This window comes from Pongo abelii, chromosome 12, assembly GCF_028885655.2.
Source record: "Pongo abelii isolate AG06213 chromosome 12, NHGRI_mPonAbe1-v2.0_pri, whole genome shotgun sequence".
Taxonomy (NCBI): Eukaryota; Metazoa; Chordata; class Mammalia; order Primates; family Hominidae; genus Pongo; species Pongo abelii.
In genome coordinates this window covers 34,073,425-34,217,603 of record NC_071997.2, presented here as the reverse complement: position 1 = coordinate 34,217,603, position 144,179 = coordinate 34,073,425, and positions in this window count along the sequence as shown.

The following is a 144,179-nucleotide window of genomic DNA, read 5'->3' as shown; positions in this document are numbered from 1 at the left end:
TTGCCTCAAGGTAGCACTTTCAAGATGCAGATGACTCCAAAATTGGCTTATTCATATCCTGAAGTTACCTGCAGGAAAAGTAGATGATAGTTTCTGGAATGTTTATGCCTCTACTTATAGTGAGTAGGTATTTTGAGGAAGCAGGGATTTCTTTAACAAATGTAATAAGCTCTGAATTATAGAAAATGAATCTTATTTATTTTTTCTGACTGTCCTTCTATACCTTATAGGATAAACAAATTTCTGAAAGCTAGAGGTTGGATCCATTTCTTAGGAAATAGTAATTTATGACAGATATCCTTTCACGGAGATAAGAGAAAGAGTAATAAAGCCATGCTAGTTGAGAACAGCACTTAGAACATGTACAGTGCTTAACATGGTCCTTAGTATAGGGACCCAGTGATGATAGCTAAATATATCAATGTAGAAATGAATAAATAAGTGCACAATTAGGTGTGTTTTTGGAGATAGGTGACCGCTTTACCTATTAATCTCCTGCAAATGTTTTTAAGGTACAATAATTCTGGGAGACTGGAAAATTCAACATGTGGATGTTATTCTGTTTACCTCACTGCTGGCTTTTGTGTGCGTACTTGTCACATGTTAGCTAGTTTAGCATGTTGGTTAATTTTATGTGTCAACTTGACTGCTTTAAGAGATGCTCCAATAGCTGGTAAAACATTGTTTCTGGGTGTGACTGTGAGGGTGTTTCCAGAAGAGATTAGCATTCAAATCAGTAGACTGACTAAAGAAGATCACCTTCATCCGTGTGGGTGGGCCTCGTTCAATCTAGTTAGAGTCCGGTAGAATAAAAAAGTGGAAGAAGAGCGAATTTGCTCTTTCTTTCCTTAAGCTGAGATATGTGTCTCCTCCTGCCTTCAGACATCAGAGCTCCTGTTTTCGGGTCTTTGGACCCCAGAATTCACATCAGCGTTCCCTCTGGTTCTCAGGCCTTTCAACTTAGACTGAATTACATCACCAGCGTCCCTGGTTCTCCTGCTTGCAGATGGCAGATTCTTGGCTTCATAATCCTGTGAGTCAATTCCTATAATAAATCTCCCTTTTCATATATATATTTATATATATATTTCCTATTGGTTCTGCTGATTTCAAAAACCCTAACAGTTCCTGTATGGACTAACAGTATGGGGGAAACTGTATCCATGTAATTGTTTTGTATTAATCCTAGTGTTTCATATTAAGCCTAGTGTTGGATACAGTTAGACCTTAAATCCATTAGACCTATGGTGGTAAATACTTTATTCATTTGCAAAGATAATTGGAGATCTGCTATGTGTGGAGATTTTATAGAATCATTACTGTGAAATAGTTGTGCTGTAACTGGATGCATGTAATGTAACATTCTTTCTGCCATGGAGGAAAATATTGGCAAATATTACATTATTTTTTGTAGTCTTCAGGTCATTATCCCCATCTTGTAGTTGGAGACACTTAGATTAGATGCTGGCTCATATCTTAATATGTTGGGAAATCTATCACCTGGCTTCTGTGTTATTTTTCATCAGCCCATTGCTGAATTTGAAATGACCTCCTCACTGTCCACCGTTCTTTCCTGCTCTCTCTAATTCCCAGTTATCTCACCTATTGACCACAGACCCAGATTCTCAATGTATTGTTTATATTTTATATATTAATATATTACATACATTTTGTCATGTTACATATTTATATATATCACATATACTTTATATGCATATACCACTTACTATATTATGCATAACACTTATTGTTCAGACTTATAGTGTCACAACATAATCAGTGTTCTTCATTGACAAAGATATAACACACGTGGTTAGCCTGGATATTAACAGGCAGCCACAATCTCCTATTCCAGTCTTATCCTCCATGAGTCTTCTATTGCAAGCAAATGAATCGACTTCAACCTCTAACATCTTGAATTGCCCATTGGAATTTTCTAGGAGTAATGAAAGAGCCTATATGTTTTCCTAGCCCATCTGTACTCACACCTAACAGTGGCTCACAGTGGCTACTAATAAGCGGCTCTTTATTTGCCCACTGGGGAGCATTGTCTTAATGACAATCTCCAGCAAAAGAAAAGAAAGGTAGGAGAGGCAAGGAAATATAATATTGTTCATAATTCGCCCATAGTTGCTTGTCTTAATTGCATACCAACGAAACTCAATCTAGGGACTTTGAAAGATTCCAGTTTAGGTTCAACCCCTGATCAAGTTTACGATTCAAAGCAAACTCCAGTAGATACTAAGGAAGGGAAGCAAACCGTGCAGTGAAATGCTCCAACAAGATCTTTTCTGAGGATTCTTCCTCTCGCAGATCTGGGAAATAGGAGCTCTACTGTAGATATACCCCAGAACCTAGTAGAGGAAAGAAGAATATGCTTTTAAAGAAACTTTAGATGCCTTATAATAAATCTGGATGTGCTTAAAAATCCCTGAGGAGTTTTAAAAAGTCTGGATGTGTTTTCTCAAATAACTATTTAAAGCATATTAGAGTTTTTAATTGCACTGGGGACTTTTCAAAGCATATCAGGACAAAACAGTAGAGTATAGGCCCCAATATGCTAATTAATAGATAGCTAGACCCCTGAAATAAACCTGCAACACTCCATTAATCAGGCAGTAATTGAATTGGCACAGTGCTTTTGTGCAAACTACATGATAATTGAAAACCCAAACCTGGCAGAAGTGACGGTAAGGTTCTCCACCACAACATATAACAGGGCATCCGGTTTGCACTTGTCAGTGGGCAGTTGGCCCTACTGTCAGGAGGCTTTGAGTAGGGAGAAAGCCAGCTCCTGAGTCCAGTGTCACCTTGATCTCTTGCTGAGATGATCTTTTAGGTGTGTGATATCCAGTGGCCACAAGCATAACCCCATGGAAATATAAGTAATGGCTGATATGCTTTTCTCTGTTACCTAAAGACATCTGCCAATTAATGTGATTATAAAATAATAGTGAGGAACAGATGTTTCATTTGCTAATTTTATATCTGACTGTTTGAAAGCTAAATACCTGGGGATTTAACTGGCAAATACTACTTTGCTCATGAAAAAAGAAACAATGCATGCATTTTTTTCCCACACAGCTGATGTGGTATAATTCTGGATAGTGGTTGCCTATAGTAAGAGCTCAGTAAGAGGGAGACTGATTGCTTCTAAAAGAAGAGAAGAAAAGTAGCACTTTAAGCCTTTTCTTTTTTTCTTCTTTCTTTCTTTCTTTCTTTTTTTTTTTGCTATAAACAAAACAGTAAGCATATTGCTATGCCAGAAAAGACTGTTGCAATAAAACAGTTTTGCCTGTCATATTGTGATGATGGGGTGGGGGAAATTGATGTGAATACACTGAGGATCGACATAAGTTATCCACCTAGAACTTTTAAACAAATCATCTTGAAAATCTTGAAGACCTTTTCTGCATTTGCCAGCCCTTAACTAGAACAGATGAAGACCAGGAAAGGTGGAATCATAATGAAAAAGTTAGCTGTCATGGCTGTGGGGATCTACAGGGAAATATTTTAAGAAATTTAGAAATTTAGGAAAAAAATCCAAGAATTATTTTAACTAAATATTTTAATTCTAAGTACTCTTTTTCTTCTTCAAGGAGGTTGATTATAGTGTCAAATATATCTAAGATAAGTGTTTGTGAGTCCAGGATCTTACTGGAATAATGCTCTTCTTAGCATTATGTGTACACTGTAGCACTTTGCTCTGTCTGTTGCAAGAGGTCAACTTTGGGTGGAAGTTTCTCTTTCTGCTGTTAAATATACAATAAAATTTGACTTTTAAGAAAAAAATCTGTGATTTGGGTACTAGATGTGCTACTCACTGTTTCTGTGATCTTAGGCAAGTCACTAACCCACTTTGCCTTACTTAGCTTACCTGTCCATAGAGGAATTTGGATTCGAGTAGAGCTTCAGAAATTGTCAAAATTCATGCCCTTTATATAAAAGTAAAATCTTTGAATTCTCTTTAAAATTTTTTAAACTTACAAACTATATGTAGTGTGATATAAGAAAACTTATATAGTTTAAAATCCTATAGTCATATGATTTTATAATTAACTCATATATATGTAGTTAACTTATATAGTTAAAATTTATATACTTATAAATCAAAGTTATATAGTTAATGGCTTTATTTTCAAATTTCAACCACACTTAAGCTTCAGAGGATTTGCAAGACTTACACAAGTGTCATGTAGGCAATGAATGTACATGTGTGTGAATCTGAGCATGTGGGAGCCAGCATTAGGACTAGAGCCTTTGAAATAGGATTATCCCTCTGCCAGACTACCTGGTTGTCCTTACCAACCTTGGTTGGACTTTGTTATCAGTGAATGTATTTAAAATTTATCAGTGAATGTATTTAAACTTTGTCTAACTTTCCATGTCATGTGAATTGAATATAAGCCTGTGTCCATCAGTGGCTGTCAACGCAAAAGATGGTACCTATGCTGTCAATTGCAAGTCTCTCTTCTGTAAAGCAAATGAACAAACAAACAATAAATCCCCAAAAAACAAAACTAAAACTAAAAACCTGATTGCTTTTCTAATTTGGGGTTTCTTTAGACCTCAAAGTGTTTGGTGTTACTTTTTTTAATCTCAAGATGTTCCATTATGAATTGCCACTATCCTGTGCTAGTGCCTTTGATTGTTTTGTTTTGTTTTTCACCTCTGGCTGCAGGATCTATTCCATGGCATCTACCCCAGGACCCTTTCCTTTCTCTTAGATATTGAGGTTATTCCCAGTCTACCTACAGAAACTTCACTTTCATTCTCCAACCCTAGTGATTTCAGGCACTTCTAGGGCGGGATTCCTCCCAGACTTAGCCTGAGTTTTATCTCAATACATCCGAAATATATGGGCTTGGAATCATTTTCAAAACACGGCTTCTTTCTAACTTTACTCCTTTTATTTTACCTTACATGTCTACATTCAAGACTTCAGCTTTACCTCCAAAACATAGCTCATGTTTTCCCTCTTCTCACCATCTGTCTGGGCCCCACAGCTGCCATTTCTCATCCCCTTCTGCAGTAGCCCCAATAGTCTCTGCCTCCACTCTTGCAATCATGAAATCAAGGTCCAAACATAGCAACCAGATGGCTTTTTTGAAAATGTAATCATACGTCACACCTTCCACCCATTTAAAAGTCTACCAGTTGCTTCCTGTTGTATTTAGAATAAAATTCAAACTTCTGACTATGACCCAAAAGCCAATAACTTGAAAGTCTGTCCCTATTTATCAATCTTATTTCCCCTGCCCTGTTTTCCTTCACACCACCTTCTTCACCTCCTCACTAAATTAGTCTTGCATTTGCTCTTCCTCAGAGACCACAAGTTGGTCTTGGCCTGCAGACCTTGTATTTACTACTTGCTTTGCCTGGCACACTCTTCCCTGGGTTTTGTGCATGGCTGATTCCTTCTCTCATTCAGGCTTCAGCTCAAGGATAATTTCCTTGGACAGCCCTTCCTTGTTTCCATAAGTCCCCCTATCCCTACCAAATCACTCTCCATCCCCATTCATTATATATATATGACTTACAATAATCTCAACTTATCTGGTTCATCTGTTTACTTTTTATTGCTGCCTCCCACTATAAGAATATATCCTCTGTGATGACAGAGACTTTGGCAGTCCTTTTCTCTGCCACACTTCCAATGTCTAGGACAATGCTCAATAAATACTTCTGAAATGGATTTAAAAAAATGTTTCCACTAACAGCATATGCTTGCAGTCTGTGCAACTGCTGAGGAGATATCAGCCCAGTGGTAGACACAAACTAAGAACCTGGGACTTTTCCAAGTGTTTTCAGAAACAGAGAAATCAATAACCACAAAAAAATTCCATTTCTCTTTCTAAAAAAAAAAAAAAAAAAAAAAAAAAAAAACGCAAACTCGATTTTTTGCATAAGTTAACGTTAATCAAACTTTACTCCACGGGAACAGATACGAAGGGAAATACATTTATTTCAAAGCAAGAATAATAAAAAATAAAGGATCCCCTGGTTCAGAGGCTGCCAAATTTTTCCACGAAAAACCAGAAAGTAGCAAATATTTTAAGCTTTGCAACCTACGTGATCTCTGATGTGAATACTCAGCTCTGCCGTTGTAGCACAAGGTGTGTCTATGTACCACTAAAACTATTTATTGATGTTGAAATGCGAATGTCATATAATTCTCACCTGGCATGAAATATTAATCTTGTTCTGTTATTTTTTTTCAATTATTTAAAATTTAAAAACATTATTAGCTATTGGGTTATATAAAAACTGGTATTGGGCCAGATTTGACCTGGGGCACATCATTTGCCAACCCCTGTTCTAGGCATATTGCACCATTCCTAGCTCCTTCTTTGACCACCTAAGAACTGAGAGTTGTTCTAACTTAAAATTTCTAGGAAGATCTTACTCAGTGCATAAAGTAGGAATTTTTTGAAGATGCATTTACATCTCTAGATTTCTTGCTAATATCCTCTTTGGGTGTCAAAGTCATAAAGTCCTTTTAAGGGCTATAATACTTTTATTTCTTTGCACCCCAGAAAATCTCACTTGTATAGCAATGGGGAAAAATGCATCTTTGTTTCCTGGCTTTCCCAATGAGTAACATCTGTTTTCTTAAAATTATTTCCATAAATTATTGTCAACCTGTGTACGCCCAACATTCTGCTACTCCATATTATTCTATGCCATTGTACTCCAAATATTCCAATGTTCCTACTCTCTCAGCTTGAGAGCAAGGGTTAGAAGTTGGAGAGAGGGGGAGGAGCCAAGATGGCCGAAAAGGAACAGCTCCGGTCTACAGCTCCCAGCGTGAGCGATGCAGAAGAAGGGTGATTTCTGCATTTCCATCTGAGGTGCCGTGTTCATCTCACTAGGGAGTGCCAGACAGTGGGCGCAGGTCAGTGGATGAACACACCGTGCCCCAGCCGAAGCAGAGACAAGGCATTGCCTCACTCGGGAAGTGCAAGGGGTCAGGGAGTTCCCTTTCCAGGGGTGACAGATGGCACCTGGAAAATCGGGCCACTCCCACCCGGATACTGTGCTTTTCCAACGGGCTTAGGAAACGGTGCACCAGGAGATTATAGCCCGCACCTGGCTCAGAGGGTCCTACGCCCACAAAGTCTCACTGATTGCTAGCACAGCAGTCTGAGATCAAACAGAAAGGCAGCAACGAGGCTGGGGGAGGGGCGCCCGCCATTGCCCAGGCTCGCTTAGGTAAACAAAGCAGGAGGGAAGCTCGAACTGGGTGGAGCCCACCACAGCTCAAGGAGGCCTGCCTGCCTCTGTAGGCTCCACCTCTGGGGGCAGGGCACAGACAAACAAAAAGACAGCAGTAACCTCTGCAGACTTAAATGTCCCTGTCTGACACAGCTTTGAGGAGAGCAGTGGTTCTCCCAGCATGCAGCTGGAGATCTGTGAACGGGCAGACTGCCTCCTCAAGTGGGTCCCTGACCCCAACCCCCGAGCAGCCTAACTGGGAGGCACCCCCCAGCAGGGGCAGACTGACACCTCACATGGCCGGGTACTCCTCTGAGACAAAACTTCCAGAGGAACGATCAGACAGCAGCATTCACTGTTCATGAAAATCCGCTGTTCTGCAGCCACTGCTGCTGGTACCCAGACAAACAGGGTCTGGAGTGGACCTCTAGCAAACTCCAACAGACCTGCAGCTGAGGGTCCTGTCTGTTAGAAGGAAAACTAACAAACAGAAAGGACATCCACACCAAAAACCCATCTGTACATCGCCATCATCAAAGACCAAAAGTAGATAAAACCACAAAGATGGGGAAAAAAGAGAGCGGAAAAACTGGAAACTCTAAAAAGCAGAGTGCCTCTCCTCCTCCAAAGGAACGCAGTTCCTCACCAGCAACGGAACAAAGCTGGATGGAGAATGACTTTGACGAGCTGAGAGAAGAAGGCTTCAGACGATCAAATTACTCCGAGCTACGGGAGGATATTCAAACCAAAAGCAAAGAAGTTGAAAACTTTGAAAAAAATTTAGAACAATGTATAACTAGAATAACCAATACAGAGAAGTGCTTAAAAGAGCTGATGGAGCCGAAAACCAAGGCTCGAGAACTACGTGAAGAATGCAGAAGCCTCAGGAGCCGACGTGATCAAATGGAAGAAAGGGTATCAGCAGTGGAAGATGAAATGAATGAAATGAAGCGAGAAGAGAAGTTTAGAGAAAAAAGAATAAAAAGAAATGAGCAAAGCCTCCAAGAAATGTGGGACTATATGAAAAGACCAAATCTACGTCTGATTGGTGTACCTGAAAGTGACGGGGAGAATGGAAACAAGTTGGAAAACACTCTGCAGGATATTATCCAGGAGAACTTCCCCAATCTAGCAAGGCAGGCCAACATTCAGATTCAGGAAATACAGAGAATGCCACAAAGATACTCCTCGAGAAGAGCAACTCCAAGACACATAATTGTCAGATTCACCAAAGTTGAAATGAAGGAAAAAATGTTAAGGGTAGCCAGAGAGAAAGGTCAGGTTACCTTCAAAGGGAAGCCCATCAGACTACCAGCGGATCTCTCGGCAGAAACCCTACAAGCCAGAAGAGAGTGGGGGCCAATATTCAACATTCTTAAAGAAAAGAATTTTCAACCAAGAATTTCATATCCTGCCAAACTAAGCTTCATAAGTGAAGGAGAAATAAAATACTTTACAGACAAGCAAATGCTGAGAGATTTTGTCACCACCAGGCCTGCCCTAAAAGAGCTCCTGAAGGAAGTGCTAAACATGAAAAGGCACAACCAGTACCAGCCACTGCAAAATCATGCCAAAATGTAAAGACCATCGAGACTAGGAAGAGACTGCATCAACTAATGAGCAAAATAAGCAGCTAACATCATAATGCAAGGATCAAATTCACACATAAGTATATTAACTTTAAATGTAAATGGACTAAATGCTCCAATTAAAAGACACAGACTGGTAAATTGGATAAAGACTCAAGACCCATCAGTGTGCTGTATTCAGGAAACCCATCTCACATGCAGAGACACACATAGGCTCAAAATAAAAGGATGGAGGAAGATCTACCAAGCAAATGGACAACAAAAAGGAAGGGGTTGCAGTCCTAGTCTCTGATAAAACAGACTTTAAACCAACAAAGATCAAAAGAGACAAAGAAGGCCATTACATAATGGTAAAGGGATCAATTCAACAAGAAGAGCTAACTATCCTAAATATATATGCACCCAATACAGGAGCACCCAGATTCATAAAGCAAGTCCCGAGTGACCTACAAAGAGACTGAGACTCCCACACATTAATAATGGGAGACTTTAACACCCCACTGTCAACATTAGACAGATCAACGAGACAGAAAGTCAACAAGGATACCCAGGAATTGAACTCAGCTCTGCACCAAGCCAACCTAATAGACATCTACAGAACTCTCCACCCCAAATCAACAGAATATACATTTTTTTCAGTACCACACCACACCTATTCCAAAATTGACCACATAGTTGGAAGTAAAGCTCTCCTCAGTAAATGTAAAAGAACAGAAATTATAACAAACTATCTCTCAGATCACAGTGCAATCAAGCTAGAACTCAGGATTAAGAATCTCACTCAAAACTGCTCAACTACATGGAAACTGAACAACCTGCTCCTGAATGACTACTGGGTACATAATGAAATGAAGGCAGAAATAAAGATGTTCTTTGAAACCAACGAGAACCAAGACACAACATACCAGAATCTCTGGGATGCATTCAAAGCAGTGTGTAGAGGGAAATTTATAGCACTAAATGCCCACAAGAGAAAGCAGGAAAGATCCAAAATTGACACCCTAACATCACAACTAAAAGAACTAGAAAAGCAAGAGCAAACACATTCAAAAGCTAGCAGAAGGCAAGAAATAACTAAAATCAGAGCAGAACTGAAGGAAATAGAGACACAAAAAACCCTTCAAAAAGTTAATGAATCTAGGAGCTGGTTTTTTGAAAGGAACAACAAAATTCATAGACCGCTAGCAAGATTAATAAAGAAAAAAAGAGAGAAGAATCAAATAGATGCAATAAAAAATGATAAAGGGGATATCACCACCGATCCCACAGAAATACAAACTACCATCAGAGAATACTACAAACACCTCTATGCAAACAAACTAGAAAATCTAGAAGAAATGGATAAATTCCTCAACACATACACCCTCCCAAGACTAAACCAGGAAGAAGTTGAATCTCTGAATAGACCAATAACAGGAGCTGAAATTGTGGCAATAATCAATAGCTTACCAACCAAAAAAAGTCCAGGACCAGATGGGTTCACAGCCAAATTCTACCAGAGGTACAAGGAGGAACTGGTACCATTCCTTCTGAAACTATTCCAATCAATAGAAAAAGAGGGAATACTCCCTAACTCATTTTATGAGGCCAGCATCATCCTGATACCAAAGCCAGGCAGAGACACAACCAAAAAAGAGAATTTTAGACCAATATCCTTGATGAACATTGATGCAAAAATCCTCAATAAAATACTGGCAAACAGAATCCAGCAGCACATCAAAAAGCTTATCCACCATGATCAAGTGGGCTTCATTGCTAGGATGCAAGGCTGGTTCAATATACACAAATCAATAAATGTAATCCAGCATATAAACAGAACCAAAGATAAAAACCACATGATTATCTCAATAGATGCAGAAAAGGCCTTTGACAAAATTCAACAACCCTTCATGCTAAAAACTCTCAATAAATTAGGTATTGATGGGACGTATCTCAAAATAATAAGAGCTATCTATGACAAACCCACAGCCAATATCATACTGAATGGGCAAAAACTGGAAGCATTCCCTTTGAAAACTGGCACAAGACAGGGATGCCCTCTCTCACCACTTCTATTCAACACAGTGTTGGAAGTTCTGGCCAGGGCAATTAGGCAGGAGAAGGAAATAAAGGGTATTCAATTAGGAAAAGAGGAAGTCAAATTGTCCCTGTTTGCAGACGACATGATTGTATATCTAGAAAACCCCACTGTCTCAGCCCAAAATCTCCTTAAGCTGATAAGCAACTTCAGCAAAGTCTCAGGATACAAAATCAATGTACAAAAATCACAAGCATTCTTATACACCAATAACAGACAAACAGAGAGCCAAATCATGAGTGAACTCCTATTCACAATTGCTTCAAAGAGAATAAAATACCTAGGAATACAACTTACAAGGGATGTGAAGGACCTCTTCAAGGAGAACTACAAACCACTGCTCAATGAAATAAAAGAGGATACAAAGAAATAGAAGAACATTCCATACTCATGGGTAGGAAGAATCAATATCATGAAAATGGCCATACTGCCCAAGGTAATTTACAGATTCAATGCCATCCCCATGAAGCTACTAATGACTTTCTTCACAGAATTGGAAAAAACTACTTTAAAGTTCATATGGAACCGAAAAAGAGCCCGCATCACCAAGTCAATCCTAAGCCAAAGAACAAAGCTGGAGGCATCACACTACCTGACTTCAAACTATACTACAAGGCTACAGTAACCAAAACAGCATGGTACTGGTACCAAAACAGAGATATAGATCAATGGAACAGAACAGAGCCCTCAGAAATAACGCCACATATCTACAACTATCTGATCTTTGACAAACCTGACAAAAACAAGCAATGGGGAAAGGATTCCCTATTTAATAAATGGTGCTGGGAAAACTGGCTAGCCATATGGAGAAAGCTGAAACTGGATCCCTTCCTTACACCTTATACAAAGATCAATTCAAGATGGATTAAAGACTTAAATGTTAGACCTAAAACCATAAAAACCCTAGAAGAAAACCTAGGCATTACCATTCAGGACATAGGCATGGGCAAGGACTTCATGTCTAAAACACCAAAAGCAATGGCAACAAAAGCCAAAATTGACAAATGGGATCTAATTAAACTAACGAGCTTCTGCACAGCAAAAGAAACTACCATTAGAGTGAACAGGCAACCTACAAAATGGGAGAAAATTTTCGCAACCTACTCATCTGACAAAGGGCTAATATCCAGAATCTACAATGAACTCCAACAAATTTACAAGAAAAAAACAAACAACCCCATCAAAAAGTGGGCGAAGGACATGAACAGACACTTCTCAAAAGAAGACATTTATGCAGCCAAAAAACACATGAAAAAAATGCTCACCATCACTGGCCATCAGAGAAATGCAAATCAAAACCACAATGAGATACCATCTCACACCAGTTAGAATGGCAATCATTAAAAAGTCAGGAAACAACAGATGCTGGAGAGGATGTGGAGAAATAGGAACACTTTTACACTGTTGGTGGGACTGTAAACTAGTTCAACCCTTGTGGAAGTCAGTGTGGCGATTCCTCAGGGATCTAGAACTAGAAATTCCATTTGACCCAGCCATCCCATTACTGGGTATATACCCAAAGGACTATAAATTATGCTGCTATAAAGACACATGCACACGTATGTTTTTTGCGGCATTATTCACAATAGCAAAGACTTGGAACCAACCCAAATGTCCAACAATGATAGACTGGATTAAGAAAATGTGGCACATATACACTATGGAATACTATGCAGCCATAAAAAATGATGAGTTCATGTCCTTTGTAGGGACATGGATGAAATTGGAAATCATCATTCTCAGGAAACTATTGCAAGAACAAAAAACCAAACACCGCATATTCTCACTCATAGGTGGGAATTGAACAGTGAGAACACATGGACACAGGAAGGGGAACATCACACTTTGAGGACTGTTGTGGGGTGGGGGGAGGGGGGAGGGATAGCACTGAGAGATATACCTAATGCTAGATGACGAGTTGGTGGGTGCAGCGCACCAGCATGGCACATGTATAGATGTGTAACTAACCTGCACATTGCGCACATGTACCATAAAACCTAAAGTATAATAATAAAAAATAAATAAATAAATAAATAAATAAAGAAGTTGGAGAGAAAGATAAATAAAATATAATATATGCCCCATGCCCTTATAATCTAAAAGAGAAGCTCTCTTTATAATTGCTTAAAGTTATTTAGAAAATTTTGACTGAAGAACTCTTGCAATAGTTGTTATACTACTAGGGTTTCTTATTTAAAAATCTTACAGTTACTCTTACCTCTTTTGTTCTAGCAGGAAGTTTATCCCCAGTTCTTCTAAATGTCTATCCCTTCCTACAGCTGACCACTAGTTCTAACTCTGGAACTACTTTTGTTCTAGATTCCATCCAATCCCCTTGCGTTTCCTCCTCCCTTTGACTGAACAACAGCAACTTTCTTCTGTATACTCAATCTTTCCTCTCTTAGGCATCCTCTGCAATCTAGCTCAAGGCTTCTAAATCCTTACCATCTTTCATGTCTATCCTGCCTTTCTTCAAACCCCTGTCCTAGTCAACTCCTATTTATTACCAACCTAGTTGAAATCAAATCCCCATGTAACATTGTCATCAGCTCTTCTAGCTACTGTTGCTGCATAATAAACCTGCTTATGACCTATTGTCTTAAAACAATACCAACCATTTATTTTTATCATGAATTTGCCATTTGGGCAGGGCTCTACAGGAATGTCTCATTTCTCTTCAGTAGGGTGACTAGGCTGGTAGCTGTTTGATCTTTTATTCAAGGGATTATACATGGCTGGGAGTTGGGGCTTGGCTTCCCATGGGCTTCTTGGGCTGGCTCAGAGCACGGTGTCTGGGTGCCAAGAGCAAGCATTCAACAGACAGGAAGAGAGAGCTGTCAGTTTCCTAGGCCAACAGAGCTTTCATGCTACCATACTTGATGGGGGGAATGTCAAATAATTTTGGGGCAGTATTTCAAAACTTTTCCTTAAAATTCTTTTGGTACTAACATCATTAACCTCCAACATACCAGATTTGATGGCATCTTTTCAGTGTTTCTTCTATGTCACCTCTTCCCTTCTCTCATATTCTCAGACAACCTCTCATCTCTTTGACACCCATGAAACTTATTTCTCTTTATCTGTTTAATCCTTGATTCATTTTTCTTTTTACCAGTTTCACTGGTTTTTTTTCTTGTGCATGAATTTTAAATATTGGGATTCTTTGGATTTGATCTTCCATCTTCTTTTCTTTCTACGTGCTCTTTTTTATCTTATAGAAATAGAGCCTTTCTGTATTGTCCATGTTAGTGTTGAACTCCTGGCCTCAAGTGATCCTCCTGCTTTGGCCTCTCAAAGTGCTGGGATTACAGGCAAAAGCCACTGTGCTCAGCCTCTAGGTGTTCTCACTGAGTCTTGTGGTAACAATTAATAGCTACACACTGATTACACCCAGTTTATGTTTTAAACTCCACCCATGTTGCTGAGCTCAAGAACGCTTTTTCTACTTGTCCGGTGTGCCTCAAATAATCATATTAAATATGAAAATTCCACAGAGCTACATTCTGGCTATATCAAACTATCTGCTTCTTGAACCTGATGCATCCTTGAATGACTCTACATCTTTGCACAGGCTGTTATCGACACTGGACTTGCCTCTTGCTCACTTGGATAAACTCCTACTTATTCATCAAAACATAACTGAAATAGCTTGTGTTCTGTGAAAACTCCCTGATTCGCAGTTAGAGTGAATTGCTCCAAGTGGTGCCCATAATGCGTTGTTCTTCAAACAAATAATCTTAATTGTAATTTTATTTTACTACAACCTTCAGCTCTATTCATAGGTGCTCAGCTCAAGTGAGTTATTACTTGTGCAGCATAACTAAAGAAGTAAAATATAGCTCTACCTTAAAAAATAGTGTATTAGTCATTTGCAGAAAAGTCCATATATGAATTTAAGGCAATGAATTGGTTTGGTATATTTTTACTTGTAATGTGAAACTAAAACTGAAATTTTGTTTTTTGTTTTATTTTGGTGGGGAGTAGGAATGAGTGAACCCTCAGGATAAAAGGCAAACTCTAATGCCACATATGTACAACTATCTGATCTTTGACAAACCTGAGAAAAACAAGAAATGGGGAAAGAATTCCCTATTTAATAAATGGTGCTGGGAAAACTGGCTAGCCATATGGAGAAAGCTGAAACTGGATCCCTTCCTTACACCTTATACAAAAATCAATTCAAGATGGATTAAAGACTTAAATGTTAGACCTAAAACCATAAAAACCCTAGAAGAAAACCTAGGCATTACCATTCAGGACATAGGCATGGGCAAGGACTTCATGTCTAAAACACCAAAAGCAACGGCAACAAAAGCCAAAATTGACAAATGGGATCTAATTAAACTCAAGAGCTTCTGCACAGCAAAGGAAACTACCATCAGAGTGAACAGGCAACCTACAAAATGGGAGAAAATTTTTGCACCCTACTCATCTGACAAAGGGCTAATATCCAGAATCTACAATGAACTCCAACAAATTTACAAGAAAAAAACAAACAACCCCATCAAAAAGTGGGCAAAGGACATGAACAGACACTTCTCAAAAGAAGACATTTATGCAGCCAAAAAACACATGAAAAAATGCTCACCATCACTGGCCATCAGAGAAATGCAAATCAAAACCACAATGAGATACCATCTCACACCAGTTAGAATGGCAATCATTAAAAAGTCAGGAAACAACAGATGCTGGAGAGGATGTGGAGAAATAGGAACACTTTTACACTGTTGGTGGGACTGTAAACTAGTTCAACCCTTGTGGAAGTCAGTGTGGCGATTCCTCAGGGATCTAGAACTAGAAATTCCATTTGACCCAGCCATCCCATTACTGGGTATATACCCAAAGGATTATAAATCATGCTGCTATAAAGACACATGCACACGTATGTTTATTGCCGCATTATTCACAATAGCAAAGACTTGGAACCAACCCAAATGTCCAACAATGATAGACTGGATTAAGAAAATGTGGCACATATACATCATGGAATACTATGCAGCCATAAAAAATGATGAGTTCATGTCCTTTGTAGGGACATGGATGAAATTGGAAATCATCATTCTCAGTAAACTATCGCAAGAACAAACAACCAAACACCGCATATTCTCACTCATAGGTGGGAATTGAACAATGAGAACACATGGACACAGGAAGGGGAACATCACACTTCGGGGACTGTTGTGGGGTGGGGGGAGGGGGGAGGGATAGCATTGGGAGATATACCTAATGCTAGATGACCAGTTGGTGGGTGCAGCGCACCAGCATGGCACATGTATACATATGTAAGTTACCTGCACGTTGCGCACATGTACCATAGAGCCTAAAGTATAATAATAATAATAATAATAATAAAAAGAAGAAAAAAAAGGCAAACTCTAGAGTGTCTGAATGTATCTTTGCATTTAGTAACTAAGATAACCAAAACAGCTCTATTGAAACAAAGTGTTTTCCCATTTGATTGTAACTGATTTTTGAGAAATTTGAAATATAGCAAGTGGTCACTTTGCCACTGCAGGCCATTTAAAATTTAAGTAAAACTGATACATATCCAGTGTCCTTTATCCTCTGCTCAAAGGTCTAACTTATCAGGTTGTCCTGTGGTCAATTCCTGTGCAGGAAACTTAACCAAACGTATTGATGAATATTTGGAGAAGTATCAACGTTCAGCTTAGCTCTTTTAAGACCACAACCTGAATAACATTAGGTTACAAAAAGGATACTAGCATAGAAAACAGCTATTATGGTCACATAAAGTATTAGAAGTCACAGTTCTTTGATTTGAAAGACAAAGAACCCTACCTAGTGCTTTTTCAGCAAACAGTTTAATCCTATTAGGCATTTCCAGGCTTGTACAAAGAAATTCTATACTTACTTAGAGTTGTCCTGTTTAAAAAAAAAATGTAGTAACACATTGGGGAATATTTTCTTGAGCTATCTTGTTTCTTCTAATCATTGTCCCCGCTTTACTGGAGAATTTCCTATTATTCAGCAACATATGGATGAAAGATTTTTTCAGTAATCATGTCTGAACAAAGCAATCATTCTGTCATTAACCAATTATTCTTCAGAATCAAATGGAACAGACAGATTTGCTAAGACAATTTACTTTAATAAACCCTATGGAATCATACCTTACATAACTCATGTTCAAATGGTTTAATCCAAAGATCACAGTGTAGATAACAAAAATGGTTTCTTGGGTTTTGTTTTCTCTTGTTTTAATGCATTGACAGCATGTGGTCTCAGGAAACACACTAGAGATGGAATGAGGGCTAGGTTTTTGGAAGGTGGAAAAGATGAAAGAATGAGAACATCTGGTTCTGTGTAGGAATACTCAATCTATCCAGCTTCTAGGTGCTTCTTTTTCTTTCTTTTATCATCAAAAGTCTGTGATTTATTACAGCTCTTCTACTTTCTAGAAGCTGCTGGATAAACAGCCTGACCAAAGAGGTGAGAGTGGGTGCTCTGCTCCAGAAATGCTTCCAAGAAGGATGCAACAGAGTGTTCAGGAAAGGTAAATTATCTCAGAATGTCAGTGACTTAGTTGGTTCGGACTGCTGTAACAGAATCCTTATAAACAACTCAGAAACAACAAAAACAAATCTTTCTCACTGTTCTAAAGGCTGGGAAGTCCAAGATCAAGCCACAATCCAATTAAGCATCAGGAGAGGGCCTATTTCCTGGTTCATAGATGCCCTCACATGGTGGAAGGGGCTGGGGAGCTTTCTGGAGCCTCTTTTCTAAAAACATTAATCCCATTCATGAAGGCTGTGGCCCCAGGACATAACTGCCTCCCAAAGACCTCACCTTTTAATACTATTTTCTTGGGGGTTAGGATTTCAACATACACATTTTGGGGAGATACAAACATTCAGACCACTGCAGTCAATGACCTGTCAAGTTTGGAATGATCTTTCTAAGCACTGGGGATGTAAGAAAGCATTTTCAGGAGGGGATGGGAGTGAGAAAGTACAGTGCTGTTTTATTTAACTCCATGGCATTCTATATGATTTTTTTTTTTAATTCCATGACATTCTGATGTGGTTCACTTCAATAGAAGAGGCTTCCCCTAACTCCTGTTTGATTTGTCTTTGTGATTGATTTTACGGGAGTTGACTTGGAGATTCAGTTTTGCAGTTTCTGAACTTTTTGGCTTAAAAAATCAGAATGCATACCATCAGCATTCTGAGTTTTCTGTCATAATTCAAGGGGCACCAAATGTTTGCAGGCAAAGTCCTAACATTGTAGAAATTACAACAGCAAAGCCTGAGAACAAAAATATTTTAGGCCTTGCTCCAGTTATCAAAGTAATATTTGACTCATTACCAAACAAAACATTGAAAACTTAAGTACTAGTCTTTCTTCTGCAGCTAACTGATTATAGAAATGTGAGCTTGAGATTTACTTCCTCTCTGACCTCAGTTTCCTTTCGTATGAAACAGGTTCTTCTTCAAAATTCTGTGATCCTTTGTGTTTGTCATAATGATACTTTGCACATTTTCTAAAATAGTAGTTAAGGACAGATTTGCCAACATCAAAGCAATAGTAACAAAATGAGTCGTCTCTTTAATTTAAACTTCACCTACTCACAAGTAAGAAAGACACACAAAAACCACACAATAATATCAATATACAATACTTTGCATAATTACATAAATGATCTCATATCCTTAGGCTGTTTTTTCCATTATCAACGAGGTGATGTTTTACTTCCAATAACTTTTTAAAAAAGTTTCTTGTCCACACCATTAAACACCGCAACCTAATCTCACATTTAAAGCATTAATGACTGTCACCACAGCTCTCTGCACTGGGTAGATTTGGGATGACAGCTGTCACTGCAGCAGGATACATTTTTTATAATAGTTTTATGATTCACCCTTTGAGATGAGGATTTGGACACCTGATACCAGCCTATGATTTTCTCCCTGTAATTTTCAGAATGGGTAAAACCAAATAACAGCCTCCCAGTCTCATAGGTCTTATGCCAAGTGTTTCAGAAATGACATCGGTGGGAATTGAAAACCATACTCATTTTTTTCATAGCATATGCTGAGCACTTTCATTTGCTAGTATTAGTTGATCGTGGGGGTGGGGTGGAGGCTGGCTTTCCATCAAAGTCATAGCAAAGCTATAGTTTTTCTCCCCATTTCACCTTCATATTATTATGGAGGTGTTTACCAATCTTGTGTCAGTTCAGTCTCAGCAATTTTCATGACAAATATATGGCCAAAAAAAAAATCTATTCATCAGTATACTGAGGATGCTCCTTTAAAGACCAGAATATGCTAACAAAATTTGGCTTGTCCCTATGGACAAGTTAAATGCAAGTAAGAAGGGGTATAAGTAAGGTGAATTTTTTTTAAATTGGCTTAATATTGACATTTATAAGCTGATTTCCTGAATTTAGAACAGCAAAGAGGAAGAGTTAGTTCCTCCCTTGACTTTTGGTATAGATGTAAACTTTGGTTTTGATCAAAGCTCATTAAATTTGGGTTCTGGACCCTGGGCAACATGGCAAAACCGTTTCCCTACAAAAAATACACACATACACACACACACACACACACAAATTAGTCAGGTGTGGTGGTGCCTGCCTGTAGTTCCAGCTACTGGGGGTGCTGAGGCGGGAGGATTGCTTGAGCCCACGAGTCGGAGGTTGTTTTGAGCTGAGATCGTGCTACTGTACTCCAACCTGGGAGATAGAGTGAGACCCCATCTCAAAAATAAATAAATAAATAAAAATAAATTAGGGTTCTGGGAAATCTGTTTGTGCTCAATCCAGGTTCAAAGTTCCTTCTCTCTCCCAATGTGGCCCCTCATTCAAGACACAGGCTTCTCCTTCTCCTTTTAGACCAGTTCCCTGAAAACATTAGACTAATGACTAGTCCATCCTGGATGGTTGCATGAATGAGGAAATTTGCAAAAACAGGGACTATCATTCTTGCCCTGGCAGTAAAATCAAAAGGGGAATATTCAGTATTTTGCAGGGGGCTGAGATTATGATCTTCATACAAAACAGGGTAATACAAAAGAAAACAGGCTGCTGCTTTGTAAAGCAAGAGCAGTTTTATGTTAATGTTTAAAACCACAGCCTGAATGATGTGTGTCAAGTCGAGTGCAAAGAATGGATACAATGGTCAGTCACTACCAACATTTCCATAGCCTCACATACAGTTAAATGAACTTCAGCTGGATGGAAGAGACATATTAACCTTCTCTGAGCAAAATAAAAATAAAGAATGACACTATGCTCATGTGTTCTTCAGGGGCTAACTCAGCCTCTCAAAGGCAAAATCCTCAGCCTCTTCCCACTCACGTGACATTCTGGGATTACATTTCCTGGCCACAAAGCAGCGTTTGAAATAATTCCAACGAAAGAAAGGCATACAGGTGGGTGGGGTGGTGGTAGAAAATGTAGGCATGGGGGAGGCAGTGGCAGCCTGATTTCCTGGTATTTGGGAAGAGTGTGTGAGTATTTGTGAGATGCATTTTGAAAGCTTAAGAATAAGTGGGAAATTAATGGTACAACATTCAGGAAGAATAGAAAGAGCAAAATTACTGATATTTAATAGTAATAACAATAGATGTTACAATGTTCTGTGTGCAAGATCATGCAAATTAAAGGAAAGGGGATATGAAATAGCAGGATCCTCCAAACTATCACTTTGTGGTTTAGTGTTCTTCAGTGAGAAAGATTAAGGAGCAGTAGCTAAAATGACCCCGAATTAGAATGGATCCTTAAAAAAAAAGTTAAAATATGGATTGTAATTGATAACATTATTTATACAAATACAATTAGAAATAGTGTAAAGTAAAATTGATTTCTCCTTGAAAAAATCTAAGGGATTTGTGAATCTTAGAAATAATATAATTATCAATTTGTGATGTAAATTCATAAAGCATTGTAGTATTCTTTGTGTAGGGCTTCACACAAAGCATGCTAAATTTCAACTGGAATGTTACCAGTTTAGAAGGTTACCAAATTCTACTCTCTATGAAGGCAATGGAATATGGTAGAAGGAATAGGGGCTCTGAAACCTAAGTACCTGAGGTTCACATTCCATCTGCTCTAGCTGTGGGACCTTGGGGATGTGATTTAAACTAACCTAAACTTCAGTCACATATTCTTCAAAAAGTAGAAATAAGAATGCAGGCATCACAAAGATGTTAGAAGGATTAAATTCCATAACATTTACAACTGGTGAATAGTCTCATCTCTGCTTGGAGAAGTATCAAGGTTAAGAGAGTTGACCTTTCTCCAAACAGTGTCTGTAACATTGCTCTTAGATCTCTGCTGCTGGTCTCTTAATGAAATTTTGGGTGGGTCTCTCAACTTTCAGATTACTTTGAGTATCAAATCACTTTTTGACTTAAAACATTAGTCTAAAAGTAAAGACTAAGTTCTCATTTCCCATTCGGAGTTCTAGCAGGATGTCTAGTGAGTTTGTGTGCCCCATGCCTAATATGGAGAGGAGAGACGAGAACTGGAGAGCTGGGATGCTGGAATAGCCTGCACTCCACAGATCGACAAAGCAAGACATTTTCATGGACCCTACAGCTCACAGGGCTTAATTTTGTTTCTCAACCAAAATGCCAAGATCAAGCTGAGCTGAAATCCTGACTGTTTGGAGAATGGTATGATCTCCCTCTGGAAGACCTCTCCTTCCCGATATCCCCTCTCCAAGGACAAGTTATTTCTATGTGTTGGGAAGGGATGAAAAAAGAGAAAAGAACAAGTCTCTATACTTCGTTGACTTTTTTTGGTGGTGGTCTCTGATTCCCACTGATAGACTATTGATGTCCTCTGTGCCAGACATTTAAGGAGGGTTCATGTGTAAGTTCTTCAGAGGAGCTACTGTACTTCAAGGTGCCCGACGTGGGAGATGAAGCTCTGTTGGACATCTCCTACCCCTTCCCTATTCCTGCTACTGGCCCCATGTCCCAAAGCCTCTTAGGTGGAGAACTAAAATGATGGCTCCTGCCTAGCATTTGGCAGAGGCACCTGACAGCAATAACTTAAGCATACCTTGAGAATGATTCTGTATGGCAGACACACCTGAATATGTGTTCAGAATTCTAAGCTAAAGAATGTGGGAATGGCCAACCCAGAGATCCATTCCTTATCTACGAGGAACATCGAAACCTTCTGCCAGTCTTGTGGAACATGGGCCATACAGGGGATTGAGGTCCTTTGCTTCAGGTTAAATTAACGTTTCCAGTTGCGAGATTTAGGGAGAGGGTTCTAAGTGAAAATGCTGTATAAACTGCATTCTTTTTGCAAGAGTTTACAGTTCTCCTGTCCAGCCCGCTGTCACTGGACCATCCCTGTATGTAAGGTTCCTGCTTAAAAAATCCTGTCTCCTTTGCTGGCCCTGGTCTTTTCTGCTTCTTGAACCTGGTGCCACTCCTCCTGAAGTTAATAGGGGTCTGGCATGGCAGCTATCTACCTTCAATGATGGGTCAACCCCAGGAGCTACAGTGTCCATAAAATAACTCCAAATGGGAAACAAGAAGTTAATCTCTTTTTCTTGCAGGTATTTCTTTTCGCAAAAATTTTCTTTTTTTTTTCTTTTCTTCTCCTTTTTTTTTTTTTTTTTTTGGTGGATATATATGGGGCTCCTATGTTGCCCAGGCAAATCTTGAACTCCTGGCCTCAAGTGATCCACCTCAGCCTCCCAAAGTGTTAGGGTTACAGGCGTGAGCCAGGTATCTCAACTCTTGATAAGAAAATATCTTGGAACATTCCCTCATGTGCCTGGAGTGGGGTGGGTGGGAGTTCACCTACCATAAAAACACGGCTCCCACAAGTCCATAACTCCACTGGGTCAGCAAAGGTCGCTGGTGGCTACCATGCTGGCAGAAAGAATTATTCTTTTACTTCCTAGTAAGTCTCAGAAAAGTATTGTTATGTTGTAAATGACCTGCTTTCTTAGAATGTCCATCTCTCTGCTTACAGTATCCATCTATTCTTTCATGTTTTCCACTTTTTCCATTTGAACCCATAGCAAATTAATCATTTAAAATTCCTGGTCTGATACTTCCAAAAATCTCTGCCATATCTGAGTCTGGTTCTTGTGCTTGTTTTGTCTCTTCAGACTGTGTTGTCTGCTTTTTACCATGACTTGTAATGTTTTTGTTAAAAGCCAACAGGACGTACTGGGTATAAGGAACTGGGGTTAAACAGGTCTTTAGTGTGAGGTTTTATGTTTGTCTGGCTAAGATTTAGTCTGTGTTGGCTGTTTGCTATTCCTGTAATGTCAGAGACTAAAATTTCTTCTAATGTCCTTATTTTGATCTTTGGGTTTATTAGAGACTCCATCTGAAACAGACTCTGAGCTGTACAGTTCTTTTAATGAAACTCCTTGGCATTATACAGGAGCCTGTAGAAGGGTCAGAAGGTGGGAAGAGAGGGGAAGTGTTTTATAATCCTTTAATTGGTTCTCAGTCTTTTACTTATTCTGAGTTGGATATGTCCCTTCCTCCATGTCCAAGGCTAGAAGGAGCTGGAGTTGGGCAGTTCCCTTCTTCAAATCACGGTTTAGAGTGGCCTAGAGTCAGGTATTTGGTATTGAGTACCAACATTGGGTAACTGCATGTTGGTTAGACTCTGGTGAAATAGATTTTCTTGAGGGAAGACCTTTGTTAAGGAGAAGAGAACAGTCTAGGTATATGTCAACTGGTTACCTTTCCCCTCTCCCTGTCAGTGGGGATCTTTTTCTATTCTTCACAGTAAAAACCTGGGTGGGCTTCTTGAGGTGAAACTCATCCAGTTTTGGGGTCTTTGCTGAGCGTGTGACACCCCCTTCCACCCCCCAGCATTTTTATCTCTCAAGCTAGTCTGCACACCATTCCCAACAGTTAGTCGAATCCTCTACAAGTGTCCCTACCAGTTTCTGGCCCTGGCATTGATTTCTCTGCCAGTAAGCTATGATCCACCTGTCTCTTCAACATTCAAGGTGGCAATTTGTCCTATGACTTCAGTTCGCCACTGGATCTAAGGGGAGTCGCTTTTTATTTTGTTAGCCTTTTTGTCATACTGTAAGGATGGAAATAACAACATCCAAACTCTTTAATTATTGGTTCAGAAACCAAAAATCAAGGGCAGGCTCCTAGCTCTGTAACCTAGTGCCAGTGTATTTTTATACATTCGTATAAAATGTCTAGTATTTGGCATGGTGCACAATAAGAACATCATTTTGATAAAAGTTTGCTCCTTTCTATAAATCCTTTAATCCTGAAGTTGAAAATGTAGCAGGAATCATGGAAACAGTTTGAATGCGAAGAACAGTAAGAAATACAAATGTACCAGGAATCAAAACTATGCTAAAAACAAAACAATACAACACAAAACAAAAGTTACTTTTATAACCATTCTGAAAACATATGACTTCTGAGTTTTACTGAATAATAACTAAACATTTACCTTCCTGGAACAAAAGTAAAGGTCTGACAGAAATGAACAAAAATACGTATATATCACTGAGATGGTTGTATTTTATGGCAACCCTTTTGGATAACAGGACATATGCAGAGCCCTCGTCCATCACTGTTGCTCCACGTATATGTAACATACTCAGGAGTCTGTCTAAGTCATAGTGTGGCCTTAAGGAGAAGAAGTAGAGAGGCTCAAGTGTACCACCTATGTCTACTGTTAAGGAACAAAAGAGACCTCTCTCTTAGAATTTCTGGCTGGAGGGTTAGAATTTCAGAAGAAATTCTAACTGTGATGTCTCTAATCTGTGTTCTCCTGCATGAAAACCTTGATCCAACTGCTTGTGTTGTGGCAAGGAAGTTTATGTGAAATGTAATGTTGTTGGTCACCACTAAGGGTGACTCATTGTTTAACCTTCCAGGGAGTTTTGAAAAATGTGTCTTAGAATCTGCTTGTGGCGAATGAGAGGTGAAGAATTTATCCATTGGCCCTTGTCTTCTGTCAGTCAAGAGTGGCCCCAGGAGCACCAACCTCCCCGCTCTCCCCAGCTCTGCATTCTTCAAGACTGAGCACCTTGTGATCCCCCTTCCCCTGAGGCATCAGGGAGGTAGGGCAGGGAACAGCGTGATTTGGGGATGAAGCTCCATCAAATTATACTTGTGTGAAGCTGGTCTTGGCAATGTGTGGGGGCTGAGATTTGACAGTGTAATACAAGATAGTGTGACACTTAATGGTAGTACATAACTCCAGTTTGCAAGAATCAATTCCATTTCCTGGGGACCCAGCAATGTTTAGGAAATCTTGAAAATACAGTGGAGCTGGAAGCAGCTAGCTATCTTCCTTCTATTTTCTTGTGAACACAAGGTTGCTTGTTTCTAAATAATAAGAAGACTACTTTGATAATCATCTCAAACACCTGGATCGACCTTCCCTGATGCCATTTTATTGACTCCCTATGCTGAAGCTGTGAAATTGTATTTGAACATGGAACAGACTGGAATAATGTTTTATTTTTTCCTTATTTCTTTTGATTTGTAAAACATTGTTCTTTTTCTATCATTCTGGATCATGCTTCATGGTATAATTATTGATCCTCTGGGTTTGTCCTCACTTATATAGCACCATGTATAAAAAGCCTTTCTCAATTCAAGAGAAATTGAGAAAGAGAAATTGTGTCCATAAATTCCCTTTGTAATTTTGTTTCATGATTTCCTTTAAATATTCAATCAAGCCATCAAATGTGTTAGACTAAATCTTTTACATGTGTGTGTCTCATGGTGACTCACTTGAATTAACTTGTAAGTTTCTAGATGTTTTGTCGTTTTGTTCCTGATTACTCGAATCCCTCTCCAACTCCAGAGGTTTGTGGTCTTTTGTTGCCATAGATAGAAATGGTGGGCTGCGAGCAACTTCAGAGATTTCCTTGCATATGACTTTATAAGAGGTTTTTGTTCAAGGAATGAATTTTTCAAAGAACACAGTAGCATTTCATGACCTGAATTCTCTGCTATACACAGTAATAGAACTCTATATGAGTCTATTGAAAAGTTAGTTACTCCTTTTCCCAACTAATTATATGAACTATTAGGTAAATATGAACTCCAAAGAAATCCCCAAATTTATAATATTCGTTGTTATAAGTAAATGTTTTCTTCCCTATAATCTTGCTATCATGAGCTAATGAACGTTTAACTTTTTAAAAATTTCAAGCTATTAGTCAAAATGTAAGAGTCTAACAATGTGTATTAGATACATGCTATGTGGGTGTGAAGAAATTCTAAGAAACTTTCCTGTAACTAAGTCTTTTAGAATCTAAAAAATGTTTTGGTTCTCAGAAAAAAACCTTTATGAAGCAACCTACCCAAGGCCTTAATTTCCCCCAGGCAGGAGGCCATGCCAAATCTCTCTTACTGTGACAGTAAAATGTGATTAAAGCAATCCAAAGAAGCTATAGCCTGCAGACTCAAGAGTCTAACATTTTTATCAGGTGCACCAAAGACGCATTTTCTAGTCAATAATCCAATAATGTCCTTGCCCTTGAGTCTTGACACACCCATCGTCTTGGTGTGATTATGGGGGCTGTAGATGCACAGAAGGGACTGAAGATTGGTTTCCATGAGCTTTCCTTAAGGACTAACATATGATGCTGAACAGAATAAAGACCCACAACTCAATTTTATTTACTTTAAAATCATGCCTATATGTTGAAACACTAATACTCTATCACACCTATATAACCATGCAGATAACAAAGGCTCTGTATGTTCACATTATAAATTCATCATATATTTGAAGACACTGTAACAGATGGCTTTTAGTTCCTGACTGAAGATTATACATAGCTGCCATGTATGTTCAGTGTATTAGACCATTCTTTTAAGAAAACTTGTGGGTACATAGTGTATATCTTTATGGCTTACATGAGATGCTTTGATACAGGCATGCAATGTGAAATATGTATTAGACTGTTCTTGCATTGCTATAAAGAAATACCTGAGAATGGGTGATTTATAAGAAAAGAGATTTAATGGCTCATAGTTCTGCAGGCTGTACAGGAAGCATGGCAACAGCATCTGCTTCTGTTGATAGAAACTTTAATAGTGTCTTTTGTTATTTTCTCACTGAAATGCTTTGGATAGCTTATTTTGGGAACAAATTTTATCCAAAAAATAATTGCATCTGCTTCTGGAGAGGCCTCAGGAAGCTTTTATTCATGCTGCAAGGTGAAGCAGGAGCAGGCATTTCACATGGTGAAAGCAGGAGCAAGAGAGAGAGAAGGAGAGTGTGGGGGTGAGGGGCACACACTTTTAAACAGCCAGATCTCATGTGAACTCAGAGCAAGAGCTCACTTATCACCAAGGGGATGGCCCAAGCCATTCATGAAGGATTTGCCCCTAAGACCAAAACACCTCCCACCAGACCCCACCTCCACCAATGGGGATTACCATTCAACATGAGATTTGGGAGGGGACAAATATCCAAACTATACCACTTAGGCTTTGCCTAGACAGGGCCATTCGTTTTTTCTGTAATTTGTTAAACATAGTTTTTAAAAGTGTTAAGCTGGGAACTATGGTGGGTGCAGAGATGACCTAGGCACACAGTCTGTCATCAATTAACTTCTAGTCTAATAGAATAATGCAAAAATATACTTAAATTTTAAGATACAAGTGTGGGAGAAGGTCAGAGGGGAATATGACTGATGGATGGAGAAGTCAGCCAATAGGTAGGCTTTCCTCCCAGAGAGAGTACAAAGGATGAATCTCCAGGCTCCAGAGAGAATGACAGGGGAAGGTACACGCAGGTGGCGGTAGTCAAGGGGTTGCATGGGGAGGAAGCCTTTCTGGTACAGTGGAGAGTGGGGGCATTTTGTCACTAGGGCATTGTTTCAGAAATGGGGTTTTCGTGAGCATTTCAGTGAGAAACGAACAAAAGACACTATTAAAGTTATTTAAACTGTTCAAATGTCACAATACGTTGTGGTCAAGAACAGGAGTTTCTAGTCAGTTGAATTCATGTACGTTTTTGTTTCCAAATAGAGATTTTGTATCTCTGCATATGCACATAAGTATATAGATATAGATATAGGTGTATTGGTATATGTTTTATATGTATGTATATAGAGAGAAATTAATATGTGTATGTATTTGCACGTATACACACATACTTGTGTGTGTATATATATAACCCATATACAGAAGGATGCATATGTGTATTATATATATATGTGTTTTGAGAAAAAAATTTCCTCTCATGTACCATATATAAGTGTATAAATGTGTGTGTGTGTACCAAATTACCTATTACCAAATCCACCCAAAGCCTGCTGTCTTCTCTCTTTCCTGGCAGTGGTTTCCTGCTTATGATCAGCTATTACATTACTTGACCATCTCTCCTAAACTTACCTTGAGTCCCTGAACTTATGAACATTTGGGGCTATTAGTAATTTTCAAAGCCATTGACATGAGAATGTGATTGTAATATAAAATACTTGCATCCTATTTCCATAGATTTATCACTTTATTTAAATAAATAAGAATTTGTTTGTCATTTGGAAATGTTTCCTAGAAAGTCAGCTTAACACTCACACACATTTACACACTTACATACAGGAGGGAATTTTTTTCTCAAAACAGGACATTTCCAACTCAAGCAGTTTAAACAGAATATAAACAAGATATACTGTAAAGGTTAGGATATAGAGAATTTAGTTTTCTTTTTAGGCTTAGATTTATTCTGTGATGTTTTCTCTGATACCCAAGTTTAACATTTACTAATGTCTTTTGAGTAAAAGGAAAAAAGAATGAGAAACTTATTTACTCTCATATATCCTAATTCTTTGATCACTCATTTCAGCCACCACATCATTTCACCAAGCACTGGCTGAATCTGCCTCATGCCTCCATGCACTCACTCCCTTATTTTTTTGTGAAAAATAAATGAAAGGATGCATTTAATTCTTTAGATTCCACTGTTTGGTCAATAAATTACCTGTCTCTGTCTTTCAACATTTACTGTCTCTTATGCTGACCTCTTTACCCTTAGTGCTTTTAAAAATGTTCTGATATTTATCTAAACTTTCCTGCAATCTTCCTTTCATTTTTCATCTTTGCTTTTCTTATATATTTTTTACACTTGAATTCATTCTATAATCTCTTCTGTTACATCTGGATGTAGTGTTTTATATTTCACATATTTCTCTCTCATACCTTGATTGCTTTCTGCGCCTCCTGATTTATTCACATTGACTTTTGTTCACTCCGGCTGTACTTATTGGTATGTGACATTCCTAACCCTTGGGCATACATTAATTTGTCATTAAATATTTTCCATTTCCCCTTGCTGGCCTTTGTAGAATTCCATTACTTTATCCCCCTGGATTGTTCCCACTTCTTATCACACTTTTGCCAAGAATGTACTCTCCCCAAATCTAGCATTTTTATTATTCAGTATATGGATCCAAATCAGGATCATTTTTATGGTTGGAGTGACTATTCTGCAGTGAGCTGTCTCTGTGGAGGGCACTAAACTTGGCATGGAGTGCCTTTTTTTTTTTAGTGAATTCGCTTCAGACAGAAATTTAGATTATGCCATTTAAACAAATTTAGTTTCACCTGCCAATAGAGGAAATGTGTTGAGCAGGTTCATCACCCTTATGTAATAGAACGTGCTTTCAGTTTGACCTATGTGCATAAACAGCAGGCCTATTACCAAATCTACCCGAAGCCTGCTGTCTTCTCTCTTTCCTGGCAGTGACTTCCTGCTCATCGTCAGCTATTGCATTACTTGACCATCTTCCCTAAATTTACTTTGAGTCCCTGAACTTATGTACATTTGGGGACTATTAGTAATTTTCTTTTATATATATATACATATATATATATTTATATATTTATTTATTATACTTTAAGTTCTAGGGTACATGTGCACAATGTGCAGGTTTGTTACATATGTATACATGTGCCATGTTTGTGTGCTGCACCCATTAACTCGTCATTTACATTAGGTATATCTCCTAATAATGCTATCCCTCCTCCATCCCCCCACCCCACAACAGGCCCTGGTGTGTGATATTCCCCTTCCTGTGTGCAAGTGTTCTCATAGTTCAATTCCCACTTATGAGTGAAAACATGCGGTGTTTGGTTTTCTGTCCTTGCAATAGTTTGCTGAGAATGATGGTTTCCAGCTTCATCCATGTCCCTACAAAGGACATGAACTCATCCTTTTTTATGTCTGCATAGTATTCCATGGTGTATATGTGCCACGTTTTCTTAATCCAGTCTATCGTTGTTGGACATTTGGGTTGGTTCCAAGTCTTTGCTATTGTGAGTAGTGCTGCAATAAACATACGTGTGCATGTGTCTTTATAGCAGCATGATTTATATTCCTTTGGGTATATACCCAGTAATGGGATGGCTGGGTCAAATGGTGTTTCTAGTTCTAGATCCCTGAGGAATCACCACACTGTCTTCCACAATGGTTGAACTAGTTTACAGTCCCACCAACAGTGTAAAAGTGTTCCTATTTCTCCACATCCTCTCCAGCACCTGTTGTTTCCTGACATTTTAATGATCACCATTCTAACTGGTGTGAGATGATATCTCATTGTGGTTTTGATTTGCATTTCTCTGATGGCCATTGATGATGAGCATTTTTTCATGTGTCTGTTGGCTGCATAAATGTCTTCTTTTGAGAAGTGTCTGGTCATATCATTCGCCCATTTTTTGAAGGGGTTGTTTGTTTTTTCTTGTAAATTTGTTTGAGTTCTTTGTAGATTCTGGGTATTAGCCCTTTGTCAGATGAGTAGATTAGTAATTTTCAAAGCCATGGACATGAGAATGTGATTATAATACAAAATACTTGCATCCTATTTCCATAGGTTTATCACTTTATTTAAATAAATAAGAATTTGCTCATCATTTGGGAATGTTTCCTAGAAAGTCAGCTTAACTATTTACTGACATATCTTCTTTCTCTCCCCTTACTCCTTTCCACTGTTCCTGTTACAATAAACTTCCTTTTATTCTTCACAAAGAAAACTCATAAAATTCAGTTTTTGTCAAGGAGTCTTCCACAAAAAGTGCTGTTAACTTTTTTTTCAGTTTTAACTCCAGATGCAAACCCACTGTCTAACATGAGATAGCTCTATAGTTATGTGTGTGCAATCACACACACAATCATTTTTCTTTTTACTACATTTATTGGCAATTAACAATGGTTATTCACAGTTGATAACTTGAATATGTTTTAGATCGAAAAGTAAGAAAATCAGCTGACTGCTTAATGCTGTTTTTTTTTTTTTTTTCTTTTTGGTGTCTGGAAAGTGTCTTTGTGACTGAGAAGGCCAGAGATGTAGTGAGAAAGAACAGTGCCATATTTGGAATCTGCTAGTCTGCTTCAAATCTGAGTTTGACCAGCAATGATGAGTCCACGGGCATTTATCCCTCCTCTTAGAGTCATATGTAGATACAATTATCTGTAATGAACATCTCCTATGAAGGCTAGAGATTGCCTATGTAAGCCACTGGCCATGTGAGAATTGGCTAAGAAGTGTTAAGTGCATATTGAGAATATTGACAAAATATTTATTATTAAGTATTGAAATATATATTATAATTGATTGTGATAAAAACCGTTTGTGTAGGTTGTGGAAGTATTTCACAGATCCTTCAAATAAATTATCTCATATGATTTAACAAAATTCCTGTGAGGTGAGCAGGAAAGTATTATAATTATGATTTTACATTATTGAAATGCACTTGTGTCTAGATATGACCTTGGATTTAACATTTTAGAGTTTCAAATAAATCTGGGCCTAGAGTGAATGAAGAGTATAATCATAATAGTGTAAAGTTGAGTTAATTGTAATGACTTTGAATATGTTTACTTTGAAATGCTCAGTATTCACGTTTAATGATTTCGAGTGTATGATCATATGGAGAAGTCTGTGGAGTACAACGTGCAGCACTTTGTTAATTTTCACATGATATGGAGAGAGTGTGGTTACAGCCACGCCAGAGGGAATATGGCTTTTCTTCAGGCTATAGTCATGATCTTGCTCAAGACTAGGACTCCTTGCCCCTGGGCCAGTGGTTTTCAAACTTCAACATGCATCAGTTTCACCAGGAGGCTCGTTAAAACACAAACTGCTAGGCCCACTCTGAGAGTTTCTGACTGAGTGGGTCTGAAGTCAGGCTGAGTATTTTCATTTTGTGTGAGTTCCCAGGTGGTGCTGATGTTGCTGCTCATGCTGGTCCTAGGACCATCTTTATAATCACTGGGCTAGAATGTTCCCATCATTTCTTTTCATCAATAAAAAGGCAATTCTGTTAGAAAGATACTGAAGGTTGAAGACTAGTTATTATTTCTTAAACATTTTATTTTGAAATAATTATGGATTCATGGGAAGTTGCAAAGATTGCACAGAGAGTTCCTGTGTCTTCTTCACCCAGTTTGCCCTCACGGTTAGAACTTAAATAATTATAGCACAACTATGAAAATCAAGAAGTTCACATTGCAGTAAAGCCTGTGTTTGCTTCTATGTCATTTTAATCACGTGTAGTCACCATCCTGATCAAAACAGATAAATATTCCTTCATCTCAAAGATTTTTCTCCTGTTCCCTTTTTGTAGTTGCACTGACCCCTTTCCACCTCCCCCACCATTCCAAACCAAAGGCAAACACTAATCTGTTTTTCAACTTTGCAGTTTTGTCATCTGAAAATGTTACATAAATGGAATTATCAGCAAAAGGGAGTTCAACTATTTGTTGGGTCTATCAATAATTCACTCCTTTTCATTATTGAGTGGTATTGCCTAGTGTGGGTATCCCAGTTAGTTTAATCATTGATCACCCATCGAGAGACATTTGGTTTTGCCCACTTTTCGGCTATTATGAACAAAGTTGTTATGAGCAATGATGTACAGGATTTTTGCGTAAATATATTTTCATTTCTCTGGGACAGATGCCCAAAGGTACAAGAGCCAGATTGCATGGTAAACATATATTTACTTTTTAAAGCAAGTTCCAAACTAATTTCCCAAGGGGTCACTGGAAATTTCCACCAGTAGTGCTGGAGAGATTTAGTTTCTCAGCATCTTGTCTAGCATTTGGTGTTGTCACTACTTTTATGTTAGCTATTCTGAGAGATGTGCAGTGATATCTAATTGTGGTCTTAATTTGCCTGTCTCTTATAGCTAGTGATTTACACATCTTTTAATGTGCATATTTGCCATTCATAGCTCCACTTTCATGAAACATTTCTTCATGTCTTTTGCCCATTTTCTTACTGGTTGTTTCTTAGCCACTGAGTTTTGAGAGTTCTTTATATATTTTAGATATGAGTTCTCTGTCAGAAATGTGGTTTGCAAATATTTTCTCCAAGATTGTAGCTCTTCTTCTATTTCTCTTAACAGGGTCTTCCAAAGAGCAAATGGTTTTAATTTTGATTAAGTTCTAATTTATCAATTGTTCTTTTGTGCTTTTGGTGGCATATCTAAGAACTCTTTACCAAAACTTAGAACCTGAAGATTTTACCTATTGTTTTTTCCTGAACATTTTTTGCTTTTATTACTATTTTTAATTGGCATATACTAATTTTACATATTTATGGGGCACAGTGTGATATTTTCATACATGTATACAATGTATAATGATCACATCAGAGTAATTAACATATCCATCACTTCACACATTTCTCATTTCTTTGTGTTGGGACATTCAAAATATTCTGTTTGAAAATATACAATAAATTATTGTTAATTATAGTCACCCTATAATACTATAGAACATTAGAGCTTACTCTTTCGATCTAGCTATAATTTTCCATCTATTAACCTACTTCACACTATCTCTTCCATCTGCTTATTTAGTTTCATGTTTTACATTTAAGTATATGATCCATTTTGAGTTAGCTTTGGATAAAGTGTGAGTTTTAGATTTAAAATCTTGTTTCCTTTTTCTTTTTTGCTTATGTGTATCTAATTGCTCTAGCACTATTTGTTGAATAAACTATTTTTTTCATTGAATTGCTTTTGTATCTTAGACCAATACAATATGATCAATATGATTTATAATAGTACATTATTATTTGACAATTTCTGGATTTTCTATTCTGTTACATAGATCTACCTGTAGATTGCCAATACAACACGATCTTGATGACTATAATTATATAGTAAGTCTTGACAACAAGTACAATAATGACTTTATTTTATATTTGTTATTTAAAGTTGCTTTAGCTATTCTAATTATTTTGTATTTCCATGAGAGTTTAGATCTTTTCTATATCTATAAAAATATCTTCCTGGGATTTTGATCAGAATTGCATAAGCCTGTGCATCAATTTGAGAAGAACTGACAACTTTACCATGCTGTCTTCCAATCCATGAACACATTAAGTTTTTCCATTTATTTACTTTTCTTTGATCCCTTAATTAGTGTTTTTTCGCTTTTTAACATTCACCTCCTATACATTAGATTTACACCTGCATATTTCAATTTTTTGGTTAATTGTAAATGGTATTGTAATTTTAATTTGTTTCCATGTTTTCACTGCTAGTATAAAAATGTGATTGATTCGGTGTCTTGATCTTTTATCCTGCAACTATGCTGAATTCAATGATTAGTTCTAGGGTTTTTTTACTTCTTTAGATTTTCTATGGAAACCTTCACGTCATCTGTAAATAGAGATAGTTTTATTCTTCTTTTCTCATCTATATGCCATTTTTTCTTTTGCCTTATCATGCCAGCTAAAATTTCTGGCACTATATTGAATAAGTTGGTAAGAAAGAACATCCTTACTTTGTTCCTGATATTAGAGAGAAAGTGTTTAATTTTTTACCATTAGGTATGTGGTTAGCTATAATATTTTGGTATATTTTTTCAACCAAATTGAAAAAGTCCCCTTTAGTTCTAGTTTTCTGAGTTTTTTTTTATCATGACCGGATATTGAATTTTGTTAAATGCTTTCTTTTGCATCAAATATTATTATTTATCTTCTTTAGCTTGTTAATATGGATTAATTAACTTTTGACTGTTGTTCCAGCCTTGTATCTGTGGAAGAAATCTCTCTCAATCATATTGTATAATTATTTTTATATGTTGCTGAGTTCTATATGCTAATATGCTGTTGAGAATTTCTGCCTCTGTATTTATGAGGGTTTTGTAATTTTCTTTTGTGGTATTGTCTGTATGATTCTTATATAAGAGTATTACTGGCTTCACATAACATATTGGAAAGTGTCTCTTCTTATTCCATTTACTGGAAGAGATTGTGTAGAATTGATGCTGATTCTTACTTAAATGTTTGACAGAATTCTCCAATGAAAACATTTTGATCTGAAGATTTCGCCAGGCGGGGGAAGGTGGGGAATTTAATTATGAATTAAAATTTCAAACAGTTATAAAGCTATTAAAGTTGTATATTTTATATTGGGTGAGTTTGCATCATTTTTGATTTTCAGGAAATTGATCAATTTCATTTAAGCTGTCAAATTTATGTTTGTAGAGTTATTTCTAATATTTTCATATTATCCTTTGGAAGTCTGCAGAGTCTGTAATAATATCCCACGTTTCATTCCTAATATTAGTAATTTGTGGCTTGTCTCTTTTTTTTCTTTGTCAGGCTTTAGTCAGCTTTGTTGATTTTTGTTAAAATAAGACATTTTTTCATTGTCTTTTCTCTTTTTTTGTTTTCAATTTCATTTATTTCTGTTGTTATATCTTTTCTTCTGCTAGGTTTATGTTTTTCTGTTCTATTTTCTTGAAGTGGGAGCTTAGATTACCAATATAAGACTTTTCCTTTTTTTTTTTTTTTTTTTTGGAGACTGTCTCGCTCTGTTGCCTAGGCTGGAGTGAAGTGGTGCCATCTCAGTTCACTGTAAGCTCTTCCTCCTGGGTTCAAGCCATTCTCTTGCCTCATCCTCTTGAGTAGCTGGAACTGCAGGCATGTGCCACCATGCCTGGCTAACTTTTACATTTTTAGTAGAGACAGGGTTTTGCCATGTTGGACAGGCTGGTCTTGAACTTCTGACCTCAGGTCATCTGCCTGCCTCTGACTCCAAAAATGCTGGGATTACAGGCTGAGCCACCATGCCCTACTTTTCTTCTTTTCTAATATGAATGTTTACTACTGTAAATTTCCTTTTTTAATACTGCTTGAGCTGTCATCTACAAAGTTTAATATGTTGTATTTTCATTTTCTTGCATTCAATGTGCTTTTAGTTTTTCCTTTAAATTTTTTCTTCCACTCATGAATATTTAGCAGTGTGTTTTTTGAGTTCCAATTGTTTGGTACTTTTTCTTTTTTGTTTTTTTTTTTTGTTATTGATTTCTAGTTTGATTCCATTATAGTCAAAAACCAAACTGTTTATGATTTCAATTTCTTTGAATTTGTTAAAGTTTGTTTTATGGCCCAGGATGTGGTCTTCACTGGGATGTATTCTGTGGGCACTTGATATAAGTATGATCCTGTTGATGGATGGTGATTTTGAGTAATATATTTTTGCTGATTATCTGGACAGTTGTCTTCTACTTGTTGTGAGAAGTTTGTTGAAATGTCCAAGTACAATTATGGAAATGAGCTTCTTGTAGACAGTATATAATTGGGTTGTTTATTTAAATCGATGCTACCAATCTTTGTATTTTAATTGGTGTATTTAGATCATTTACATTTAATATAATTAGGGATTAGAGTGTAAACTGGTCATTATATATTTTTTGTTCTGTTTCTTCTCTGTTTTTGTTTTAATCCCCTAGCTTTCTTTTTTGTTTCTTCCTATAGGTTGAGCATTTTTGGAATTTCATTTTGATTCATATATAGTATAAATTTTAAAGTATATTTCTATATATCTCTTTTAGTGATTGCTATTAATATTATATTTTTGCCCCAATCTACTAGTGTCAATTTTTTTATCACTTTAAGTGAAATGTAAAAATCTTACCTCTTTTTATGTCCCTTTATTCTCCTCCCATTTAACTTTAAAAGTTTCAGTATGATGTGTCTTGGACATGGAATTATTTGGGTTTAACTTCTTCGGGGTTTACTCTGCTTTTTGAATCTGTAGGCTTATTAATTTTGGCAAATTTTGGAAATTTTCAGTCATACTTCAAAAACCGTTTCAGCTCTACACTCTCTGCTCCTCATTTTTGGACTCCATTGACATTAATGTTAGTACTTTTTTTATAGTCTCATAAGTCCCTGATTACTCTCAATTCTCTTATTGAGCCTATCCATTGAGGATTTGCTGTTAATTATATTTTTCAGTTCTAACATTTTTATTTGATTCTTCTTTATATCTTTTATTTATTTGCTTAGACTTTCTGTTTCATTTCCGAGACTTTCTATTTTTATTTAAGTGTGTTTGTAATTACTCATTTCATTTTTGTGATGGCTTTTTAAAGCCCTTATCAGATAATTTTAACACCTGTGTCATCTTGATGTTGGCATCTGTCAATTTTCTTTTCTTATTGAAAGTTGAGATCTTCCTGGTTTTTGATATGAGGATTGTTTTTTGATGAAACCTATTCATGTTAGGTATTACATTGAGAGACTCTGAACCTTATATAAATCTCATGTTTCATGTTTCAGCAACTCTCTTGTTACACTGCTCGATGTCAGGGGATGAAGGGCCAGAGAAAGGCCATAGTCTCTTTACTGAAAGGTTGGGTTGGAAGTTCAGAGGAAGCCCAGGTTCTGTATTAACTCTTTGTTGATTTGTGGTGAGGGGCATCTCATTAGTGTTGATGGTAGTGGCCTCAACTAATACAATGGCAATGTTTTTTTTTGTTTTTTTTTTAGGATATAATTAGGATTCTTTTACTGTCAGATATCTTGCCATTTTATACTTAAGATATGCTAGGTTCTTCTTGATATTCTTTTTTTTTCTTTTATTATTATTATTATTATTATTATTATACTTTTGGTTTTATGGTACATGTGCGCAATGTGCAGGTAAGTTACATATGTATACATGTGCCATGCTGGTGTGCTGCACCCACCAACTCGTCATCTAGCATTAGGTATATCTCTCAATGCTATCCCTCCCCCCCTACCCCCACCCCACAACAGTCCCGGAAGTGTGATGTTCCCCTTCCTGTGTCCATGTGTTCTCATTGTTCAATTCCCACCTATGAGTGAGAATATGCGGTGTTTGGTTGTTTGTTCTTGCGATAGTTTACTGAGAATGATGATTTCCAATTTCATCCATGTCCCTACAAAGGACATGAACTCGTCATTTTTTATGGCTGCATAGTATTCCATGGTGTATATGTGCCACATTTTCTTAATCCAGTCTATCATTGTTGGACATTTGGGTTGGTTCCAAGTCTTTGCTATTGTGAATAATGCGGCAATAAACATACGTGTGCATGTGTCTTTATAGCAGCATGATTTATAGTCCTTTGGGTATATACCCAGTAATGGGATGGCTGGGTTGAATGGAATTTCTAGTTCTAGATCCCTGAGGAATCGCCACACTGACTTCCACAAGGGTTGAACTAGTTTACAATCCCACCAACAGTGTAAAAGTGTTCCTATTTCTCCACATCCTCTCCAGCACCTGTTGTTTCCTGACTTTTTAATGATTGCCATTCTAACTGGTGTGAGATGGTATCTCATTGTGGTTTTGATTTGCATTTCTCTGATGGCCAGTGATGGTGAGCATTTTTTCATGTGTTTTTTGGCTGCATAAATGTCTTCTTTTGAGAAGTGTCTGTTCATGTCCTTCACCCACTTTTTGATGGGGTTGTTTGTTTTTTTCTTGTAAATTTGTTGGAGTTCATTGTAGATTCTGGATATTAGCCTTTTGTCAGATGAGTAGGTTGCGAAAATTTTCTCCCATTTTGTAGGTTGCCTGTTCACCCTGATGGTAGTTTCTTTTGCTGTGCAGAAGCTCTTGAGTTTAATTAGATCCCATTTGTCAATTTTGGCTTTTGTTGCCATTGCTTTTGGTGTTTTAGACATGAAGTCCTTGCCCATGCCTATGTCCTGAATGGTAATGCCTAGGTTTTCTTCTAGGGTTTTTATGGTTTTAGGTCTAACATTTAAGTCTTTAATCCATCTTGAATTGATTTTTGTATAAGGTGTAAGGAAGGGATCCAGTTTCAGCTTTCTCCATATGGCTAGCCAGTTTTCCCAGCACCATTTATTAAATAGGGAATCCTTTCCCCATTGCTTGTTTTTGTCAGGTTTGTCAAAGATCAGATACTTGTAGATATGTGGCATTATTTCTGACGGCTCTGTTCTGTTCCATTGATCTATATCTCTGTTTTGGTACCAGTACCATGCTGTTTTGGTTACTGTAGCCTTGTAGTATAGTTTGAAGTCAGGTAGTGTAATGCCTCCAGCTTTGTTCTTTGGCTTAGGATTGACTTGGTGATGCGGGCTCTTTTTTGGTTCCATATGAACTTTAAAGTAGTTTTTTCCAATTCTGTGAAGAAAGTCATTGGTAACTTGATGGGGATGGCATTGAATCTGTAAATTACCTTGGGAAGGATGGCCATTTTCATGATATTGATTCTTCCTACCCATGAGCATGGAATGTTCTTCCATTTGTTTGTATCCTCTTTTATTTCCTTGAGCAGTGGTTTGTAGTTCTCCTTGAAGAGGTCTTTCACATCCCTTGTAAGTTGGATTCCTAGGTATTTTATTCTCTTTGAAGCAATTGTGAATGGGAGTTCACTCATGATTTGGCTCTCTGTCTGTCTGTTATTTATGTATAAGAATGCTTGTGATTTTTGCACATTGATTTTGTATCCTGAGACTTTGCTGAAGTTGCTTATCAGTTTAAGGAGATTTTGGGCTGAGACAATGGGGTTTTCTAGATATACAATCATGTCATCTGCAAACAGGGACAATTTGACTTCCTCTTTTCCTAATTGAATACCCTTTATTTCCTTCTCCTGCTTAATTGCCCTGGCCAGAACTTCCAACACTATGTTGAATAGAAGTGGTGAGAGAGGGCATCCCTGTCTTGTGCCAGTTTTCAAAGGGAATGCTTCCAGTTTTTGCCCATTCAGTATGATATTGGCTGTGGGTTTGTCATAAATAGCTCTTATTATTTTGAGATACGTCCCATCAATTCCTAATTTATTGAGAGTTTTTAGCATGAAGGGTTGTTGAATTTTGTCAAAGGCCTTTTCTGCATCTATTGAGATAATCATGTGGTTTTTGTCTTTGCTTCTGTTTATATGCTGGATTACATTTATTGATTTGCGTATATTGAACCAGCCTTGCATCCCAGGGATGAAGCCCACTTGATCATGGTGGATAAGCTTTTTGATGTGCTGCTGGATTCTGTTTGCCAGTATTTTATTGAGGATTTTTGCATCAATGTTCATCAAGGATATTGGTCTAAAATTCTCTTTTTTTGTTGTGTCTCTGCCAGGCTTTGGTATCAGGATGATGCTGGCCTCATAAAATGAGTTAGGGAGGATTCCCTCTTTTTCTATTGATTGGAATAGTTTCAGAAGGAATGGTACCAGCTCATCCTTGTACCTCTGGTAGAATTCGGCTGTGAACCCATCTGGTCCTGGACTTTTTTTGGTTGGTAAGCTATTGATTATTGCCACAATTTCAGCTCCTATTATTGGTCTATTCAGAGATTCAACTTCTTCCTGGTTTAGTCTTGGGAGGGTGTATGTGTTGAGGAATTTATCCATTTCTTCTAGATTTTCTAGTTTATTTGCATAGAGGTGTTTGTAATATTCTCTGATGGTAGTTTGTATTTCTGTGGGATCGGTGGTGATATCTCCTTTATCATTTTTTATTGCATCTATTTGATTCTTCTCTCTTTTTTTCTTTATTAATCTTGCTAGCGGTCTATTAATTTTGTTGATCCTTTCAAAAAACCAGCTCCTGGATTCATTTATTTTTTGAAGGGTTTTTTGTGTCTCTATTTCCTTCAGTTCTGCTCTGATTTTAGTTATTTCTTGCCTTCTGCTAGCTTTTGAATGTGTTTCCTCTTGCTTTTCTAGTTCTTTTAATTGTGATGTTAGGGTGTCAATTTTGGATCTTTCCTGCTTTCTCTTGTGGGCATTTAGTGCTATAAATTTCCCTCTACACACTGCTTTGAATGCATCCCAGAGATTCTGGTATGTTGTGTCTTGGTTCTCATTGGTTTCAAAGAACATCTTTATTTCTGCCTTCATTTCATTATGTACCCAGTAGTCATTCAGGAGCAGGTTGTTCAGTTTCCACGTAGTTGAGCGGTTTTGAGTGAGATTCTTAATCCTGAGTTCCAGCTTGTTTGCACTGTGATCTGAGAGACAGTTTGTTACAATTTCTGTTCTTTTACATTTATTGAGGAGAGCTTTACTTCCAAGTATATGGTCAATTTTGGAATAGGTGTGGTGTGGTGCTGAAAAAAATGTATATTCTGTTGTTTTGGGGTGGAGAGTTCTGTAGATGTCTATTAGGTTGGCTTGGTGCAGAGCTGAGTTCAATTCCTGGGTATCCTTGTTGACTTTCTGTCTCATTGATCTGTCTAATGTTGACAGTGGGGTGTTAAAATCTCCCATTATTAATGTGTGGGAGTCTAAGTCTCTTTGTAGGTCACTCAGGACTTGCTTTATGAATCTGGGTGCTCCTGTATTGGGTGCATATATATTTAGGATAGTTAGCTCTTCTTGTTGAATTAATCCCTTTACCATTATGTAATGGCCTTCTTTGTCTCTTTTGATCTTTGTTGGTTTAAAGTCTGTTTTATCAGATACTAGGATTGCAACCCCTGCCTTTTTTTGTTTTCCATTTGCTTGGTAGATCTTCCTCCATCCTTTTATTTTGAGCCTATGTGTGTCTCTGCACGTGAGATGGGTTTCCTGAATACAGCACACTGATGGGTCTTGAGTCTTTATCCGATTTGCCAGTCTGTGTCTTTTAATTGGAGCATTTAGTCCATTTACATTTAAAGTTAATATTGTTATGTGTGAATTTGATCCTGTCATTATGATGTTAGCTGGATATTTTGCTCATTAGTTGATGCAGTCTCTTCCTAGTCTCGATGGTCTTTACATTTTGGCATGATTTTGCAGTGGCTGGTACCGGTTGTGCCTTTCCATGTTTAGCGCTTCCTTCAGGAGCTCTTTTAGGGCAGGCCTGGTGGTGACAAAATCTCTCAGCATTTGCTTGTCTGTAAAGTATTTTATTTCTCCTTCACTTATGAAGCTTATTTTGGCAGGATATGAAATTCTGGGTTGAAAGTTCTTTTCTTTAAGAATGTTGAATATTGGCCCCCACTCTCTTCTGGCTTGTAGGGTTTCTGCCGAGAGATCCACTGTTAGTCTGATGGGCTTCCCTTTGATGGTAACCCGACCTTTCTCTCTGGCTGCCCTTAACATTTTTTCCTTCATTTCAACTTTGGTGAATCTGACAATTATGTGTCTTGGAGTTGCTCTTCTCGAGGAGTATCTTTGTGGCATTCTCTGTATTTCCTGAATCTGAATGTTGGCCTGCCTTGCTAGATTGGGGAAGTTCTCCTGGATAATATCCTGCAGAGTGTTTTCCAACTTGTTTCCATTCTCCCCGTCACTTTCAGGTACACCAATCAGACGTAGATTTGGTCTTTTCACATAGTCCCACATTTCTTGGAGGCTTTGCTCATTTCTTTTCATTCTTTTTTCTCTAAACTTCCCTTCTCACTTCATTTCATTCATTTCATCTTCCAGGGCTGATACCCTTTCTTCCATTTGATCGCATCGGCTCCTGAGGCTTCTGCATTCTTCACGTAGTTCTCGAGCCTTGGTTTTCAGCTCCATCAGCTCCTTTAAGCACTTCTCTGTATTGGTTATTCTAGTTACACATTCTTCTAAATTTTTTTCAAAGTTTTCAACTTCTTTGCCTTTGGTTTGAATATCCTCCCGTAGCTCGGAGTAATTTGATCGTCTGAAGCCTTCTTCTCTCAGCTCGTCAAAGTCATTCTCCATCCAGCTTTGTTCCGTTGCTGGTGAGGAACTGCGTTCCTTTGGAGGAGGAGAGGTACTCTGGTTTTTAGAGTTTCCAGTTTTTCTGCTGTTTTTTCCCCATCTTTGTGGTTTTATCTACTTTTGGTCTTTGATGATGGTGATGTACAGATGGGTTTTTGGTGTGGATGTCCTTTCTGTTAGTTTTCCTTCTAACAGACAGAACCCTCAGCTGCAGGTCTGTTGGAGTACCTGGCCGGCCGTGTGAGGTGTCAGTCTGCCCCTGCTGGGGGGTGCCTCCCAGTTAGGCTGCTCGGGGGTCAGGGGTCAGGGACCCACTTGAGGAGGCAGTCAGCCCGTTCTCAGATCTCCAGCTGCGTGCTGGGAGAACCACTGCTCTCCTCACAGCTGTCAGACAGGGACATTTAAGTCTGCAGAGGTTACTGCTGTCTTTTTGTTTGTCTGTGCCCTGCCCCCAGAGGTGGAGCCTACAGAGGCAGGCAGGCCTCCTTGAGCTGTGGTGGGCTCCACCCAGTTCAAGCTTCCAGGCTGCTTTGTTTACCTAAGCGAGCCTGGGCAATGGCGGACGCGCCTCCCCCAACCTCGCTGCCGACTTGCTGTTTGATCTCAGACTGCTGTGCTAGCAATCAGCGAGACTCCGTGGGCGTAGGACCCTCTGAGCCAGGTGCGGGCTATACTCTCCTGGGGCACCGTTTCCTAAGCCCGTCGGAAAAGCACAGTATTCGGGTGGGAGTTGCCCGATTTTCCAGGTGCCGTCTGTCACCCCTGGAAGGGGAACTCCCTGACCCCTTGCGCTTCCCGAGTGAGGCAATGCCTCGCCCCTGCTTCAGCTTGCGCACGGTGCGCTCACCCACTGACCTGCGCCCACTGTCTGGCACTCCCTAGTGAGATGAACACGGTACCTCAGATGGAAATGCAGAAATCACCTGTCTTCTGCGTTGCTCGCGCTGGGAGCTGTAGACCGGAGCTGTTCCTATTCAGCCATCTTGGCTCCTCCCGGCAATGTTTTTCTAAGGGGTATGGGGTGGCTTATTACCACTTTACTGCTTTAGACATCCTGACTCTTCACCAGGCCTCCTACCACATTTCAGTAGTATGTAGATAAAAGTCTAGACTGTCCATGTGGTTTCTATTGACATAGGGTGGTGTGTGAGGGGAGTGTTGGAAGATTTGTTACTACCTTGCGAGAATGAAAGTCTCAGCTCCCTACTCAGCATTCTCAGATGCCACCCAAACAGTGTGGTTGGGTCACCTTATTACAACCTCTCAAGGTAGAAGTTCAGATACTCCACCAGGCTTCCAGGCATGGTGGCTGGGTCCTAGCCTTTTCTTTATTTTTGGAAAAGTAGAGCAGTTATTGTTTAATAAAAGTTTTCTTTTGTCTTGCTAGGCTGCCCCTCTCTGTGTCCTTTTGTTACAGTGATCAAGCTTTTCTTGGTGCTCTTTTTGTCTGTATTCTCAGGCATTTCCTGGCTGCTGGTTTCTCTAGTATGTATTTAGAAATACACAAAGCAAAATGAAAGCCCAGGCAACTCTCCACTTTGTCAGTTCTCGGATAGCAGGGTCCCTAGCCATTCTTCCTTCCTCTCTCCACCTTTTGATACTCAAGGTGGGAGAAATAGTGAAAGCTACATGTACTCCAACTCTCTGCAAAAGTAATTATTTTTAAAGATTTCTGTTGGACTTAATTTACAGTTCTGCGGCAATTACATATTTCTTATAACATCAAGTATTTCATTGCTTTTTTATTTAATGGGACAATGGAGGTTGGCCAATATAACAATATATGACATTTTTGGAATTTCTCACCTTGGCTCCCTTGAAAATATTTGGATACAGGTATCACCTAAACATATCTTTATTTTCACTCATTTTGAATATTATAGTACACAATGCTTAGTTAATCTTATCATTGCTTTAGTTTCATTTTCTGTGTCCTAGAAACACTCAGTTTTTAAATGCCAAATAGTACATATGTCCACATTCTTTTATATTTCTTTTATTTGCTTATATTCCTTAATGCTTTCCTTTATAACTTCTACCCTCTGAGTGTATTTTCTCTTGTCAGATTTTATTTTTGATTTTAGTCCTTTGAGTTGTCTCAAAAGGTGGGAAAGATGTGATGTCTATTTCCCCAACTGATATTATTTCTTCCCTGACCATCCATTTATTTATTTAGTAGAGGCTTTTGTATAGACTTGTGACATATGCCTTCCAAAGATGTGCATGAATAACAAGTACCAAATAGGAATAAAATGAGATGGAGAGGATGGACTTAGAGATTAAAAATAGTAATTAATCATTTTTTTTCTGTCTGAGCCTTATTTCAACTAACAAGGGATGTGTAATCTCTTCCTCTTTCTCCAAATTCTCTTTTTCTTTTCTCCGTTTTGCCAAGGTCTTTCTCCAGAATTCAGACAACTCTGAAAATCCAAGTCTGGATTTTGCCAAGGTCTTTCTCCAGAATTTAGGCAACTCTGAAAATCCAAGTCTGGATTTTGCCAAGGTCTTTCTCCAGAATTTAGGCAACTCTGAAAATCCAAGTCTGTTGCTAGAAGATATCTTACTCTAAGAACACAGTGAGTAGCTTTCACATAAACCACCCTGATGGTATTGCTTACATATTTTAACCCTTTAATTTTTAATTCTAAAAAAGGTTTTGCCCTCTGAATGAACTAATGGTTAAAAACTTTGATATCTGGCCATCTCTTCCTGGCACTTTTGCTCTCTCTCTCTCTCTCTCTCTCTCTTGCTCGCTTGTCTGTTTTCATTGTAAGGCTGACCTTAACATAACTTTTTGTCTTTATCTCCTAGCACATTACCCTACAAATTAGACCACTAATAAATGCTCCTTAATGATGATATTTGTTTGTGCTTAGGGAGAGCACAAAATGAAACTCTGATACAGTTTGTGACAGGCATATAATAACTTACTTGAATTGTCTTTTGTTAATTTCACCAAAGTAGGGGATAAGGATAGCAACAGTGGTATTTAGAATAAACTGGAAGGAAACTATGTGATTTGCCAGTACTAACAGAATGATAAACTTATTTTAAAATTTTGGTATGTTTTCTCCTGATTTATGAAGTGTTCTAACATGGCATGGGATTGCCAGCAAAACTAATCTATTGCAAAAGGAAATAAAATAATCTTCAAACAAGAAGAAAAATGAGGAAAAATATTCTTCATGTTTTCATTTAATTTAGCAGTATTTACCATTGATTTACCAGATGACTTTCCTCCATGATCAATATAATTGGGAATCAAAAAGTTTTTCCTAGTTTCTGGATCAAAACATATGGGGACAAATGAGAAATCAGGGCTTGTCACCCCTTCTGTTGAGAGCCATGCTGGTAAGGTTTTTCCAGCTGTAATTGTTGAAGCATTATGTATGTCTATTCTCAGCTTTATTTCAGACAGTGGGAGGTGAAAGACAGATGATGGATAGTAGATTGAGATGAAAAAAAAAAAAAAACCCAGACTGGCAGAAAGAAGTTCCTCAGAAAAGAGAGAACAAGGAATATGGTTAATGTTTGGTGGCTGTTGCAACAGAGGTATGTATATTTGCTTAGAGTATGGCAAGGTGAATAGGCAGAGAATTTTGTGGGAATATCATTAAAATATCTGAGTAAAAATAGGATTAATAGCAACAAATGTATGCTTATGAAGGGTAAATAGTGATTAGATAACTTTTGTTAGGGTTTTCAGTGTGCAGAAAACTGGTCACAATTCTCAACTCTTCATGAACTGAAACAAATGGTAAGACACCTACTCTAAAACTCCTCAGCCTGATACTCATTTCATTCATTCAACAGTAATTTTGGTGCCCTAATTTTATATGAGGTGCTTAGTCAGCAGAACTACCCAGCACATATACCAGGTAAACGAAATTTCATCTCAAAATAAAAAAGATGCTTTCCCTTATCTATTTCTTTGATGTGTTTCAGATTAGATTATTAACCTTTGCATTTCAAAGGGACATTTGCAAAGTTTTTTTTTTTGTTTGTTTGTTTTTTTTTTTTTGAGACGGAGTTTCGCTCTTGTTGCCCAGGCTGGAGTGCAATGGCACTATCTCAGCTCACCACAACCTCCGCCTCCCAGGTTCAAGCCATTCTCCTGCCTCCCGAGTAGCTGGGATTACAGGCATGTGCCACCACGCCCGGCTAATTTTTTTGTATTTTTAGTAGAGACGGGGTTTCTCCATGTTGGTCAGGCTGGTCTCGAACTCCCGACCTCAGTTGATCCACCTGCCTCCTAAAGTGCTGAGATTACAGATGAGAGCCACTGCACCCAGTGACATTTGCAAAGTATTCATTCAAAAGCATAAAGCTATTATTAAAATCTTCCAAGTTTTTCCGATTTTTGAATTATCACCTATGTTTGATCACACACTGTTTTAATGTTTGCTTCCAAACAGTTTTCTGCATTTGTGTATCACTGTAGAAACATTTGTTTTTCTTTTCCTCCCAGAAAAGATGACTTTTGATTGCACTGGATGTGTTATTTAGAAACTAGTCAAATGAAAGAACTGTTTAAGATCGAGAGCAGAGAGTATGTCACATAAACTGTCATGTATGCACTCTGTGTATATCATGTTCAAAAGTAGGGAGTGTTGGGGGGGTGTTATTTGTTTATTAAGTATCTCATGTTACATACTTTCAAGGAAATTACCACTTATTCTTTTGTAAATAATGTTTTAAGAAATGTGTCATTTTAGTGTTTGGTCTCTAGAAATGATAAATAATTAAAAATAGACCTGGGCCATCAGCTTGCCGGAGGTTTAATGAAGTTATGAAAACTTTGTTGACCAATATATCCTTTGAAAGATTGACTTAGACCACTATTGTCTAGTAAAACTCTCTGAGATCAGGAAAACTTTCTATATCTGCTCTGTCTGATGGTGTAACCCATAGCCACATATGGCTATTGAGTGTTTGAAATGTTTCTTTTATTACAGAAGTAACTAACATTTTAAGTTATTTGAGTTTGATAAATTTAAATATAAACATAAATAGACGCATGTGGTGAGAGATGACCATGTTGGGTGGACATGTTTAGACAAATGCTGAGGTTAAACATATACTTCAGATTTTGTTAAAAATTTCATTCAGAGAACTATAGAAAACAGAAGAATAGTTAATGTTTTGCTAAAACCCCAAGCTGAGTGTCTGGCACATAGGAGTCATTCAGAGAGTGTTACATTTTTCCCTTTCCTTCTTCTTACGATGTTACAGTATCACAGTGCATACAGGTAATATATAGCAAATTAAAACATTAAACATTTAGGCCAGGTGAGGTGGCTTACATTTGTAATCCTAGCACTTTGGGAGGCCGAGACGGGTTGCATGAGCTCAAGAGTTTGAGACAAGCCTGGGCAACATGGTGGAACCCCATCTTTACAAAAAATATAGAAAAATTAGCTGGGCATGGTGGTGTAGGCCTGTGGTCCCAACTACTTGGAGGGCTGAGGCAAGAGGATCACTTGAACCTGGGAGGTCGAGGCTGCAGTGAGCCGAGATCCGGCCACTGCACTCCAGCCTGGGTGACAAAGCGAGACCTTGTCTCAAAAATAAATAAATAAATAAATAAATAAATATATAAAACATTTATATTTGTTACAGGTTTTTAGCATGATGAGAAAGTATGCAACAGGAAAAAATCTTGTGAGTCAGTTGAAATAGAATCTTTTTATAGTTCTATACATAACTAATAACGTATTAGAAAGTATGGCCTTCTTTCTTTTCTCTCCAATAGTGGAATGGGGATGTAACCACATTTCTCCCATCTAATACTGTGATTTTATTAAGGTGAACCATATGACATTGTAAATTTTATAGCTTAAGCATGACATCTATGAACAGTTTCATTCAGTTCAACAGATTAATTAGGAAAAATAAATGGCACACTGAAGGAAAGGCGACATGTATTTTAGAATGTAGTTATTTCCCAAATTGTTAAACACTTATTATTTTCAGAGAGTATAGTTTTGGGTAAAATAAATAAAAATGGAAGTGTCTATATAAATATATTTATTTGTGTGTGCATGTATATATGCATAACTTGCCTCCAGGCTGTAATGTAGAGGCTTAATCTGTATACTCTCCAGGAGCATGACTTAAGAAAAAAGTTTAGTCTCTGTTTCTCTCAGTTCATATATGGCTTACATTTGCACCTAGTTGGGTAAATTGAAATTAAAAATCTCCTTTTAATTGAGAAGAATTTCGGGTCCAGTTGATTTCAAACCATATACCTAACCACCGTGGCAGGTCTTGAAAGAACAGAGACGGACTCTTCAGTAGAGTAGGGTAATCAGAATGATGGCCTCTTACTTTGGAAGGTGTTCTCATGCTCTTAGGGAACCAGAAGCTCAAAACTGATAATGCTTGTTTACAGATGAAATAATTTATGCACGCAGAAGACGCCGGGGAGATAGCATGGTATTGGGCTACTGGTTTCAAGTAGTAATAGAAGAATAGATTGATAGAGAGAGGAGTCTTAAGATCTGTACCAGCTCATCACAGCTTCCCTGTTCCCAGTCTTGGTGGGTGGAAAACCCAGGACATACCCACCCAGGGAGGGTCTATTAAAAAAAAAAGAAGTAACATAACCAACCTGAAGCCATTTGCCTGGGAAATGTCTTTGGGCTGCTGCTGAGAACCAGTGAGGGTATCGCAGAAGAGGAAGAAAATACTAATGAAACGGTGATGGTGCCCCAGGGTGTGTGGGGAGGAGGCAAAGCAGATTTGAAGCACTGTGGGGACTCCTCAGGCAAGCTGTGCCCATGAGCTGCTCCCCTACTGCCTGCACATATCTGCGGGCTAAAACCTGGGCTCAGCCTTCATGTAGCCGATGAAAATTGACATTTCCCATATCCCAAGGTTAACCTAACAGTAATTAAAGCATCACATTGCACACAATTCTTTCCATTATAATTTAAGTGGATTTTATGCTATTTTAAAAACCATTCTAGTTCCCACTGTGAATAATGAATACAAATAAAGTTGAATGTCAGACCTGGAATACAAATCAAATAAGAAAACCTATAAGTATCCCAAACATCTGCCCCCACAATCCCTAAGTCTCAGGTGCTTTGCTGCCAGCCCAACATTTCATAAATGGTTGCCCTGGTTTGCTTTTGATGTCAAGCTACCTCAACGGGCCACTTCTGTTCCATTAACAATGATAAGGCACCTCACACTCTGAGACATCCTTCCAGCTTCCACCGTCTTTCGAGAAATTCATTCATCTTTCTAAGCAGCTATATTAGAGAGTGCCAAGAAGATTTCTAAAAAGGAGATAGACAGACACACCTACTCAGAAATCACAAGGTCTTTCAGATAATTTTTTTTTCCATCACTGAAAGAATGGGGCTTTTGCTCAATTCATTTTCTACACTTTCAGTCAATGTGCTTAAAAATGTCCCTGCCTCTCTGGATCCCTAGGAGGGACAATTTACAGTTATGCTCTCCTGCAATTGTGGATGTGATATTGTTGTGTTCTGATTCTAAATAACACGACAGAAGGTTGACATCAGCATATCTTGCTCCTCTCATTGTTGTTCCATGAAATAGGAAGAGAAACTGGAAACAGAGCTTTACACATGGTCTAGCTGGAAGAATAGTACAGAAAAGGTTGAAGTCTTGTAACCTCGTTTATAAATGCATGAGAGGGGACAGATTTGGGTTTCTACTGCCTGTTCACCATGGACACCCAAGAGGCAGAAACAGGGAAAGAAGCCTGTAGCCTTTCTGTGACTCATTGTAATGCAGAAAAGCCTGGTGACAGGGAGTTGTTTTTATTTTTATACTATTACTAGACTGAAAAGCATTAATATTGTCATACAGATGGTCACCTATGTTGGAAGCTTATGAAAGAACTCTAAATTGCGAAAAGATTATTCTAAATTTAGGAAAGCATCAACTCCCTAATGCTAAAGGTGGAGCCGTGCTGCTAAACATATTAGTATTTCTTAATTCAAACACCTGTTCTGCCCGTACGATACATAAAAAAGCTCTTATTTATTGCTTGCATCTCCATTTCAGATTTAATCTCACTATAAATTCATCTCATGTTAATTTATGTGCAAACAAAGACACACACATTTTAAATATCCGAAATGCTGGAAATAAACTTATTTTTAATTTTGTGCTTGTTTTCCATTTGTCAACCAGCAAATGAAAGGACTGAATAAATCATGCACTAATTGCCAGCGGTGCTAAATTTAGTGTGAGATCTGGAATCCTTTTGATCAAAACCGCTGAATATGAAATCATCCTCAGCTCTCTAGGCAACTTTATCCGCCTTTCTATTCTCCATCTGTCAGTCACCTGGGAATTTGTGAACTATTCCATATGTCAGGCTTGTCAATCACAATGGGATGTGGGAACTATCTGCCTACTGCATAGGAATTCTTGTTAAAAAATTAATCTGCGTTTAACTAGTAGTTCTATATTTTGAATACCATATTGTTTGGTGTTTTGAATTTTTTTCTCTATATAAGGTTAATAGAAATAAACTTTATTTAAATAGTGTAGATTAAAAGTCTTCATTTAAATAACATTTACAAGCATGTAACTGTTACACATATATCTGTTATATATAGCCAGTAATATTGTGCATGCATATGCAACATTTTAAATAGAATCCCCTTATGATGGTAACACTGAATCTGACACAAACCTATCTTACCTACTGACACTCTAAATATATATGAAATAAAAATAATAAACGTGTGAACATCTCACCGTTTTGAGATTCACAAACCTATCAAGTTATTTCTGAGAGAAAAATGATTCACCAAAGGTGCTTTATTTTAAGCTTAAATGCATGTAAAATATTCAAATATCTCATTTAAATAAATATGCAAATAAAATTGTATTCCTCACAACCTCATTGCCTTTCTATCATATTTTTATTCTAAACCAATTAGGAAAATTCAGAAATCGCATATAACATAGAATGTCTGAAATATCAACCTCATTGAATTTGAAATGTTTACATATTTCATATTTTAACTCCATTTACTTATGATAGAATTTGAGAAAACAAGCAGCAGAACTATTGAAATATTAGAAAAAGATCAAAACAACATATTGGAAATGAAGATAATAGTGCCAGAAATCCAAATTAGTATACAGATCTTACAGTTCTGTGACCTTAGGCAAATTACTTAAATTTTTTGTACCTGAGGTCCCACGTCTGTGCTATGAGGACATAAATAGATACAAATCTAAAAGATTGTTGGAAAAAATGAAATAATATATGTGAAGCCCTTAAGAAAATGCCTGGCAGATAGAAAATGCTGAATAAATGTTATCTATTGTGTGTACTGTCAGGGTCAGTATTCATCCTGTGAAGGTTAAAGGAGGGAATTGAATATAGGGAAATTGCTATAGAGATGTTGGAAGAGCTGAAAACATTGAGTCCATTTGCTATATTACAGCCACCTGGAAATCAACTATTTTCTCCCACATTTAATGCCCTTCAGAGTTCCCCATTTATTTAAGGAAGGAAATCCTTAAAAAGGCCTACAAGACCCAGAGAGCAACAGCTGTCATTAATTGTGTACACGCCTCCCTTAAACTCTCTACCTTTTTCTTAGCCTCAGAAGCACCACGCTCCCTCCCACAGGGCCTGCACTCACACCGAGCCCTCTGTCTGGAGCCCTTTACCTCTGTCTCTTGAGCCAAATATTCTTGAGTTCTCAACTCAATTATCACTTTCTGGGCTTCTTCCTTCCCAAGGGCCCTCAATGCTCCCATGCTTATACCCAGCACTGTATAATTAATCACTAAATGTTTAGGTTACACATAAATATGTCCTTCTGTCCTTTGATCATACACTTATTTGAGAGATTTTGATTAATCTTTGTCCCACTAGAGGGTAAATTTCATGAGGTCAGGGACTCAGTCAGATTGGCTTCTGAGTCCAATAATGACACGTAGTAGGTGGGCATTATATTTTGATTGAATGAGTGGCCTGCCTTAATGAGTGAGTTATCAGAAGATGAATAGTAAAGAAATGAATACCTGTGCATTTAAGTGCAAATGTCTTAACTTAAATAACCAAGTGGCTAAGCAATGCACTTAGTAATTTAATAGGAATAAAATGTGAAATAGACATAATTGCTTTCACACAACTGTAGTAAACAGAATTATATCTGACTTGGAGTAAATATCCAGCACACTGTGGACCATGTCCTAAACTCCATAGGTTGCATTAGTGTCATCTTTCATTATCTACCAGTCATTTTCTACATACATCTAATGTTTTCTCCATTGTAATAAATCTCTGATTTCATGTGTGTCCTCCTAAAAAAACTGTTAGTTCTCTGAGGGGGCGCATGGCCCGAGTCTTGATCTCCTTTTTTTCCTTAGAACCTAGCATAGAGCCTGACACATAGTAGCATGTCATTACATTTTGTTTAGTGAAGATATAGCTTGTGTTCAGAACAATATGCCTTTTCTTGGCTGCTTAGCTTAGATGCTTATAAACTGCTTTTGTTCTATTGATCCCCATGAGCCCCTTGGTTGTACTATCTTCCATTGTCACAGACTGTGCATTTTCCTGTCTATCCATCATGAAGATGCATTCCACTAGTTACAATAGGGACTAGAGAATACAATGTGGTCAATTTAAGGCAAATTCATCATTACTGTAGGAAAATAAAAGAGGGAAGCAGCGAAAAAAAGAAGAAATGAGGAGGAAGGAAAGGAAGAAGGAAGAGAGGAAATAACAAAAGGAATTTTTCAGTAGAAATTATTTATTCCTAAATACAATCTGAAATGCCTTGAAATATCACTTTCGAAAACCAAAATTATTTCATTTAATGAAAAATAGCAACACCAGAGAACCAAAAATATTATCCAGAGGTATCTGAAGATAGCTCTTAAAAGTTTGTTACACAACTCAGCAAATTTGCTTAGTTTTCTATTTATGCAAAAATAAAATAAGAAACAGGAAGAAAGTAACAAAGAGTAAATTGATGAAAAAGATAAATTTAAAAATTATTTTGGCTGTGTGTGTGTGTGTGTGTGCACGTTTCTGGGATATGGCTACTATTTTCTCTAACCATGAACACCGAAAAGAAGTGATATAATAAAAAGTTACAAATATTAAATGTATGATTTTATTAAGAATTTACAATTTCATGCTAGAAATACAAAAGCAATTCAAGTTATAGAATTTTTAAAGTACAAGTTAAAGGATAAATCAACATTAATAGATACATAAACACCATTTGATAAATTTAATTTGCCTCCAAGTTGAATGTTCTTAACATGGTGAAAGTAGAACTAAACATCTTGAATAAAATTGCCATTAAAAATTTGCATCAGAATCATATGTAAAGTGAAATTTTAAAATATTCTTCAAATAAAAAAGGTGAAAGATAAAGATATTGTTGTCACTAATGCTATTCAATATTGTAGTGAGTATCCTGGCCAATGTAGTATGATAAAAGAAAAGAAAAACTTTGATATAAAAATTAAAATAAAAAAGACACACTGTTATTATTTTGGACCATATGACAAGCTACCGAGAAATCCTCAAAGGAACCACTAAAAACCTACTAGAATAAGAGATATCAGTGAAGAGTCCCAATAGAATTCAAAATTTAAGTCAATTTCTTAACTAAGTAGAAAATTTGGGTAGGAAGGATCTGAATAACTAGAGCAAAACAAGCTACAAAACACCTGTTTATAAACTTGATAAGAAATGCTCAAAGGAGGTATAATGAAATCCATGCATTTCTTTGAAGGGCATCATTTAAATAAATTAATTTGGAGACATGCTTCTTACAAAATAGAAAAATTGTAAAAATTTTCATTCCCCAGATATTCCATAAATATAGCCAATCCCAATGGAAATTCCAACAAAAATATTTTAATGTAACAGAACAAATTCCAACTTTCATTTGGAAAAAAAAAAAACATGACAGTTGTTTTAAAAAAGAGGGAAAAATAAAAACTTTGGACATGTTCCAAAAGATTAAAAATATACTCTAAAGCTAGAGCAATTAAACGAGTAAGATATTAGCAGAAGAATAAATAGAAAGGTCAATAGAAATTGTAGATAGTACTAAAATTGATCGAAGTATGACAAAGGGTCACTTAAATTAGTGGGGAAAGGAAGAACTGTAATAAATGTTATTGGGAATATCGGCTATCTTTTGGATTAAAATAATTTAGACCAAGCCACATAAAATTAATTTGTAAAAATGTAAAAAAGCATTAGAAAAACATTGATCTGTGAAATGGAGATCATTCTATACCTCAGGGTTTTAGGAGGGTTAAGTGGTTTGAGCCTTGTAGTACATCCAAAATATAGTAAGATTTCATTATTCTTTTTTTTAAATTAAAAAATTTTAACTTTTATTTTAGGCTCAGGGTACATTTGCTGATTTGTTATGTAGGTAAATTGCATGTTATGGGGTCTGGTATTCAGATTATTTTGTCAGCCAGGTAATAAGCATAGTACTCAATAGGTAGTTTTTTGATCCTCCCTCTTCTCCCTTCCTCCACACTCGAGTAGGTCCTGGTGTCTGCTCTTCTCTTCTTTGTGTTCATAAGTACTCAGTGTTTAGTTCCCACTTATGAATGAGAACATGTGATATTTGGTTTTCTGTTCCTGTTTTAGTTTGCTTAGGATAATGGCCTCCAGCTCCATCCATGTTGCCACAATGGATAGAATTTCATTCTTTTTTCTGTGGCTGAGTAGTATTCTATGGTGTATATGTGCCACATTTTCTTAATCCTGTCTACTGTTGATGGGCATTTAGGTTGATTCCATGTCTTTGCTATTGTAAATAGTGCTGCAATGAAAATACACATGCATGTGTCTTTATGGTAAAATGATTTATATTGTTTTCACTGCTTTTTATTTTTTAATAGAATCTAGGTTTTGTGTCTTGCTTAAGAATACCTACTCTCATACTAACAGGAGAATTTTCTCTGACATGTTGTCTTAACGTTTCCTCAACTTAGATAAGGATATTGAGATTTGAAGACACATAATCTGACTCTAGAGCCTTTTCCTTAGCCATTCATCTACACTACCTCCCTAGGTGGACCACATAAATAGTAAAGCAAAAACAACTTCCATATAGGAAATGATATAATAATCCAAGGTTATTGGATTGGGAATAAGCCCATAAATCTTGGAAACAGTATTGGAAACAGTATTTGCAATGTATAAAAAGTTAAATAATAAAAACAATTATGATATGCATAGGGAAACTTCAAATCTAAAAGAAAAAATCTTAAAAAATAGGCAAGAAATATAAGCATACAATTTAGAGAGTTAATATAAATACAATTTCAAGAGTATTTGTAGCTAGGGGATACAAATTTAAATAATGATGAGATCCTGTGTTTTTTCACCCGACAGCTAACAAATTAGATGGATATTATCAAGCACTGTTGGTCGTGTGAGACAACAGATACCTTCATATACACTTTTTGGGAATTTAACATGGTGAAGAGTTTTTAAAACTGCAAACAGATTCTACTAGGAAAACTGTAAGTGCAAGTATTCTTCCACTAACCAAAACCGAGTGAGTAGCTATGTCAGATCAATAGCATATATATACATATGTGATAATACACAGCATTTATTTATTTATTTTTGATACAGGGTCTCACTCTGTCACCCAGTCTGGAGTACAATGTCATGTTCTTGGCTCACTGCAACCTCCACCTCCTGGTCTCAAGCAATCCTCCTGCCTCAGCCTCCTGAATAGCTGGAACTACAGGCATGTGCCACCACACCTGGCTATTTTTCATATTTTTAGTAGAGACGAGGTTTCACCATGTTGCCCAGGCCGGTCTCAAACTCTTGAGCTAAAGTAGTCCACCTGCCTTTGCCTCCCAAAGTGCTGAGATTGCAGGTGTGAGCCACCACTTCTAGCCCACAGTATTTATTTTTAATACTTTCTTTCGAAAGGGAAGAAGTTGGAAATACACATACAATGATAAAAAATTATATATTACTTATGGTATATATACCAAAGCACAAAGTTTTCAAGGCACATGTGGAAATCAGTGTATATTCAGCATGGTCTAACCTGTGTCCAATTGGCTCTCAGTTTAAGAGGATAAAGAAATTGAGAGGAAATGTTTTAAGAACAAATGGCAATACAATATTCCATGTACATACAAAGTTTCAAGATACATCAAACAAAAACAATTCTAAAGTGAGAACAAGACAAATCCGTAGTTATAGATGGAGATTTTAATACTCACCCTCATAGCAATAAAGGTATATAATACTTATATGTTATTGCCAATCACTTAATTTAACCCTTAAGGAACAATATACCTAATATTGCACATGACACACTATATTCAAGTGTATTTGGATCCATTAAATCAGGGTAGAACATATGCTGGGCCATATAATGTGTACCAATAAATTCCAAGAACTGATATTATACACACGTATTATCTTGCTACAATGTAATTAAAATATAAAGAAATAAAAAGATATCTGGAGAATGCTAAAATACTTAAAATTAAGCGCTTCTAAATACCTCATAAGAGAAAGAAATCAGAAGAGAAAATAGCAAATATTTTAACAGAGAAGCCATGAAAACATAATATATTAAAATTTGAGGGATGCAACTAAAGCAGTAATTGAAAGAAAATTTATGCTTCTAATAAAAAATTAAGAATATCAGATTCCACTTTGAGAAGTTAGAAAAGGAAAAGAAAATTAAAACCAAAGTTAATAGAAAGAAAATAGTAAAGACATGAGCAGAAATCACTGAAGTAGAAAATTGACAAGGAGTAGAGAAAAATCACCAAAATACAAATTTGATTTTTTGAAACAACTAATAAAATTGATAGATTTCCAGTTAGACTAGATAGATTAATTAGAGAGAGAGTGCATGCAAAATCACAATAAATATCATCAATTAACATTATTATAGACTCTACGGCCATAAAAACAGATAACTGAATGCTATAAAGAAATACATTTGACAGTTTGAAGAAATTAACAAATTTAAAAAAATTTTTTGACTTTTAAGTTCAGGAGTACATGTGCAGGATGTGCAGTTTTGTTAGACAGGTAGACATGTGCCATAGTGGTTGGCTGCACAGACCGTCTTATCACCCAGGTATGAAGCCCATCATACATTAGCTATTCTTCCTGATCCTCTCCCTTCTCCCACCCCCTGTCCTCCAACAGGCCCCAGAGAGTGTTGTTCCCCACCAGTGTTCATGTGTTTTCATCATTTAACTCCCACTTATAAGGGAGAACATGCAGTATTTGAATTTATTGAAAGATACAAATTTCCAAATCTGTCACAAGGAATGGGAAAAATTCCTAATACGTCAGTCAGTCTCAATCAGGTATGTTAGTTTTCTCTGGGATCCACTGACAATGTCTAGAGGCCTTTTTGTGTCGCAACTCAGGGGGAAAGGGTGCTATTGGCATCTGGTGAGTAGAGGCCAAGGATGCTCCTAAACACCATTCAATCCTGTAATAAATAGGACAGCTCTACACAAAAAAGAATTATTCAGCCCCAAGCATCAATTGTACCAAGATGGAGAAACCTGTTAATACAACTTTTCTGGTTATATAATTCTAATTACTCATCAAAACCTTTGACAAAGAATATTGCAGGCACAGTTGGCCTCACTGTTGGAGTACATTGAATATTTGAGGAAAAATTAATACCAGTGTTACATAAACGTTAAAAAATAGTTAAGGAGAGAACATTCACAACTCATTTTATGAGGCAAAATTCCCAGATACTAAAGTCAGACGTAGAAAATACAAGAAAAGAAAACTGCAAACCAATATTCTTATGAATATTGATGTAAAAATCCTCAACAAAACATTAGTAAATAGAATTAAGTAACATTAAGAGAATTTCACACCATGATCAATTATCAAGGATATTTTGAAATATGAAAATCAATTGATGTGATACACCACATTAATAGAATAAAGAGGGAAAAACCTCACATGATTATCTCAAAGTAGAAAAAGCGTCTGACAAAATTTAACATCCTTTTATCATAAAACATCCAACAAACCAGGGATAGAATAAAATTCTCCATCAGGATAAAGACCACATATGTAAGTCTCATGGCCAGTATTATACTCCATAGTGACAAACTGAAAGTATTTCCACTAAGATTAAGAAAAGACAAGAATCCCCACTTTCAACATTTTTATTCGATATAGCATTGAAAGATATATTCAGAGAGATTAGGCAAAAAAAAAGGCACCCAGATTGGAAAATAAGTAAAATTATCTCTGTTCTCAGATGCTATGATCTTATATATAGAAAACCCTAAATATGACACAAACAGAGACACACACACACACACACGTTGATGCTAAGTGAATTCAGCAGGATTAATTGCAGGAAGCAAAAAATCAACTCACATAAGTTAGTTGCTTTTCTATGCACTAACAATGAACAACCTGAAAAGAAAATTTTAAAAAAATTCAATTTACAGTAGCATCAAAAATAATAATATGAAATAAATTTAATCAAGGAGGCAAATACTTGCACAGTGGAAACTACAAAACATTGTTAATAGTTATCAAGAGAACATGAAGAAATGGAAAGACATTCCATATTCGTGGAGAGGAAGACAATATTTTTTGGTGACAGTGTTAATTAAAGAGATTTACAGATTCAATGCAATCTCTTTAAAAATCAAAATTGTGTTTTCTTTGGAAAGAGAAAAACCCATCCTAAATACAGATGAAAATTTTGGGGACTCCAGATAGCCAACACAATCTTGAAAAGGAATGAAGTTGGAAGATTCACAAGGTACCAATTTCAAAACTTACTATAAAGCTGTAGGAATCAATACTTTGTGATACTGGTACAAGTACAGACACACAGACCAATAGAATAGAATAGAATAGAATAGAATAGAATAGAATAGAATAGAATAGCACAGCATAGCATAGCATAGCATAGAATAAACCTTTACATACAAATTCAATTGCTACTTAACGAGAGTTCCAAGACCATTCAATGTGGGAAAGGGCAGTCTCTTCAGCAAGTGGTGCTGGGAAAACTGGATAACTACATTCAAAACAATGCAGTTGGACCTGTACCTTACATCATGTACAAAGATTAACTCACAATGGATCCAAAACCTAAACATAAAACTTAAAACTCAACAACTTTTAGAAAGAAATCTAGGAAAGAAACTATGACATTAAATTTGGCAATGATTTTTAGATATGACACCAAAAACACAGGCAAAAAAAGTTCAACAAGAGATCAAACAGATAAATTGGATTTAATTGAGTTTAAAATATTTGAGTATTCAAGGACATTGTCAAGTGAGTAAAAATACAACCCACAGAACGGGAGCAAATATTTGCTGATCATACATATGATAAGGGATTAATATCCAGAATATATAAAGAACTCTTAAAACTTGTCAGTAAGAGACAGCTCAATTAAAGCATAGACTTAAATTAGACTTATCTTCAAAGCCAAAGTACCTAGAATTTGCAAATTCATTGAGATAGAAAGTAAATGCATAGAGATTACCAAGGGCGTGGAAGAGACGTAAAGGGGAGTTATTTAATGGCTATAGAGTTTCTGTTTGAGATGATAAAAAAGTTCTGGAAATACTGGTGATGCCATGCATCATGAATGTATTTAGTGCCCCTGAACTGTACATCTCTATCGTTAAAATGGCACATTTTATATAATGTATGTTTTGCAACAATAAAAAAGTGAAAAAGAAATTAAATGCATTCCTAGATAGACAAAAGTTGAGAAAATCTATTGCTAGCTAACCTGCTCTATGTAAAATACTAAAGGAAGTTCTGCTGGCTTAAAGAAAATGATGTCAGACGTTAACTCAAACATACAAGAAATAAATGAATATGATCAGAAGTGGCAATATGTGGATGAATATAAAATTGCACATATGTGTGTCTGTGTATACAGGCACACCTGGGAGATATTGCAGATTTAGTTCCAGACCACCAGAGCAAAGTAAACTTTTAGTTTTTCAGTTCATATAAAAGTTATGTTTGCACTAAACTATAGTCTACTAAGTGTGCATCAGTATTATGTCTTAAAAACAATGCATATACTTTAATAATTAAAAATATTTTATTGCTAAAAACTGGTGCCACAGAGACACAAAATGAATAGATGCTATTGAAACAAGTGGCGCTGATAGGCTTGCTGGATGCAGGGGCTGCCACAAACCTCCAGTATGTAAGAAATGTAACATCTGTGAGGTGCAATAAAGCCAGACACAATCAAACAATGTATGTCTGTAGTTGTTTTGGGGAGCCACCAACTGTACCCATATACAACTAAGAAAATACATTTTAAAAATGGTTTAAAAAGTAATTTTAAATTGCATTGAAATCTCTCTCTTAACACAAAACAAGGCAGTAAAAGATAAACAGAAGAACAAACAAGTCAATGAGACAAATAGAAAACAGCAAAAAAATCCCAGAAGTAAATCCAATCATATCAATACTTAACATTAAATTTAAGTGAAATAAATGCTTCGATCAAAAGACAGACTTAAAACTGAACACAAACTGAAGTACACGTATATGCTGTGTACGAGACATACTTTAGTTTTAAAGAAATGTGACATTTTGTAGGGAAACTTGCCTCAGAAAACCATGGATTCTGAGTTTATTTGCCGTAGTTTTTCTTTAGCTATGGATATCTTGCCATGGTTATTCTCAGTATAAGATATCTTTGTACCAGCAAATGTAATTATTCCAACTGGCAATATCAGAGCAGTTCACTTGCCTTCTGCCCTCACTCCCTCACCCCTAGGAAAGTTCTTCAGTAAAAGGAATGAATAGATCAGAACCTAACTGCTTTAACTCCTCCCTCACTTTGTGAAAAGCTTTTCTTTGGTATACAGTTAAAAGTGTAACTGCTTGTAGAATGGTTAAATTTCAAATTATTATTATTTTCAATTATGTACTTTCTTAGTATTTTTTTTTTTTTTTTTCTGAGACCAAAGCTGCGTCTACCCAGGCTAGAGTGTAGCTGAGACTACAGGTGCACACCACCATGCCTGGCTAATTTTTGTATTTTTTATAGAGATGAGGTTTCCCATGTTACCCAGGCTGGTCTTGAATTCGTGAGCTCAAGCAATTGGCCCACCTGGGCTCCCAAAGTCCTGGGATTACAGGCGAGAACCACCGTTCCTGGCCTCTTATTATTTTTAAACTTTGTTTATTGCCTCCTCTGTTTCAGAAAGTTAATCTTTGCACCGTGTCTTCCATTTTGTTCATCTTCTTTTGAATGATCTTTATCTGTATTTTTTTCCTGCATACTGCCTAGCTACTTGCATACAAATCGTTTCCATAATCTGATTTTATGATTTCTTAAATTGTTATTTACTACTTATAACAATAATTCGAATTATGCTACTAAGAAAGAAGGTTTTTTTTGTTTTTGTTGTAAAGTTGCCTCATGTATCTTTTACAAAACTTTCTTTACAAATAGCAGAAGTCATTTTCATAAAACGTCAGGTGTTTTTCCAGAACGAGATTGACTTCCGTGATATTTGTATTTGCTTCACCTCTTATTTAGTTTTTTCCACGCCTTTTAAATTAAACTAGTTGAGTAGTTTTAGATTCACTGAAAGGTGGCAAAAATAGTACAGAGAGTTCTCATATAACCCACACCAACTGTCCCCTATAATTAACATATTAGCATGGCACATTTTTCATAATTAATAAGCAAATATTGATAGATTTTCCATTTAAGTTCATACTTTATTCAGATCTCTTTAGTTGTTTAACTACTGTCATTTTCCTCTTCCAGGATATCATGGGAATATCACATCACCTTCCATTGTCATGTCTCCTTAGTTCATCTCCTTAGTTTATATCAACTGATATCAGTTTCTTAGACTTTTCTTGTTTCTGCACAATAGCTTATTTTATTAATTGTGGTAAAATATACATAACCTATAATTTACCATGTAAACATTTTCAGTGTACAATTTATTGAAATTAAGTATGTTCACGTTGTTGTGCACCCATCACCACTATTCATTTTTTTTTATTATACTTTAAGTTCTAGGGTACATGTGCACAACGTGCAGGTTAGTTACATATGTATACATGTGCCATGTTGGTGTGCTGCACCCATTAACTCGTCATTTAACATTAGGTATATCTCCTAATGCTATCCCTCCCGCCTCCCCCAACCCCACAACAGGCCCCGGTGTGTGATGTTCCCCTTCCTGTGTCCATGTGTTCTCATTGTTCAATTCCCACCTATGAGTGAGAACATGTGGTGTTTGGTTTTTTGTCCTTGCGATAGTTTGCTGAGAATGATGGTTTCCAGCTTCATCCATGTCCCTACAAAGGACATTAACTCATCATTTTTTATGGCTGCATAGTATTCCATGGTGTATATGTGCCACATTTTCTTAATCCAGTCTATTGTTGTTGGACATTTGGGTTGGTTCCAAGTCTTTGCTATTGTGAGTAGTGCCGCAATAAACATACGTGTGCATGTGTCTTTATAGCAGTATGATTTATAATCCCTACACTGTTGGTGGGAGTGTAAACTAGTTCAACCATTGTGGAAGTCAGTGTGGCGGTTCCTCAGGGATCTAGAACTAGAAATACCATTTGACCCACCACTAGTCATTTTTAGAACTTCTGCATCCTCCCAGACTGAAACTTTGTACCTATTGTAAACTAAAAATAAGTCCTGAGGCCCCACCAACTGAACAGACCCCAACTTGGCCAAGGGGACCCCCAACATCCTTAAAACTGAGTTCCCAGCCACAGTGGGATGGGCGGTCAGATGCACCTCTTTATGGTTACGCCTAAACCATAGGCATTAACCTCCTCCTTTTTTATGGTGTAGGCATAACCAGCGTTAGTGTTAAAATAGAGTTCATGAGACTGACTGAACAGACTCTTCATGGCAATAAGACACCGAATTATAAACAGGACCTCAGGCCATGCCAGGCAAGGGTGAAGTCACAACTACACTTAAAAAACTATGTCCCTAACTGCCACAAGGTTTTTCTTCATCTCTAGCACCTAAATAACTACTGTCCTTGAGAGAAGCAAGATTAAAACAATTACAACTCACCCAGTTCAGACATTTGACTAACTGAATCAGTTCACAGACATTTGATTAACTGACCCCCTTTTCCACCAGCCTTAACTACAGCTTTCATTGGATAAGCGACTGATTTCATTAACTTTCTCCTGATAAGAGACCACTGACCATGGACTGCTTCTGGGCTGGTTTACAGAGGCACTCACAGGCCTTTGTGTCCTGAAAGTACCTTTTGATGTGGAGAGCTTAACTGTAACACATCATATGTTAGGCCTCCACCCCAAAGTGAACATGCGTGGTATGTTAACACACACGTTTGTTCAATATGTGTGTCAGGACCCCCCTCATGAATATTCATAGCTCTCCCTTTAACCTATGAATATATATGTTTAGCCACTCTGTCCAGCATAAAGCTCCTACCCCAAATTCTGCTCCTTCTAAGTGCCTGTCTCTGATCTTGGCTGGAAGCACACTTCTCAGCTTGCGGGATGGCCACCTTGCCCCCTGTAACCCTTTACAAGAAATAAGTCCCCTCTCCTTTTCTAAAATTATAAATTGTGAGTTTTTAAAAGTTAACACTATTAAACACTAACTCCCCATTCCCACCTCCCCCAGGCCTTGATAACCATCATTTTACTGTTAGTATCTATGAATTTGTCTACTCATTCTAGATACCTCCATAAGTGTAAACCTACAATACTTGTTCTTCTAACCCAGCTTATTTGACTTAGCATAATGCTTTCAAGATTCATGTATTAGAATTTTCATATTTTAAAAAGAATCAATAATATTTCATTATATGAATACACCACAGTTTGTTTATCCTTTTATTGATTGATGGACATTTGGATTGTTTTCACCTATGGCTGCTGTGAATAATGCTGCTATAAACATTGGTATGCAAATATCTATTCAAGTCCTTGCTCAATTATTTTGGGTATGGACCTGGATTATATGGCTGTTCTATGTTTAACTTTTGATAAATTCCCCTACTGTCTTCCATAGTGCCTAAAGTATTTTATATTCCTATCATCAATGCACAAGTTTACTGATTTCTCCACATTTTGGCTAACATTTATTATTTTGTGTTTTTGTTGGATATGCCTATGGGTATAAAGTGGTCTCATTATGATATTAATTTGCACTTAATGAGTAATTCCTGATGTTGAATATCTTTTCATGTGCTTATTGTCCGTTTGTACATCTTTATTGAAGAAATGTCTATTTGAGTCTTTGACCATTTTTGAATTGGGTTATTTGTTCCATTGTTGTAGAGTTTTAGGGGTTCTTTATATATTCTGGATATTAATCCTTTATCAGTTATATGACTTGCAAATGTCTTCTCCCAATATGTGGGTTGCTTTTTTGTACTCTTAATAGTTTCTTTTGATACACAAGTTTTTAATTTTCATTAAGTCCATTATAACTATTTGATCTTTTGTTGCCTCTGCTTTTGGTATCATATTCAAAAAATTACTGACAAATTTAATGTTTTTAATATTTTTATCTATGTTTCATTCTTAGAGTTCTATAGTTTTATCTATTTATTTATATTTATTTATTTTTTCAAGACAGAGTCTCACTCTGTCACCCAGGCTGGAGTGCAATGGCGCAATCTCGGCTCACTGCAACCACTGCCTCCCAGGTTCAGGCGATTTTCGTGCCTTAGCCTCCCGAGTAGCTAGGATTACAGGCGTGCACCACCATGCCTGGCTAATTTTTGTATTTTTAGTAGAGACAGGGTTTCACCATGTTGGCCAGGCGAGTCTTGAGTAAGAGTTCCATAGTTTTAGATCTTACATTTAGGTCTTTCATCTATTTTGAGTTAATTTTTGTACATGGTGCAAGGGAGTGGTACAACTTCATTTCTTTGCATGTGGCTATTCAGTTTCTAAACATTATTTGTTGAAGACTGTCCTTTCCCCTACTTAATACTCTTGGCATCCTTGTTGAAAATCTTTTGAGCATATATGTGAAGGTTTATTTCTAAGCTCTTTATTCTATACTATTGATCTATATATCTTTCCTTGTGGCAGCTACCACACTTTTTAAAAAATTACTCTACCTGCCCCCATCTATTTACTTTGTCTTGTAGACTTTGGGGGGTTTAGTGTTTTTATTTTTTTAAATTAAAATAAATAAGGTAGTGCATCAGAAGATAATCTATTTGAGATGCACATTTATGTATTTATCTATCTTTACCATTTTCACCATTTTTAAAATTGACACATAATAATTATAAATATTTATGGACACCATAGTGATGTTTTGATGTATATCATGTATAGTGATCAAATTAGGGTAATTAGCATTTGTTAAAGGACACAAAGTTACAGCTTGATAGGAGGAATACATTCTAGTATTCTATAGCACTGTAGAATGAATATAGTTGACGATAATATATTATATAGTTTAAAATAGGCTGAAGGAGGATATTGAATGTTCCCAACACAAAGAAATGATGCATGTTTGAGGTATACATTTAATTGAAGAATATATATATATTCTATATATATACTATATACATTCTATATATATATTCTATATATATTCTATATATATTCTATATATATATTCTATATATATTCTATATATATATTCTATATATATATTCTATATATATTCTATATATATATTCTATATATATATTCTATATATATTCTATATATATATTCTATATATATTCTATATATATTCTATATATATTCTATATATATTCTATATATATAGAATATATATATATATATATATATTTTTTTTTTTGAGATGGAGTCTCGCTCTTTCGCCCAGGCTGGAGTGCAGTGGCTCAATCTCGGCTCACTGCAAGCTCCGCCTCCCGGGTTCATGCCATTCTCTCGCCTCAGCCTCCCAAGTAGCTGGGACTACAGGCGCTCGCCACCGTGCCCAGCTAATTTTTTTGTATTTTTAGTAGAGACGGGGTTTCACCATGTTAGCCAGGATGGTCTGGATCTCCTGACCTCATGATCCACCTGGGATTACAGGCATGAGCCACCGCACCTGGCCGAAGAAAATAATTTTTAACTTTGCTGCCATGAGTCACGTATTCTGCCTGTGGTTTGTTCTACAATCAGGATAAAGTTAGGGCTGTAAGATAGCCAGGTTTGTCTCATATTTATGGCCAAATCACGTTTTTAATGTGATTCACACCTGTGATAATTCTATCCCAAATAGTCTATTTCAGGATGGAGTTACCCAGGTGAAACCACCCTATCAACATCATATGACAGACCAAATCCTAATAATGTCAATGGATATGGAGCTGACCATTCTCCAGATCCATCTATGACCAAGGTTCAGTTTTTGGTAAGTGAAAACTGTTAGATCTGCTCTTGGTCATGTATTGGAGCAAATCCCATTAATGCAGAATACCCCATGATTTTAGGAACGTCCTCAGTCGTTGCCATTAGTTTTGTGTCCTGTCAGGGATTTTCACCTTCCTGGAAGCTTTCTTGTACAGTTAATAGGACATTGAAGGATGGAGCTCTCAGAAACTTTTATTTTACTACCCTCCTAGTTGTCTTATCATGGGTTCTTATTAAAACCATAATTCATTACTATTGTGGAGTTCCATGTCATGGCAGTGGAGTCTACAATGCACACAAAAAAGTCACACAAATTTTTGTTTCCAGTAACTCTTGTATTTTGTTATTTTAGTTGCAAATGGGAACATTTTGGGAAGAGACATCATTTAAAGACAACATACTTCTCTGGTATTCTTTTGCTAATTATTAATTGATTGTAATATTTATTTATTTTTATTATAAATTGACTATTATTGTCTAAAATTTATGGGGTATGAAAATACAATGTGGAGTAATTAAATTAAGCTAGTTACCATATCTGTCACCTCAAATATTTAAAAATTTTCTAGTGAGGACATTTGAAATTACTTTTGAAATGCACAGTACTCTATTTTATTTATTTATTATTTTTGAGACAGAGTCTTGCTCTGTTGCCCAGGCTGAAGTGCAGTGGTGCGATCTCGGCTCACTGCAATCTCTGCGTCCCAGGTTCAAGCTATTCTCCTGCCTCAGCCTCTGGAATAGCTGTACAGGCGCACGCCACCACACCTGGCTAATTTTTGTATTTTTAGTAGAGAAGGGGTTTCAACATATTGGTCAGGCTGGTCTTGAAGTCCTGACCTCAGGTGACCCGCCTGCCTTGGCCTCCCAAACTGCTGGGATTACAGGCGTGAGCCACTGCGCCCAGCCTCTAATTTTAACTATATTCACCACATTATGCAGTGTAACTCAAAAAGGAGGAAAAGATATTCTTCCTGTCTAATTGGAATTCTGCACCTTGTGTCCATCATTTCCTCATTTTCCCTGCCCCTCAGCCTCTGTGACCACCACTCCAAAGTCTGCTTCTATGAGTTCAATTATTTTAGATTCCATACGTAAGTGAGAACATATAGTATCTGTCTTATTGTACCTGACTTATTTTACTTAGCATAATGTTCTCCAGTTCCATTCATGTTGTCCCAAATGACAGAATTGTCTTTTTTTTTTTAAGGCTGAATAGTATCTCATTTATCCATTCTTTATCCATTCATTGACTGACAGACATTTATGTTGATTCCATAATTTGGCTATTGTGAATAGTGCAGCAGTGAACATGGGTGTGCAGATATCTCTTTGACAAACTGATTCAAAATCTTTTGGGCAAATACCCAGAAGTGGGATTGCTGGATCATATGGTAATTCTATTTTTAGTTTTTTGAGGAACCTCCATATTACTTCCCATAATGATTGTGCTAATTTACATTTTCCACCAACAGTGTGCAAGTGTTCCTTTTTCTGCACAGCTTTGTCAACCATGTGTTATCATTCAGCTCTTCGATGAAACCATTAAGAGAGGTGTGAGATGATATCTCTTTGTGGTTTTAGTTTGCATTTATTGAATGATTAGCCGTGTTGAACATTTTTCCATGCATCTGCTGGCCATTTGCATGTCTTTTTTTGATAACTGTCTAGTCAGACTTCTTGCCCATTTTTTGATTTTTCGTTTTGTTTTGTTTTCTGCTATTGAGTTCTTGGAGCTCCTTATATACTTTGGTTATAACTCTTTATCAGATATGTGTTTGCTAATATTTTCTCCCAACCTTTAGGTTTTTGCAAACTGTTAATTGTTTTATTTGATGTGCAGAAGCTTTCTAGTCTGATGTAATCTCGTTTGTCTACTTTTGGACTTGCTGCCTGTGATTTTGGAGTCAAATCCAAAAAAATCATTGCCAAGACCAATGTCATATAGTTTTTCCCCCTCTGTTTTCTTCTAGTAGTTTAAAAGTTTCTGATTTTATGTTTAAATCCTTAATCCATTTTGGGTAGTTTTTGTGTGTAGTGTGAGAGGTAGGTCCAATTTTATTCTTCTGCATGTGGAAATGCAGTTTTCCCAACACCATTTATTGAAGAGACTGTATTTTTCCCATTGTGTATTCTTGGCAGCTTTATAGAAAATCATTTGTCTGTAGGTATGGGTTAATTTCTGGGCTTTCTATTCCATTGGTTTACATATCTTTTTTGCCAACACCATGCGTTTTAATTACTATAGCTTTGTAGTATAGCTTGTAATTAGATGATGTAATACCTCCAGCTATGTTCTTTAAGTAAGCCACGTTCAGAAGGCAGTTCGCTATGATAAAAAGTAGGGTTAGTACCACTTCTGTGTGATCATAATGCTCAGTAAATAAATCAATGATTGCACTAGCCACATTGAAATGTAGGCCCTGCGTTTCTTGATACCTTTATTTTGGTCTTACTCATATTTGTAAACTAACAGCACTTAATATGCAGCAGATGAAAAATGAATGTACATTAAACTCACTATTGATGAAATACTAATTTAACGTTTTCTGTATAACATGTATGCAGACAGACACTGAAAACAGAATAAGAAAAATACATGTATATGTGTGTGTATATATGTGTATATGTATACATGTATATATGTATATGTATATACATGTATACATATATATGTATAGATGTATGTATATATACATATATATGTATAGATGTATGTATATATACATATATATGTATAGATGTATGTATATATACATATATGTATAGATGTATGTATATATACATATATATGTATAGATGTATGTGTATATATATATACACACCCACACATACATGTATCTGTAGTTATTGAGCTTATATTTTAAATAGAATATATTTGTTTTAAAATAATCACCAAATAAGGACAATATTGTAAGTTGTGCTATAAAGAAAAAAGTACAACATGTTTTAAGTGTAGACAATAGAAACTTTATTTTGTCTCTATGAAGAATGAATAAATATGGTGAAACATTTGTAATGTAATTATAAAGATTTATATCAATAATTGGAAATACCTATTTAAAAAACAAAATATGAATAGGCCAAGATTAGTTCAATTGCTGAAAGTGAGAATGCAGTAATTGACAAGGAAGGCTCATAAGTGCAATTAATTGGCAAAAGGTGTAAAATTAATGAAAGTCATTTAAGGAAGTTGGACAATCTTCTTAAGAGTCCTTTTTTTCTAAATTGGTCACCCTCTGCACAGTGTGATTATCCCCGTTGTTCTTTGCTTGATTGGGCACAGACCTCAGAGCAGCCTGTGATGATGCACGCTCTCCTAGGATGGTCTCAATAATGAACACACATTGATGTAGTGAGTTCTTGTAGTAGCTTTGCTTTTCCTGGCAGAAAGAAATGTGCTTCATTAGAGTAAGTGCAGATTTTTCTCAAAACACTATAAATGGCCCTACAGACCTTCTTCTCAGATAGATAGATTGTGATCAGCTCTGAGGCCTTTTCATCTTTTCATCTCTGCTTCTCTAGTATCTGTCAAGTACTCAATACTAATTGGTAATCAGCAAATGTTAGTAGAATAAATGAACATTTATATTCCTAAAATTTGTTAAATAAATACATTGATATATTAACTATAGAATGTTTTAGTTAATAGTTTGTATTTAAATTTATGTTCATTTTTGACATTACCATGTATAACTGCATAGCAAGTAATTATAGAATATCCGTTTGTATGCAAAAGTTTATGGGTGAAAGCATAAATATGCCTGTAATATGTGCAAACATTTTTACCATATGTGTATACACATACGAACACACACACACAAACATGTATGGTGCCATTTTCATATAAGGAACCACTGCCACAAGACACATGGCATTTCAGTACACATAGAGAAGGTATATAATCTCTTGCTGATAAATACTTAGGCCAATAATTTCCTGGAAACCTCATGTACAGGTTTTTGAAGACTCTTGAAATTCACTGGGTTTCCCCCGCCAAAATTATAATAAATTGTCAGGGTGGAAAGTTTATACACTTAAAATGATTAATTTAATTTTAGCTTCTTGTCCTCTTGTGGACAACTAATTATACAAGTCACAATATTGTTTTCAAATTTTTTCTGATGTCATTATAAATAAATTTAAAAATATATATATTTCTGATGTCATTATACATTTTAAAAATATATTTATATTTGTAGTTAATATATTTATATTAATTGTTTTTGTATTATGAAAATCCAAATGTGTATCCCTAAGATATATATAATATTTCCAATATACATGCACATTTAACATACACACACACACACACACATGCACACCCACACCCACACGAACACTATAAAAACCCAAATATCCTCTTATTTTGTCATCATACCCATCTCCTGGTAATTCTGAGCTGCTGCTAGAAACCTGTGCCACTTTATTCATTGTGTCTTAGTACTGGTGGCATGGAAAAAATACACTGAGAAAAAATACTAATTTCCCTTATTGCTACAGTATTTTTACCCTTCTTTCTACATATTCTGTATCTTTTTTTCCTATTTTCACAACTTCTATTTTCAAATCCCAAGACTCATTTTTATAAATTAAAATGTACAAAATGTGAAGATGATAATGAGATTTCATGGCAAAACTAAGTAAACACTGCAACATTTTTATACAAATGAATATTTATCCACATACAGGATATAGCCTATGATTATTTATTTTCAAAACAATATGTTTTCCAAAAATACAAACAGATTTCAGTATTTGTTTATACATATGTTTCAAGTTATAGCTAAGAGGACAGTTTACAAGAGTGATTTGGTATAAGATCCTCTGCAACTTAATATTTGTAGCAAAATCATAACTTGGGTGAAATTTATTAGAAGGTGAAATTGCATTAGGATTTTTAATGGAACTGGTGCCAGGTTCCATGTCCCCCATCGATAGTTTTGTCCAATATACAATAGGCATGAAAACACAATGCTTTATGGTAATGAAACTTTGTCACCATCAAAAGTTATTTATCAGTGTCTGATAGTGTTAGGTGATACATGTGTACTGATATAGGGAAACATATTAAGATTCCAGTCCTCCAAGGCAATGACATTAAATATTAGCAGGTAGAAAATTGTGCCTCAGATGCTGCCATTTAATGATAATGCTCATTTTACTTCAGTTCTTGTTTTGTGGATAATTTACACTCCACATGAGGTTAAGACCTAATCCATTTGCTTGTTATCATGTATTTTTAGTTATCCTTGTTAAGCCAATATTCTGCACAATATCTGGAAAATCTTTGGAATCCTAGGCACTTAATTACGTGAGATGAGTTTACATGATTAACATAGAAGGGCTATAGAAATAAATGAAGCTCTTTCAGTGAATAGAAAGAAGAAAATAAAAATTGATCTTTAAAGAGAATATTTAAGCTTATTATTTTCCTCCTCTGCTCCCTTCTTTGATATTTTAAGTTGCCTATTTGGGGATCTTTCCCTCATCACTAAATATCTTCAGAGAGCAACCCTGCTCTGCAGCTTCAGAATACAACAGGAAAAAAAGAGAACACGGAAATAGATCCCACAGTGGAGGACAATAAAACTTTATTATGTTCTCAAAAAATTCCCTCCTCCCTTTTCTTTCAACTCAAAGGTATACAGTTAAAGATCACGTAAATTTTATAGACCCCCGAAATCCCTGTTTTTAACACATCTAAGTTTCTGAAAGTTTAAGTACTTCCTAGTTGAACAGTTTCTGAATGAGTTCCTGCATATAAACACAGACACATTTCTTTTGTGTATATCAAAATACATGTCTGGACTGACATTTTCTGTCCACCATTGTATCCATGCCTTACTTGTAAAGATGTAGGTGCAAAGGAATTTGGGCACTATTTTAAAAGGCAGCCACCTAAGCCAATTACAGCAGCAAATTAATATTTAGGGACAATAAGAAATCTATGAATGTTGCAAAAGGAGAAAAGAATAGCCCTACAGGGATAGGATGAAGCATATAAAAAGTTACTTTACTCTAGAAATGAAACCTTTAATTATGATGCCTGTGAGAAGAGTGACCTGAATGAAATGGAATGTCGTTGAATGAGCTGTGGAAGGTTGAGAATTTGAGTCCCCTTTGTAGATGGCAATAGAAATAAATTCAGCCTTCCCCTCTCCTGTTTCTATCATCCTAAATATGAGGCTCTGTTTCTATATTAGCCTTTCAAAGATACTTTGATCTGCATTTTCCACTCAACCTTACTTGCAGTTGAGTTTTGTTAAGTTGCACTTAGTTATCAATAATCAATCATAAAAGGATATTGGGAAACCCACTAAGGGGAAAAGTTCCACAGCAACCTGTTTCTTGTAGGCTGAAAAGATTGCTGAGCAGATTCTTTCCTTACTTATTCACTAGTTTTTTTTTTTTTTTTTTAGACAGAGTCTCACTCTTTTGCCTAGGCTGGAGTGCAGTGGTGTGATCTTGGCTCATTGCAACATCCACCTCCTGGGTTCAAGCGATTCTCCTGCCTCAGCCTCCCAAGTAGCTGGGATTACAGGCATGTGCCACCACACCTGGCAATTTTTGTATTTTTTGTAGAGACAGGGTTTCACCATATTGGCCCAGCTGGTCTCAAACTTCTGACCTCAGGTGATCCACCCACCTTGGCCTCCCAAAGTGCTGAGATTACAGGCGTAAGCCACCTTGCCCGGCCAGCAAACTAGTTTTGACAGCATACTATATGCCAGCCACACTCTAGGCTCTGGAGGTATGAATACTGAATAAAACCACAGAGTACCTTCTCACAAAACTTTCATTCCATGGGTGAGAGATAGCCATGAAGCAAACATGCAAGTATGCACTAAATTCCCTCCATTCAAAAATCCATAATTGTTCACGCTTTAATCTTTGACATTGAGGTTCATCTTACAATTGAGCTCATCTTATATTCACTTTTGGCTAGGTGGCATTTGTGATATGTAAACTTAATTATAATTCTTCGTATTTTAGATATTTAATTGAGTCATATGAGTTATGTCCATTGTACCACACATGTTGAGTTTATTTGCCATGTAAAAGTATTTTCTAAGAGACCACATTATGACATGACATCAATGCTAAAATTTTTATGCAGAAATGCACAGATATAAACCAGCAGGACATAAACTTAATATTTGTTAGATGAATATTCATTATTGGAAGAATACCTGAGTTCTATACTTTCCTGCAGAGCAATAAGCTTTAACATGCTGTGGCTGAGAAAACAAAGGTACCTATATATAAATAAAGCTGTTGATTTATTTTCCAACTGAGATGTATGCAAAAGGCACTGAACTAATACAGACCAAGCAATTCATCAGAAGGCAGTGCCAAGACCATAATACGAGGCAAGGCCAAAGTCAAGGTGCGATTTAACCAGTTTTAAATGCAAATAGTTTATTACTTACATCAATGCTAAAGGGGGGCCAGCTCCCTGCAGTCCTTGTCCTGCGTACCAAAAATGATATCAAAACCAAAGTTGCCAGGACACAATCCAGTGTGACTTATGGAACATGCCGAGGCTCAAGAACACAATCTAGATCTTAGCTGAACAGTTGTAAGGTCTGAAGCTCTCCCTTTACGGGGAGGAGCAGAAACCTGAGAGGCAATGAGAAGCTGACTTATGATGCCTCCCAAGGTAGACAGGGAGACCAATGCAACGAGCTTTTTGGCAGGGGTGGGAGGGTGATGGGAGAAATGGTCTCATTCTGTAGCTGAGGCTGGAATGCAGTGGCACAACCAAGGCTCACTGCAGCCTCAACCCTCTGAACTCAGGTGATCCACCCACCTCAGCTTCCTGAGTAGCAGGGACCACAGATGCATGACAAGACACCCAGCTAATTTTTGTATTTTTGTAGAGATGAGGTTTGGCCATGTTGTCCAGGCTGATGTCAAACTCCTGGGCTCAAGCGATCCATTCACCTTGGCTTCCCAAAGTGCCAGGATTACAGGTGCGAGCCACCATGCCCTGCCACAAGAAGCTTCTGAGGCAGCTCATTACAAGCCCCCCATCCTCTCTTGCTGCAGAGATCATAAGGTGTTCCTAGGTGGATTTGTGCAAGATCACCATGGCACCATAGCAGAGCAGTTTCCCTACAAGCAGCAAATGTGGCTATACCCCTTGGAGGAGAACAAGTTCTTCAGAGTAATAAGAGGCTGGTGTGACAGATTGACGTATTTGACTTTAGTCCAATCAAAAAAGCATCCATCAAAACTTGTACAATATTCAGGAGCAGAGAAGAAAATGCAAAAGTCATTACTAGAGCATCATTTTAAAAAAACACTGAATTATTAAAGCTCTTGAATGTACAAAATATGATATTGTGTAGAAAATCAGGGATATAGACAATTTACTCTTTCTTAATGTGAACAAATTTTAGCAATAACTCAACCTTTTTTGTTTGTCCTTTTCATTTTTTTATAAGAATAAGGGTGATAGGTGATAGAAATCCATGCTTAAGTAAGTCTAAAAGAGCTCTTTTAGTATGATTAAAATAAAAATTCAAATCAAATATTGTTTCACAGTTTAATTAGCAGCATATTGTTGTGAATAGGCCCCCAAAATCTGGCCATAAACTGGCCCCAAAACTGACCATAAAAAAAATCTCTGCAGCACTGTAACATGTTTGTGATGGCCATGATGCCCACGCTGAAAGCTTGTGGGTTTACCGGAATGAGGGCCCTGGCCCACCCACGGTGGGAAAACCACTAAAAGCGTTCTTAAACCACAAACGATAGCATGAGCGATCTGTGTCTTAATGACATGCTCCTGCTGCAGATAACTAGCTCAACCCATCTCTTTATTTCGGCCCATCCCTTTGTTTCCCGTAAGGAATACTTTCAGTTAATCTATAATCTATAGAAACAATGTTTATCACTGGCTTGCTGTCAATAAACATGTGGGTAAATCTCTGTTCGAGGCTCTTGGCTCTGAAGGCTGTGAGACCCCTGATTTCCCACTCCACACCTCTATATTTCTGTGTGTGTGTCTTTAATTCCTCCAGCGCCGCTGAGTTGGGGTCTCCCCAACCAAGCTGGTCTCGGCAGTATATTTTCTTTCTTAGTGATACATAAAATACCCACGTATCTTGCAATCATTGCAACTTATATTTAATTAAATAGTTTATGTAAGGGGATGATAAATGCTATGGAGAAAAATGAAGTGTGGTAAGATGGAGAGAGAAGTAGGGAAGCAGAGACTGTCTCCTAAAAGGCATCAGAGGAGCCCTCTGTGATGAAGTGATATTTGAACAGAGATCTGTAGGAAGTAAAATTGGAAGCCATGCGGATATCTGGGAGAAAAAGATTCTAGCCACAGCTTACAATACTTGCAAAGATCTTGAGACCAGAACTGGCTTGATGCACCTGAGGAAGAGCAAGGAGGCCTGAGTGGCTCCAGGCTTGTGAATAACAAGGGGAGTGCTGCTAGGTGCTGGAGTCAGAGAATCAGCAAGGCGGGAGGTTGTACAGGGTCTTCAGTGCCATGGTTAGTACTCCAGCTCTTTCTTTAAGAAAGAGAGGAAGCCACTGGAGAATTTTGAGGATAAGAATGACATGCTCTGACTCATGCCTCAAAAGCATCATTCTGGCCACTATCTTGAAAATAGTAATAAAGAACAAGTAGAAAGTGGGGAGATCTTTTAGTAGATTTGAGCTTTGGTAGTGATGAAGATGAACAGAAGCAGATACTGCACATATTTAGAAATTAGAGCCAACAACATTTGCACATGGATTGGATGTGGGGTATATAAGAGAAAGAATTAATAAATGATGCTCAAGTCTATGACCAGAGCCACTGGAAAGATGAAATTGCCACCTGCTGAGGTAAGGTGGATTATGGGGGAAAGATGAGAAAGCAGGAGCCAGAAGTTCAATTTTAAATGTGCTATGTTATAGGCTGGGTACTTGGCTTTTGCCTGTAATCCCAGCACTTTGGGAGGTAAAGGCAGGTGAATCACTTGAGGCCAGGAGTTCAAGCCCAGCCTGTCCAACATAGCAACACTCCATCTCTACTAAAAATACAAAAATTAGCCAGGCGTGGTGCACGCCTGCAATCCCAGCTACTCCAGAGACTGAGGCACGAGAATCACTTGAACTCGGGAGGCAGAGATTACAGTGAACTGAGATTGTGCCACTGCGTTCCAGCCTGGAAAATAGAGCGAGACTTGGTCTCAGAAAAATAAAAAATAAAAATAAAAAAATAAATAAATGTGTTAAGCTATAAACATCTTTGATTATCTATCCAGGCAGCAATGGCAAATTGAAAACTGGATGTAAATGTTTGGTGGTCAAGTAACATATATGAGTAAGATATTAATTTGGAAGTTATGAGCATATAGACTTCTTTAGGAATGTCTCCTATATTTCCTTCTAGTTTAAATTCTGGCGAAATCTACACCCATGCCCAAATACAGAGAAGAAGAGGCCCCTTATGCCACTCAGGTAAGTGCCGATAGATCCCGATGGTTGAAGAACCAGGCTTTCTCAGGGAGAGGCTGTTCTTTGGACCTCTTTCCCTTCTTTCCCTGCCTCCGAGGTTGCCTACTCTGTGACTGGTTCACCCTGCAGGGACTGGCTGCCATCTAGCCACTTGAGTTTACAAGCACACCCAGTTCGTTTTATAGTGGAGAATCATACTGTAATTACAATTTTGAAAAATGTGAAAAATAATCAACCTGTCTTCAGTCCATTGACCACTTGAAAGGAACCACTGAAAGAAACTCTTCGTCAACGTTTGAATAAGCAGTACTAAATAACAGCCATCAGTACTACCAGCACTGAATGGTCTACAGAAATAAAATATGATACTCATTGAACCTTAGGTTTCTCATGAAATAACAGAATAAAATATGGTGACATCGTATGAGTAAAATAAACATATTATTTTTATTATTGCCAGCAATATTTATGATACAAAAGTGACTAGCAAAATTTTTTTTTGTTACAATGATAGAAAATTTTCTTATTGATCATGTATAAAGAACACCATGATGAAAACTACAATTATGTCTTTGGTTTTCATTTGTTTGGAATTAGCGAGTACTTGTGTTTCTGGTTAAAACCATCCCTTAATTCAGCAATTCTTAAAATTCCCCAGAGAAAGGATAAATATTTGAAAAGACGTTTTCATTCTACAGTGTACTGTACTTATAGCATCAGGTAACTTTGATACAAATGTCAGTTTGGGGGATTAGGGAACAAAAGCAACATATTCAAATGAATTCCTACAATATTAAAAACAGATATCGACTAATGTACCAGGAATTTTACTCTTGCTGTTCATTTGAAGTTTTATTCTGCCCTCGTAAATCAAAAACTCATCCAAATGATATTTTCAGTATGTGCAAATGTGAATATGAGCACTGTTGCTTGTAAATAGGGTGGATTTTCTCAGAGCTCAACATCACTATTGATGCATTATTTTTTGTTAGAAATGTGCTAGTTGATTGGAAATCATGCCTAAAGTTTTTCTAGACCTCTATTATATCAATTTTTAAGATATTAGTAACCACAGCTCCCCTTCCTATTTAGGTTTATTTATTTTAACAATAGAAACCAAAATCTTTTACTTTCCAGAAAATTTCAGGAAAATATCACTGATTTGGGAGCTTGGTTTAAAAAAAAATAAGTTTCAGGAAATAAAAGGACTGACAATGCTTAATTTCTTAAGCTAAGTGATGGTATGTGGATATTTATCATATTGTTCACTATACTGTTTTGGAGGCTAAAATATTTCATAATCAGAAAAATATGGGCTTATAGTTGAGCCATTCAAAAAATGAGTATATAAATAGTTTTTTTACTTATGATGGTGACCATAAATTTCTCCACATATGTCATGGCTACCTTTGTGCTCACAACTTAATTTGTAATTGACTCTATTTTACGTTATGACTAGCAAAACCAAGGAAGACCATTGAAGGATGCTTGACTTTCCAAAGTGGGTTAGAAATGCTTAAATTGCTTCCCCGCCCCCCCCCCCCTTTTAATTGCTTTATCTTACCTACAACCAGACAGTAACAGCAGAGTACAGTTTGGGGAACATTATGGAATGGAATGGTGTAGTGAGAAACTCTGTAAATCCAGCCCTCCATTAGAAGCACTGAAACTGTTGGCAAAAATTGTCAACATTAAACTTTAAACTTTTCCCATCTCTGGAAATTAACCAAAGGCTTACAACACTCTGAAAAGCATTAATTAAAGCAAAGTTGCCAAATCTGGTTAAGAATAGAATGGTCGGTGCCTTTCACTTTGGCCTACTCCCATTCTCCTCTCTCAAGTGCCGTGACAAACTTGAAAGCTGTTTGCCTCAAAACCAAGCAGTTGTAAAAGCCAGCAGGCTGGAAGTCCCTGGATGGGGATGGAAATTCCTCAAAAGATGCCACCCCCAGTGCTTTACCACTATCTGACCTGTCTTGAAGCTCCCTGGAAAAGCCCCATTTGGGGGCATTGTCATTATTTGACTTGATTCAGAGCTTGCTTTGCAGAAAAAGCCCTATCTCTGGGGTGTTTCTCAACAAACCAGTCAGCAACAATTATTTAATATTGTGGCAGTCTGAGCTGCAATGCCAGCTGGGACAAACAAGAATCTGACTCAATAAAAAATAGAAAATATTAATGGACTCGTAACAAGTAAAGAGATTAAATTAGTAATTCAGAAACTTCCCACAAAGAAGAGACCAGGCCCAGATGGCTTTACTGCCAAACATTTAAGAAAAATTAATACAAATCCTTTACAAAACTCTACCAAAAAATAGAATAGGAGGAAACATTCCTCAATTCTTTCTATGAAGCCACCATTACCCAAATATCAAAACTAGACACAGACATCACAAGAAAAACAAAACAAAACAAAAACTAAAGACCTAAATTCCTTATGAATATAAACACAAAAACCCTCAACAAAATGCTAGCCCACTGAGCCCATCATATTAAGAAGAATTATAGAGAAAAAGAAAGAAAAGAAAAAAATTGATTAATTGGGCTTCATCAAAATTAAAAAACATTTTCTTTGTAAAAGACCCTAATAAGAGGATGAAAAGGCAAGCTACAGAATGGGAGAAAATATTTACAAATTATACATCCAGCAGAGGATTCATAGCTGGAATACATAAAGAACTCTGAAATTTTAATAGTGAAAAAACAAATATTCCTATTAGAAAATGGGTGACAGACAGGAAGGGACGTTGTGTCAAAGAGGGTAAACAGAGGGCAAATAAATAAATGAAAACATGTTCAACATCATTAGCCATTAGGGAAATGAAATGGAAAACCACAATTAGTTATTATTCCACACATACCAGAAGGCTATTAAAAAAAAAAATCCTATAAAGGATGTTGAAAAAGTGCATGATTTCTTTATTGTTCATGTGAATTTAACATAGTACAGCCAGTCTGAAGAAACATTTTGGAATTTTTCTTTTAATCTAAACATGTAATTGTTTTACAATCCATCAATTCCACCCTTGAGCATTTATCTCAGAGAAATGAAAGGGATATTCACCTAAAAACCAGTACATGAATATTTATAGCTATTTTATGCATAATATCTCCAAACTGGAAACACACAGATTTCCCTCAAAAAGCAAATGGGTAAATAAACAGTGGAAAATCGACACTGTGGATTACTACTCAGTAAGAAAAAGGAGCGAACTATTGTTACATTCAAAAACCTGAATTAATCTCCAGAGAATCGCACTGAATAAAAAAGATCCTTCCCCAAATGTGGCATAGTATAATTTCATTTATATAACATTCTTGAAATGACACAATCATAGAAATGGAGAACAGATTAGTAGTTTCCAGGGGTCAGAAACAGGGGTGGGTTGAGAGAGAAGGTGATGGATGTGTTTGTAAAGGGGCACCACTAGGGAGACTTGTCATGATGGAACTGTTCAGAATTGTGAATGTATCAATATCAATATTCCAGGACTGATATTGTACTGTATATCTATATGATATTACATTGAGGGGAATTAGATGTAGGGTATATACAATATTTCTATATTATTTCTTTTTAAAAAACGTATTTTAGGTTCAGGGGTATATGTGCAGGTTTGTTACATGGATACATTTGGTGTACAGATTTTTTGTTATCCAGGTAATAGGTATAGCACACTACAGGTATTTTTTTCAATCCTCACCCTCCTCTCACCCTCCACCCCCATGTAGGCCAAGGTGTCTGTTGTTCCCTTCTTTGTGCCCATATGTACTTGGTGTTCAGCTCCCACTTATAAGCGAGAACATATGGTATTTGGTTTTCTGTTCCTGTGTTAGTTTGCTGAGGATAATGGCCTCCAACTCCATCCATGTTGTTGCAAGGCATGTGATTTCATTCTTTCTCATGACTGCATAGTGTTCTATGGTCTATGCATACCACTTTTCTTTATCCAGTTTTCCATTGACAGGCATTTATGTCGATTCCATGTCTTTGCTATTGTGAACTGTGCTGGGATGAACACACATAGGTATGTCTCTTTATGATAGAATTATTTATATATTTTTGGAAATATACCCAATAATGGGACTGCTGGGTCAAATGGTAGTACCAGTACCATGTCGTTTTGTGTAGTAGGTAGGCAGAATAATGATACTTGGCTACACATCAAGGGAAAATCCAAATTACAAATGAAATTAAATTTGCTAATCAGCTGTCTGAGATGAAGAGCTTATTCTGGATTGTCAGGAAGGATCCAGTGTAATTACAAGATTCTCTATAAGCAATAGAGGGAGGTAAGAGAGCCAATGTCCCAATGATGCGATGTGAGACATGCCCCACCATCTATTGCTGTCTTTGGAATGGGAGGAAAGTACAAGCCAAGGGATGCAGAAGTCCCATTCAAGCTGGAAAAATCTAGGAAATAGATTCTTCCCTAGTGCTTCCAGAAAGGAACTCAGTTCTCTGACCGCTTAGTTTAAGCCCAGTGAGGCCTGTTTGAGACTTGCGACCTTCAGAATTTTAAAATAACAAATTGTTTTAAGCTGCTAAAATGCAGTAATTTGTTACGGCAGCAGTAAGAAATGATAAACCATGTTAATAAAGAACAAAAATCACATGATTATGTCAATAGAGTCAGAAAAAGTATTTGATAAAATCCAATGTCCTTTTGTGATAAAAATACTCAACAATCTAAGAATAGTAGACAACTTCCTCAATTTGATGAAACGCATCTATGAATAACCCACAGCGAACACAGCACTTTATAGTAAAAGACTGAATGTTTCCCCCCATAAGTAGCAACAAGACAATGACATCACTTTTGCCACTTTTTAAAAATATTTTTATGTTTGTTCTAGCCAATGCAATTTAGTAACAAAAAGAAATGAAGGACATTCTTCTTGGGAAAAAAGAATAAAAATATCTCTACTTGCAAATGATATCATCTTATAATTAGAAAATCCTACAGAATCTATTAAAAACTGTTAGAAATAGTAAATGGGTGCAGTAAGTTTACAGGATAGAAGATCAATATAAAAAATGAATTGTATTTCTATGCCTGAGAAATTAACAAATTGAAAATGAAATTAAGAAAATTTCATTTACAATAGAATAAAAAATAAAATACTTAGAAACAAATTCCAAAAGAAGTATTAGACTTTCACACTGAAAATTATATCATATTGTTAAATAAAATTAAAAACTATTTAAAAATGAATGGAAAGGCAGCTAAATTTCATGGATCAGAAGACTTAAAATTTTTATTAGGGTAATATTCCCAAGTTAATCTACAGATTCAATAAAATCACTGTCATAAACCCAGATGGCTCTTGCTGAAATTGATAGTGCATCTGAAAATTTATATGAAAATACAAAGGTTTTGAAAAAACAAAAAATCTTAAGAGGAATAACTTTCTGATTCTGAGGCTTACCACAAAGCTCAGTAAACAAGATACTGTGTAATGGCACAAGGAGAGAAGTATATGCTAATGGGATGGATCTGAAAGTCTAGAATAAACTCTTCATTACAGCCAATTGGTTTTTGAAGAAAGTGCCAAGACAATTTAATAGGGGAAAAATATAGAATAGTCATTTCAAAAAATAGCATTGGGACAACTGGATATTCACATGCAAAAAAAGAAAAGAAATCTAGATTTCTACCTTACATCATGTGTAAAAATTCTTCAAAATAAATTGTTGACCAAAATGTGAGGTCTAAAATGACAAACTTCTCAGAAGAAAACATAAGAGTAAACATTCATGACCTGGAGTTAGGCAATGTTATATTAGACATGACAACAAATCAGATGCACAAAAAGAAAATAAATAATTATTGAACTCCACCAAAATTAAAAACTTTTGTTCTTCAAGTATACTATAAAGACAATAAAAGAGATAAGCTATAGCCTGGGAGAAAAAATTTGCAAATCATATAACTAATAAGGGACTTGAACCCAAATATATAAAGAACACTTGCAATTCAATAGTAAAAATGATAAATAGTCCAATTTAAAACTGGACAAATATTTGAATAGAAAATAAGAAGATACAATAAACAAATCATCAATAAACACATAGAGTGATAATTAACGTCATTAGTCATTAATGATACCACTTGACACTTACTAGGATTGCTAAAATCAAAATGTCTGACTACAGCAAATGTTGGTAAGGATGTGAAGAAATTGAAACCATCATAAGCTCCTGGCAAGAATGTGAAATGTTCCCAAAATGGTTTGACATTTTCTTAAAATATTAAACATGAAATTAATCTATGGCCCCTGTAATTCCACTCAGAAATGAAAGAGAAATGAAAACATATGTCCACATAAACTCTTGTACAGAGATGTTCTTAGCATCATTATGCATAATAGTAAAACATTAGAATCCACACAAATGTTCATAAACTAATTTATAAGCAATTAAAATGTAATATGTAGTATATCCAAACAATGGAATATCCTTCAATAATAATAAAAAATGAATGAAGTACTGATGCATGCTGCAACCTAAAAGAAGCTTGAACACATTATGCTTAACGAAAGAAGACAGTCACAAAATATTACACAATTTATTCCACTTTTTTGGAAAGACTGGAAACTGCCTAATGCTGTAATGCCAGTGATGACAAACAAGAACCGAGACAAAAATGCAAAAAGATTTAAAAACAAAATGTCTGTAGGGTGCTTTATGTGGATACAGAAGGCCATGTGCACATGCAGTGTTGTATGCCTGTCCAGAAAAGACCTTAAAGGGCACCAATCATTCACCTCCGCCCAACTTGTATCTCTGCAAAAGGATGCAGCGAAGGCTGACAGACTTTTAAATGTCCAGAGTGGTGGGTGACTAAATGCCCCAACACACACAAAGCCTCTTGGCAAAAGGCAGGAAACATACAGGATCAAGACATTTAAAGAAGTCTCGGACCAATCATTACCTGACTACTAAGCTAACCAAGCTGACACTTCATCGGCTGCACACTATATGGATAATGGCATTATAGAATTATTCTGGAAAAGTTGTTAAATAAAAATACCACTGCCAATCAAAACTGTCCAGAAGAGAGGATATTTGATTTCCAAAGTTATCATATGATATTACCAAAAAATACAGTTTTCAACAAAAATCATAAGACGTGCGAAGAAACAGGAAAGAATTGCCCCCACACGAGAAAACAAGCAGCAGGTGCTTGTGAGCAAGCCCAGGTGATGGAAGAACTAAAGACTTTGAATCAGTTCTTATCAATATGTAGAGAATGTTAGGAGAGTGATGACTCACAAGTCTGAAAACATCTATCTATCTATCTGTCTATCTATCTATCTATCTATCTATCTATATATATATATTTTAAATGGCCAAGTGGAAATTTTAGAGATAAAAAGTATAGTAATTTAAAAAATTTACTAGAGGGGCTCAACACCAGTTTGAATTGGCAGAGAAAAGAATCAGCAAACCACAAGATGTATCTGTAGTGATTCCTCTTTTAGTCTGAGTTACTAAAATAAAAGGAATATAGGAAAATAAACAGAGCTTCAGAGACCTGTGAGTCTCCATCAAGCAGAACATATGCAACATATGCATAATGTTAGTTGCTGAAAGCTGGGGGAGAAAGGGACGGAAATATTTGAAAAATACGTTTATGACAAGTAAATACATGAATTAGTAAGCAAGATCTTCCCACAAAGAAAAGCTCGTGCTTAGATGGCTTCACTGGTGAATTTTAGTAAAGATTTAAATAAAAATTAATACCAACGTGCCACAAACACTTCCCAAAAATAGAGAAAGAATAAAATTTCTAACTCATTTTATGATTTCAGTGTCACCCTGATACCAAATAAAATTCGTCATAAGAAAAGAAAACCAATATCCCTTGTGAATATGGAAAGAAAAATGTTAAGGTCAGAGAAAAGACAAAGATACTCGCTCTTTCTCTGCTGTTTAACACATGCTTTGTGGCTGCCCCTCAAAGGCCTGGAGTAACCACCCTCAGATGCTGAGACAGATGATGTCACACACACCCTGCTTAATTCCATGTGGGTCCTGTGACAAATTACTGCAAACTTCATGGCTTATAATAAAAATAAATTTATTCTCTTACATTTTAGGAGTCCAGAAGTCTGAAATAAGTATCAGTGGGCCAAAATCAAGCTGTCTGCATGGGTGTGCTCTGCCCAGAGGCCCCAACAGAGAGTAGGTTTGTTGCCTCTTCCAGCTGCAGGTGGCCGTTTGCATTCTTTGACTTGTGGTTCTGTCACTCCAATCTCTTCCTTTGCCTTCACATTGCCTTTTTCCCTATATGTATTTCTTTTTCTCTTCTGGCTGTATCTAATCTCCCTCTTTCTCTAAGAAGGACACCTGGATGATCTGGGATGGACTAGCCATTCCAGAATCCTTCACTTACTCACATCTACAAAGACCCTCTTTTATGAAATGGAACATTTACAGGTTCCAAGGATTAGGACCTGATAGCTTTGGGAGGTCATTATTCAGTCTACTACGCACACTAAGAGGGCCTGAGCAGATTTATCACATATATAGGCTTTCTGAGGAAAGCAGGGCAGATATCAAAGCCTCTCTGAAAATGGTCTGAGTGAAGGGAAGGGCGAGTGTTTCCAGTTTTTGGAGGGTGAAGCTGGCATGAGGGTTTCTATACAGGGCAGGTTTTGTGTATCTAGGAAAAGAGCACCTGGACATTCTTTATGAGCTTGAAGAAATGTTAGGCCAAAGGAAAAGGCGAACGGTGGGACTTGGAATTTGTCAGCTGTCAAATATGAAAAATGAAGTCAGACTCCATTACAACATAGTATTGGAGGTTCCAGCCAATGAAATCAGGCAAAATGACAAAACAAAACCAGTAAAACAGAAAGAAAGGGGAAAAAAAAGAAAGACATCCAGATTGAAAATCAAGAAATAAAACTTTATTTATTCACAGTTAATATCACCCTGTTTATGGAAAATCTAAAGAATCCAACAAGTAAAACGAAAAAAAAGAAAGACATCCAGATTGAAAATCAAGAAGTAAAACTTTATTTATTCACAGTGAATACCATCCTGTTTATGGAAAATCCTAAACAATCCAACTACAAGTAAAACAAAAAAAATTAGAATAAATAAAGACTTTCCAACCTGACCAATATGGTGAAACCCCGTTTCTACTAAAAATACAAAAATTAACCAGGTGTGGTGGCACACGCCTGTAGTCCCTGCTACTTGGGAGGCTGAGGCAGAAGAATTGCTTGAACCCAGGAGGCGGAGGTTGCAGTGAGCCAAGATGATGCCACTGCACTCCAGCCTCGGCAATAGAGTGAGACTCTGTCTCAAAAAAAAAAAAGAATAAATAAACAAGTAGACGAAGGCCACATGAAACAAGATTGCATAAAAAGTCAATTGTTATTCTATATACAAGCAGTGTCCAATACAAAATTAAAATTAAGAATACAATTCTATTCACAGTGGCACTAAAAAAGTACAATACTTAGAAGTACACGTAACAAAAAAGTGTAAGGCTTATAAACTGATCACAAAACTGTGGAGAGACGTTCCATGTTCGTGAGTTTACAGACTCAGTTTATGTTGATGACAATTCCTCCCCAATTGATGTATGAATTCAACATAATCCCTATCAAAATTATAGCATGCTTTTTTTCGGAAATTGATAACCAAATCCTAAAACTTATATGGAAACGCAAAACATTTAGAATAGTCAAAAACAATTTAAAAATAAAATATTATTTAAAAATAAGAACGAAGTGGGAGGACTTCTACTTTCTGGTTTCAAAATTTACTATAAAGCTACAGTTATTAAGACAATGCATTACAGACATAGATTAATAGGTAGGTAGATATAAAGAGGACAAATTGAGAGCGTGGTGCATAGAAATTTTTAAAAAATGTTTAACTGACCTTGTCAATAAAAAACTTTTGCTCATAAAAAGGCATTATTAAGAAAATAAAAGCGTGAGCAGTCTCTCAACAGACTGGGAGAAAATATTTTCAAAACACATATCCAATATGAGGTTTGTATTCAGAATTTACGAAGAACTCTTACAAATCAATAATGAAAAGACAAATAAGTCAGTCAAAAAAGTGGGGAAAAAACAGAAGACAGTCTACCAAAGATGATGTATAAATAACTAATAAGCACATGAAAAGATGCTCAACATTATTAGTCATTAGGGAAATGCAAATTAAAACAACAATGAGCTATCACTACATACCCATTAGAATTGCTAAAATCCCAAACACAACACCAAAGGCTGATAAGGATGTGGAGCAACAGGGACTTTCATTCATTTCTGGTAGAAATGCAAATGGTGAAGCCACTTCAGCAAACAGCTTGGCAGTTTCTTACAAAACTAAACGCATTCTCCCTATGTGGTCCAGTAATCGTGCTCCTTGGTATTTAACCAAATAAGTTGAAAACTTACATCCATAGGAAAATCTGCATACAGATATTTATAGCAGCTTTATTCATAATTGCCAAAATGTGGAACTAACCAAGATGTTCTACAGGTCAAGGGATAGATAAATCATAATACATCTATACAATGGAACATTATTCAGTACTAAAAATAATGAGCCACCAAACCACTAAAAGTCATGGAAGAACCCTAAATAAAAATTACTAAGTGAAAGAAGCCAGTGTTAAGAGGCTGTATGTTTCCAAGTGTATGACATTTTGAAAAAGAAAAAAAATCAGAGAGAGTAAAAAAACTCTCTCAGGTAGTTTTCTCAGGTTTGGGGTAATGGCAGGGGGACTAAATGGGTGGAGTAGAGAGGATCTTCCTGGCAATGAAACTATTTTAAATGATGCTGTAATAGTAGATACATGTCACACATTTGTCAAAACCCAAAGAACTTCAACACCAAGAGTGAACCTTTGTAAACCATGGGTTTTGGTTGATAATGATGTGGCAATGTTTCTTCTTCTATTGTAACAAATACACTCTATTGTTAGATGTTTACCATGGGGAAGGCTCTGCATGCTGGGGTAGACGGGTGTGCATGGGAACTCTGCACATTTCATCAACTTTGCTGTGAACCTAAAAATAAAGACTATAGCTTCAGCATGTAAGAAGCTTAGAAGTTGCTCCTGCATCCTAACAACAAATAAAAAGCCGAACAAATGGAAAACCAGTAATTTATTTTATTTTTTTAATTTTATGTATTTATTTATTTATTTATTTTTAGATGGAGCCTTGGACTGTCGCCGGGGCTGATGTGCAGTGGTACCATCTCAGCTCACTGCAACCTCCTGAGTTCAAGCTGTTCTCCTGCCTCAGCCTCTGGAGTAGCTAGGATTACAGGCACATGCCACCATGCCCAGCTAATATTTTGTATTTTTAGTAAACACAGGGTTTCACTATGTTGGCCAGGCTGGTCTCAAACTCCTGACCTTATGATCCGCCCCGCTCAGCCTCCCAAAGTCCTGGGATTACAGGTGTGAGCCACCACACCCAGCCAGTAACTTTTTTTAAATCAGTAAGATAAGTGATGTCACAAGACAAACCACTGCCTCCAAAATTGGAGAGACAGGCAGTTAAAGACGGAAAAATCACAAGTTTCCAGAGCAGAAACCCATGACTAAAAACCATCATGGGAACCAGTGCCAGGGTAGGAAAAACTAAACTGTGGTTGGGAAACTGCCAGAGTCTCAGTGTGGACAAAAGTAAGAGTTAAAAACTCAAAGGGTAGGTACCATGATAAACAGGGGCCCCTCACATTTTTGTGTGTTTTATCTCCATGAGCTCTACCAGGTCCTCACAGTGAATACGAATATCAGAGAAGAATAACCATGCTTTGGCAGGGGACATTCTCTTTTGCTTTGTTTTGTGTTTGAGACCAGGTCTCACTCTGTCACCCAGGCTGGAGTGCAGTGGTGTGATCTCAGCTCACTGCAATCTCCCCTTCCAAGGCTCAAGTGATTACCCCCCTACCTCATCCTTCTAAGTAGTTAAGACCACAGATACGTACCACCACGCCTGGCTAATTTTTGTGTTTTTTGTAGAGATGGGGTCTTGCCATTTTGCCCAGTTTGGTCTTGAACTCCTGAGCTTAAGTGATCCACCCCCTCGACCTCCCAAAGTTGCACTGCCCATGAAGCAGTATAGTGTTATTTGAAAGTGAACTTGGATTAGTTGTAAATTTATATTGCAAATTCTAGGGTAACCACTAAAAAAAGTTAAAGAGAAGTGTTATAATTGGCATGCTGAAAATAGAAAGAAAATGAAATTATACAAAACACTCAGTTAAAGCCACAAAGGCAGAAAAAGCATGGAAGACAAAAAATAGGAACAAAGAACAAGGGAAAGAAGTAGAAAACAGTAACAAATATGGTAGATATTAATCCAACTACATCAATAATTACTTGAAACATAAATGGTCTAAATATACCAATTAAAAGACAAAATAGATGAAAAAACAAGACTTAACTGTATGTTGTCTATAAGAAACTAACTGTAACTATAAAATACATATAAATTAAAAGCAAAGGGATGGAGAAAGAGGTACAATCTTAATATTAATGAAAAGAAAGCTGAAGTAGCTAAAATCATTTTAGACGAGCAGACTTCAGAAAAAGAGAAGTTATCAGAGATAAAGGGGGCATTACACAATGATAAAGGAGTCAGTACTCCAAGAAAACAATAATTCTTTATGTCTATATACCTAACAACAGAGCATCAAAATATGCAAGCCAAAAGTGGATAAAACTGCAAAGAAAAATAGAGGAATCTACTGTTATATTTGGAGACTTTAACTCTCTTCTATCAGAAAATGAAATATCCAGTAGGCAAAAAGTCAGTAGGCATATAGTTGATCTCCATGGCATCATCAATCAACTGTGTATAATTGACCTCTATAGACAACATCATCCAACAACAACCCATTATGCATTCTTCTCAAGCTCACATGGAACATTTACTAAGATAGATCACATTCTGGGCAATAAAACATACCTAACAAGTTTAAAAGAGTAGAAATCATATAATGCCTGTTCTCAGACAACAATTGAATTCAATGGACTTTTGGAAATAACAAAAACTAAAATCAATAACAGAAATGTAGCAAAAAAAATCTCAAAATACTTGAAGATAAAACAACATGCTTCTAAATAACACACGGGTCAAACAATAAGTCTCAAATAAATTTTAAAATATTTGAACTAATGAAAATGAAAACCCAACTTATTAAAATTTGTGAAATATAGCTAAAGCAATGCTTAGAGGAAAATTTATGGCATTGGATATATATATTAGAAAAGAAGAATGATATACAATTAATAATCTCCACTTCCACCCGTGGAAACTAGAAAAAGAAAGAGAAAATTAAATCCAAATTAAGCAGAAAAAAAGAAATAATAAAAATTAAAACAGAAAATAATAAAATTGCAAACAGGAAATCAGTAGAGAAAGAAAAGACTGTTTTTTGAAAAGACTCATAAAAATTATTAGCCTCTAGTCATGGAAACTAAGAAAAAAATGAAGAAAATAAAAATTATTAATATTGAAAAGAAAGACTAGATACCATTTCAAATCCCGTGGACATTAACAGGATAGTAAAGAAATATTATGAACAATTTTATGCCAAGAAATTTAATAATCTAGATGAAATGAACTAATTTCCTGATAGAAAATTTTACACAAAAGAAATAAATAATCTGAATAGGATGATACCTGTGAAACCAATTTAATCAATAATTAACTGTCCAAAACTGAAAGCACCAGGTCCAGAGGTATTTACCGGTGAATTTAGCAAACATATAAGAAATACATTATACCAATTCTGTATAGTCTTCCTCGGAAGCCAGAAACAGAAGTAATATTTTGTAACTTATTCTATGAGGCCAGCATTACCCTAATACCAAAATCAAACAAAGGCAGTTTAAGAAAACTACAGAGTATCTCTCATGAAAATTGGTGTAAAAATCTCAAGAAAATATTAGCAAATTGAATCCCACAATGAATACAAAAAATTACACACTATGACCAAGTGGAATTAATTCTAGGCATGCAAGACTGGTTCAATATTTGAATATCAATTAATGTAATGCATGACTTCAAAAAATTAAAAAAGAAAAATCACATGATCCTATTTACAGGTGCAGAAAAAGCATTTGAGAAAATCCAACACCCAGTCATGATAAAAACTCTCAATAGACTAGGAATAGAGGGGAACTTCCTCAATTGTATAAAGAACATTTACACAAATGTTCTACAACAAACATCGTACTTAATGGTGAGAAACTGGGAGCAAAGATCAATAACAAGTTAAAGGATATCACCTCTCACCACTTTCACGTCACATCTAATGCAACAAGACAATAAAAGAAATAAATTGTATATTATTTGGGAAGAAAAAATTATCTTTGTTTACAGATGACACAATGTTTTTATGTAGAAAATCCAAAACAATCAGCCAAAGAAACCTCTGAAATTAATAATTGATTACAGCAAGGTTGCAGGACACAAAGTTAATACAGAAAAATCAATTGCTTTCTTTTATGCCAGCAATGAACAGAAGAAATTTTGAATTTTAAAACACAATATTATTTACATTAACATTTCCCAAAATGAAATACTTAGGTACAAACCTAACAAAATACATACATTATCCTCATATATTTATGAGGAAAACTAAAAAACTGATAAAAGATATTGATGGCAGTGGTAGCTGTCTGGAGAAGCTGCTGCCATCATGTGGATTGCAGCAGGGAGGCATGTCTGGGCACTCCATGGAGCCAGCAGGAGCTGAGGACAAGTGGCAGCCCTGCCCCTTCTGAGTTGGAGTGGGAGCTCTCCCTGTTCCACTGCAACCTCCGAAGCAATGGCTGTGGACCCAGGCATCTCTGTGCTCTCAGGGCCCGGGAACGGGGGGGCGCCCAGCTCTCATAGGCACAGCTTCAGTGGCCCAAGTTGGGGCTGTGGACCCAGGCCTCCAGCACCACAGAGCAGGCAGGAACTGTGCTCCCCTGGCCACAGCTGCAGCCACCCAAACTGCAGCTGTAGACTCAGGCATCACTGCATCTCTGCTCTCTTGGGGGCCTGGGAAGGCCTCCCCTGACCTTGCAGGCTTGGAAGTGCCTGGTCCTGCTTGCTGGCTTCTCGCTGCTGTCAGCACCTGTTCTGATCTTGGAGCAAAGTCAGAGCCAAGCCCAGGTGCTGTCATAGCCCCGCTGACTGTGCACATGTTTGGACACACCAACTCACTGCCTCCTCAGTCCCCTCTGGACTTTGGGCACTGACGAGCATGGGAGGGAAGCTGATGGGGCACTGAGGGCAGTGCAGTGCTGGCCTGCAACTGCACCTTGGCACCTATAGCCTGGGCACCATGAACAGCAGCTGGAGGTAGATAGGCTCCTGGACATAAGGGGGCAGGTCCCCGGTGAGGCCCCACCTTCAGGCCAGGGAGGGTCTGAAGGCTGGAAACCAGGCTGCCAGTCCTGTACACTAGAGTGGGAAATTGTGGTCCCTTTTCTGGGCCTGCCCATGGCCACCCATGGATGAATCGGCATGCACTTTCTCCGCTCTGAGGCCCATAAAAGCCCTGGGCTCAGCCAGAGCTGAGTGGATATCAGGATGACAAGCTGCAGAGAGGTACTACCCATACCAAAGCCTCCTCTCTGCTGAGAGCTGCAGAGACAATGGAATGACCTGCCTGTGGAGAGGAGCTTCCCACTCCAGGGTCTCCTCTCAGCTCGGAGCTGAACACCCGCTGGGACACCTTGGCTGTGCAAAGGAGTACCCATTGTGGGTCTCCACTGAGCTGTTCTATTGATCAGTAAAGCTTCTCTTCATCTTGCTCACCCTCCACTTCTTTGTATATCTCATTCTTCCTGGCTGCAGGACAAGAACTTGGGATGCATTGGATGGCAGGGCTAAAACAGCTGTAAAACAAACAGGGCTGAAACATGTCCCATGCTTGCCACATTGTGGGCAAAGAGAAGGAGAGAAGAGCTGTGGGCCTTCAGGGAGCCCAGACCTGGGAGCTCCTCTAGCCAGGGCTGTCACTTCCTCTTTGGGGCCCGGTGGTTCCTGGCATCTCCAAGCTTCTGGGCATCACCATGTCCTCCAGTGCCAGCTGTGGAAGCCGCTTGCAGTGCACCTGGTTCAGCCACAGCCTCACAGAGAGCTGGTGCCCATGCCAGCACCTGGAGCTGCCCACCCAGTTGCAGTGGCCAGACTTCATGTTCACTCACACACCCCTCACTGCTCCACCCCGACTCGCCCTTGGCAGACATGGGATCCAGGCATGTAGTGTGCGCTGAGCACAGCCTGGCAGGCTGAGTGAGCAGAACTAGCCCAGTAGGCCCAAGCAAAACCCTGGCAAAGGAGCCACTGTCCACAGAGGTTTATGGCCAGAACAGCAACACCCCACGGATCCTGTAACAATATCGAAGAAGAAATATAAAAATGAAGAGCTATTTTGTGTTTATTGATAGAAAGATGCATAATTGCCAAGACGTTGGTTCTTCCCAACTTGATCTATAGCTTTAATGCAATCCCAATCAAATTCTCATTAAATTATATCTAGTTATATTGTGGAAATCAACAAAATGAATCTATAGTTTATATGAAGAGGTGAAGCATGCAAAATAGACAATTCAATATTGAAGAAGAAGAACAGTCAGAGGACTGACTGATGCTATTTTGAATAATTACTGTAAAGCTACAATATTCAAGCCACGTCGTATTGGCAAAAAAAACAGACAAATACATCAATGGAACAGAATAGAGAACTGAGAAATAGACACACATGAATTTAGTTAACATGATCTTTTCAAAAAATTAAATTGATGGCCAGGCGCGGTGGCTCACGTCTGTAATCCCAGCACTGTGGGAGGCTGAGGCGGGTGGATCACGAGGTCAGGAGTTCAAGACCAGCCTGGCCAACATGATGAAACCCTGTCTTTACTAAAAACACAAAAATTAGCCAGGTGTGGTGGCGGGTGCCTGTAATCCCAGCTACTCTGGAGATTGAGGCAGAATTGCTTGAACCCAGGAGGCAGAGGTTACAGTGAGCCGAGATCACGCCACTGCACTCCAGCCCGGGTGACAGTACAAGACTCTGTCTCAAAAAAAGAAAATTGAATTTATTTTTATTGATACATAATAATTGTATATATTTATGGGGCACATGTGATATTTTGATACATGCATACAATATATAATGATCACATCAGGGTATTTAGGATATTCATAATCTCAAACATTTATCATTTCTCTGTGTTGAGAGCATTTCAAACACATATTATTAAGTGAAAGAAGCACATCTAAAAAGGCTACGTACTATATGATTCTAATTATATGACATTCTGGAAAAGCAAAAGAATGGAGGCAATGAAAGATCAGTGGTTGCCTGGGGTTAGGTGGAATGGAGGGGTAAACAGGCAGAGCAGAGAGGAATTTGGGGGCAGCAAAACTCTTCTGAATGATACTAGGATGGGTGACACTTGTTATTGTACATTTGTAGAACACCATGAGTGAATGTTCATGTAAGTTATGAGTTGGTTCATAATGTTGTGCCAATACAAGTTCATCGATTATAACAGATGTACTACTGTGGCATGGGATGTTAATGGTGGGGGAGGATGTGCATGTTTAGGAATGGGAATATATGGGAATTCTCTTTACTTCCCATGTACTTTTTCTGTGAGCCTAAAACTGCTCTAAAAAAATACACATGTACCATAAAACCTAAAGTATAATAATAACAATAATAATAATTACAATAAAAGAAAAAAAAAATAATAAAAAAATAAAGTTTATTAATTAAAAATATATAAAATGTATTAAAAACCTAAACAGAAAAGTAAAGCAAATAACACCTTATTGTATAGAATGCCAATTCTTTGTAATATGCTTTGAGATTTGACTCTGAATTATTTTTATTATTTCTTTATAATAAATATCTAAAGCAAAGAATACTGTTTCATTTGGGAGGTTTCTAATAAATTTCACGTTGTAATATTATTTTGTTCTTTCTTTAACAATTTATGATTATCACTATAAAAAACATTTCCACAAATTGAGTTTCCAAGATCTAATTGGATTTTTATTAACAATTCATAAAAGCAAAATATAAAGGAGCTTCAATGAACTAAACAGAACGAGTTTTACGTGTACAAAAATGTGGAGAAAAGAAGAAACAAGAAAAAATTAGCAAATTGATCATTTTGAGGTTAATTTTTTAACAGGGATGAAAGCAAAATATTGTTGGAGTAACATAATTTTGCTGTCATTTGTTGCCTGATTTTTTGAAAGGTCAAAAACTTAGGTTTCATTCTGGTGGAATGGAGGGACTCCATTTTGGATCTACTGTCTTCTTTAACGTTACCTTTCTTACATTCTTACATTATATTTCCTTAACATTCTTAAATTTCATCTTCGACTCCATAAATATTTAATTTCTAAGTGTTAAAGTGCTTTCTTGTTATTGCTTAAAATATTAATTATCATTTTCTAACTCATTAGATTTTTATCACAGAGTATGTTTCATACTATATGGGAGTGAAGGTAATTCATTTTGGGAAGGCTAAATTTTCATGGAAACAGGGAAAAGGATATTTTCTGTTGTTGAGATGTTTATGCGTGTCTATAAATCTAGTCTTATGGATTACATTTTTCAAGTATTTTGCTTTGATTTGTTGCCTTATCAAAGAAAGACAACAAAGCAATTGCATGTTTCTTACCTTATGTTTACCCTTATTTTTCTAATAGTGTTATACTAATTTAGTACACAAATATTAATAGTTATAATCTTAGTAAAATTTTTGTATCTATATATAAAGAGTTCAATAATTTTTCGTCATAAAATTTACTTTGTGTGAAATGATGTTGCCAGCTTTGCTCTTTTGTAATTGGACTGATTGATGTTTTTGTTTTTAAACATTCTATGATATTTTTTGTCAGAGATGTGTGTGTATATATTTTTTTTCTGGGATTATCCTACTGTTACTCATGTATGTCCAAAATTAATATCCAATATGAATAATATTTAGGCAAAACATAATTTCAAAATCATGGCAATTATTTTATATTTATATTTTGATATTGATTTAAAAAATAATGTTTCAGAAGTAAAGTTTGAAAACATATTTTCTCCTGTGTTGGTAAGTATTTCTTATCTATCTAGGAAACTAAAATACTCTGTTTTTTGTGTTTTTTATTCCTACATTTCAAAATATGGATCCTGTAGGTTCACAATGTTGCGTGTTTCTGTAGCTCAAGACATTATTCTTTCATTATGTTATGGATTCTATACTTTTTTCTTTCTTAAGAATGCGAAATCCTTTTAGGTTGGGATCTTAAGAATGCGAAATCCTTTTACGTTGGGATCTTAAGAATCTGAAATCCTTTTAGGTTGACTCTTTTTTTCTCACTCTTTCATGTCAATATTCTTTTACAATTTTCATCTCATTGCCAATTTCTTCTTCATTCTGAGAGAGCAAATGATTCCTGTCCTTCACATAACTAATTCAAAAGTCTCGCAAAATTCTATGAGTTCATTGATTTTCAGGTGGGTTTAATTTAGCTCTTATATTCCTGCACATTTGTAAGAATTTACAGGAATATACTTTATTTATTTATATTTATTTATTTATTTATTTATGTTTTGAGATCGAGTCTCGCTCTGTCACCCAGGTTGGAGTGCAGTGGCACGATCTTGGCTTACTGCAAGCTCTGCCCAAGTTCACGCCATTCTCCTGCCTCAGCCTCCCAAGTAGCTGGGACTACAGGCGCCCGCCACCACGCCTGGCTAATTTTTTGTATTTTTAGTAGAGATGGGGTTTCCCCTTGTTGACCAGGATGGTCTCAGTTTCCTGACTTCATGATCCAACCGTCTCAGCCTCCCAAAGTGCTGGGTTTACAGGTGTGAACCACCATGCCTGGCCAGGAATACACTTTATTATCCATTTTTGGCAACCTGATTTGTCTTACAAAATTCTCTATCTTAGAAATCAATCCTTGTTTTAATATGTATATGTCCCTCAATATCTTTCAATCTTCTTTAATTGCCCCTCAGTTTTAATAGTTACAGGATATTGCATTAAATGGATTTGCATAATTTAGTGTTTCTTTTGAGATCTAGTTTGTGTTCAGTCTTTTGATAGTACAAACAATTCTTTCAAATAGTCTTTGTATGTAAGTCTCTTTCACAGTAGTGAATATATATAGGATACATTCCTAAAAATAATAATTGTTAGCATTCAGAATCTTTGTATTTTTCCTCCTTTTTCTTTTGTTTGTATTTTTGGGAAACATTACCAGATTGCCCTTCATGGACAGGTAATTTCATTTTATACATCCTCTCACCCAATTCCATTTTAATTTTAATCTGTTCCTTCTTGTTAAACTTATTCTGTTTCACAGACTTAATATGTTATTTTATTTTATTGAATTACTTGAGAAATTAGTGTTTTTTTATCCTAAGATTGTATTCTTTTGTGATATTTAAATACAGTGAGAGATTTAATCTTCACTTGAGTCTTCAGAGTAAAGACTCAAATGAAGGTTATTCACTTCAATTACATTCATATTGTTGGGTCTTCATGTTTCTCTGACTCTAGTTTTTGTAGTTTTCAACTTCAGCTTGATTGTGAAGTCCAGGATGAGTGATTTCCTATAAATAGGGGCTAGGGCTTACCCTTAGCCTAGTTGTCTGACTATCAGTATGTTGAACTGTCTTTGCCCAGCTAAAGGACTAATTGATATTTGCAGACTGATTTTAAGGGTTAGCGAGCATTAATAAAGAAGCTCTGCTAATCCAAGTGGCATCAACTCCAACCCCCACAGAAGTAACAGTCAATGCTAAAAACCCCAATTTCAGCATCAAGTTTCCCCATGGCTCTTTCTGCTTCTGTCTGTTGTATTTCTGGACTTTGTAGCTGAGCTATGTATCTCCCATGATATAATTTATCCAAGCATTACTTTTCTGTATCTGACCTGTGGTTTTCTGAGCGATGAAGTTGTCATTTCTGAATACATTTAAAGAGAAGTTGATTGTGGGAGGAGGAAATTGGAAGAGAGGTGGCAACCCTTAGCTGTTTTACTGTATCTGCTTTGTTTTCTCTGTGCCTATTACAGATTATGAGCCATCATCCAAGCTATAAGCAATAAATAAAATATCTCTACATCCTTGTCAAACTACTGTTTTATTTGTATTACCTTAAGCAAAATGTATATGTGATTCTCCTTTCAACTCTGAAAGTTTTGTACCTCCCAAATTTTGACAATAAGTTGACTATAAATACTAGTTTTTATTGCTGTTTTCTTTTTGTTTATATTTGCACTGATATTTTATTGACAGGTTTGGAGAGATTACATGAAGATAGATGACCAGAGTATGCGTTTAGCTAAAATTCTTGGTTTAATTTGGCATTCGAATCAGGTCATTCTCTTATAAGCCATATATTTCTGTCTCAAAGACTTATTGTATAAACCATATTCAACAACTGTGCTCTCATTTTAAGTAAAATATAGCAGCTAAATCTATAAAGAAATAATATTATCAGAATAATATTTATACAGTAAATAACTGTTAATTTATTTGTATGTAAATTTGCATTTCTATATGGCATAGCATTAAGGAAATTATCCATTTTAGCTTATGTTTCTCTTTATTCTGGAAAACATCTATTCTTCCAATATTAAATTTCTTCTAAAATTACTTACTCCATTGGGCCTCTACCTCCGTCTCTTTTCCTGGTGTAGTCTTCTCTTCTACTTATTCACAGTTTAATCCTTGAATTAACTTGTTTTTTCTGCACTCTTTTATTATGCTGGAAACCTTCCTGCCAATTTGCAAGAAAGCAATACTCTTTGTTGATTTCCCTTTGAAAGAGAAAAGCAAGCTTCTAAACTAAGAAAGATCAAATCAGCATAAACTATTAGTATGATATTGTATTCTAAAGCAATGAACATATCTGTAACTAAAGGTCTCACTCATAAACACCTGGAGCTATTTTATCTTCAATAGTATGCAAAGGCTATATTTAACTACAACACTTAAAAAACAAATTTTGTGTTTTCCTTTTATTGTTTCAGGAATTACAAATTTTAAATAAACTATGTGAAGACGGAAAAAATCACATGTTGGAAAGGGAGCAGAGGAGAGATTCATCTACAATTTGACCTATTAGAGAAATTAAACTCAAAGGTCCCTTAAATATAACAAAATTACTTCAAAAATAAATCAAGATATTTTATTTTTAAAAGCAAAGAACCGTACAACAGGTATGTGTTTTTGTTTCCTCTTTTTCATATGTCAGGGTGAAATCAGATATAAGTGATTTATTAGTTATGAGATACGCTCATTCATATTAGTTATGAGATAACTCATTTCTTATGTTTAAAGTTGATACAAAATATTCATTTTGAATATTTTCAACTATAAACTTTAAAAGGAGAAATATAAATGCTAACTAATGTATAATTTCCCATTTTCAATGTAAAAAGATATTTTTGTCATGTTCCAAATTTTCATTTATTTTAAATACCTGTTTTTGTTTTTTTTTTCCTTAAGGGCCAAGGATAATTCTATCAGAGGACAAAGATGGTTGCTGTTAATTGCTCAGTTACTCTATCCAGTGATCCAACTTTGGCTTCAGGTTGCTATAGCAATTAAAATGGGAAAACTGGAAACAAAGCTTATTAAACTTCATTTAATCCATTATATATGGTTACAGCAACCAAAAAGCTTCCTACAGATTCTGAAATGGAAGCATCACCTCTGCAGATAATTAAGTGTTTTGGTGGGAATTTGTTCGAAAACCCAATGTACAATTAGACAAATATGTTCACATACCATGTTTCATTGAAGTCTGTATGAGTGTACATGCTTGTCAACGGGTCCTGATCCTAAATGCTTTTATGCCTGATTAATTGTTGATATCAGGCAGGAGCTTGCTCATTAGCTCCTTGCAGGGTCCATTTTAGATTGCAATGAGCTTCATTTAGAGATGATATGCTAACTGTTAATAAACTGCATTGAATTTTTGTGTGTGAGCAGATCCTGTTGGAAAAAATCTAAAAATCTTCCAAAGCGACTGAATAAATTCAAATTATTCTCTGTTGCAAAATTTACTATTAGATGATCTATTTTGCTTTAATTAAATATAAACTTTGTGTTTGCTCTTTATTTTATATTTTATGTTTTCAATGTATCTGGTGTTTCCCACAGATATACTGACACTGTCAACTAATATTACTTCTGTGTGTAAATGAAGCAAACTGATTTTAAGATTCACTAGATCTTGGTAACTAACTTTTGAGGCAGACATTGCAGACAAATGTATATTTTAGCCATTAATAAAAACTCTCAAGGCAACTCACTCAATATTTTTCTCTTTAATTCAATAAAATTATTAGAAGACCTGATAATAGACCTGCTTTATTAATATACGTTAGAAACACAGAGTTAGGAAAATTTTCTAGAAATTACACCAGGAGATAGTAAAGTTAGCTCAAGAAAGAAGACTTCTAAATGAGTCCTGCCCACAATTATTCTTTCTTGATTTTGAGATCATAAGTATTTGTTTTGTTTTTTATTTTTTTGTATTAAGCTGGATATGGACTAAATTTTGTCATAAAGAAAACTACCCTCTCAAGAATCACAAGTTAAAAAAAGTTAAAATTTTTTAAATGACAAAAGCATAGCTTTATTATTAAACTCACACCTACATACTATATACTAAAAGTAGAATAAGTTTACTTACTCTACTTACTAATGGCTAGTCTCACTATCTTATCTAGACTAGGAGATTTACTTTTTACAAAATGTAGCTCATTTGGCTATCTCCTTGTGTGCTTTTTAGGAAATGTTCCTAACTCCATAAGTGTCTTCAACATATATTAATAAAACAGGTCTATTATTGGGTCTTCTAATAATATTAGTGACGTCAAATGATAAAATACATTGTTTGGAGCTGTCTACATGCAAGAAAACATATTGTGAGAAGTCATAGAATTTTGCTTAGAAAGAGTTGCAAATATATCAATGAAGGAGTCAACATTGGAAATAATAATGTATATTTAAGGATACATATGATATTAGAAATAATCTGGAATCAATACTTATCTCTAATATAAAATAAATACAATAACAATTACAATAACATCTTTTCTTGTTTTTTAAGTCTTTAATACATTGGAATTTAAACTGAAATTTTCCACTGATTAGAAGTTCTAAAAAATTATCATTATCACAGGTGTTGAATAAAAAGATATCTTGAATAGATAGTAGGAAATATATATTTTTGGTGGCATTTAGATTAAAAGATTAAAAATCTTATGTCTCAAATCATTCAGTAAATTGGGAAAAAGTCTTGTTTAGTGATTTTTGCAGTTCTCACAGAGACACAGGAAAGACAATAATGGAATTTTTTATTTCATTAAAACTTATAAAATAACAGATTCAATTTTGGAAAGAAAAGTATACTTCTTGATGGATATTTTATACTCCATCTATATTATATTTTTTTCTTTTATACTATATTTCTTTTGGTCTCTTTTTAAAAGCAAGTGTAGAAGACAAAGACTTTTCTCTAAAATTATCATAAAAACACAGGAGTATATGGCTCCTGAGCATCTTTTTTTCTAATATCCCCATATTTAATGATATATTTTAAAGAATTCTGTGACTTTACTTTTATCAATAACCAAGTTGAAATTAATTCTATATAAATTTTTTATCACATGTGAAGATGACTATATATAAAAATATTGCTTTGTGCCAGTTTCCAAATACATGCCATAACAATAATTTAATAACTTCTATGAAAGTAAAATGAGGACTCACAACAGAATTTAAAATGTATTCATTAGAAAACAGAGCTTCAGGAACATTTGAAATAATAATATCTCTTCAAATGGCATGTACATTCCTTACTAATATGGTTTGGCTGTGCCCCCATCCAAATCTCATCTTGAACTGTAGCTCCCACGATTCCCATGTGTTATGGGAAGGACCCAGTGAGAGGTAATCGAATCATGGGGGTGGGTCTTTTCCATGCTGTTCTCATGATAGTGAGTAAGTCTGACAAGATCTGCTGGTTTTATAAGGTGAGGTTTCCCTGCACAGGCTCTCTCTTTGCCTGGTGCCATCCATGTAAGATGTGACTTGATCCTCCTGGCCTTCTGCCCTGATTATGAGGCCTCCTCAGCCATGTGGAACTGTAGGTCCATGAAACCTCCATTACTCTGTCTTGGGTATGTCTTTATCAGCAGTGTGAAAACAGTCTAATACACTTAATAAATAAGGCAACTTTGATTCTTAATGAGATCCTTTCATTCATTCAGGAGATTCTCCTAAAGTGTATGGTGCTTTTCCACCAGCTGGAGTTCAAAGTCTCAGTTCCTTTGTCCAATGATGGCAACTATTCTTTCCAAGCCCTACTCATTGGGAATTGTAGTAATGGCTGTTTCCTGAATATACACTGAACATATTTCGTTCTGTGCTTTTTCTTATAAAGATCTAGAATACCTAGAATATCTACTATCCATCTAAAACAGCGAGGGCTGTATCTTCCTGTTTTTCTTGGTCCCTTAATGCTTTCCTGAGCACCATGGGGATGTGCTCCCTTCCATGAAATTCTTATGATTTTTTGCTGTTCCCTTCTTATTTTACTTACATTGCAATAAAGTTATTGGTTTGAGCAGCATCATAAAATCATGTGATATTGGAATATATATTCATGATTAACCAAGAGAAAGCAAACACAATAAGTGCAAACTCCATAGTAACACATGAAAATATTTTTTGTTCCCAGCTACTCGGGAGGCTGAGGCAGGAGAATGGCGTGAACCCAGGAGGCAGAGCTTGCAGTAAGCCGAGATTGGGCCACCGTACTCCAGCCTGGGCAACAGAGCGAGACTCCATCTCAAAAAAAAAAAAAAAAAGAAATAAGAAAATATTTTTTGTAATGGTAGAGAAATTGGGAAGTTTGTTTTTTTGAGACAGGGTCTCATTCTGTTTCCCAGGCTAGAGTGTAGTGATATCATCACAGCTCACTGAAGCCTTGACCTCCCAAGATCAAGTGATCCTCCTGCCTCAGCTTCCCAAGTAGCTGGAACTACAGGCACACACCACAGCCCTCTAATTTTTGTATTTTTTGTAGAGACAGGGTCTTGCTATGTTGCTCAGTGACATGGTTAGGCTTTGTATCCCCACCCAAATATCATCTTGAATTGTAATCCCCAGAATCCCCATGTGTCAACGGAGAGACCAGGTAGAGGTAATTAAATTATGGGGGTGATTTCCCCCATGCTGGTCTCGTGATAGTGAGTGAGTCTCACAAAATCTGATGGTTTCGTAAGTAACTCTTCCCCACTTTGCTCAGCACTTCTCTTTCCTGCAGCCTTGTGAGGAAGGTGCCTTGCTTCCTCTTCACATTCTGCCGTGATTGTAAGTATCCTGAAGCCTCCCCAGCCATGCTGAACTGTGAGTCAATTAGACGTCTTTCTTTTATAAATTACTCAGTCTTTAGCAGTTCTTCATTGCAGTATGAGATAGACTAATACAACCAGAGTGGTCTCAAACTCCTAGGCTCAAGTGATCCTTCTGCTTGAGCTCCCCAAAGTGTTGAGATTACAGGTGTGAGCCACTGCACCTGGACTAAGGGAAAATAAATTTTAATAAGCAGCTATATATATATAGTTCTAGTTGCGTGTGTGTATGTGTATTTCAATTTTGAGTAAATTTATAGAGTTGTGCAATCAACAATCTAGTTTTAGAACATTGTAGTCATTAATCTACTTTCTGTATTTATATTTTAGCCTTTACTGAGCTTTTCCTACAAATGGAATCATACAAAAGATGGTCTTTTGCATCTGACTCTTTTGCATCTGACTCTGTTCACTTAGCATGATATTTTGAAGTTCATTCATGGCTTAGCATCTACCAATAATTTGTCCATTTTATTAATGAATGGTATTCAATTTTTATATGGCTACATTTCATTTGGTCTATTGAACAGTTGAGGGAAATATGTATTGCTTCCAGTTTGGAGCAGCTATGAAAAATGCTGCTATAAATATAAACATTCCTATGCAAGCCTTTGTGTGAGTGTGTGTTTCCTTTCCTCTTATATTCCTCAGAATGAAATTGGTGGGTTATTTGATAAGCTTATGGTAACTTTTTAAATAACTGCCAAACTTTTTCAAAGTGGCAGTACATTTTCCCCAGCAACTTATGAGGGTTCTTAGTTTTCCATATCTTGGTCAACATTTGGTGTTGTCTTTTTCCAAAAGAGAAAAAAAGAAAAGAGAAGAGAAGAAGAAAAGAAAAGAAAAGAAAGGAAAATAAAAAAGAGAAAAGAGAAAAGAAAAGAAAAACCCTTCTCGTGGGTGTGAAGTAGCATCTCGTTGTTTTAATTTTCTTTTTTTTTTTTTTTTTTTTTTTTTTGAGACAGAGTCTCACTCTGTCACCCAGGCTGGAGTGCAGTGGCACAATCTCGGCTCACTGCAAGCTTTGCCTCCCGGGTTCACCACATTCTCCCACCTCAGCCTCCAGAGTAGCTCGGACTACAGGTGCCCATCACCATGCCTGGCTAATTTTTTGTATTTTTAGTAGAGATGGAGTTTCACCATGTTAGCCAGGAAATTTTCATTTTCTTAATCATTAATAATGTTTGCACCTTTTCATGTGATTATTAGCCACTCATATATCTTCTTTGGTGAAATGTCTATCCAAATATTTTACCCATTTTTAAATTGGGTTGTTCATTTGTTTTTTTATTATTGAATTGTAACAGTTCTAGATACAGTCTTGTAACTAGTCATTTATCCTATATATGATTTGCAAGTATTTTCTTCCACTTTATGTCTTGTCTTTTAACTTTTTCATGATATCTTTCAAAGCTTAAAATCGTTAATTAGGATGAATTTCAGTTTATCTTTTTTTGTTGTTGTTATAAGTTGCACCTTTGGCGTCTCAAACTGAAGTTAACAAATATTTTCTCATATATTTTCTTCTGGATGTTTTATGAGTTTGGCTTTTATATGAGGTCTCTGAGACATTTTTGAGTTAGTTGTGTGATGGGACATACAGGTCTACATCAGTCTTTTGACATGCAGACATTCAATTGTCCCTGTATTATTTATATGAATGGCTATTTTTTTCCTCTTTGAATTGCCTTGACATCTTTTTTCAAATTATTTCACCATAAGTATGTTTATTTCAGGACTCTCAATTCTGTACCACTGATCTATATGTTTATCCTCACACTGGCAGCATTCTATCTTGCTTAGTGTGGATTTATAGTAATTTTGAATTCTAGAAGTCTAAGTCCTTCAACTTTATTCTTTTTCAAAGTTATTCTGGCTGCTCTAGGTGCTTTGTAATTTTTTATAAATTTTAGGATCAGCTTGTCCATTTTTGCAAACAACAACAACAAAAAACCCAACCTACTGAGATTTTGATATCGTGTGTGTTAAATTTATAAATCAATTTAAGGGAGAACTGACATCATAAAAGGATTAATTTTTCAATTCAAACATATGGAATGTCTCTCCATTTAGTTAAATCTTCTTTGGATGTGTCATAGCAATGTTTTGTAGTTGTCATGTTATACATTTTGCACTTTTTGTTAAATTTATTCCTAAGCATTTCATTCTTTTTTGATAATTTTGTGAATATAATTAATTTCATTTTTGGATTGTTACTTGTATTTGGAAATACAATTACCTTTGTATGTAGATCTTATATAGGTAAACATGCTGACCTCCTCGATTTGGTTTAGTAGTTTTATTGTGGCTTCCTTAAGACTTTTTATGTATATGAGTACATCATCTGTGAATAAAGACAATTGTACTTCATACTTTCAAATGTGCATGTTTTTAATTTCTATTATTATTATTTGCCATTATATACTGGCTACAAGCTCAATTAAAATGTTAAGTAGGAGTGGTGAGAACAGAAATCCTTGCTTTTTTTTCCCGTCTTTCAGGGAATGCATTCAATCTTTCAGCATTAAGTATAAGGCTAGCTGTAGGTTTTATGCAGCTGCTTTTTAGCAAGTTGAGGACATTTCCTTTCATTAGTCTATTGAGCGTTTTTAACCATGGATGTGTGTTGGATTTTGTCAAATCCTTTTTCTGCGTTTATTTTGATGATCATGGGCTGAATCATTATTTCCAAATGTTAAAATAACTAAATATCAAATGCTTAATAAAAATTGCTTTTTCTCTAATATCTAGAGCCATTTGTTTGCACTTAAAATCACTGCATACAGCTGACTACTTTTTTTTTTTTAACCAGTTGTTAAGGCTGCTTCTGGCTCAATGAAATGCTGCATTATAATTATTAATGCTAGGAGAATTTTGAACACTGTCAGAAAACAGGCTCCTTTTGTGATTTAGTAATATATTGGTGAGGAGTAGAAAGGGATTTTCTTTTTTTAGTTTTTTTTTTAATTGTGGTAAAATATACATAGCATAAAACGTCTGTAAGTCATTTTTAAATGTACATCTCACTGACATTCATAATGTTGTGCAGTTACCATCACTATCCATTTCCAGAACATTTTTATCATCTAAAGCAGAAGCTTGGTACCCACTAAATATCACCCCCACTTTACTCCCTACCCCCAGACACTGGTAACCTCTATTCTATTTTCTGCTTTTATTAAATTGCCTTTTCTAGGTACCTCATATAAGTGAAATCATACTACATTTTTCCTTTGTGTCTACCTTCTTTCACTTAGCATCATGCATTCATGGTTTATCCACGGTGTAGTATGTCTCAGAGGAATTTCATTTATTTTTAAGACTGAATAATATTCCATTGTATGTTTATAGCATATTTTTAATATCCACTCATCTGTTGATGATTGACAGACATTTGGGTTGTTGCCACATTTCAGCTATTTTGAATAATGCTGCTATGAACATCAGTGTATAATTTTCTCTTTGAGTCCTTGCTTTCAATCCTTTTGAGTGTCTACCTAGAAGTGGAATTGCTGGATCGTATGGTACTTCTAGGTTTCACTTTTTGAGGAATTGCCATGCTATTTTCCACAAAGACTGCACTATTTCACATTACTACCAGCATTGCACAAGGGATATAATTTCTCGCTAACATTTTCCTAACACTTTTGTTTTCTTTCAATAAGAGCCACTCTAATGGGTGTGAAGTTGTACCTCATTGTGGTTATGATTTGCCTTTTGCTAATGATGAGTGATGCTGAGCATTTTTTCAACTGCGTGTCGCCCATTTGTGTATCTTCCTCGGAGACACGTTTATTCAAGTCCTTTAACCATTGTTTGTTTTTCTTGTTAAGTTTTAGAAGTTATTTATGCATTCTGGATATTAATCACTTATCAGGTATATGACTTACAAATATTTTCACTTGATAGCATCCTTTGATGTACAACATTTTACATTTTGATGAAGTCCAATTTACTGACTATTTCTTTTATTGCCTATGCTTTTGATATCATATGCAAGCAATCTCTGCCAAATCCAATGTCATACAAGCTATTTTTTGTAAGAGTTTTGGAATTTTACCTCTTAAGTTTAGGTCTTTGATCCATTTTGAGTAAGTTTTTGTAAGTGGCACGTGGTACAAGTTTTACATGATTCTTTTGCTTGTGAATATCCAGTTTTCTTAAGTTCCCTTTGTTGAAAGGAATGTCCTTTCCTTCATTAAATGGTCCTGGCACCCTTGCTAAAAATCAATTGACTTTATATGCAAAGGTTTATTCAGAGGCTCTATATCTATTGCATTGGCCTACATGTCTGTCCTTAAGCCAACACCACACTGTTAGGCCTTTGCAGTGCCTTTTGAAATTGGGAAGTGTAATTCCTCCATCTTTGTTCTCATTTTTCAATATGACTTTGGCTCTTGAAGTTGCTTGTGATTTCATGTAACCATTAGGATGAATTTTTCTATTCCTGCAAAAAGAAAATCCTTGGTATTTTTGATAGCTATTGCATTGAATCTGTAAATTGCTTTGGGTAGTGTGGTCATCTTGGTAAGATTATGTATTCTAATCCATGAACAAGATGTCTTTTCATTTATCTAATCTTTTGGCAATGTTTTGTACTTTTCAATGTATGAGTCTTTTATCTACTTGTTTAGATTTATACCTAAGTATTTTTTTCTTTTTGATACTCTTATAAATATAATTTATTTCTTAATTTCCTTTTTACATTGTTCATTGTTGGTGCGTAAAAATGCAACTAATATTTGCATGTTGAACATCTGTCTATTATTTGCACACAAAACCACTTTTAATGGGTACAAAGTTAAATTAGGAGGAATAAGTTCGGATGTCCTATTGCACAGTAGGGTGACTATAGTTAATAATGTATTGAATGTTCTTGCTACAAATAAATGATAACTGTTTGAGTTGATGGGTGTGCTAATTACACTGATTTGATTGATACACATTTTACATGAAACAGTACATACACCATAAATATTTACAATAATGTATCAGTTTAACATTTTAAAAAACATTTCTAATGTAAAAAGTGTCTCTTAAACTGGGTAGGTTAACTTCTTGATTTATATTTAAATATGAATCTTAAGCAAAATAGTGAAAATAACCATCTTGATTTAGTGTTTTTTTCCTATATGTGAATTGTATATACTTAGGTGAGGACAATAAAATCAACTGAACTGTAAGCTTAGAATAGGACTGAGGGATAATTTTGCACAGTAGTTTTATTAATGGTACATTGTTACATTGTTGCTTCAAAACTCTCTCTCTCTCTCTGTCTGTCTCTCTCTCTCTCAATAAATGGCCAAAGGGATTAGTACTTTACCTTTGGAGGTCCTCAAAGTGTTGTTTGGAGTTGGTAATACTTCAGCTAGAACTAAGTAGAATTTGTTTTTTTCCTTTGGAAGTTCTCCAAGCGTGATTTGGAGTTGATAATACTTCAGCTAGAACCAAGTAGAATCTTTTCCTTTGGAGGTCCTCAAAGCATTATTTGGAGTTCCTAATACTTCAGCTAGAACCAAGAAGAATCTGTTTTTTTCTGAGGAGTATCGGTAGCATAAATGAGATTATAAACAAAGTACACTTAAGTTATATGAATGCAATGACTGCTATTTATACAAAATTTAAATCTGCAAATGGAATCAACATGCTTATGGGTTATTAAAATTGTCTAAATTCTTAGGTTCTGTATAGTACATGTGTTGATTTACAAATAAATGATTTATTAAGTGATTAAGAAAAAGATGCAACTAATATTTGCATGTTGATTTTCTATCCTGCAACTTTGCTGTATTTGTTTATTAAATTCCAACAGCTTTTCCGAAATCTTTATGCTTATCTACATTTAAGATTATGTCATTTGTGAACAGAGATCATTTTCATTCTTCCCTTCCAATTTAAATGCATTTTCTTTCTTTCCCTTGCCTGTTACTCTGATTAGAACTTCCAGTAGGTGGGAACTGAACAACTTGGACACAGGATGAGAACACTTGGACACAGGATGGGGAACATCATACAGCAGGGCCTATCATGGGGTAGGGGAAGAGGGGAGGGATAGCATTAGGAGATATACCTAATGTAAATGATGAGTTAATGGGTGCAGCACACCGATGTGGCACATGGATACATATTTAACAAACCTGCACGTTGTGCACATGTACCCTAGAACTTAAAGTACAACAAAAAAAAAACATGTAAAATATATTTAAAAAAAAGAACTTCCAGTAATACGTTGAATAGAAGAGACCAAAGCAGGCATCATTGCTTATTTCTGATTTTAGAGAAAAAGTTGATTATTTTTAAATATTGGATGTTATCTGTAAGCTTTTCTTATAAATTTGTTGAGGAATTTATCTTTTATCTTTAGTTTATTGGGTGCTTTTTATCAAGAAAGAATGTTGATTTTCATTAGATGTTCTCTCTCCTTTTTTTGTACCAATTGTGATTATTGACTGTTTTCCCTCACTTCATTCTATTAATTTTTTCTAGCTTCTTAACATTTAAAATAATGCTAATGATTTAATACATTTTTCTTTTTAAATGTATGCATTTACAGATATAAAGTTCCCCCTTATCACTGCTTTTGCTGCATCTCATGAGGTTCTGCATTTGTTTTTATTGGTCTCAAAATATTTTCTAATTTTTCTTGTTGTTCTGCTTTAATGAATTGGTTGTTTAAAGGTGTTTTCCTTAATTTCCACGTATTTTTTAGTTTTATAGTTTTCTCTTTTTATTAATTTCTAGCTTTATTCCATTGTTACCACACAAGGTATTTGGTGTAATTTCAATCTTTTTAAAATTTTAAGACTTAGTAGTGTTCTAGCTTCATTCCATTGTAATCAGACAAGGTACTTTGTATGATTTTAATCTTTTTAAAATTTTAAGTCTTGGTCGTGTCCTAACTATACTGGACAATGTTCCATGTGCCTTTGAGAAAAATGCGTATTCTGCTGTTATAGGGTGGAATGATCTGTGTGTGTCTCTTAGATCCAATTGGTCTACAGTGTTGTTTAAGTCCTCTAAATCCTTATTGATCTTCTGTTTTATTGCTCTACCCAATATTGAAGTTGGGAGTATTGAAGTCTCTAACTATTATTGTATAAGTGTCTATTTCTCTCTTCAAATCTGTCATTGTTCTATCATATACATTGGGTCTCTGATATTTTATGCATATGTGTTTATAATTGTTAAATGCTCTTGGTGAATTGAATTTTTATTAACATATAATGCCTTTCTTTGCCTTTTGTAACAGTTTTTGAGTTAAAGTCTATTTTGACTAATATTAATATAACATCTAGTTTGCCTTTAGTTACTACTTGCATGGAATATCTTTTTGTATTCTTTACCTTCAAATTGTGTTTCAAATATAAAGTGAGTCTCTTAAAAACAGCATAGAGTTGAATTATGTTTTTTTTTTCTGTTCTGCCTCTATGACTTTTGATTGGAGAGCTTAATCCATTTACATTAAAAATACATATTGATATGAAGGAAATTCTGCCATTTGCTATTTGCTTTCTATACATCTCATAGCTTCTTTGTCTCTCATTTTCTCCATTAGAGTTTTTTTGTGCTTTTAGTGGATTTTTGTAGTGACATGTCTGATTCCCCTATGCTTTCCTGTTGTTTACATTCCATAGATGTTTTCTTTGTGATTATCATGGGGATTGCACATAATATCTTAAGGTTATAAGTAATTTGAATTAATTATAACTTGACCTCAATTGCATAATATACTCTACTCTTATAAAGTTACATCCTCATTAATAATAAATATGTTACAATTTATCATAAGTATATCAAATTACATATTTATATATTGAGTGACTAATAATATAATACAGCTTTAAACTTCTTTTTATGCTTTTGTATTTTAAATTCTGTAGAAAATAAAAAGTGGAGTTATAGACTAAAATTACAGTAACTGTGGCTTATATCTGCCCATTTATTTATCTTTACAGGAGAACATTGTGTTTTCATATGACTTCAAGTTACTGCATATTGTCTTTTTATTTCATTGTAAAGGATTCCCTTTAGAATTTCTTATAGAGCAGTTCTAATGGTAGTGAATTCCCTTAGCTTTTGTTTATCTGAGAATACAGATAAACAAGAAAATTATTATTTTTTATCTGGGAATACAGATGAACAGTAAATAAATTACACCTATTTGTAACTTCTCCCTTATTTTTAAAGAACAACTTTGCCAAATATAAAAATCTTCATTGACCGGTTTTTTTCAGTCCTTTTTAATTTAATTTAATTTTATTTTATTTTATTTTATTTTTGAGTTGGAGTCTCACTCTGTTGCCCAGGCTGGAGTGCAGTGGTATGATCTCAGCTAACTGCAACCTCTGCCTCCCAGATTCAAGCAATTCTCCTGCCTCAGCCTCCTAAGTAGCTGGGACTACAGGTGTGCGCCACTGCACCCGACTAATTTTTGTATTTTTAGTAGAGACCGGGTTTCGCCATGGTCGCCAGGCTGGTCTGAAACTCCTGACCTCAAGTGATTCACCCATCTCATACTCCCAAAGTGCATGGATTATAGGCGTGAGTCACTGTGCCTGGCTTTTTTCAGCACTTGAAATATATTATTTCTCTGCCTTCTTGCCTCCAGGCTTCTGATGAGAAATTGGCTGATACTTGTATTGAACATCCCTTTTATTTTGTTGAATTGCCTTGCTGTTGTTGCTTTTAAGATTCTGTCATTGTTTGGCTTTCAACAGTTTCATTATAATGTGCTTTGGTGTAGATGTTTTTGGGTTTATCCAATTTGGTATTTGTTGGGCTTATTTTATCTGTATATTCATGTCTTTCTTCATATTTGGAAGGTATTTGGCTATTATTTATCTCACTACTCTTTTTTACCTCTCTCTTCTCCTTGATCTGCTTGATGGTGTCCCTCAGTTTCCTTAGGTTCTATTCACTTTTGTTCATTCCTTTTTCTCTTCTGCTCCTCAGACTCAATAATTTCAATTTTCCTATCTTCGGGTTCACTAATCTTCTGCAAATCCATTGTTGATCTCTGCAAGTAATTTTAAAAACTTCAGTTGCTGTACTTTTCTGCTCCAGAATTTCTGTGTGGTTCTTTTTTATAATTTCTTTGTTTGATGATATTCTCCTTTAGAGAAAATATTATGTTCCAAATTGCCTTTACTTCTTTGTCGAAACTCACTCTTATCCAGTTGAGCAAATGTCAAGTAACTTTAGTATCTGGGCTTTCTCAGGAACAGTTTATGCCAATTAATCATTTTATTCCTTTGAATGAGCCATTTTCCTGTTTCTTTGTGTGCCTTGTGAATTTTGTTGTTTTGTTGTTGTTGAAGATTGGCATTTGATTTTTATAACGTGGTGACTTTGGAAATCAGATTCTCTTCATTCCTTAGGTTCTCTATGTTGGTGTTTCTGTTTTGATTATTAAAGTCTATTGTGTTCTATTTGTCTTGAGACAAAGTATTTTTGCAAAGATTATTCCTTGGTGTGTGTATTCACTATTTGGATACCTTAGCTTGCACTCAGCTAACACTTTGACAAAGATTTTCTTGAATTTCAGGATCTGAAACAGACAAAAACAAACAAAAAACCCCAAACAAACAAATAAACAAATGGACAGTCACCTTTCTCAGATTTTATAGACTGCCTCTGTGCTAATATACTTCTTCATGATTTTCTAGGCCTTCCATGAGTCTGGGATTCAGCCAAAGTGAAAGATTAATGGTTTTAAGGAATTTTGAGCATGTGTCTTTCTGGGGCATGCTAATAACGTTCTAAATCCCCCTGTATATACAATTCTTTTTGAATGCCCTAATTTCCCAAAGAGTCTCAACGTGTTTCCCCTCTGGGCCTTAGCTGGTGTATTGTATGTCTCCACCTAGAATCTCTAGTTCCAGACAGATGTCTGCAGGATTTTTGTCCTCTTGTGGTTTTTATGAGATGCTCCTGTTGCTTTTCCTACCTGTACTCTGAACTATACAAGACAGAGATGAGCAAGTCAATTCTTCAAGTGCTTCTCTTGTCCGGTTAGGATGAACATACACAATAATTTTCAAGTAAAGTCTGCTCTGCTTCCTCCACTTTGAAGTGGGGAATTGGTAACTAGTCTGTCACTGCTGAAAAGCACACCATCATCTACTATGAAGGGTCTGGGGAATGCAGAATAAAACCATCACTAAACATTTTTACCATTTTGAAGATGGCTTCTTGATTGAGTATGTGCTTAGTTGCTGTAAAACTTTGATTATTTTCCAGAGCTTCTACAAAGTTGGTTCACGCTGTTTATGTTTTATTTTACTTTATTTTTTGCATTTATGTTTGAGGAATAAGAGCTTGGAACTTCTTAGTCTGCCGTTGCGCTGACACCACACCCCAAGGGTTCCTATTTTTGACAAGTCTAGAAACACTACTTATTTCTTTTTTATTTTCTTTTTTGTATTTTTATTTTATTTTATTATTATTATACTGTAAGTTTTAGGGTACATGTGCACAATGTGCAGGTTAGTTATATATGTATACATGTGCCAGGCTGGTGTGCTGCACCCATTAACTCGTAATTTAGCATTAGGTATATCTCCTAAAGCTATCCCTCCCCTCTCCCCCAACCCCACAACAGTCCCCAGAGTGTGATGTTCCCCTTCCTATGTCCACGTGTTCTCATTGTTCAATTCCCACCCATGAGTGAGAATATGCAGTGCTTGGTTTTTTGTTCTTGTGATAGTTTGCTGAGAATGATGATTTCCAGTTTCATCCATGTCCGTGCAAAGGACATGAACTCATCATTTTTTATGACTGCATAGTACTTCATGGTGTATATGTCCCACATTTTCTTAATCCAGTCTATCATTTTTGGACGTTTGGGTTGGTTCCAAGTCTTTGCTATTGTGAATAGAACCGCAATAAACACATGTGTGCATGTGTCTTTATAGCAGCATGATTTATAGTCCTTTGGTTATATACCCAGTAATGGGATGGCTGGGTCAAATGGTATTTCTAGTTCTGGATCCCTGAGGAATCGCCACACTGACTTCCACAATGGTTGAACTAGTTTACAGTCCCACCAACAGTGTAAAAGTGTTTCTATTTCTCCACATCCTCTCCAGCACCTGTTGTTTCCTGACTTTTTAATGACTGCCATTCTAACTGGTGTGAGATGGTATCTCATTGTGGTTTTGATTTGCATTTTTCTGATGGCCGGTGATGGTGAGCATTTTTTCATGTGTTTTTTGGCTGCATAAATGTCTTCTTTTGAGAAGTGTCTGTTCATGTCCTTTGCCCACTTTTTGATGGGGTTGTTTGTTTTTTTCTTGTAAATTTGTTTGAATTCATTGTAGATTCTGGATATTAGCCCTTTGTCAGATGAGTAGGTTGCAAAAATTTTCTCCCATTTTGTAGGTTGCCTGTTCACTCTGATGGTAGTTTCTTTTGCTGTGCAGAAGCTCTTTAATTAGATACCATTTGTCAATTTTGGCTTTTATTGCCATTGCTTTTGGTGTTTTAGACATGAAGTCCTTGCCCATGCCTATGTCCTGAATAGTAATGCCTAGGTTTTTCTTCTAGGGTTTTTATGGTTTTAGGTCTAACGTTTAAGTCTTTAATCCATCTTGAATTGATTTTTGTATAAGGTGTAAGGAAGGGATCCAGTTTCAGCTTTCTCCATATGGCTAGCCAGTTTTCCCAGCACCATTTATTAAGTAGGGAATCCTTTCCCCATTGCTTGTTTTTCTCAGGTTTGTCAAAGACCAGATGGTTGTAGATAAGTGGCGTTATTTCTGAGGGCTCTGTTCTGTTCCATTGATCTATATCTCTGTTTTGGTACCAGTACCATGCTGTTTTGGTTACTGTAGCCTTGTAGTATAGTTTGAAGTCAGGTAGCAAGCCTCCAGCTTTGTTCTTTTGGCTTAGGATTGACTTGGCAATGCGGGCTCTTTTTTGGTTCCATATGAACTTGAAAGTAGTTTTTTCCAATTCTGTGAAGAAAGTCATTGGTAGCTTGATGGGGATGGCATTGAATCTATAAATTACCCTGGGCAGTATTGCCATTTTCACGATATTGATTCTTCCTACCCATGAGCGTGGAATGTTCTTCCATTTCTTTGTATCCTCTTTTATTTCATTGAGCAGTAGTTTGTAGTTCTTGAAGGTCCTTCACGTCCCTTGTAAGTTGGATTCCTAGGTATTTTATTCTTTTTGAAGCAATTGTGAATGGGAGTTCACTCATGATTTGGCTCTCTGTTTGTCTGTTATTGGTGTATAAGAATGCTTGTGATTTTTGTACATTGATTTTGTATCCTGAGACTTTGCTGAAGTTGCTTATCAGCTTAAGGAGATTTTGGGTTGAGACAATGGGGTTTTCTAGATATACAATCATGTCATCTGCAAACAGGGACAATTTGACTTCCTCTTTTCCTAATTGAATACCCTTTATTTCCTTCTCCTGCCTAATTGCGCTGGCCAGAACTCCCAACACTATGTTGAATAGGAGTGGTGAGAGAGGGCATCCCTGTCTTGTGCCAGTTTTCAAAGGGAATGCTTCCAGTTTTTGCACATTTGGTATGATATTGGCTGCAGGTTTGTCATATAGCTCTTATTATTTTCAGATACATCCCATCAACACCTAATTTATTGAGAGTTTTTAGCATGAAGGGTTGTTGAATTTTGTCAAAGGCCTTTTCTGCATCTATTGAGATAATCATGTGGTTTTTGTCTTTGGTTCTGTTTATATGCTGGATTACATTTATTGATTTGCATATATTGAACCAGCCTTGCATCCCAGGGATGAAGCCCACTTGATCATGGTGGATAAGCTTTTTGATGTGCTGCTGGATTCTGTTTGCCAGTATTTTATTGAGGATTTTTACCTCAGTGTTCATCAAGGATATTGGTCTAAAATTCTCTTTTTTGGTTGTGTCTCTGCCTGGCTTTGGTATCAGGATGATGATGGCCTCATAACATGAGTTAGGCAGGATTCCCTCTTTTTCTATTGATTGGAATAGTTTCAGAAGGAATGGTACCAGTTCCTCCTTGTACCTCTGGTAGAATTCAGCTGTGATTCCATCTGGTCCTGGACTCTTTTTGGTTGGTAAGCTATTGATTATTGCCACAATTTCAGAGCCTGTCATTGGTCTATTCAGAGATTCAACTTCTTCCTGGTTTAGTCTTGGGAGGATGTATGTGTCCAGGAATTTATCCATTTCTTCTAGATTTTCTAGTTTATTTGCATAGAGGTGTTTGTAATATTCTCTGATGGTAGTTTGTATTTCTGCGGGATCGGTGGTGATATCCCCTTTATCATTTTTTATTGCATCTATTTGATTCTTCTCTCTTTTCTTCTTTATTAGTCTTGCTAGCAGTCTATCAATTTTGTTGATCCTTTCAAAAAACCAGCTCCTAGATTCATTAATTTTTTGAAGGGTTTTTTGTGTCTCTATTTCCTTCAGTTCTGCTCCGATTTTAGTTATTTCTTGCCTTCTGCTAGCTTTTGAATGTGTTTGCTCTTGCTTTTCTAGTTCTTTTAATTGTGATGTTAGGGTGTCAATTTTGGATCTTTCCTGCTTTCTCTTGTGGGCATTTAGTGCTATAAATTTCCCTCTACACACTGCTTTGAATGCGTCCCAGAGATTCTGGTATGTTGTGTCTTTGTTCTTGTTGGTTTCAAAGAACATCTTCATTTCTGCTTTCATTTCGTTATGTACCCAGTAGTCATTCTGGAGCAGGTTGTTCAGTTTCCATGTAGTTGAGTGGTTTTGAGTGAGTTTCTTAATCCTGAGTTCTAGTTTGATTGCACTGTTTTCTGAGAGACAGTTTGTTACAATTTCTGTTCTTTTACATTTGCTGAGGAGAGCTTTACTTCCAACTATGTGGTCAATTTTGGAATAGGTGTGGTGTGGTGCTGAAAAAAATGTATATGCTGTTGATTTGGGGTGGAGAGTTCTGTAGATGTCTATTAGGTATGCTTGGTGCAGAGCTGAGTTCAATTCCTGGGTATCCTTGTTAACTTTCTGTCTCGTTGATCTGTCTAATGTTGACAGTGGGGTGTTAAAGTCTCCCATTATTATTGTGTGGAAGTCTAAGTCTCTTTGTAGGTCACTCAGGACTTGCTTTATGAATCTGGGTGCTCCTGTATTGGGTGCATATATATTTAGGATAGTTAGCTCTTCTTGTTGAATTGATCCCTTTACCATTATGTAATGGCCTTCTTTGTCTCTTTTGATCTTTGTTGGTTTAAAGTCTGTTTTATCAGAGACTAGGATTGCAACCCCTGCCTTTTTTTGTTTTCCATTTGCTTGGTAGATCTTCCTCCATCCTTTTATTTTGAGCCTATGTGTGTCTCTGCACGTGAGATGGGTTTCCTGAATACAGCACACTGATGGGTCTTGACTCTTTATCCAATTTGCCAGTCTATGTCTTTTAATTTGAGTATTTAGTCCATTTACATTTAAAGTTAATATTGTTATGTGTGAATTTGATCCTGTCATTATGAGGTTAGCTGCTTATTTTGCTCGTTAGTTGATGCAGTTTCTTCCTAGTCTCGATGGTCTTTACAATTTGGCATGATTTTGCAGTGGCTGGTACCGGTTGTTCCTTTCCATGTTTATTGCTTCCTTCAGGAGCTCTTTTAGGGCAGGCCTGGTGGTGACAAAATCTCTCAGCATTTGCTTGTCTGTAAAGTATTTTATTTCTCCTTCTCTTATGAAGCTTAGTTTGGCTGGATATGAAATTCTGGGTTGAAAATTCTTTTCTTTAAGAATGTTGAATATTGGCCCCCACTCTCTTCTGGCTTGTAGAGTTTCTGCCGAGAGATCTGCTGTTAGTCTAATGGGCTTCCCTTTGATGGTAACCCGACCTTTCTCTCTGGCTGCCCTTAACATTTTTTCCTTCATTTCAACTTTGGTGAATCTGACAATTATGTGTCTTGGAGTTGCTCTTCTTGAGGAGTATCTTTGTGGTGTTCTCTGTATTTCTTGTATCTGAATGTTGGCCTGCCTTGCTAGATTGGGGAAGTTTTCCTGGATAATATCCTCCAGAGTGTTTTCCAACTTGGTTCCATTCTCCCCATCACTTTCAGGTACACCAATCAGACGTAGATTTGGTCTTTTCACACAGTCCCATATTTCTTGGAGGCTTTGTTCGTTTCTTTTTTTCTTTTTTCTCTAAACTTCCCTTCTCACTTCATTTCATTCATTTCATCTTCCATCACTGATACCCTTTCTTCCATTTGATCGCATTGGCTCCTGAGGCTTCTACATTCTTCATGTAGTTCTTGAGCCTTGGCTTTCAGCTCCATCAGCTCCTTTAAGCACTTCTCTGTATTGGTTATTCTAGTTATAGTTTGATCGTCTGAAGCCTTCTTCTCTCAACTCGTCAAAGTCATTCTCCATCCAGCTTTGTTCCATTGCTGGTGAGGAACTGTGTTCCTTTGGAGGAGGAGAGGTGCTCTGCTTTTTAGAGTTTCCAGTTTTTCTGCTCTGTTTTTTCCCTATCTTTGTGGTTTTATCTACTTTTGGTCTTTGATGATGGTGATGTACAGATGGGTTTTTGGTGTGGATGTCCTTTCTGTTTGTTAGTTTTCCTTCTAACAGACAGGACCCTCAGCTGCAGGTCTGTTGGAGTTTGCTTGAAGTCCACTCCAGACCCTGTTTTCCTGGGTACCAGCAGCAGTGGCTGCAGAACAGCAGATTTTCATGTACGGCGAATGCTGCTGTCTGATCGTTCCTCTGGAAGTTTTGTCTCAGAGGAGTACCCAGCCGTGTGAGGTGTCAGTCTGCCTCTGCTGGGGGGTGCCTCCCAGTTAGGCTGCTCGGTGGTCAGGTGTCAGGGACCCACTTGAGGTGGCAGTCTGCCCGTTCTCAGATCTCCAGCTGTGTGCTGAGAGAACCACTGCTCTCTTCAATCTGTCAGACAGGGACATTTAAGACTGCAGAGGTTACTGCTGTCTTTTTGTTTGTCTGTGCCCTGCCCCCAGAGGTGGAGCCTACAGAGGCAGGCAGGCCTCCTTGAGCTGTGGTGGGCTCCACCCAGTTCGAGCTTCCCTGCTGCTTTGTTTACCTAAGCAAGCCTGGGCAATGGTGGGCGCCCCTCCCCAGCCTTGCTGCCGCCTTGCAGTTTGATCTCAGACTGCTGTGCTAGCAATCAGTGAGACTCCATGGGCGTAGGACCCTCTGAGCCAGGTGCGGGATATAATCTCCTGGTGCACCGTTTCCTAAGCCCATCGGAAAGTGCAGTATTAGGGTGGGAGTGACTCGATTTTCCAGGTGCCGTCTGTCACCCCTTTCTTTGACTAGGAAAGGGAACTCCCTGACCCCTTGCGCTTCCCGAGTGAGGCAATGCCTTGCCCTGCTTCGGCTCGCACATGGTGTGCTGCACCCACTGTCCTGCGCCCACTGTCTGGCACTCCCTAGTGAGATGAACCTGGTACCTCAGATGGAAATGCAGAAATCACCCGTCTTCTGCGTCGCTCACACTAGGAGCTGTAGACCAGAGCTGTTCCTATTTGGCCATCTTGGCTCCAGGACCTCCCATCCTTTTTTATTTTCAAAGACCTCTAGGAAAGTGTCAATGTTTCCATAGTCAAGTTTAGCATTTCATGATCATTTCTTTTTTCTTTCTGTCGTTACTGGTTGTTCTCAGTTATTACCTAATGCTATTTATACATTGTCATTTACTAAACTTCAACAATTATATACAAATAATGAATTAATTAGTTTGTCTTTCTATAAACACAAATATAATGGGGCATTTCATAAAAATAAATAAATATATTTTTTATTACTTGAGTTCAGGTAGTATAAAATTGGAATTATTTGTGGTTTTGCTATGGTTTGAATGTGTCCCCCAAAGTTCATATGTTGGAAACAATTTGCAATGCAATACTGTTGAGAGGTAGGCCTTTTGAGAGGTGATTTCATGAGGCCAGAGCCCTCATGAATGGGTTAATGCTATAATCACAGGTTAGGTTAGTTATGCAGGAGTGTGTTCCTGAGTTCAGCTCCCTTCTCCTCTTTCTCACATGTGTTCTCTTGCCCCTCCCACTTCTGCCATGAGATCATGCAGCAAGAAGTCCCTCACCAAATGCATCCGCCTTGACCTTGGACTTCTCCACCTCCAGAACTGTAAGAAATAAATCTCTGCTTTCTTTACAAATTACCTAGTCTCTGGTATTCTATTATAGCAGCAGAAAATTGATGAAGACATGGTTCTTTCAAAATTCTACTTTCTCCCCCATAACCTGCTATTCTGTCAATGTGATTTTCATTCCAATTTTTTTATCTGCTGGTTCTCTCCATGCTGGCACATTTCCTTATGTGGTGGTTCCTTGAAATCATTGAGCTCATTTTTAGCAGCATTATTTTTTTCTGTAGCTTTACGAGATGCCCTGTATTATGGATTTATTCTATAGATGGTTTTGTCTTTTCTTCTGCTAGATCTTTTGGGATATGTATCTTGAGATTCCTATATTTTAAAAATCTCAAATCAGGACTGTAAGATAACAAATTTGTGTTGTCTACAGTAAGAAAAATAAATAAATTAAATAAATTCTGGCTTCAACACCTGAGTGTGGCACAGATTTAATGTTTCTATTTCTCATAGAAAATTTTTCTACACCAGAGCTTTGAAAACATGAAAGCTTATTTTCTTCTACTATGGTTTGGTGGAGTGGATATTTTATTTGCCGTTTTTATGAAGTGGGCATAACTTTTAGAAACCTGCTTTTATGCAGGGAATCTCACTTGTAACTCTATATTTTTTTTAACTATAAGAAGCTTCCACTTTTCCCCTTTTTTTCTTTTCATTTCTCATGTTTCAAATATGTGTTTTGAACAATAGAAAGACATTTCTCTTGAGAAGTTCTTTTTATTTTATTGACTAATTACACTTTACAAAAGCACAAAATGTGCATATGCTCCAGACATAGTCGAATAATACCAAAATAGAACCGTCAATATTCACTCTGTGAGATTTCAGAGACTTTATTCAACGTCAATGCATAACTATAATTTATTTTAAAGATGCATCAGATAAATTTATTATTTAAAATAATATATTTCCCTCTAGACAGATATATTTTAGCTAAATACACAAAGAATGATAATATTTAGTATTGCTACTTTTTAATTTCCTTCACTGGCCATACATACATATACATGGGAATGTTTAATAAAGGTTAAGAGGAAAATATTTCTTCATTGAGATTCCTAAACTATTTATCCATTATTGTCACTGAAAGAGGTAACAATATGCCTCCTAAAATTTCAACCTCTTTTCCATGTATGAAACTATTTGTGAATTTCATTACAATATTTTTCTACTTATTGTCTTGTGATAACATTTAATATTTATTTTAAACATGTGTGGATGTGTATATATGTGTGTGCTTGTGTGTGTGCCTGTGTGTGTGTATGCCTGTCTCTCCCTCTCTGTATCTGTCTCCCTCACTTTATAGATGTAGAGCATAAATGATAAATATTGAACATAAAATTGAAACCTCAATGTCCTACATTAAAGATTTCTCCTTACATGAGGACAGTCGGATGTTCTTTTTAGCCAATATCATTGTCATAAGGTTAAAGGATGATGGAGAGGTACAGAAGCAGAATTTTCAGGGGATAGTATCTAAATATATAGGAATTCATCTTATAGAACTTCCAAGTTCTATTAGAATGCTACTTTAATTTCTCCACTTAGTGATTATACCTCTGCATAGCTCAGTGGTAGAAAAGAGTATAATTATACCTGTATAATTTCTGCCTTACTAAATTTAATTAAAGTCTCTATTTTGTTGATATTTATGATTACTAAACCCCTAATTGAATGTTGTAGAAAATAACTACAGTTGCTGAGTTTGTGGTTGTTAAGAAGCAGATAACATCAACTAGCTGGATTAAATGACCCGTAGTAGGTAATCAATAAGTGTGTGTGTGTGTGTGTGTATGCCTGCCTGTGTGTGTGTCAAGATTCTTCTTATTCACATTCCCAGTGTAAATGGCTCTTGGGGTAATGGATTCTTTTATAAGTTGAAATTGCCCACGCTGAATGGTTGTTAGCTAAAATTTATATACGACTTTTATGAGGAGACACATTCTCTACTTCTTCTTCTGGTAAGGAGAAATGAATGTGGAGATGTGGCAAATACAGGAAAATGTCTCAGTTTAACTCCAGCAGCCGGCCAGGAAGATAGCAGTTTTATACAAACTTGATCTGTTCTAATTAATTTTTTTCTGATTTTGAGGTTTGGTCATACTTGCACATAGCATAGTCACATATTAACAACTTTTATCGTATTCAAACTACACACACACACACATACATGCACTCCATTTAAAAGACTGGATGGCATTACAATATAGATTAGCACTTCAATGCTCCACATCACAATCTCTAAAGTAGACAATGGTTTAGAACTCTAGCTATTTATTTTCTATTTTACTTCTACCCTGGCCCAAGGAATTTGACAGTCTTTAATTTTTTAATGTGGAAGCCCAAGAGTGAATTTCAATGGCCATTACTAGAAATATCTCTTCAAATGTGAAAGTAGTGAGTCTCCTGACTACTCGTTGTGAATATACTTTGATGAACATGAGGTATCTTTCGTTTTATTATAGTTTATGGCATATTTGGCTGAGTTTCAAGCAGAATTTTGCTATTATGCACCAATGGCCAGAAAAGGTTTTATTCTTTACTTTAAATATGATTTCACACTGTGAACTTTTTTTTTTTTAATTTTATAGTCTGGACTTCAGAGACTGAGGCTATAGCCAGTGCTGTCAAATATGTGGGATCTAGATGTGTGGATAGTGAAATAGTTTTCTTTCCAAAGAATTCTTTAGATAAACTGTAGCTTTGTAGATTTGGTTCTAGCTGTGAACAATAGCCCAGGTAAGATAATTCAGCCAGTGTGAAAAGCTGAGTCGGTCCCACTCTTCCCATTAGGCAATACATGAAACCCACCTGGGGATCTTGGGAAAGTCTGTTCAACACTCCCACTATGCTTCGTTTTGTTTTTCTCCTCCCACTGCCAAACCTCTGTGAACTCCAAAGGACATTCAATCTTTCCAGTTTTCCCACCTGTAATGAAATATACAAGTGTAAAAGCCCCATTAAGAATTTCAATACAATTGCTCTTCTACTCTTACGTTTCAACCTGTTGAGAATCCTGTTAAGCAACCTTGTCAGAGCTCACTCATCATTGAACCACAAATCTGGAAGCAGTTTTAATGCCATTCCATAGATACGCCATTGGATTTTGCCAAATATAAATTATCAAAAGAAACAAGGCACTAATGCACGTTTGACAATGAATGTCCCTTGGGCTCATTTCAGGCCCACATCTTAATAAAAGAGCCCTTTGCAGCAATGTGTACGCGGCTGGTCTCAGTCCATCCTTTTCTTAGCTGAGCAGTGCTTGAGCACTCTTCCATGGACAATGACACACAATTACTGGAGTTTAATTCTAACTTCATTGCGTTTTATATTTTTAAGCAAATTTGGGAATCAGAAATACAACCTGAGAGGCCAGGTTTATGTTCATACAGACTTTTTAAAAAATGTAAGGCATCCAGAATGGTTTTATAGGAATCATTAACTTTTTAAAACCACCAGTTTCCTTCTGTCATTAATGATATGCGTAACAGCTTAATGTAATGCTACTTTTAATTATCACAGCCCTTTCTTTTAAATATCAAATTTCCCTCTCTAAACTGTCCTGCCTTCTCTTTAGAGTCTCATCTGTCACTGTAAATGCCATCACTTTATTCCTCCTTTGGATGCACTGACAGGCCCACTCTTATCCCAAGCTTTATCTCTTTTTCCATCCTTTATTGTGCTACAAAGATCCCTTTTTCATAGTTTACAGCTGTATCCGCTTTCCACACGTGGCAAATGATTGCCTCGGTAAAGGTATTTTCTGTTTCAATCTTGCATTTTCCCAAGGGAGAACAAAAGGGACAAGCTTTCTGGAGTTGGTTTCACTGAGAAAATTGTTTAGAATTGCCTCATTCCTCAGCAGATTAACGAATGCATACAATCCCAGCTTAAGTGCCATTGTACTACACAATTTGTCCATTATACTTTCTCCTTTCCATTTAGAAAACCCCTCACCAATTAAAGTAATACAGCCTTCCAATACCTGCTCCCAATTAAATCTGAGCTGTATTACCTGCCCTGATGCAGCTGGTCACAGATTCTTACCACTTACCCACATTCATTAGGCTTGTTCATTATCAAGGGGATGGTGGCAGGAATTCAAGCCACTGCCTTCCTTTTAGGGCTCACCAAAATTATCAGCTTTCCACCCAAGGCCCCAATAAGGACAGGATTAAGTATAAGGAGAAGGAATTCATACAGTAGCAACTCTCATTGTTTCTTCTTTCCTCATGTCCTTTCTACCTCAACACATCAAAAGGATACAGTGCAGGTACAAAAGAACACTCGTCTTAATGAAAGGATCACTTTTCTCTCGGTTTCAGGCCCAAAGCGTACCCCCCAGCTTTGTTCTTCTGTCTTAACTGCCCTCCCCCTCCAAGCTCTTTCTGCAAGACCACAGTGAGAACCATAAAGAAAGGCTCTGAAAGTGACCAAGAAGCCCACTTACTGCGAGCTTTGTCATTTAAGAGCAAGGCTTTCCAGCTTCAGGCTGGACTGGATTTTGGGGAAGTGTTATTTTTCTGTCCAAGGCTTAAGGCGTCTCTAAGAAAGGAGGGGGTTGCGGAGGAATGGAAAGTATGGGGAACTGTGATTTAATTACTACTGGGCATGACTGTGTGAGTGGGTTCTCCCAGATAAATTTTAATCTAAATCCAATGAACAAAAATATACAACCGGCTTTCTTTACTTTCATTTTGAAGTGGGACATACACGCAGTTAATTCTTTGATGATTCTTGTGGGTCTCTGTCATGATTATTGATCAGAAAATAAAAATAAAAAACAAAACAAAGTTGGCGGGGGCCATGCCACAGAAGGGAAAAGGTCACAGACTAAAGAGGAGAGGTATATTTAACGCACTAGAGAGAAAATTCAGGAGAGAAGAAAATACAAGTTAGCTGCCAGGGTTAGGAAATGCAAAATTCAGGTAAAAAGGACTATTGATAAAATTAAAAAGTCATGAATTTCTGAACAAGAAGTGCTCCTTCAGCCCTGAGGAGACCAAGCCTAAGAGCTTACTCAGGCACTGGTGGTTTTCAGGGGAAAAGAGAAGTTCAGTGGTGGCTCAAGTGTCCTTTTATAGGAGAGTACAGAGAAAATTCCACCTATCTTCTCTGGAGAGAAGACACTGAGATCCTGCACCAAAGTGTCTCTTTTAAGATATTTGATTATGAAATTAAATTAATATGTATCCTCTTCCGAATTCCTGAATCATCACCTAACCTTTAGTCAGTAACATTTTTAAAGGAACTTCGGTGATCTCGTGCCTCTACTGAGCAGGCACTGTGATGGAGAAATCCTGATCCTGGAGAAACTACCAGCATTCTCAAAGGAGCAGATATATGGTGGGTGGATAATCAGTGAAAATCCATTCTAAGCAACTTTACTATAAGTCTTTATTGTATATATACAAATCTTATCAATGAACAGCACCATATGCATATCTGTGGCTTTTTTTTCTTAAGGGGGGGAGGTTGTATATTAGTGTTTTCCTCTCAATTAACTTCTAGGCAATTTTCCCAGCTAAATGCATAACATCTTTGGCAAGATGCCAAACAAAACCTTAAGACCCAACACTAAATTCTGCACTTATACAGGCAGCTTAGATTTTCATGCGGTGAACTGGAAGCTGGCCAACAACTCCCACTATAAACTCAGCAGTGGGAAAGCTATATATATATTTTTTTATCAAGAAACTCTACTTTAGATTTCCAAGACCACTTGAAAATTGCACTATTTTAATGTGCCTTTTAGACAAAATAAAAGAAAGATTTAACCTGCTATTAAATTAACCCAATTATCTATTTATTCCGTGTAACCTTACACTTTGGATGATGTTAAATCAAATAAACTGGCAGGGAATGATTTTTTGTAGTGAATTATGGAAATTACAAGATGCATTCTAAACAATAAGTTCTTATGTCTTTTTCTTTATCCTTTTCACTCTGACAAGATTATCAGAATACCTACTTTAAAAAAAATCTCTTTTTTGTGTAGGAAATGGAATTACCCAGGATATAATACAGCTGAAGGGCCTGGGGAGAAGTGGCTGGAAAATTAGAATGTAAAGGAATGCTCATCAAATAGAAATTTACACAACAGTCATTCCTTGGAAGGCTTGCCATCCATCCCTCAAACTTTGCTTTTTGGTGTGCTTTTACTTGTACATTCCATTCAACACATGTGTTCTTCCAATAATGTCATGCTTTTCAAAGCACTAACTGCTGTCGGGCTGCTTTGGTCCCCAGTCAAGCTTTGTCCATGTTAAATTTAGAACCAAACTCTAAGAATTTGAGTTCATGTCCACTGGGATCTACCAGTTGAGGTAAAAAACACTTTGGAGAACTTGTGTAGTGTCCGATAAATTCTTTTAACACTAAAAAGCTTTTGGAAAACAACATTTTGACTATTTAAGAGGCAGTGAACCAGAAACATATGGATTAAGTTTCCTCTGTAATACTCAGGGGCTTAAAAATTAAGGGGGAAACGCTTGGCCAAACAAATTTTGCCCAACCAAAAAAATTCACAAACCAGGCCAAGATACTTTGCCAAACCTAAATTACTGATGAGCTCTCTTTCCGTAATATTAGCTATTATTATTACTATGTTTTATTTTTGTTTGATAATTCTGGAGTTCTAAAAACATCTGGAATGGTTTCGGAGAACAGCAGTTCACATCAAAGTGATTTTGCAATTTCAAAAACAAATCATAAATCATAACCTAAGAACATTGTGAATTTGTCTACATAAGTTCAAGAGCCAGGATAGTTTGGCCAGGAAGTGGCACACAGTTGTACCCATGGTAAGGGTGCTTAAGTCAGCAGGTTAGGCCTTGCAAAGACAGGGAGACTCAGAGGATGTGGAGGAAGGAAAAGTCAGTACTTGTGTCATGGCCTCGGGCACCAGTTTCCACCAGACAGACATGAGACAGACAGAAGGCCCCACTGGAGAGCTTCCTATAAAAATATGCAGAGAGATGACTCCTTAGGACACCTCAGTAAAACACAAGATATGGATCCCAAAAGAATTGTTAATGTTTTCCTTTTGATTTTCAAGAACTTCCAAGAACAGACATAGCAGCTACTTCTGCCTATTGGCCCTCTGTAAGTTTTAGCAACAGCACAGGACTCTCATCACACTAAATAACAAACATCACCAAAATAGCAGGACAGAATACAAGGGTGAAATGAACTATCTCAACCATCTTTTCCACTGACTTTTCCTATGTTTGTCATCTCTTCCCTCAAATTGTGGCCGGAAGAAAGCAGGTTCTGTGCAATGTATACGCAGAGCCTGCATTTGAAGAAACAGAAGGAGCCCAGACTAGGAAGCTAAGGGCACAAGGTGCAAAATATAAATAAAAGAGAAAGAAAGAAATAAATACAATGATAAAATGAAAGAAGAAACAAAAGAAACAAACCCCCAAAAGTGAAAAGAATGAAGGAAAGCAGAAAGAAAGCGGGGAAGAGAAGGGAGGAAGGAAAGAAGGGAAGGAAAGAGGAAAGAAGGAAGGAAGGGAAAGAAAGAGGAAGGAAGGAAGGAACGGAAAGTAAAAGGAAGGAGGGAAGGTAGACAGACTATCAGCACACATATAATATTAAGGGAAAGGAGATTATAGCCAATTTGATGAACACTTGCTATAGATTTTGTTGCATATATAATTTATATTCCTTTGATTTATTTCAGGATTTAATTACCATTTTTTTCCAGCAAGTCGATTATGATTGCACGTGATATTAAGGTGGTAGAGGTGGTGGTAATTGTGGTAATGGGATAGATCAGCATTGAGAAACTTTAAAACTGTCTCTAAGATAGAAGTAAGAGTCTGATGTAAACAAACAAACAAAAATCCTTTTTAAATATTTTGGAAGAGTGATAAAAGTCATTTGACATTTAAAGACACTGCAGCAGCAGTTAGTGGACTATGGAGAACTGATATGAAAAAATTGTATCCATACTGCTGAAACATCACATAATCCTTGCAAAACTCTGAACAAAGTTATAAAATTAACTGCTCTATTATGGTCTATTTTACGTAAAAGGCCATTGTGTCCAAAGAATGCAATGGCTATGACGAAAGAAATATTCTTACACTATTGAAAGTATGTTAAATTAATTTTTTTGAAACTCCTAGGAAAGTCCAAGATAGGTGATTTTATTGGTGGAGGTATTTCTTAAATATGTATTAATGAGTCAACAGGCATTTGGGAAATAGCTTAACATATCATTTTTTTTTCTGTTTTCTAACTAGAAAAATATTTTTTTCTTCCATAAGGGCAGTCTAGAAGATTGGGCATGATTCATACTGCATCTTATTACACCCCTGAATTTGTGTCTATTTATGAAAAAATTAGCATAATTTGACTTAAAACTTCTATTACTTTGTAAAAGAGTTATTTCACATATTTCTCACCACAAGCAGCAGCAGGCTCTTAGGAAGAATTTTCTGCTGTGAAGGAGTATTCTATGCTTATATTTATACATAACTACATTCTAACTCGTACAATCCAAATTTGCAGGGAGACAGGCTAGAAAAAGAATCTGCATTCACTCAAGATTCTTTGTAAAAAAATTTAAAAATATCATTGTATTAAAATACTTAAAAAGGTACTCTGTTTTACATGCACTTGCTTTGATTTAGAATGCATTTTTGAAAACCCACCTCAAGCTTCTCTGGGCACTCTAGCAGGGCCTGCTTGCCTGCTGACAGACGGGCCGTCCTTAGGAACCCAATGTGCCAATTTGCACCTAGCACAGCATGTGCATTAAAGTTACACGTGGCAGAGCTCTGCAGCATGCGCGTCTTTGTTCGGGATGTGAATTGTTAGAAATCAGGGATTATCTTTATTAGGATAAAGGCTGATGCTGTACAAGACCCAAACAAATAAAAACATAAATAAAACCCGGAAGCTTTTCAAGTCTAGACTTAGTGTCAGAATCCCAGGTAGGGAGGCAATGTCAGAGAGCCTAATTCAGAATTTCTGATAAAGGTAAATGAAAGGTGACAGGTAGTTCCAAAATCCAGCCACAATCAGCAACGAGAGGAGGAGTTACGTAAACTTGAATCAGAATCCAAAATCAGGGTCAAGAGGCACAAGAAGGAGTAAGCTAGGAAGTCCACACCAGCCGGGACTTGGGGACAATAGACAGCTGATGATGGGCCCAGGGTTTCTTGGTGTTTTTAGAAAGAGTGAGTGAAAATGAAGTGAGGGCTCCGGATAAAAGGCAGCCCGGAAACCAGGGGTGGGGGTGGGGTCAGCAGGTTACGGCCCCCTCATCAGTCAAGGTACACACCTGGCGGCCAGGCCTGGCAGGCTTCTGCCGAAGAGGGAGCGACTTCCCACAGTGACAGGAGTAGCAAATTATATAGATCTAGAGATACAGATCTATTTATGCAGGTTGTTTATTCAGAAACTAGTCATTATTAAAAGGCTACTAACTACAGGAAAAATATCACTCCCGTGGGGTCAATTTATTTCTGTCCAACACTGATTTCTGAAAAATGAAGATTTCTTTGAACTGGAAAGACAAGATATTGTAAAATATGCATCATTTCAAGACCTCGTTCTTCTGGCTTTGCACTGATCTTTCTGCTCTTTTTATTGATTCATGGATCAGTGTCCAAACATAATTTTACTTTTTTCAACAGAGTTCAAAGCAGGGGAGATGCTGTCTCATCAGTTTTCATAATTTCCATATGATTCACCATCTGGCTCTCCCCTGTCTCTGGGGCTTCGTTTCCCACTATACCTGTCTGCTTACCACATACACCAGCCACACCTGTAACTCCTTCTGAAAGCCACAGGGTACTTCTCCGTTTCTCAACCTGCTCAAGCTATTCTCTCAGCCTGGACAGTTTTCTCTCTCTTCATTTATGCAGTCAACATTTATGGAACCCCAGCTATGTGTTTAATCTGTGCTTGGAAGTGATGAAATGATGCAGTAACCTCTGGAGCTTCCTGTTACTAAAGGCACCAAACTTGTCCACCAAGACTCAGTTCTACCTTCCTATAAAAAACCCACTCTTCTTCCCAATTTTGAATTTGTCACACCTTTTTATGTGCCACCATAGGGATATAGATAGATAGATAGATAGATAGATAGATCTCACCAGAGTTTGTATTGTTTATTTTAATTAATTGTATTTTATAAGTTAACTAATTATATGTATGTCTCCCCAGTAGAAGGATAAGCTATATGCTCATTATGTATTCTTCAGTACTATCTTGGCACAGATACAATATTTTATGCATTGAAATTATTAATTTGTTCTTTGGTTAAATGAAAGGTTATGGACTGAGGGATGGATGGATGGATGGATACATGGATGGATGGATGGATGGACTGACTAATGAATGGATGAATGAATGAATGACTGTTTGGATATATGCAGTTGAATATTATGCCCTTTTTTGTTTCTTGAATCCACAGTATATTGCCCATGACTGTTCAAGACAATAATTCTGCATTGCCTTCCTGCCTCAACCTGGAATCAATGACTTTTTAATCTAAGCCGTATTTCCCTTTCAATTAACAAATAGGATAATTTTGTTTTGTCATAGAACTACTCACTGTAAACACAATTGTCTGTGTGTATAATAGTTTTCTGTTACTACACTAAACTTTTATATCGAGTAATGATGTATATTTGTCAATTCAACAATAGAGTATTAGTTTAATATTCAAAAAACATGTAACTGCCATAAGAGGGTCTGCACTGTAGTATGACATATTTTTATGTCTAAAAGAAAAGCATTTATATGAAAAAATTAAGCATTTATGTGGAAGAACAGATGATTATTAATTTATATTTGTAAAAAAATGTTTCTAATTTACTTTCATTACATAAAATTATTCAATCTGAATTATCAATTTATATATCAACTTTCTTATAGAGATATTTTCAAAATGAGTACATACTATCTTTATACATTTAAAATTCATACATAGTTGATATTCATATTTTAGTAGATTCTATGTAGAAAATGAAAGTTTGCTCTATCATGTTTTGACAATTTAAAAAATTCATTTCTCCATCCAAAAAATCCTTGATACAGTAGACTGATTCTGGCACAGGTATCGTAATTCAGAAATGTGTAAAAAAATGCTCAGAGAAAGGCATATCTAATATCGCGGTCCTAACACATTTGATATAGATATAGTATCGCCGAGCTCATTATAGCAGACCCTATACTATAATTATATTACACACATTTTAAATTATCATTATAATTTAAGTCTGCAATTTTGTTTGGGGCTTAGATTTTCCATATTTGTTCTCACATGTGAATCATTTAAATTGTTGAAGTAGAATCTGTTTAGCTGTTTTGAATTATATGAATGAAAGAAAAAATACTTTCTCTTCAAAGCAAATTAAGATATTTGGGGACTCAAGTGAGACTGTCTGAATTTATAAGCTTCAAAATTTTGGAGTAAATATGAATTTAAAAATATTTTCTAATTTCCCTTGAACACATCTTAAAATTACAAATAAATTAAATATTTGACATAAATCTGATGAAATTATCAGTTTATTCAGTGATCTTAATTTTACTGTACCAGGAATACTGAAGGTAAAATTAACATCATAAATTATTAGATTTGTTCAGTTACATTATTTTGGTGTATTCAAGTACAAGATGTTTATTTTTAACATTTGGTCATGAGATTCAGAGGTACAAATTAAATAATGTCCTATTATTGTTCCATTTATGTCTCAAGTATAATTATATAAACATGCAAAAGTCCGAATTTACTAAACATTAATTTACCCTGAGAAGATGCATATTTGTTCCTGGTAGTTGGGGATTTTAATTGGAGACCTGGATACCATTAGCTCTTTATGTCATGCTTTTATATATTTATACTTTGTAAGGAAACTTGGCAAAAATTTCAAATAAACATAGAAAAGACTTAGGCTAAGGTTTCAAGAAATGGAGACTTCTATCTTTCTTCCTAAAAATTACTTAAAATATCAGCTTTCAGATATTAAAAATATCACTAAGTCTATGTGTATACGCCCCTTACTTTATGTTTTTAATTTCATAATTTGGTAATTCTCATTGTATTGTTGTTTCTCTTAAACGTTTGCCTTTGGAAGTCAGCAGAGAGACATCACGATCCCTTTGAACTTTTACTTTTGATGATATAAGTATTTCGGATTATAATAGAACTCCACATGCTAAATTTTGCTCTCCTGACATTTTTAAAACAACAGCAACGACAAAAGGACACTCGGTGTAAATCCCTGAGGACTCACAGTAGCAGCCGAGTCTTACAGGTTCCCTTGGTCTTCAACACTCTCTTGTCTGACCTAGACCGAGTCTAGCAGAGGTGGTTATAAATAACTTCTCAAACACTGGCCGGAGGCTCCAGTATGAACTGGGGCTGCAGCTGCCGTGCACACTCGGGAGAGGGCAGACAGAAGAAAGCAAGACTAGAGATGACTACAGACACAAAATCTTAACAATTGGCATCCTGTAGTCACTACTTGAGCTTCTCCTCTGTATTTTTCGAGAAATTTTATTAAAATGTCTAGTAGACAACAGGACACATTTCTATTTTGCAAGCGCTCTAAATAGCAAGAGGCCCACAGAATGTTCATTATTGGAACGAGGAAGAAAGTGCTGTCTGTCCTGCCAGCACCAACATTAATGCCCATTCAAAAGTCTTTTAACCCAAATGGAAGTGGATTTAGCAGGCACTTTTGGCCAACATTATTTGGAAGGATTTTCCACATTGTAAGTCATAATATATACTAAAAAAGAACCTGTGAAACAGTTAACTTGGATTTAAAACGAGAATTCTGAAGGTAGATTAGTATTAGCCAAATTGTACCAAGAGTAAGTTTCTCTAACAGCATGTAGTATTGCATGACAACCTCACATAGAAATCAAATTGCCTTTGAAAATTTTAGCTCACTTACTTTATTTTAACACATATTTTGGTATTATTAAGGGAAAGTAAAGTTGCCTTTTTCCCCTTTGTTTCTCAATGCTGCGTTTCAACTATATAACGTTCTAACACCTCCCGAGACTGCTATTTAAATGAACTTGATGGTGCAATTGTTTATCAGATAAAGCCTACTTTAAAATTATTGTTAACTCCTAATTTGCTATACAGATTTTTTTATTGCCATGTGCTAGGCTTCAAAATTTATCCCTCAAATTTCCACTTTAAGTATATGTAATGTCAATTTTATGTTTTTGACTTGGGACTGTGGTATTTACGGCCAATATCACCGGTGTTCCAATTGCTATTTAAGCATTAAGAGGTACGTCAGCAGAAATTTTAATTGTCTTATGTTTTAATTTTAATTTTATAATCCTTTCATACTTTCTTATAAGCCATCTTTCCTTTGTGAGCCAGGAGATGAAACATTTTTAATTTGGTTCATCGTTTCAGCCCATTTTCTTGATGTTTCAAGCATTATTTAGTGTCTGTGTATAGGATGTGATAGTTGCCACTTAGATTTTGTCGATAAAAACTTTTTGCCTGTGTAATGAATGGCTAGTTATAACAAAATATTAACTGTAGTCAACAAGGGAGAAAAATCAGCAAATTTAACATGTGGATGTCATTTATGGATTAAAGTCATCCATGATTTAAAACAAAAACCTGTAATCTAATTTTTTTTTCCTAGTAATTGCTAAGGCAGAGTGGTCTAGTACAGCACCATCCAACAGAAGTTTCTATGATTATGCAAATATTTTATATCTGTCATGTCCAATATGGTAGCCACTAGCCACATGACATTTGGCTTGTGACAGAGAAACTTCATTTTTAATTTTCTTTAATTTTAATTGCTCTATAGTTATATTTAAATACCAACTGGTCTAGAGCCAGAACATGGGCATTTGAGACTTGATTCCATGTCTTACTGTGTGGTTTGGGATGTTACACTCCCTGGGCCTCAGTCCTTGTATCTGTGAAATACAGGTAATAGTGCCCACTTTGTGCGTTGTTCTGAAGATATAACAAGATACCAGACCTTAAACCAGTGCCTGGCATATGTTGAGTAATGAATAAATGTTAGCCATTGCTATCACATAGGTTTGTATTTCTACAGCAGTCAACCCAGGTCAGCTTTTATTTTCTTAGGTTAGCAACCAAAATAAATGAAGTATAATTGTAACTATGTCAACAAATAGGTTTAGATTCAACTTTTACTTGTAGTGTAAGTGTGAAGTTCTGGAACTTTCTCTAACAAATGAGTACAAGTGACAGGCCAGTCAACCTTTTCTTAGGTGGAAGCACAGTGATTTTAAGAGATTGTGTAGTCTGCTTTAAAAATACTATTTTTGAATGAAGTTGAATAAGTCTGAACATCTGCATGTGAAAATAAAGCTATATTTGATTTGTATATACTGCATAAAATATGCTGTTTTCACATTAGTTGTATAACCAATGGTGCTAAGGACATTCAAATTAAGAAAGGTATAGCATTTAGACTAATTTGTGTGTTTTTACTATTGGAAACTTAAATGCTTATATTAACAAATCTATAATTCATATGAAACTTTTCTTCTTCCCATCAATAGGGATGAGGTTTTCTAACTAGCATCTCCCATAGTCAAAATTAAGATTAGGGTTTTAGCAGATAAAACTCTAGAATAGAGGTGCCCTCTGAGATTAAACAAGCATGGGGGCAGAAGGAAACTTCACAGAACCATACAAGTTATTTTCTTTCTTATATTGTCTTATGTTTGAGTGTTATGATGTTAAATTATTTCAAAGTAGAATATGTGAAATAAGAAATCACAGAAAATGAATGCTTCATGGAAAGGCTGATCTGGAGTTGAGACAAGAATATTTTGAAGCATGAAAGCAAGAATCTGTTCTTGGTGTGTTCAAAATGGAACAGGCTTCAGCCTGCTAGGTGTTGCCTCAGTCAGGCTGGTCTATTACAAAATGCTTTGAGAACTATGTTGAAAGTGGGTTGTGTGAATTCACCCCCTTCCAAAATGATTTTTTTTCATGTTGAATTGAGGCTGCTTGAAAATGAATATCAAAAAGCAATGTCAAGGAAGGCAAATATCAGCTGCTGTCATCAACAAATATTTGCTGAATTCTGAGTATTAGTTATGTACAGTGTTACAGGGCTTTCAAAGCAGGTGGATGATGAGACTTTATTTACATTTAAAGCTGATGTTCTTAAACTTGATTAATGAAAGCTTGGGCACCATGTCCAGGCAGCCCTGAAATTATATGCACACCTTGGTGTGTGAATGTTATGTACTTTTATGTGGGAGGTGGACCAAGGGTAGTATGAGTTGTGAGAGTACCAAAATTTTTTGGTTTGATCCTTAAAGTATTTCATGACTGCCAAAATGTTAACTGTTAATTTCCTTGGATCACATCTAAATGGTAGCTGAGAAAAGCCCAAATGCTAGCCTTCTTTTCATTGTGATGCTATTATGCTAAATAGTTCTAGACGTGGGGCTTCTTACGCAGTTCAGTGCGACTGGTGATTACTAATCTGGCTTAAGCCCTGTGTAATCAGTGGTATCCTGACTGCATCTGAGTGTCTGATCAGTCTCTTTCAGATAATCAAAGGGACACTAGTTTTTTCCTGAAGTCCATTACCGTGAGTTAGAGGGCTCTATATATCAGTGGTTCCCCCCACTTTTTTTTGTACTCACACAACCTAAAAAATTTGGACAAACTATGTGCCGTCTAGCATATAATACATAAGCATACAAAATATTTTCTCTTAAATTTAAATATTTTTAAAGAGTGTAACTTCTGGCGTGTTGTAAATATTGACATTTAAAAATAAAACTGCTGTACCACTCCTTAAAATATATCCAATGAAATCTAAATACCATTGAGATTTGATTTTTACCAACATCCATTTAAAAAAAATATGCACAGAATGCTCTTTAACAGTCAGGAATTTTGTATTGTTCCTTTTTCTCCTTGAACCCAATTTTCATTCCAGTTCCCCCAAAGAAGTTGATTCTGGGGTAATATATTTTTATGCTTAGAAGTCTTTTATTGATAATCAAATCTTGCTTCTTGCAATAAAAAAGTATGTAAATAAAAATTCTAAAAATAATATTCTATGACAATAACGATTTATGTTTTTCTGGATGGAGTTATCATTATGACTATATTTAGCACACAGTTGATGAAAACAATATAAACATATGATCAGATTAATAGCAAAAGCAGGGAGCCTTGTGATGAGCTAGGAATGGGGTGGTTGCCCCATAGTGTTTCCTTCAGGTGCTCTATTTGCTTGGCTCTTGTAAGACCCTCCCCTTGAAGTGATACAGTCTTTGACAGTAGGGCAGTTAAGAAAGAAGCAACAAACTTTTAAAGTTACTATCACTCTTCACTCTATTAGATGTCTGAATTCAGAGCATCTGATTTTATAGGCTAAAATATCTATTTCTAATATCACAGTCTGTCCTTAGAAGAAAACTGTACTGGAGAAAAATAATACCAAGAAGTGTACACCTACAACATTTTGAATGTTCCCTTTGTTCCAGACCTCAGCATAATGTGCATAGTACAATGATGGATGGGCAGTCAGTGTGCTTCATTTTGTAAAGTGTGGGAAGATTAGTTGTGATGAGAACATGTCATTCTGAAGGAAAATAATGGGCAGATGGGAGAAATTTTTCATTTGAAGAAGGCCTTTAGAGTCTCAGTAGTTCTAAAACCCATGGAGATATACAGATAAAACTGAATTCCACTGAATTACATCTCCCTGTGTCCGGATACCTTTTGCCATATGATGTTCCTTCTTTGTTCTATGACTGTCTTTTCCACTTGTGTGAAAAATAGAAAGTCATGAAACTGACGATGTGTAAGTTCTGGTGTCCAGGCTTTAAGAGGCCCTGCAGCTTCTGCTTGGACACTCTTGGGAATCTCAATTCACCATGCTGTGTGGAAGCCCAGTGTGGTCTCCTGGATGATGAACAGCCAAGTGGAGAAGAACCTAAGCACCTTAGCCAGCAGAGCTGCCAGCCATGCTGGAACATTCAGCCCTGCAGCTGCATTCAGGGAAACCAGTAAAGGCAATACCGAGATCACCCACCCACAGAATCTGGAGGACTTAGAACTCTGTTGCTTTAAGTCTCTAAGATTTGGGATGGTTTGCTCTGTAGTAACATATAACTGATACATCCATTAACTTGAAAGATGTCCTCCAAAATTTTTTATTACACTTATTCATTAATACTCCCTCTCAATGAAATAAAGTTGTTATGTAAAATAGTTACGTAAAATAACCAATAGTTATGTAAAATAACCTAGTTTTTAAAAGATCATCCTAATATAAATTAATATAAATATCTAAAGCTAGATCTGAACACATGAAAACACACATACACATCCACAAACACACAAACTCTTATGGAATCAATTACATCAATTAGATTCCATTCAAAGTATAATAGTCAGGTAGAATTTTCATGAGTATAAAGATCAGAATCTGGCTTATAATATGTTCACAAGAATCATATAGAGAATAATCAAATGAGTTATTTTATTGTGTGAATAATATCGACCACTTCTAACAAAAATGACATTGATTTGGGAATTTGGGACACAACCACAACATCTGCAATAAAGCTTGATTTTCCATCATACACAGGCAACATCATAAAGTATTCCTTTTAGACTAAACCACAAGTCTTGTAGAGGTCTAAAAGGTTTTATGTAATGCATTAAAAAGCCAAAATAAAAACCAAATGATTTTGGGAGAACTACAAGCTTATTTGCAAACACAAAGTTAAAGTTCTTCTATTTACTTTATGTCTAAATCAATTTTCAATTGCTTTAAATTTCAGTATTTTTTTCCTTGTGGACACTCTGAAATTAAGAGGATAAATCCCCTAAATACCCTCATTATGCTTGACATGCACAGTGCATGTGGTAGAAGAGAGCTGAGAACTATGCTTGTCTCCTACAAGACAAAAAGTATGGAGAACTTACAAGGTGAAAATTAATGAAGTCAAAGAGCACTAGAAGAATAAAACACCTTGGAAGTAAGTCTTTGAGTGCACACACGCTCTTCACAGGCAAATGAAGGATGTGGGGGCACAGAGAGGCAAGATGGTAATTAACGAGTGGGTGGCAAACAGTATGAGATCTCTTAATTTCCCTCCAAATTAACTTTTGTCTTCATGTATACAATTCCTTATTGGAAACCCCTGGAACCACACATTTTAGGTCACATGCTTCAGAGTGGAGTGCAGTATTATTAGCTGCACATCTATACTTCATAGCATCCTCAGTCAGATCTGGGACATTTCTCCATAAACAAGTATCTTAACATTTCTACAATGAAAGGTATGGCTATTTATACTAAATTGGCTAAATGAAAATTAAAATGCTCTTTTATCAATTCAGGTTGGGTTCTACTACATAATGAGTTTGTTGCCAAACTTACAGAGAAAATAAATAAAACAGACACTTCTTTTGGAGTTTGGAATTCCAAGCACAGGACTCAGGATCCTATTAATACCTATGTCTAATTCAGAACTTTCTTTTTTATCCCTGTTCATGTTTTGATTTTTTATCACACCCTGTTTCTGGATTGTAGTACAATATACAGTGAGGTTTTTATTTTATTAACATTGTTTAGTCTTTGTCCTTTTCTTGTATCTCTTTTTTTCCTTCATATTCTATATCAATGGTCATAAACAGTGGCTTAAATGCTTTTCTGTCTCAGTTAATGTAGGCAAATGATTGTATTGGGAAGATGGGTGAGTCATTATTTACAGATGCCCTAGAAATCGGCCTTTACACATAAAATGAGGACTGTATACTAATAGATCCAGACATGCTTCTGACCAACAAAGTGTCAGATGCAGGAGGCAAGTTAGAAGCATCAACATCAGGATCAAAATCTGTCAAAAGTACTCAAAGATTAAATAATACCCAGATTTTACATGACTCAGGGATCATATAAGTACAGGAAGCCCCTACTTGTCCCATGTAATGGAAATTTAATTTATTTTTTAAAAAATGGGAATACTAAGGATCAGCCATGCCAGTGTGTGATAATATGGTGCACAGATGGACATTTTAGGTGATACCAGAATTGAAATAAGGGCCTATTAAAAGGAATAATACTAAATACTCCTTTAACAGTTAAGATTTTTTTAAAGTTCTTGGTGAATTATTTAAATGTTTCTTGAAGAAGATTTAAATTTTTTGTTTTAAAATTGATTATAAAAATAGCCAATATTTAAAAATAAAGCATTCCTTTCTAAAATTCCCATCACGTTAACACTCATTTGATTGCCACTGGTTTCTAAGGGAGATATTAGGCATTAGCCAACCTGTCGTATTCTCTATCTCCAGGCACATGGCAGGTTACACTCCTCTACTTCTTGGAAGTGGAATGTAGTAGTCATGCAACTAGTTTCGGCCAATGATATATAATGTAAATGTCATAGGTTACTTTTGGATGAAACATTGAAAAGGCAAAGCATAGTCCCCTGTTCTCACTTCCACTGCCTCCGCAGATTTCTGTTTTGAGATGTCAATATCATCACATGGTAAGTTTCCATCAGTTTGGGTCCCTTAGTGACCTGATGGAGCAGAGCACTTTCTTCTTTCCTCTCTAACACCAATCCATGTTAGACCTCAAGCATGACTGAAAAATTAGCTTGTTGCTTCAAGCTATTGAGATTTCTCAGATTATGAATTATGGGAGCATAGTTCTGGCCATCTGGAATAATATGTTCTCTATTAAGTGGCTGATTATTTGTGCATCATTCTGAATCTGGATTTTGTATAGCAACTTTCAAAGTCTTTTTAATTCATATTCTAAATACCAGAGCTGAATAGATTGCCTTGCTCAGTCAGGTGAAAACATCATATATCCCCCTTAAATGGTCTAGTAAAGCACAGCTCAACATTTGTCCTATTATTTTAGGACTATGGGATATGGCCATACTTACATATTAATGTTCTATTCATAGAATCACAAATATTGAGGGTTTGTGGCATAAAACCCTCCAAGTTTTTCCCTCACATGTAAGAAATTGGTTGTAGTGGTTAATGGAGAGTTGTGATGATCTGTTCAAAGTAAAGGGAGATTCTGGAAAGGCATGACAGGTGAAGTACTAAAAAGAAAATCAACTGTTCTGCGCCAATTTAGAAGAAAGTATATTGATATTGTGGAAGAACAAAATCAGCATATCTAAAGTCCAAAAATAGCCCAAATCCCCACATTAAATTCTATGAATCTCAGTTTAATCTATATATGATAAAATATTCAGGAGCTTAAAGGAATTAAATATTTTAGAAAGAACTAGATATTTTAGCAAAAGTCTTTCACAGTCTCTTTTTTTTCTCTTACATGAACTTAACACTGGGTCCAAAACAGAAACGCCCAGTTGTGGGGGGATGTGGGCCCAGTGTCTTCTCAGCACACCTGTGAACTATAGGTCTCGTTTCTACAATAATCCTCCATCCTGGAACTTCATGGTCCCCAATCATTGCTTTTTCTTCATTAGTCTTTTGAAATCACAGTCAGGTATTATACATTGGCTGGAGAGAGAAAAAAAATGGAATATTGGAAACTAAAAATAGAACTACCATATGATCCAGCAATCCCATTTCAGAGTATATATCCAAAGGAATTGAAATTAGTATGTTGAAGAGATATGTGCACTCCCAAGTTCATTTCAGCACTATTCACAATAGCCAAGATAGGTAAGCAACCTATCTTGATTTGTTCATCAATGGATGAATAGAGAAAACATGGGGTGTGTGTGTGTGTGTGTGTATACACACTCAAAATGGAGTACTATACAAACTTTAAAAAGAAGGAAATTCTGTCATTCATTACGGTGTGGATGGAACTGGAGGACATTATGCTAAATGAAATAAGCCAGACACAAAAAGACAAAGACCATATGATCTCACCTATATGTAGAATCTTAAAAAAGTCAATCTCATAGAAACAGAGAGAGGCTGGGCAGGGGTGGGGAGGAAGGAAAAGGATAAGAAAAGGGTACAAAATTTCAGTTAAATAGAAAGAATAAGTTTTAGTAATCTATTGCACTGCATGGTGACCATAATTAATAATGTATTGTATATTTCAAAATTGCTAGAACAGATTCTTAACATTTTCATCACAAAAATATAAGTTGGTGATAGATATGTTAATTACCTTGATCAACTCTTTCTACAATGTATGCATAGATCAAAACATCCCATTGTACCTCATAAATATACATAATGATTTTATTTCAATTAAAAGTTGAAAATTACATAAAAAGAAAAAAGGGATATTGGCAAATACAATAAAGTTGCCTCGGGGCATCAGTGGTATGCGCTTGTGAACACTCACGTGTGTGTGTAGCTGGATTCGCAGATTTTTAAATTGCTTTCAACTTAATTCAGTTTTTTCGACATTTGAATTTTGCCTAACATGGTGATCTGAAATGAAATCCTTGAAAAATTGACTTTTGGGTCTCAATATGTGCGATGAGGCAACTAAAATGTGAAAGGATATAGTTACACATGCTAACTGTTTTGAGTTACATTAGAAAAAATTATCAATAGAAAAAGCTCAGTTTTTAAGTCCTGTAAGTTTAATAACTACTTCATTATTACATCTTAAAAAAGAGAAATAAAATCCATGTAATTTGGGGAACCAAGGTTTATTTTAAAATGTCATTAAGAACATGCTATACTTTTCCTTCTGAAAAATGGGTATAATAAGTTCTTCTTAAAAGACAGTTAATGATAGAGTGAAATAAAATATGTAAACGTGTTTTCCAATAAGAAATCAACTTAACAAATTTAAGATATGGTTTTAATTTTTTATTTTTCTTGGCAACAATTTTAATGTAATGCAATATATTTTTCTCATCAATCTGCATCTTTATGTAAGAAATCTACTTCTTCATATTAACTGCAGACACATTCACTGTACTTGTCAAAGTTGTAAATACCAGGCAAGCTAACTATTTTTTTTTTTGTTTTTTTTAAGAGAGGGAGTCTGACTATGTTGCCCAGGCTGGAGTATAGTGGTTATTCACACACACAATAATAATTCGCTGCAGCCTTGAACTTCTGGCCTCAATCATTCCTCCCACCTCAGCTTCTTGAGTTACTGAAATTACAAGTGCATACCACCGCAGCACCCAGCAAGAGTTAACATTTATCCTGGCTACATTGAAGTTTATCAAAATGTGGTTTGTAAATATAAAAATCATATTATTTATTCCAAATCCTAAACTTGATAATTTTCAAGGAAACGTAACTCTCTTTCAGTAACACACGTTGCATCTAACTTATCCACACTTATTTGAGTCATCTGTATACAAATACAGAAACATAATTTTAATGATGCTTTTAACAAAAATATTGAAAAAATTAGAATCCTTCAGTTACTCATGTAGTTTTCTTTTATGAATTGCTGCATACAAGTAGTTAAGTGGGAAGACATAGTTCTGTGAAATTTTAAAAATAAGACTGACGTTTTTTCGAAGCATATGAGAATATTTATATGAGTGCTATACTTTTGTATTATGTCAGTTGACTCACAGATCCACGTATATAAATTCAGCCACAGTTTGCACGTTGAAAAACATCACAAAGGTTTTCAATAACTAGAATTCATGTCTACAGTACTTAAAACCTGGACCTCTAAAGTACATTGGCAAATGTTTATCAAAATTCTGATAGCCAACACCATATCTAAGACACTAAACCTATCCCAAATGCATTAGAAACCCTCCATTCTGCTCCTTGACAAGCCTCTCTTCCTTTGTTTGTTTGTTTATTTGCCTTCTAAAGTAGTTGCTTCTGTGAAGTTCATTTTGCTATTTCCTTAAATCTTACCTCCCCCTGCTGGTTGTGCAACATGGAGCGTGTCTAGGTAGAGTAAAAAATAATTTGCAAAGGTTGGAGACCTTTCAGAAGGGCAACTATTAAAAATACATACGCTCATATATATGTTTACAAATACATATACACGTGTACACACAAAATGAAACTAGATTTTTTTATAAATTACACTTAGTCTTAGATGAGAATTGTTAAGGCAATAATCTATAAACAAAATT